The following is a 144,179-nucleotide window of genomic DNA, read 5'->3' as shown; positions in this document are numbered from 1 at the left end:
AACTATTTTTGAGGTCTTTATTACTGTTTTTGAAGGCTATTTTAAGAGGGAACATCACCTAAAATGTCTAGTTTAACTGGTCGGGAGCCAACAAAGAAGCTCACTGTAACTTGCTGTGTTAGTTAATAGCCAGTATTTTTTGGGGTGTACTTAATAATAATAATACATATATTGTTATCAATAGAATTATTATGTTAGTCTTGTCAGTTGTTGATGGTCATCTTGTCTGTCTCTTTTATCTAGATTTCTTTTTGAACTTGCTCTAAGAAGACTTTTACTCACTGGACAAAATAGCGTGCTCTATGTAATTGTTTTATAGCTCCACACGGCCATTTTTTTCCATGTCTTGCCTCAGCTAATCAGTTAGAAGTAGAAGAAAGCCAGAAAAGCAACACTGTTGGTGTAGTACTTCAGCAGTTTTAGCATACTATACCATACTTATTATGTGTAACTCATTGGCAAAAGGTAATGTGATATTAAAGCATACATTTTTAATCAAAGAAACCTCCAGTATCTCCAGCAGCATTCCTTTAACCATGTCCATGTACCTGTATTAATAATCATTTTTTGGAGCACATTACCATACCCAACAAGTGTCATTTATCAACTAAATCACAGATAATGAAAGCATCAAAAGTGAGCTTTACCAAATAGTTCAACTAAAGCTACTTTGTGAGGGTTATTGGAAAATACTAAACAGTAGTGTTTAGCTAAAATGCTAAGTAACAATAGCACAAGTTGAGGAGTGCTAACTCCCTCAGTAATGTATACAGGTATATCTTCCTTAAATTTGCTGAAATTAGCTAACATTAGCCACCATTAGCCACTCGTCATATCAGATCAAAAAAGGCGGCAGCGACAAAAACCCCAAATGAAACAGTGAAGCGACAAGCAGTTTATTGCTCGTTATATCAACTTTTACTTTAAGAGTAAGAATGGGTCATTTCTTCTCTCAAAAGTTAATAATTTTCTGGAATTGGATTAAAATAGTAGATTGCTAACAAGTAGCTTGTTGTGTATTCAGACTTCTAATGAAAGTTAGTATGGATTAAATGTCAACACAACACTGCTAAATGTAGGGACCTTCGGTCATGGCAATATTGGAATTTTACTTAAACTCAGCATTAAATTCTCCTTGTCAGCTAGACTAGCTACATTTATTCACCACTCATCCACCTAACTGAGAGCAGGCTCATCACAATACTCAACTTGTCAGTAGTGACTGAGAGCTCTTATCTGACTTCTCCAGGCCAAACAAGATGCCAGTTGTTAGCCAATCAACATTTTTTTCCACTACTGCTAGCAAGAGGGATGCCAGGACTGCGACGCACCACATCTGCTTTGTGTGACAGCAGTTTGTCCTGGTTTCACTTCAGCTTTCTCACTACTGTAAATGCCGGAGACACGCTTGTTATCCACTTAAGGGAATCTGATTAGATTTTAGAGGTAATGGTGCTTCAGTCGCTGAGGCCAAGTTCAACAATGGCAGGCCTGTGTATGTGTGAAGAGGACATGTTGAAAATTATCAATGCCCACTATACACATGGGACAGAAATGAGATAAGAATCTTATCAATGGAGGATAAAGTTTGGGATTGTAGTGACTAAGATCTGATGTTTGAGATACTTGAGTTTTTTTCTCTCTCAATATGGCTACTGGCACCTGCTACAACAATTGAAGCAGTGTTTGAGCTCACTGGTAGAGAAGAGGTCACAGGTTCACTTTCCTTTTACACACATTTGCACAGTTATTCCTGACATGCAAACCTTTTGCAGAGTAAACAGACGTTGACTGATATCAAAGCAAAGCTATCAGTCAATGCATTTAAGTTTTTGCATTTCTAGCTAGTGATCATTTTACACGTTCATGCTTGAAGTCTGTCATATGTCGTGTCATACAACAAGAGTCCATCTCAATGCGTTCTCACTTGGAATACTCTGTTTGGTTTAGGTGAGGGGTGGCTCCTAGTAGAGCGTGCAGGAGGGGGGGACATGATCTCGGTCACAGAGCTAGCTTGTAATGTGGTGATAAACAACTGAGTTTCTTGCCGCTCCTTGAAATCGTTTGAAGATTTTGCCTTTTCCGTCAGAAGTTCCTGAGTCTTTTCGCCTCTCCAATTTGACATTTTTGTTGCCGTCGTCATGTTAATGACTGTTCTTCTTCACCTTTGGTTGTGTGTTTACTTCCGGTTTTGTGCAAGCAGCATTATAGAAACGGCATCTACACGCCCACTCACTCTCTGTGAACTCTCTGAACAATGACTTGCTCTATTCACACACAGACTTTGTATTAGGGAGCTGGCAGGGTAACGCCGGTTTGATGTCTGATCCAACTAATTCAGACATTTAAATTCTTACATACAGCTCTGCCGGGTAAGCTTTAAATAATTTCAGGTTTGCAGTGTATGTGTGAAACAGGCTTAAGTTTCATAACGCTTTAATTAGGGGAAAAAATAATTCCAGTTTGTGTTTGTACTTCCTGTGTCTATTCAAAAGACTTTACTGTGATTAGGAGATCAGCTGCAACTCCCTAACTTCATTATCTTTATTAGAGATATTTAAACCACCAAAAGAAAGATGTCAGACAATGCCCTCATTCAACATGCACAGCCTATTTATCCCTTTCTTTCTCAATACAACTTCTCCTGACTCTTTCACTAACCTGCTGCATTCACACAGGTTGGACAAATCCAACAAATACTCTACCATGCTCTGCAGTCACATCATGCATGTTTTTTAGCAGTTAAATAGAATAAGTATCTGATCAAAGTGCCCATAACTTAAATGATCAAGCATGTCACAGCAATGCTCTACAAACAACTCTATTGTCCTCAAAAGAAAATGACAATTAAAGCTGCATTACAGATGACATTTCCCCAGTTGTGTATATAATTGAAATTCTCCACTAAAAGATAAAAACACACACACTCAAAGCTAAGCCAATCGAATATATTCTTTCAAATCATGATTTTCTCTGCCTCTATTTGTGAGAAAAATTTAATAGTGGTGAGATTTACCTCTGAGTTAAAAGGTGCATTTCTTTCGTCCCACTGGAAATGTTGCACTCACACTGCCATTGCAACAGACAAACTCACAGGTGCTCCTTCTAAATGTAAAGCTCTTGCCTAACTCACAGTTTCAGTCTTGCCCAAGTTCTTCTTTCACTTCAGAAAAATCCAACAGCTTATGAAACACTGGGTGATGGTGACATTAACTAGCTGTACAAATTATGGACAAAACCTAGTAGGAACTTTGGATTTATTTCTGCAAAAAATAGTATTTTGCAACATATTGAAAGTAGCAAAGCTCAATTATCTTTTTCCCATCTTGAACGCGGAGATAAGATGAAAGTGGAACAAAACGCCTTTTCAAACATGCTTACTGTATTTTGCTGAGCCTGCTTAACCAACAAATAGCTTTAACTGCACAGCCTAGATTGGGAAATGTGAGAAAAAATAAAACTGTGATCGCAAACCGATCGCAAAATTTGCATTACACGGTGGCTTATATTCACTCTGGTTGCCTCTTGTAAAGCAAAGAAAATGTATCTCACATGCAAACACAAACAATTGCACACATAGTTTCACACACACAGACTTTTCTGTATCTGATCTGATCCCGATTTGCCTGGCCTGTATGCTGATTTGCTCCCCCTACCTGTAGAAGTTGGATCTCTGTCAAGGTGATCACTTTGACCACACAACAGCGACTCATGGCTCCCAGAGTGGCAGCGTCTCCCACCACAGGAGCTGCAAATTCTTACAGAAGAACATGAAATGTCACGGCTACCGCTGTGTCTCACTGCGACAGGGGAGAAGAAGAGGAAGAAGGAGAGAGGTGCAACAGCCTCTGTCCTTTGCAGAAATATCGGAAAGGAAGGCATGACACATCAGCTTATTTGGGAGCCGCACGGGCCGTTTCCTGTGAGTGTGTGTTTTTTTTTTGGTTAGGGAAAAGGCCTGACAGAGGCAGAAATACAGATGGCAGTTAGGGGGGTTGGATTGTGCGTGTGTAGGGGTGTAATAAGTTGACAGAATGTGAGTTCCTGCTTGTGGATCACCGCACTTTCCTGCCTGCAGAACATCCAGCCCAGCTCAGCACATTCTCCCAGGTTATCTTCATGACACCCACTTCCCTTGGAAGGGTTTTCAACTATCAAACTACAGCCATGGAATCAACTAGGAAAAGTGTGTGTGAAAATACACTAAAACACACCGATGTACAATCACATAAAGGCATTATCACGTCCCACTAACTGTCAGACCGCAACAAAGGCCAAAACAGGCTTTCCCAGAATGGCTTTCAGAGAATTCCTGGACACAGCATAACTGAACTGGGGTCATTGGAAATCCTCCCTGTAGTCCAAACCTTTAGATAATAAAAACAATCCTCTAAATCAGAAGCCAAGGACTGAGTAAATACAGGAAAGTGGAGTCCAAAGTTCCCATATTGTGCTCATTGTATGGTTCATAGTTCATAGTATTTTGGGTTATATGCATTTATGTTAAAAAAAAACCTTCTTTTTCTCATAGTCTCTATTTACCCTGTGTCTGAAACGTTACGTTTTAGCGCCTGTCTCTTTAAGCCTCCCTCCCTAAAAAATGCAAGTTTTCTCTGATTGTTCAGCATTTCCTGGTCTTCCGTTACTGCGCTTTCATCTTCTCTGCACCTTCATTGCAGCCTGGGGAATGTAACGGCACTGTAGCAACACTTTCTACCTTTCAAGTAATCTCTGCAATAAGGAGCTCTCATTACAATCAAAACCAAACAGTTTAAAGCTGAAGTTGGTAACTGTCTATGAAAAATATGCTTTTTTCATATTTGCTGACACTGTCACTTTATCCTGATAGCACTATGAGACAGAAAATCTGTGAACAAGTCTTTTGTTCGCAGATTAAGTATCTCTACCTTAAGCTTCTGTTCCAGTCTGCTCCCAGAGCCGCCTCTGTGTGCTCCTAATGGCACCTGCTAGTTTTCACCATGCCTGAAGTGAGAAACTTCACTTCTCTGAACTTCAATCAAACTTTGAAACTAGGCAGGGCTGATGAAATATGAATCAATATTCAGTTACTGTATTGCCTATTTTTCACATAAAATGTTCTCAGAACTATATTTTAGTGTACAATTTAGCTGTAAAAAGAGAATGTTCGTGACCAAGACAAGCCAAATTTTTCTGCTAAATGGTGAGGTTGAATATGTTTTTGAAAAAAACTTTATGCACGAAATATGCAGTACAGTAACAGAATCTTGATTCATATGCCATCAGTGCTGCCTAGTTTCACAGTTTGATCAGAGTTCATGAGCAGTCATTGACACTGCGTCAGAGACTCCTTGGCTCTGATTGGTTGTCGGTTCAGGTGCAGTGGATCTAGTAGATGCCATTAGGAGCACAAAGAAAGAGGTGGAGTGAGTGACATTTCATACTTCATACTATTTCACAGATTGTCTCATTTTGCTGTCAGAATATAGTAACACGTTTTTTTTCACAGAAAAAAATGTCAGCTTTAATAGCCTGTAAAGTCTCACTTAGCTGGATGGGTGATAATTGTTTACAATGCTGTGTCCAAATCATTTTGCTTCTGTCTGAAGGTCAACATGACACATGCTCAGCTGTTCTTTACATCTGCTGTGTCTTTGTGAGAGAGAGTGTATCTGTACACATTGCCACGTTTTGTATTCGTACAACTTCACCATCACCCACGTGTATATTTGTCTGCTGCTTGTTTATTTGATGGCTGCTGTGGGTACGCAATCTTATCAGATCCAGCCAAATTCCTGGCTGGCCATTTTTGGCTCATCTTTCGGGCAAGCCACAGGTGCTCACCTTTGTTAGTCCCCCTGTATGGCATGTTTTAAACATCAGGGACTTCCTGTAAGAGTTGGCTTGCTTCTGAGACAACACTTCAAAGTGCAGCTCCCACATCTGAGGACTGTTTTATCCTCCTAGAAAAGGAATGCATAATGGACACGGCACCACTGCACTTTTAATGATTCTCATATGAATTAAATATTATAGCCATTTTAACTGGATTACACATGAAACTGTGTGTATGTGTGTGTGTGTGTGTGTGTGTGTGTGTGTGTGTGTGTGTGTGTGTGTGTGTGTGTGTGTGTGTGTGTGTGTGTGTGTGTGTGTGTGTGTGTGTGTGTGTTTCCTTGTTAAAATATAGATTTTTTTTAATTAGTACCTCTACAGGGGTGTACCAAATATTCAAAATTCATACTTAAGAGTAAAGAAGGAAAATGACTTAGGGTCCCTATGGAGTTTTAATTGTTAAGAAAAAACAATACTGATTTAACATTTAACCCAGACACATTGGGTATATTCTTAAGGCCCAACAAAGATTTTAAATGTATTTCTTACATTTCTTCTCTTCTTGCTGTTTTGATATGTATTACTGTTTTCAAGTTCTTATATGATAACAAACAATACTTTAAAAAATTTTAAGCTGTAAATCTTTAAAGAGAAAAATCCCCAAATAGCTCCTCAACAGGTTTGTAGACTACTTTGTAAGCAAACAAAAGTTTGTTTGTTTTGTTTTTTTCAAGGCTACAGATTTGATGTTGAAAAGAGACATTCCAAATACTGTGTTGTTGATTAGAAAACAAGTTCAGTTTGTAGCAAGTAGTAGTCCGAGTGATTATCAAAAGTGATGCATCAAAAAGATACATATGTAATGCACATGCATACTTGTGTACAGAGTACACATACCTTAAATAACATACTAAAGTACTCTAATTTAAAGCAGTTAGTGCGGAGGAGATGTAATTAGCTGAAATGGAATAATATAATTTTTGCTGCTAAATTAGTCAGAGCACACTATTCTCTGTGAGCAGTAAAAAAAAAGAGGCCTGTTCACAGGAGCACCTGAGATCGTAGACCCTCTACACACATGTGTGCACACAGTCCCTCACAGAGACTCATACGCAAACACTAATGAAGATTACGTATATTATTGGATGTCCTTTTGACAGATTAGCTTGTGATACTGCATTTACAGTACGCTATCTAAACTTCACTCACATGCAATACTGCTGCAAACAGCCCGAAAGGGTTTGCTGAATTTCAAGAAAATATGGACATGCTTCATCAGTTATAGCTCGAATCGCTCATAGGTGATTACCAATCGCAATAGTTATTTCTGATATGTTCTCGCTATGCAGTGGTTACCAGCATACAAGCCATCATAAGACGCTTCAGCGTAGACTGGGCTTAAGAGAAATTTCAAATGAGGATGCAGGTAACAGTTTAGTGTTTTGTTTAGGAATAATTCAACAAGACCTGCATCAAGACATACAGCTGATTTATGATGAAACATTCGGTAGATAGCTACAGCTATCTTTTGTACAGTCTGTACATTGGCTGTTTTGGGCAAAGAAACAGTCAAAAGAATGATCAAGCAGTCAAATTTAAACAGTCTGAACACACCTTTATTAGACATTTAGTCCAACACTTTGTAGGGATGTATGTTAAGTAGGGATGTAATCCTTTTACTAAAGTTAAAATATTTGTCAAACTGGATTTAAAGTGATAAAAGGATAGATTCAATTAAACAAACAAAGGGAAATGAGACCTAATCTTTATTGTTCAAAGGAAGGTCCAAGCCACAGCTGCAAAGCTGCTGATTAATAGAGAGCAGAGGATTGTGGGTAAACTGCTGTGTAGTGGTTGTGGTCCTGAAAGGGGCACCTCATCCTTGACCCTTACTGTCCACTGAGCTAGAACAGGAGAGACCGGTGCTTCGAGTTGCCTCTCTGAATGATGTCAGAAAGCTGTACTGTAGACAACTTTAATCTCTCACTTTGGCAGACAGTGAAAGAAGCTCCTGGTGGGCTCCAACTATAACTATGAAGATGAAGACTTATTAAAATTATGCACATGATTGATTGCGAGACAGGTCCCAGCTGGCCAAAGTAAATTCCTTTCAAGCATAGGCAACAGCCTAAAAGACAAAATGCTCACTACACTGAGAAAGAAAATCCATGTTGCACACTCAAAAGAAGCTTCTAAACCTCTAGATTTGCAGTTTAAATTTGAAGATGTTATTATAATATGTATTCTAATCGAAGAGTGAAATTTATTTTGCTTTGAATGTTTCCTTCAAGATAATTTTCTGTCTAGATAACATATATATGTATGTCCATGATAACTTAAAAAACAGGAGATATTACAGCTTCTAAGAACGAAAATAGGTAACAAGTCAGGTTGTGTAGCCTGAAACACCAGGAAATACAACTACAGAGTCATTAAGGGATTAGAAAATTGAAAATAATTTATAAAAAGGTAGAATTCCTAATCTTATTAGTCACCATCAAACTCAGCAAGCTAAAAACAAACAGAAAAAAGAGTGGTGAGGACAGAGCAACGCCAAGAAGACTGTAGACGTAACATTAGGATGAATGGACATGCCCTCTTCCTGGTGTGCTGTGATCCAACATCAGATGCAGTGTTTTGAATCTTTGGAAATTTAAAAAACATTTAGAAAAAATTATTGAAGTAGGTATAATGTCAGTGCAGCATTTTGTGTGATGTATGTTTCTAGACTCAAACAATCAGAGCAATTAAGGCCTTTCCAGTCAAACCTTGGGTCTGATTGTAGTCCTCTCTCATTCTTCCATAACATATCAAATATATAGATTATAGTGAAAAAAAAAGGATGTCAAAGGGCGATATCATTCATGGGCTTTGACATGACTTGAAATACAGTAAAATCACTGTCTCATTCCAGTGTATTTAGTCCATATTTGTATCCTGTATTAGAAGTTATATATATATATATATATATATATATATATATATATATATATATATATATATTTATACGATCTGTAGGTTTTGACGTGACTGTAGCAGAGAACATGGCAAGAATAAATGGTTAAGTCGGACTCAATAAAAGAGATGACAGTGAGATATATTAATTAATTACCCCCCCCCCCTAACTTAATTGTTGGAAATTAAATAATGCAAGAGCTGTTTAATGAGAACTAAGAACAAAATTAAATCAACTTTGACCTTATCAGAACTAGTATATTATATATATTCTTTGTTTTATGGACAAAGAGCTATTAGTTTGCTCTCTTGTTAAATGGCTGGAGCTTTCAAGTTTTCTCATCACAATTGTTTAAGTGGCATATTATTCCTACTCCAAATTAATACTGTTGTAACATTATATTATGTGTGCCCATGTTAAACTGGGATTTAAGGTAAACACTGTGAAACTGAAGCATTGCTTGATTTAATGGTCAGACTTGAAAAAGTTGCCGAGCATATCCAATAATGTAGCTGTCAGGTAGAAGAGAGATTCTTGACCAAAACCTAACCAACATGTATCTACACTATGTTTATTTCTCTTCTGATGTGTAGTCAGTCACCATTTGCAATTGCGTTTTTACAGGGTTGTTCCTGTGTAGAAAAAACCATGGTTGCCATGAAGTGCAAATCATAGCAGCGAATAGAAAAACGCAACAGCAAATCATGAAATACAACGGCAAAGAAGAAAACAAAAAACGTAAATTGGAAAAGATTTCAACAAATCATAAAACACATCAGCAGATAAGAAAACAAAACAACAAATAGGAAAACAAAACGTCAAATATGAAAACATTTCAACAAATCACAAAACACAACGGCAAATAAAATTACAAAACGGCAAATAAGGGACCATAACAACAAATAGGAAAACACTTCAACAAATCATAAAACCCAACGATATTAACTTCTACCGTAAAAGTTCAGTGGATGGACACTCCTGATTGGACAGACGGGCTGCCTGTCTCTTAACAGGAAGGAGAGGTGGAAAACCCGGAAAATAACTCATTTTCGAAACATGAGTATTTCCAAAGATACTTTCACTATTATTACGAATTATTTTTGATGCAGTGCATCCGTACGACGTGATAGTTGATATGTTGTTAACCAATCAAAACATCAGCATGAGTATATCGGACTATGTGGTAAGTACTTCAGCAAAAACACTAGTTACAAGTTAAACACAACCTTTGCTAAAGTACTTGCCACATCAGATAGCTGAATAGTTGCCCTGGTCCAAGCATCTCTGCAGAACGGCACGTCTCACCTCATCCAGTTGTGAATAGTTTTTCCTTCTGTACGACCTTGCTTATCTCAAACATGACTCCAAAGTGCGTGTACGTATGCCCTGCATCAAAATATTTCATGTGATGTTCAGTGATATCTGGCATTACATTGTATGCCACACTACGTTTATGGTGCTGTGAGGAACCGCAGGTGAGCGAACACAGACACAGAGAGAGGCTGACTGAGAGAGAAGTCATTTATTATTTTTTTGCTTAGGTTATCACATTTTTGAGACCAAGTTAATCCAACATAAACACTGATGCTGAGTGTTCAGCAGCTTTTAAAACCCAGAACTCATTGTTTTTGTACCATACCTGATGTTTCATATGTACGGTTGACTTTACCTCTTTGGACTTGCAAATACTACAACTAAATAGATAAATAGTAAAATAAAAAAAGGTATCCTATGAATAAAATAGTAAATTGAAGACTATATTAAAAGTGATTCGGTTATTTTCTGTACTATTTTCCAATTATTACGTCATCACTACCTATATCCACCTTTTAATGTTAATATCATTATTAACTGTAGATATTGTCCCCCTATAATCAGGCACTATTATTACACAGCTTAGATGCAGGTCGTCTGCCCGGCCTGTGGTCAGCACATTACAGTGTCCATCATCAGGAGACAGTTTCCAGAAGGGGGAGGAGTTTAGATTATGAAATGTCTCATTTGGGTGACAATCTACAAAATTCATCACAAAGTGTCTAACTGTATAAAACAGTTTATACAGTTAAGATCAGATACTGCATTAATGGTTAGGCCTGCATACAAAAGTTACAAAACTATGAACCAATATCCCTAAATATACCAATTATTAATGTATTTGTACATTCAGGAACCGCAGTTAAGACAACAAGAAACATTCTGCAATACAAATTTAAACTAACAGTGAACTGCACCACCAACACTCAAAACACAAGATTCGATGAATGTGGATGTACCAAATGGTCAAAAGAAAAAAAAAAGTTGTACCCATTTAAAACTAGAAAACACTCAATAAATCTTGCAATGTTCAGAAAACATTTATTCATTGCTTTTGATTTATATGAAAAAGAATTGTAGACTTTAATCTGACTTTGACTAATAATAATCTTAACCAGTAAACCTTCACACACATCCTGGCCTGTGTTAAACTGTAAATGTTGTGTGAGAGACACGTTCACTGATTATGTGATGTGATGTGATGATGATGTGCTGTACCCCTCTCTCAGCGACTGTGAGGGCCCAAGGGAATGCTGAGGAAGCAACAAATGCTTTTAAATCACATTCAGTGATTCAGCTTCTTATTGATAGGGTGGTCAGACGTCAACATCATTGGTCCATCAACCTCGCAGCTGCCATCGTGGTTGAAATGCAAGACTGCCAGGAGAAGCCTGGCGAAAAAGCAGATTATGCAGTTCAGGAAGAAACCCAGGCGTAAAGGTAATAAAAAATAAAAATAGAATCTAGTATGTAGAAAACTTGCTAAAAAACAACTTTTCTTGTATTTTGTAGAGTAGGGGGATCACTGCCACTCTCATAAAACTGTTGCATTAACCACCAACAAAAAATACAAAATAATGTCTGACACAAGAGCCTTGCAATGTATTCTATATGCATTAAGTTTATAATGTGTTCGTTCAAACTTTTTTTAGAGATGATTCAACTTTTTTGTTATTTATTTAGTCTGCAGTTGAATTTCATTGTGTACTACTGAGGTGTTGACAAGTCCAGTTTTAGCTGAGATGAGTTCATCACATTATATGTCATTAAGATTATTATATTATATTGTCACTGAGGTCAGAGTGACTAGTAGAGTTCTATCTGACTGCATTATACTCAGTGGTGTTATTTTACTCTAACGTTACATCATGTAAGTGGAGTGGATATAACTCTTTACTATAGAACATGTACAGCTAACAGTTCATGCTAGGTAACGGAGTAAATGTAACTGTCTTTGCTCTAAATCTGCAACAGGGTAGTGGTCTCTGTAATGTTCGGTGCATCTGTCCCTACATTAATGACGCCGGCAGTCTTTCCAAAAACCTTAAAAACTGACGTTAACACACCAACATTGATGTTCACGTTACTTGCCTGATATCTCCGTTTTAACTGACTCTGTGGGCTGTCTGGACCCAGGCAATCATAGTCCGTTACAACCATAAATTATAAATACTTTAGCTGTGCAAACATAATCACATGCTAACGCTCTGTAACAACACTTCAGGGTTTTAACATTAGCAAACTGACGATACAGATTTTTCCGGATTAACTTGTAACGTTAGGTTTGACAAATTCCAATGCTAACTACTAATGCAGGCTAACAATAACGTTAGCTTATTAGCTGATGTGTTTCCGCTGCTTTACAGCGAGAGTACTAACCACACCTCGGTTCTTATTACCGAAACACTTATGCTGGTTCATTTGGAAGCTGACAAACATTAGAAAATTAAACTTACGGTGCACAGTTCATGTTCATGACCATCCCTCCCACCGGGGGCTGACGAAGCTGCAGTACCGACAGGGGTGTACTAGCTGTCCGCCTCACATGTATGTCGATGTCGGCTCAATTACCTCACTCTGAAATCCGTCATATCACTGGAAAAGAGAGCGCCCTGATGTTACACGGCCGTGTTTTACATTAGAGATGCAGCAGTGACGCGTTTGACGTGTGACGTAGAAAAAAATAGGTTTTTAGAGGCGCAGCTCAAAACGGCCATTTTCATCTCCAATTTATGCCCATATGTTTTGTTAAACAAAAGACAATCCTGCATTAACTTTTCAAATGTTCATTTTTGAGAAAGGTTAAATGAAAATGTAGAAATAATTAACCTGCAAGTTTCACTTAATAGCAAAAGTATTCATGTTTTGAAAATAAGTTCTTTTCGGGGGTTTTCCACCTCTCCTCTCCTTCCATTTAAGAGACAGACAGTCCGTCTGTCCAATCAGGCCCATCCTCTGATTAGATAGGCCTACCTTTTCCGGTAGAAGTTAATGTTGTTGTGTTTTATGATTTACTGAAATTATTTCCTATTTGTCATTTTGTTTTCCTATTTGCTGTTTTGTTTTTTTATTTGCTGTTGTGTTTTCTGATTTGTTGAAATGTTTTCCTATTTGCCATTTTCTTTTCTTTTTTGCCATTGTGTTTTATGATTTGCTGTTGCGTTTTTCTATTTGCTGTTGTGATCTGCATCTCGGGACCACCGTAAAAAAAAACCTCTTCCTGGCACTTTTACATTCACTTTCATGAAAGAAACATAGTCAGGTTAAGTGGCTGTCTTAAGTGTTTCGTCTTAGTTTTTTTGACATTATAACTGGCTTTTAGTACTACTTTTCACTGTTCATAATAGAGAATTATGTGGATATTAGCATACTGTAAAATAGTGCATCGTATGACAAAATTCGAACACTCAGGTCACTCATCATTGGTCGCTAGTTAGCTCTCAGTTAGTAACACTTAATCATACACTTTTAAAAATACATTGTGTGCTAAGTTTCTTTATGTAGGCCTCACTAGACATTTGGACAAAGCTATAAATGGTTTAAAAGCCGCAAGTAGTAGATTCATTGTCAATGGCCATTTATCATTCATCATTAGCTAACTATTTGAACAATTTATCAATTACTTTTAGCTAACTCTTTCAACTGTTTATCACCAACTATTTTAATACTTTTAGATAAATATTTCGACCATTTATCATTAGGGGCCTACTTTTAGCTATCTATTTCAGCGGTTTAGCCATTACTTATAGATCATTTTCGTTTATCATTGCTTTCAGCTAACTATTTCAACCATTACTTTCAGCTATCTCTTTAACCATGTATACTTTACTTTCAGTAAAGTATTACTTTTTACTATGTATTGTTTCTCTGTTACTTTAACTTATCTTTTTCAACCATGTATCTACCACTTTCAACTAAGGGTTGAACTTGTCTGCTTGGTTGCTTGCAAACCAGTTGTCATGTACTCTCAAACGCAACATATTGTGTTCAGGTGTTTCACCTGACTCTATGTGGAAGAATTTTATTATCAGATTATCATTTCAGTCTTCTCAAATTAATTGAGATAGTCCAAAATCACTGGGAATCATGGATTACACTACTACAGTACACAGTGAATAGGCCTAGTGACTGGACACTTTTCATTTCATTAAAACCTACTTATCCTTGTGAAAATCTTAAGAAAACTACAAAGAAAAAAGTATTTAAGGAAATTTATTAAGATACAACTTATTAAACAGATCTTAAATTAAAGATATTTCAATTCAGCTCCAGTGACCTTTAAAGCTTAGCCGTATGGTATGGAGAAGAGTAAGCTACATTCCCTAACCGACATAAAGTGCATTTGTGGGCTAAATTTGCAAACCACTGTTCAAAAGCTTTTGGTGAAGATGTATTGATTACCCCTCCTCCGTTAACTTGATTGTGGGAAATTAAATAATGCAATAGCTGTTTAATGAGAACTAAGCAGTAAATTAAATCAACTTTGACCTTACCAGAACTAGTCATATATGGTTAGTGCTATGCACAAAGGGCTGTTTGTTTGCTCTGTTTGGCTATCTTTGTGCCTCTGTCGTTTGAATGAGTATGCTGCTGTGACCAAGGCGGAGTGCCAGTGATCCTCATCCCAGCGATGCATGAGAGGATGACCAAAGTGAGGGGATTGAGTGGTAAAGGCCAAAAGAGCTTAGGCTTTTATCATGTTTAAGTCTGATTAGTTTTTCTATACTGACCTGCATTCTGGGCATGTTGTTACATCATAGTTCTTATGTATGAGCTTGATTCCCTCTCAGGCAATATCATGATCCTGTCTTATCCCAAACTCCTAATGAATTAATGCAACCGTCCTCAAAGTGAAGCTGGCTTATACTGAGAACATGTTAAAAAATCTCCACCTAAACTCCATGTAAATGCATCTCCATCCTGCCCATAGCAGTGTAGTATAGAGAGCACATAAATCTCCTTTTTTTCTTGATATAGCCAATATTAATTTTTTTAGCATTTCTTTATTTATTTCCGGTTAATTTATTGGATCATGCTACTCTGCCGTCCTCCTTCATCACCCCAGTTGCCAGTCTCGGGTAAATTGGGTAATTAGCTTTGCCTGAGTTCAATTTATTTTCTCAATAATTTAGTCGCTGCCAGTTCGAAGTGTGTTCCAGAGTGTCTGTGACTGCCAATTCTTCCAGTGTAGACTACCACGCGCCTCCTTAGATGCACATGCCAGCCTTCTTTTCACCAAATAAGGTTTAACAAAACTAAACAGAGCTCCCCATTCACAAAGCTTTACACATAGGGCATAAATGACCTGAACCCAGAACTGGACCTGCATTGTTGGGTTTAAAACTCCCACCAAAATAAAGCAACTAGCCATCACCTGCAGAGAAATTGTCTACATCGGACAAGTCTATCTATTCTATTTAAACACAGTAATTCAACTAGCAGCCTTTAAACTTCTTACCCTAAATTTAGAGTCTTTAAATTGCCTAAACCTATCAGCACGTGGGATGCCTGCCAAGGATATCAAGGATAAAATGTCCACACCCTAAGATTTACATCCAATGTCCATTTTATTTCCTGGCAGTAGTATTATACCCTATTGTGTATAAAAAAAAAATCCCCTATGAATAGGTGAGCATGCCTCTGTTTTTTTTTTACTTTTTGTTTAGTTTTTTTTAGTGTGTCACATTCAACATCATTAACTAGCCAGTGAAACTGTTACAGTGGTTACTTCTTCTTTATATCTGTGACTTATTCAGTCTGTCTTTTTTAAACTCTGTGCCAATTAATTTGCAATGATGTTGGAGCACTGCATGAATGGAGACGGGGCAGAGTAAGTGGTGAAATTTAGCGTTATGCTCCATGTTTCCATAAATACTACAACCACTACCTTTCACTACTGCAAGTAATTCATCTTGGGAAATGAATGCCGATTCTAACTTTTGCCACCAAAGACAAAAGCCAGGATTGGATTGAATAGGATTGTGAGAAATGTATGAGGATGATTATACTTTTATAATGCATTGTACTTTTATTAAAGCAGCATGAAATGCTAATTATGCTCTGCTTTTAAAGATCCACTCCAGGCATGTCTTAAAACATATAGAAATACTCTACTTTCAATATTAATTTGTGTATTTGCTTTTTCAAAAGAAAGTTCCATTCCCTTGTTAAGCATACTTATAATGTCTTTTCCTTCGTTGAAAAATCCAGAATCTATGAATTTGCAATAATCTGCTTAAAAAGCTCTAATGTCGGTCATGTAATGCCTCATACTACAGGTTAACTCTTGACTTCACCTCTCTGCACACTACTCAGCCTCTGCTCCCACCAGTGTCAGTGTTCAAGCATGCACTGCATTTATTCCACTTATGCATTGATAATGCGTGCATGAAGTAAAACCAATGTGGCTTTCCCTGATTTTTTCCTGCGGTCTGTGAAGTTTTCACAATGACAGATCTCATCAGTAAAGCGAAAATTACCATGAAACTCTGTTGTGATTCTGTAATTAATAATCATGTCTGATCACTTTCATCTCAGTTTATGTGAGCGATAGGATCCAATCTGTGCACTTAAAAGTTTGCACAGTTTGCACTGGTCCTAATGCATTAGGGATTAAGGGAACTTGCTGGTTGTTGTGCATCTTTTGGCCAATTACATACAACCTGTATATGCTTTACATTAGAGCTGACCATTTTCTGAAGCATACAGTACCATACCGTCTTAGATTGATTTCCTACCTTTAAAATAGATATTGGTCTCAGTTCATTTCATAATGTTATAGAAATCATCTTAAACAAACTTTGGTTAACATAATCCATCACATAGATCGTCTTTCTGCATTATCTGTCTATTCTGTCTATTTAAGCCAACGTTAAATTATCTTTAAGAGTAAAGAGTGTGGTTGTAAAACAATCAGCATGACATGAATTTTGGAAAGAAAACAGATTTTATCATAACATACTGTAGCTTTTTGAATGTAATGCACTGAAACACAGACCTGAGAATCTAATTGAACACACCTCCAAGCAAGAATTTCCTTCTATCTGCTGTAATGTATAACACAGTGGCCTTAACACCCTTCATTGTATGTTTGGGTCTTTAGCACTCTGAACCACCCAGAGGTCGTGTGTGTGTGTGTGTGTGTGTGTGTGTGTGTGTGTGTGTGTGTGTCTATCTATCTCTCTTTGTCTTTCTCCTTATCACCATCAGTCTCTAGCCATCTCTGGATATGTTAATGATCTGATGTGCAGGCAGCGAAGGCACCTGTGCGAGGCTAACGTGAGACGACACCGATCGTTTCATCACAATGGGGAGCCCTGGAGACCAAAAAGACTTAAAAGACGTTTTTCAAGGTATTAATTGCTTGACATGGCTCACCCAGGTATGGGAACTCTTTCACATGACAAATAAAGAAATAACCACTGGAGAGAAAGAAGAAAAGAGAGATGCCAATCCAAGATGGCTGAAATATTTCAGTGTGTAACAAGCGGAGAAGATATTTCTGACCAAATCATATTGTGTGAGTAGAAGATGTTATGGTAAAGAGTTAACCAGTCCTCCTGGCCCTCACTCTTTCATGGTGTGTCTGGTTCTCTGCGTGAGTTATTTCACATGGCCTGAGGTTTTCGTCCCAAAATGGCACTTTTTTATGCAATTGAGAGTAATAAGTAAATAATAGTTGTATATTTAAGTATTGTATTTGAGTACACATTTTAAATACTTTACTGCTGCTCCACCACGTCTCAGGGAAATACTGTATTTTTCACTTCACTACAATTCTCTGGCAGCTTTAGTTACTAATTACTACTAGTCTTAGATTGTATGTACAGTATATGTATGATTCATTTATAAAACATAATATCAATGCATCATGTAATGTACGTAAAATAAACTACCCAAATATATATAAAATAGATCAAATCAGCGCCAACAGTAATATCCAAATTACTTGTGAATGCATCAGTAACAATAATCCAATATGTAATGGTAAAACACATTGGCATTTTCTTCATTCTTTGGAATACTTAGTTAGTAGTTTTAGTTAATTTTGCTAATACCTATGCACATGTACTTAAGTAGATCAGCCAGTAGAACCGCTCTGTTCCTCTGAAATGACCTGTGATTGGCCCACTACAGGCTAGATTTTCTAAAGCCTAAAAAAACAGAGCTAAGAGCAGGTCCAGAAGTCTAGTTTTCACTCATACTACTCGAATCACAATATGCTGATAGATTACCAATGGATATTTTTGCCCAAGAATGCCAAAAAATAAAAGACCCACCCCAGCTTTGAGTAAAGGATCAGAATACTACTTTCAACACTGCTTAATAAGAAGACAAAATAATGAAAACCCCAGATGGATAAAGACAGATTCAGAGAATGGAAAGAGACTGTGATGGTGAGAGAAGTGATTGAAGGTGGATGAGCATAAAACATTAGGACACCTGGTCCCCCTACCTTTTATCTTATCTGGTAGCGGTATTTCATGGGTTGAATAGTCAGCACAAAGAAAAAAAAGAGAACGCTGGCTACAGGTGTGAAAACTCTACCAAATCCAGGAAAAAGACAGAATATGTAGCCTCTCATGTTTGTTGTAATGTTCTACTCTGTGCTTGATTAAGAGTGAATGAAAGTCGACATTTTTCAAGATCAACATTAAAAATGAAGTGAAATGTTTGTTCTCACTGTTTTGCCAAATGTGTGATTTAAAAAAGTTGACTTTGAGTCTGCTTTGTTTTTTTGTCTATACAGTAATACAGTATTTATAGTTCTGCCATAAATGTATGCACCTCTATCCCGTGGAACAATGTATTTCTCAAAATCTCACATGAGCTAAGAAAAACAGCCCTGTTTTCAGCCGTGTGATGATGCATTTTCCAGATAATCCACTTGGGTTGTGTCATGTACAAAATTAGAAATGTCTCAGCCCATAATCATCAAATTTGGAGATATGAAGTTTTTACTAAATATGACATATTTCTCTTTATTACATGATGATTAATTGTGATGCATGAAACAAAAAAGTTTAAACATTTTTGTAACTCTATCACATCATTATTATTACTTCATTTTCAAGAGTCTGTATTAATACAATTGACGAGTACTGTAATAACCAACGATCTTTTCTCTGCTCCTTACGTCATCAGTTTCAGTGTCCCTGCTACTTTTTTAATCAAGTTGTATTCCTGTCAGATACATATTACAGTGCTGCCCTTTGATTCTGATCAGTATGGCACTCCCATCCCCGCACAGATTTCAGGGAGGAATTACTTTTAAGTGAGTCTAATACCATTTTAATCCACATAATTCAGCCCTAAATTCGAAACGAGTGCCTCCTTTTTATTGTAATTTCACATGTAAGAGAGTTGTCATAGTCCTTTTACAACTATCAGAACAAAAACGTTCTCTTTATCCAAAGCATACAAACAGGCACATGACGCACACAGTTGTCAGTTTGCAATGTTTGAAAATGAATGGACTATGCTACATTTCATACTGTGCTTGATATAACCACCATTGTCTCATTGTGGTTATCTATATTTTTCACCCATATATTATTATTATTATTATTTGACTAAAGCAACTCTGAGGCCTTATCACTCAGGTACATTAGACATTAACAGTCAGTTTCCATCTGAAAGCGTCACCGTGGCAGTGGGTGTATTAGCTTCACTTACCTGTCCGTACCAGTTATATTCCAGCATTGTGACGACACTTGTAGCACTAAAAACGCGATACAAACTGTACTTGTTTGTTCTTGCACAGCTAAAAAAAAAATCCTAATAATTGCAGGCTGTTGCTCTCTTCTCAACACAACTATACAACTCTTCCCTGTGTGGGATTGATGTCGTCAGGACTTTGGGGGGCCAAATGAAAGCTTAGCCATTAGACACACACACACATTTTTGTACACATGCACTGGCAAGCACACACACACACACACACACACACACACACACACACACACACACATACCCCCCTGACTCTCCTGTTGAATTTTGGCACTCCCAGGGCTTACGACCTGTTGATAATGAACCTGAACCCATTATTTTGAGTCAATGAATTGAAAGAAATAGGGCAAAGAATGAAAGCCACAGGGCCAATTAACAGCATTCTTTGATGTATTACCCTTGCTCGCCACTCAACCAGACCACTCTGCGCCTTTTTGTCTTTATTCCCTCTGTTATTCATTAATTATTCTGAGCGGGGTCAGAGTTCGTGTGGCTAATTGTGCAGACCGTCTTTCTTTGAGGATGGCAAAAGATTCGCCCAACACTGACACTCCCCCTGACTGTGCCCAGTCACCTTGAATTATGCCAATTATTCCAATTCTTTGATTTTTGCCCCTCCCTTTCTCTGTTCTATCATTGTACTAAGCTGTGTGTCTCCCCCCCCCCCCCCCCCCCTCCTTTCTGACTTTTCATAGTTCAGTCTCCAGCACTGAGCTCTCTCTCTCTCTCTCTCTCTCTCTCACACACACACACGAACAGATACTCAAACACATACATAGTATTATGTCATTAGGTCAAGGGTCTTTGGTGTTTGGAGCAGACACAGGACAGTTCTTCAACTGTCCACTCCAAACACCAATATTGTAAAAGGTGAGATTTTCTTTTTTTTATTAGAAAGCAGGTCGAGGTGCTATATAAATAGTTTGAAAGTATCAAAACGCTCAATCCACAGAGAAATGCACACAACCCGTATTCAGAAAATATGCCTTTAAACGAGCCATCAGGACTTCCTTAAAGTTTTCGATGTCACATCTATATACAGTATATAGGTTGAAAGTGCTCTTATAGCACCTTTACAGTCATTCTCCGGCTGCAATGATGGTGCACAGATGCTGAGAACAGATATGAGAGACACTGAAACACTGGCCAATCAGAGCAGACTGGGCTTTCCTTTTAAGGAGGGGATCTTAAAGAGACAGGTCTATTCCCACAGACAGTATGAGCAAAATGATGTGTTTTTTGAATATTAAAGCATGTAAACATGTTCTAGTACAAACCCAAAATAAAAATATGAACGTAAAAATGTGCATAATATGTCCCCTTTAAGGTCATCTCAGGTTAAACTGTACATGTAAACTATTTCCAAAGCAATGCCTTTAATAAACAAAGTTTGATATTAGAAAAACAGGGATGATTACACCCTCTACTGTTTTGCTCATCACAGCAATTCATCCTGTACCCTGCACTGTGCAATATGCCTGTACTATGGGCACTTCTGCTTTTTGCACTATTTGGACTTATTTACTCATGTTTATTCACTCCATATCACGTTTTTACAAACAAACAAAACAAGAACAACTGCACTACATCATGTGAATATGTACATATGTCTATTTCTATTTCTTCCCTATTTAAATCTAACTTTATTGCTTATTTTTGCTATTTTTTTTATCTTATTTTGTCATATTCTGTTGCTGCTGTGACAAAAGAATTTCCCCGTCTGCGGGACATTAAAGGTTTTATGATTCTGATTCTGATTCAAAGGTCAAAACTATCAAATATTAAGTCTTGCTTGCAAAGTTCTCATAAGAGCTGAAAAGAGCTTGTGCCTCTGGATTTTTCACAGTCCAAGCCTGTTTTAACGGGCCATTGGAAACGCATTACTTGGTTTAAGATGAAGATGAGTCCCATCACTGTTTTTATATTCTTTAAGGAATATCTGGCCCTTATCTTTACTATGGGAATAGGTGCAGCAAATACAACGCACAGACTTTTAATTTAGGAATATATGTACATGTTATTCTTGATCCACTTTGTTCTCTCCTTTACTTTCTGTGGAAAAGAAAGTTGTGCAGTCGGCTTCAGAGGAAAACACATTTGACATTTACACAGGAGCCCATGAAGGCACAGGAAACAAAGGCAATGCCGTTCTGTAAATAATATCAGATGTAATCAGATTAGGAAACGTCTATGAAGGCAATCCGTCTTTAACATGATTAGTAGAACAGACAGCATATTATGGTTTAGTTATCTGTCAGGCAGTTTCTAATTCCTTTAATTTGAACCATGACTATGGAGAGTTAAATCACAAATGTATTGTTTCAAAGGGCCTTCTGAGGCAGACTGCACAGCATAATACACTGTAAAAAAAAGTGACAAGAAAAGAAAATAGGAGAAAACTTTTAGAATTGTTTTTTTGTTTTTGTTTTTTTTTTTAAAGCAATACATTTTAATAATTTCTGGTCCAAATTTACATTATTTGATTTAGGGTTAATTTTCTGGGTTGAAACTTATTTGAGTGATTTTTTTTTTGTCCATATCTAATAATCTAGATTAATAATCTGTTAACTCACTTATATGACTTTAAACCCCTAGATAATATCTTCCTTTTCACTTCCCGTTAGAAGTCAACTGTCTCTTCAGTCTCTTTGTTGCCTATTTGTCCTTCATGAAAGCCGGCCACGTAAGGTCATTGAAAGTCTATGCTAATCTTTTGTCTCTCAAGTCCTCTTGGATGTGTTTTCTTCAAAGGGAGTCCCATGTAGCACCCCTGGCTTTGGGCAGCCCTGAAAGGTTATGTCCTCAGGCCATGTCTGTGTCACTGACTCCACTGGCTAAACACTGTGTCCCACTCTGACCTCCTTAATTTGGTCACCACTGTTCACTGTCACACTTTTAATGAACCTACTAAAATCATGAAAATACCCTAATTTAAATATATTGACTTATTACAAGGTGTTATAAGAGCATTGTACAACTTTTTATACTCTTGCATGGGTGTAAGGGTGATTATGTTTGGAAATACGTTCATGCATGTTCTTGATGAGAGCTAGATGAGAAGGTTGATACCACTTTCATGTCTCTATGCTAAATATATACTGTATATGAAGCTATAGCCAGCAGCTGGTTAGCTTAGAAATAGTCCTGCACGTAACCGCCCATGAAACCATAAATTGTGGCTTTACACTTTGGTTTTGGTACAGTTTATGTACAGTTTGTACAAACTGAATGAACTCTTGTTTGCAAAGTTCACTGTGCTGAAAAGTGTTTGTGCCTCTGGATTTTTCACAGCGTGAGCCACTTTCAACGGGCCATTGGAAACGCATAACATAGTTTAATATGGAAGTGAGTCACATCACTGTTTTCACAGTTTTAAAGAAATATATCGCACTCATCTTTAATATGGGAATAGGTATTATAATTTGACCTTTTAATTCTGGTACATATGGTACATATGCTTCTTTTTTGTTGTACCCGCCTTCACTTTCTGTGGAAACTAACTATCTGGACATTACCCAGCCGAGCTGAGAACGCAAATGTCTCCGTCATGCGTATAGCGTGACCCCGGAAGAAAATAAACACCTGAGGGAGAAGAAGAGGCATCATTTACATGAAGATGGCAAATGTAAATGTTGAGATGTGGGAATTTTATTTTGCTATGGGCTGACACTGAAATCTTCAGACAAATTCAAAGGTTGGCAAGAGATTTGTTTGGTTATGACCAAATTACAAACCGGCTATATGACTACAGTGGAATCTGCATCACGCTCTACCCAGGTGCCATCCTTCGCCTAACCCAAACAGTGTATTTCCAGGAAGTGAGAATGCATCTGAGATGGACAATCTTCTTGATTGTGCTACATGTGAGAAGGGGCAGCTTTGGACAGTGTCTGAAAATTACTTGCGACAATAAAATCCTGGCTTTTGATCAAATATCCAAGGACACACACTGGATATCCTCATGACAGTTTATTAGACATGGATCATAAACACACAGATACAGACACACACACACACACAGACACACTAGGGGTTCCCGAATACCAATTATGTTGTTCTTTTTCCCCCCTCTGAGCTTATCTAGCCTCCGGGGAGACCTTCAGCCCATTCCCTCCCTCTTCCTTAAGTACAGATCCCTAAACCCAGCAGGAAGGCTCTACTGGTCCCAACACACAGTCCCTGCTCACTTGCTCCCTGATGCACACTGTCCACTTCCCCAGTCACTCGCTAACACTACTTCTCTCTTCACATTGTACCTTTTTTGCCCCCTTTTAAATCCTATTAGTGCGTGAACTTAGTTTAACTGAAAAAGACTGTCGACTTCACTCAATTAGGCCTAATAGGATTAGGTTGCTGGTATGGGCCTGGAGGTTTAAATAGGAATGGAATTTTGGCAGACACCTGCTCCATCCATTGCATTAATCTTATAAAGGCTGTGGAGTATGCAGGGGCCCCTGCGATGCCCAGGGTTGAACGGTTGGTTGGATGAATGGCTGTATTAGGTGCGCGGGTTTAAGCCCTGATGGCATCAGTACCTGAGGAAGTGTGGACCAGTGGTGAAAGAGGGCATCAGTGAATTAAGAGGCTGAACCAAGCGGCAACCTTTGAGGCTGAAAAAGGCACTCCTGTAGGACCCATCACTCTATAGCATCACTGCACGACCAACAGACTGGTTGTTTTTGTGCAAGCTAACAAAATGGTGACTTTCAAGAAATGTTCTCGTTGATCACACAATAATTTAGGTATCTCCCAGTCACACTTTTATGCAAACAATTTTAACACTTTTTAATCTGATCTACTTAATGCCTTCAGTATTTGGAGTTAGTAAATGGCAAAGTACTCTTGTAGGGTCATTTAATGAACATTTCATACAAGCATAAAACTGCTAATCTCATTTTAAGGTTGCAGCTATAGGTTGTGAACATGAAACTCAAAACTGAAATTAAAGACATGCTGTCATATTCAAAATCTTGCCACCAAAGTATGTTAACAGCGATGAAAGCTTTCATGAATTCCTGTCCTGCCACAGGACACAAACTCATTCAGGTGATGTTTGGGGAAAGGAAGGTGTAAATGTAAAGAGATGGGTATAGAAGAGTGGGAGTATAGAGTAGAGGGCTTGATGAAGCCCATGCTGTTAAGATAATTACTAACAGCCATTGTTTCTGAACACACTGAGAACAATGGCCTTTTACCATGTCACTGATCGCTTTACTGCTGGATCTTATCCACACATAACCTTATCACTTCCCATCCACCTATGTGAGATACAAAGACACATTTTGAGTTTTATCCTCATATGAAGCAGTAATGCAAATGTGATTGTGCGTACGGTACATACTGTAGATGCTAACTGACGTGGAAGAAAAGTATGCTGAAGTAATTAGCTTTAATAAGTAATTAGCATTACCGAACATTAACCACCAAAGTTAAAGAAGACATGCAGAACAATATACCACTGGCAAAGAAAGACAGAACATACAAGCAGGCCAAGAACTAAAAATAGCATGTCCTGTCCATGTCCTATGTCCTGTCAACAATCATTTCATTGACTGTATTTCTACCATCATCATAAAGGGAAAGATGATTAAGAAGCAGACTTTGGCCATGTTCAGACAGACGCTGTGTGAAGAAACACAAGAAACACCTCTTCCATTTCAATAAGGCAGGCCGAATGAAGCCAACTATCTACTGCCACCTGTGATGGCACCTACCTGTCAATCAAAGTGGCTAAGCCCTTAATTATCCATAACTTTAAGCTATAATATAATTTAAACAGGTGAGTTGTGTAAAGATTCCCCCCATGTGCATTACTGATACATTCATCATCAATATGTTTGTGACTTGCTAGATACATTAAGAACAGTACATAGAACATTTTATCCGATCAGCATTGTTTCCTTCAAATGTATTTGTATGTATATGTAAATGAGTTGTATATAAATAGAATTTCTAGGAGACAGTGTTGCATAGTCCTATAAACCACTGTGCAGTGTAGGAAACATCATTTTTTGACATGTTAACGTACCTTTCTTTCACATAATGTTTATATACAGGAGAGAAATGTATGCTTATTTGTCACCGTCCTGTCATCATCCACCTCTGCACAGGTGTTATTCGGAGACATTCACATGGCTATTCTGGACCCACCTCCTGACAGGAAGTCGGATCAACCAGATGGGAGAATTGTCTCAGCCCTGCGTAAATCAGCAGAGATGTTAATGTGCACAACAAGAGCAAGCATCCTTACTTGATCCCTACCGTTCATAGCATGGATTGAGCTCTACTTGAAATACTGGGTGACATGACGCCACTATATCTGTACATAGCAAACATTTGTCCGTTGCTTTATTAACGTTATGAATGTCGAGTGCAGCCCCTTTAATAAAGCATTAGCCAGTGCCATATGTTTCCACAAATGCACTAGAGTGTAGTCAATCCTCTTCGTTACTAATCACCATTCTTCCCAGGGGTGTCATACCAGGTCTCATACCAACACCTCACAATTTCTTTCCCGGAGGTCCCTCTATGTCTGTGGAGGCTGTGAATAGCTATCTTGGTGGCCTTTATACCCCCCCTGCTTCCCCACCTTCAGGGATTATAATATGTTTTATCCAGAAGTGGCCTGTGTTTTTGTTCTGTGTCAATTATCAGGACAGTCTGACGGCCTGATCTCTGCAGTTATAAGAACAATTGGCATACAGGGAGGTCAAGGGTGAGCTGGAGGGGTGGTGATGTGTGTATGTCTGTTGTTAGGATGGAGTTATGTCCATGAGACACCAAAGAACTGAATGTGAAACATTTAAAGGCCCATTCTGTCTAATCCGATTATTGTCTTAAGCCGTTTCCACATATGAACCCTGGACAATGTCGGGAAAATCAGGTGCTGACATTGTCTTGAGTTGCTCTTCACTCATACAGCACACATCAGGAGAATATATGTGTCAAATGCCCTTACTGGAAATACTCCGTTTGATTTAGGCGAGGGGATGGCACCTGGGTAAAGTATGCAGGAGGGAGGACATGGCGCGTAATACACCGCGCCGGTTTGTAATTTGGTCAAAAACAACCGAGTCAATTCGCCAATTTGTCTTTCCAATAAGACAATTTGTTGCTGTCCTTGTCTAAACTACTCCTCAACCGTCTGCTTTGTTTTCTTCCATTCTTGGCCGCAGCATGATAGAAAAGTCATCAACACGGCCATTTACTTTCTGTAAGAGTGTGTGAAAAGGGCTTGGTCTAAAATAAGACCTGTAAGTGTTAGGCCAGACTCCATACTTATAGTGGATGCACGTTATTTTGTGAAACAAATGTTAATGTTGAATATTTTTAGTACAAAAACAGTACTCTGGTGGGTCTGAGCTATCAATGCGTATAAGATGTTTCATGTTAACGGTTGCATGCATTAGCTTTCTAACTACAGTACACTTCTGCTTTTATAGGAGTGAACCGAAAGAAAACAAGTAAGACATGTCTCTTTCTCAGGTCAGATAGAAGACACGATGGCTTCATTTGATTAGCTAATTTCATTTATAGTACACTGTGTAAATCAGACTGCAGAGAGGTTTTTAAAACACAGATTTGTAGAAATCGACCCTTTAAAACAATTGTCCAAAAACTCTGAGCAGCTATTCAGTAATTAGCATATTTTAGACTTTAGCAAATATACATCTAATTTCTCGCTCTCGGCCCACTGTGTGACTCTCTTATGATAGCTACTGTGGTGACGAGTGAAAGGTTCTTTTACGCATCATAAACGGTCATGGATTTTAAGCAGATACAGTAGAGATACGTAACAATACATATACTGCTGCAAAGAATACTCATTTTGAATAATTGGCCTTTAAAGATGAGTATTGTACAATTCCATGCATTTTGCAAGACACTACAGGTGAAAAGGGTACAAATAAAATGTAACTAGTAGATATCACCATGAAGCTTTCCCAGTTGATAACCTACATAAAGACAATTTTTTATTACACATTTTCTGAAATTGTATGTTGAAATATGCAGGCATTGAGGCATTACCTAATGCTAACTTTTGGTGAATTTAAGAGAAATCTACAGTCACTAATAGACAAAGTGTCATAGAATAAATACCTAAATGTAGATTTTGGATGTTGTCTTTCTATTAGTCTGAAAGACTAAAACAGGTTATGGAATCCAAATCTTGCCCAAAATTTTAAAATGGACCAGTGCATGAAAAAAACAACAATTTTGCATGTTGTGCCTCGCCTTAGTTTACAAGCTAAGATGTTATATAAGATAGATGATAGAACTCTCTGCTATGACCATCCTGGGTCAGGGTCACTGAGTTGAAAAATGGTTAATATGCATAATGAAAATGAACTGAACCTGAACCTTACTGAACTGATATACCTTAAATGGAATGATCCGTAATTGCATGTGGTTGCTAGTGATAGCATGTGTGTTTTCCATTGACATATTTAATGTTTCCAGCACATTGTTCCATCTATCTGAATCATAACACAGGACTTGTGTCTGACTCATCGCTTCATTCATTCATCCGTGCATCCAGTCCAGAGGGCAACAGTAGTCCAGGCCAGGCCAGGCCAGGCCAGTCCAGATGGGTGGTCCAAACCAATCACTTCTGCTCTCCCATACTTTGGCCTGCTCGTGTCCCTGCTGTCCTCGCAACCCTCCTCTTTCTCTCTCTTTCTCATTCTCTCGCTTGCGCTCTCTCTCTCTCTCTCTCTCTCTCTCTCTCTCTCTCTCTCTCTCTCTGTCTGTCTCATGGAAGCCTCTTATTTCTGTTCTGTTCCGATGTTATGTTGTGAGATTGAACAAAATCACAGTGTAGAACAAAACCACTGCATTTGTCTTTGATTGCCCCAGAGTGTACAGGCAGGCCGGCTGAATTTGTGGACATTTCTTTTTTTTACACGGCTTCATTCACCACCCAACAAACACACTCAAGTTATGTGTCTGCTTCCACTGTGACTCGCAGGCTCTAACATGGACATTAGAGAAACAGAGCGGCAGTGTTACCCGTAATGTTGTATGTGGCAGCAGAGGGAAAAAAAAACTTGTTTCAGTCCTGTGTGATTGAAAAATAATACTTATTAAATCCTGTATTGAATCAGGATGGCGATAGGCCTTTTTCACAGAAGACATTGTGTCAGAGTAGGAAAAGCACAGGTTTAAATAATGAAATGAATGATGCCTGAATTCCATTTATTTGATTTAATATCAGGGTCCTGGTATTGTGCGTGTTCGTTCACTGTCACTCTAACTGGAACACTTGAATAGAGCAGAAGCATTGCTATGCTGCGTTCCAGACAACTCTGAACTGAATCATGTCCAACCTCTTTCTAGAAAGTACAATGGAACACCCCTCAAAGTCAGAGTTCCTTCTTGTATAGTTGGGAGAAAATGCCTATATCCTAACTTTACAAAGAAGAAGTTTTCTGTATTTCCCTGTATTTAATTACAATAATATTTATGGTATGTTTCCAAGTATAAAAGTGCTCTATACAAGTGTCTGGTATACTGCATTTTGAGGAGACAGCAGGATTGTTATGCATGCTAAAACTATTAATATAATATCCAGAGTCAAGGGTCTTCTGGGCTGATTTATGTTTTGGGACACTCACAGAACATACTGGAGGTAGAATGACATAGGTAAAAATGCAAATATTCAACTATTTAGATCAGATTTTTCTTAATAGCATCATGTAGGCAATTCTTTTCTTTTCATTTGGTTTAGGAATCTTCCCCCTCTTCACCTTCACCTTCATCTACCTGACCCCTCTTCCTCAGGTACTGAAGAGGGCAGCATGTGCCTTGAGGCCGGCATCGACTCACAAACACCCACACACGTTTGCTCATGCACACAAACACACAACACACATCACACACCAGAGCAACTTTAGCACATGAAAGGCCTCCTACAGACAAGAGAAAACATACTGCAACAATGCTTTGAAGTCTATCACTCATCCATCTAATGTAGGGATGTTTTCTGTTCCTCCTCCTCTGATAGTCTGATTCATATCTCCCTTCCAGGAATTCCCTCCCCAAAGCCTATGAGACAACTACAGCCGATCTGGGAGTCATTTGGCTCCTTCCACAATAGCCCCAACGTATCCCAAACATCCAAAATTCAGTCTCACTTTTGCATCAAAGCAAAGCAGGAAAATAGATCCGATTTTCTAATTCCCAAATGAGGTCTGCAATCTTTGTGCAATCTAAAAGAAATGCACACACATGCCAGGGCACATGAATACAAACAGCATGCATGCATAGAATGGCCTACAGTTATTGCAGTAGCCAGTTATGGCTCAGCGATCTGTTATCACATTGTGGGGTGGGGTGTGTGTGTGTGTGTGTGTGTGTGGGGGGGGGTGTTGTGGTGCTAGTTCAATCCCCAGAGACTGAATTCCAAAGAAATACCCCCTAAAACGTAGAGTTCATTCAAATGGTTTCCTACGTGCATGAACAACCGCAATGTAGTCAGAATCAGGCCTTTATGTATTAGTGGTAGATGGTTACACACTACTGTAAGCACACAAATGTATTACCACTAAAAGCAGCATTTGATGAGACTAATATCAGCCCTGCTTCATTAACTTTTTTATTCAAAGCCCTTCAAACAGCTGTGATGAGTAGGCAACAATGGTATCACTGATGTTGTTTACAAGCAGCAGGCAGAAGGAGGTCCACCAGAGGAGGCCCGCTGTGTTTACGACCTGGTTGGGTTTCATATTTATGACAGGTGATGCATTTGGTTGAGCTCCGCAATTATACATGCGACAACATTTTTTTAACCTGGTGGTTCAGTAATTGTATACCTGTGGTGATATATGGCCCATTAGGGGAGGTGTGTGGTTAAGAAAAACTCACATTGATGGTGGATCATTTAAATTAAAATAGTTGCTTGAATTGAATCGCAGTTCTTTGTTTGGGCACCATAAAAATACAATGTGACATTGTAAAAAGATTGGGAGGAACAAGGGCGGAGTAATTCTCTTTTAGATTACTTTTTGGCGGTTTTCCAAGCCTTCATTATATAGAACAGACAGGAAATGGGATGAGAGAGAGAAGGGGAGACATGCAGCAAAGGGCCGCAGGTCAGAGTCGACATGGGGCGACTGCTCTAACCACTCTGCCACCGGCCGCCCCAACTGGTATTTTCTTAACTTTTCATTTAGCGCTATTATCACAATTTTAATTTTGTTTACTTTGGTTTGGTTGTGTTATGACCTACCTGCAAAACTGAGGACTTCCTCATAAGTACATCCACAGCTGTGTAAAACTAAGACGTTGAACACAGTAAGCATTACTATGATATTGTGAGCATGTTGGCATTTTGACACTAGCATTTGGCTCAAAGCACTTCTATGCACAAATACAGCCGCACCAAGCTGCTAGCATGGCTCTGGACACTTAAGCCGCATCCGATATTGTAAATTATACACGACATGCTCAATATGTATATTATTGTTCTACATACGCTTGTGTGAATTTCTAGTAACAGTGTGTGTCTTTTCAGGTGTGCTGAGCTTTAATTACCACGTCACTTCCCGAGAGCCTTGTTGCTGGTTGGAGACGTGTAACCATGGTAACCTGCACCAGCCTCAGCTCTACCAGCATCAGCAGTAGTGCTCTAATTACTAAAGTAGACAAGTAACAAGTCCAGCTGTTGCAAGTAACTAAATCACAGATTTTTATTAAGTAATTATTGACATTACAGAGCTGCCTTGTCTGTTATGAACACTGCCGTTACCACCGTATTGTGTTATGGGAAATCTCACATACGGTTTCAGCCTACTAAATAACATGTTAGTATGGCATTGTGGACACAATGTTAGTCTTATAACTGAGTCCCAAATGCTTTGATCCTTATTCATAAAATGTTGCCTTAATGTTCTGTCGGGGGCCACCTACCTTCCATGTGTTTTGGGTTTGGCACCAAACAGGGACTTGTGCTCTGCTGTAGGCTCCACCAAAGGGACGCTGTGACGGGGAATGATGAACCGTGCCGCTTGGCCGAGGGGGGTGGAACTGAGGCCAGCTATGTGGATGTGGTCCAGGATCATAAAAGCCCTGTCCGTCCTCTCTCTGACTAATCAACCACTGGTTGTCTGGGCCGGAGCACGACTGGAACATTTCTGATAAAGGAAAAAGGACAAAGGCAATAGCAATTATAATATATAGATTAACCAATTATGAAATTAAATTGTTATATCATCTATATTAAAGACTTATTCTTGCATTTTTTTCCCCAGTGAATATCATGTGAAGGAGAGGGAAACAAGAGGGCAGGAGAGGGATTCACTGGTGGATGTGGTTGTGCGCATTTGCTGGTTTGCACGTGTTTATATTCATTAATAAAAAAACAGTTCCACCAGTTACTTTACACAGCTGTACATTAGAGCTGATTACAGTGGTTGCCATAGTTTTACTGGTTGCTAATCTTTAAAGCTGGACAGTTTTTTTTATCAAAACATTAAAGGAACACCGATTTTCAACCACATTAGCACGTTAGTCACAGGGTCAGATGTCTGTCATGTCCACACTATATGTTCTCTGTAGCCGCCTATGGCAAAACCCTTTCCCTGCCATTTGACTGATGTATTAAACATCAGCGGATATCCAAAGAAGTTGTGTAATTGACTTTGCATTACCATCTTTTTTAATGTTTTTCTGTCAGATTTGAGAATTTTATTTCTGATTTCAAAATTTTCAGAGTTCTGGAAATGATCCACTTTCCAGATGATTCTCTTCAAACTTAAAATAGTATTGTGCTGGGTGTATTTGTGATATGAATAAATGGCCCCTCATTGGATTTAATTCTATAAAAATTTTAGTGATTCCATCACAAAGTGAATAGATAGATAAACTTGATTGTTCGTGTGGCTGAAGTAATAACAAGCAGCATGACCCAAATCAAAGCATCTTGGTGGCCGTGACTTAACTGGAATCATTTGATGTATAATCAAAAGACAGTTTGAAATTGGATTGAAAAAAACATTGCTGCCAACCATCCCTTCATATGAATTGGTAATAATATCACCCATTCTGCAAAAAAGGTTTTCTCTTTATTACGAAAAAAATATATTTATCAAATTAGCAGTAGTGCAAGTTTCTTTTATCTTAATTCTTTTCACAGAATAGAGCCATAAGTTAAGGAGAAATAAAACTGGCAGTACAGATGTAACATTTATATCGCACGTATCGCATGCAGTGCTTTGCTTGGTGCTTTTTAATTAACTCAAGAACTGTCTTTTTCTAGCCCACATAAGATGCATGAAAAGGTCTAGCATTGCATCACGGGTGCCCTGATTCAAATTAAAATATACCACTTCATTTCTTTGTTGTAGGCTGAAATAAAGGTGATGGGCCACAGCCGGAACACACTTGAAAAACTTGCTCAGATGTGGTTAAGAGGGGGAGAAGTCGTCAATAGCCGATGGTCCCAGGGGGAGGCAAGGGGCACAAGTATGAAACTACTTCATATCTAAATTACAATATTTGAGTGCAAATTAGCTGTCACTGCCACCAGAATACAAATGGAGAATACATGCAAAATACTCGACACATTTGCTACAATGCAGAACTGATTAAACAAAAAGAATGTCTGTGATTATAATCTCCAAGTCTAGATTCTCTTCTTTCTCTCTGTCCTTATGTGGGAGGTTAATTGGCGCGGCATACAGCTGCCTGGCTGTCCAAGCATGGTGCAAACAGTGTTTAATTGCCTTTATTCTGTCGCCAACATTGCAGAATACCTTTGCTGCAGAATTTGCCAGGCAGTTCTAGGCACTGTCTAAAAGAAAGGATAGATGACATGGGCATGAGAAAACAGTTTTTTGTAAATGTAGAGAAAGGGTTTTGTCCACCTAGCTGCATTCCTCTAAGAATGGTCACTCAGCGCAAGTGGCTTGTTAGTGTGGGTTTAGTCTGAGTCTTTGTCTGTGGTTTGTGAGCTTCTCTGTTAGCCCATGAGCAAGGCATCTTTCTTCAAATAATTCACTTCCTTAACACACAAACAGTATATTTATGGTTATGGAAATGCAATTCACCTAGACTTTTGTTCGTCACTCCTGCTCTGATGCTAATCCATACTGTGTGTATTTAGATGAAATGGCTCAGGGGCAGAGATGGAATTTGTACCAGCATGAATACGATTATTTTATTAAATGAATCAATTCAAGAATAGCAGGGGCTGAAAGCAGAACGTGACTATTGCTGAAAAGATTTTTCAGCTGTCATTTTAATGCCAGTTTCCCAAATTCAAATCAAGTTTTTCCATTTACCTGACATAGACACCGGTACCATCTGAAACTATGCTTTACATACTTGTTGCTGCTGTATTGCATTTCGGGGTATTTGGTGGGTGTTAAGTGTAGTGTCCAGTGTTTGCTTCACCAGAAATAGTACTATTCATGTACGATTGGTTTCATACCAAGGTTACAAATATTATAAAAAAAACAACAACAACTAAATACTGTGTTAATATGGAACTTCTGGCGGAATTATAGACCTAGAGCATCTTGGCATACAGGACTTTGATCCGAATAAGAAAGCTTCATTGATATATTGTTTATTACTTAAAAAACCTTGTGAAAATGTTTTTCAACCTTAAGATCTGTGTATTCATCATCTCCAGTGTAAAACTTTGCAGTTTCCCTTGAGTAAACGGTGTCAGCCATACCAACAGTCTGGTATAAACTGTTAAATGCCCATCTCACATTGAACTTGTGTTATAAGTGAAACATATTAAGCCACTGGTTGCACTGGCAGCATTGCAAGAGGCGGCTGCCTTCCAGTTGTCATTCAGCTATTACAAATCCTTTGTGGCTCGATTTGTGTCTCAGCAAGCTCAATGTCAAGTAAATAATAATAATAATAATAACATGTAATCTGTTGGTGGAATTTGAAATGTGTAGGTAATGTCGTGTAACTTGGAGTTAGCAGTGATTGAGACGCTGCAGTGACTGAGCAGCAGCACTGCTAACACACAGAATGGCAATGCGGGCAGCTAGATAGTTCTGGCTACGACTATGTTGAGCAAAACCAGTAATACTAAAGTCTGTTGGCTAGAAATAGGTGTAAGCTACTTTATGTTACCAATATTTGTTGTTGAGGATGGGAACCCTGTTTGTTGCTACAAGATAAATTGTTAGAATTTGTTACATTGCAGTGCATGCCACATCTGTCCAACATTAAATCCAAACCTAATTTGCATCCTCATATTCTAATGCTATATAAATATTTAGAACTTGTCTTTCTATTCGTTGATAAGCAACAAACATTCGCAAGTTTATTTAATTTAATGCTCAAGACCTAAAACCATTTGATTGGATTATAGGCCACTGCATTAGTTTTTTAAAAACGCTGTTACGAAACAAGAGACCAACTTTATGTTGAGGTTTTTTATTTTTTTATAACTCCCAATTACTTTTTAACATGTCCAATAATATTCAAAGGAAATTCCCTGAAATGTCTTATTATATACAAAGGAACTTCCCTACTGTCTAACTGTCAGTATGTCAATGTTGTACACTTACACAAATCCTCACCCACCCACATGGAGACAGGAAGTTAGTAGTATCATTGCTGAGGATTTTCTGAGTGTCTGTGTCACAGATGAGAAAACACACACACACACACACACACACACACACACACACCATTGTCTGCCTCATTAAAACCTTTCCCATAGATGTACTACTTTGTACAGCTCTCCACTCATCATCACCTCCAATCCGCTCAACACTTGCCTCCCTTTGAGCTCCACTATTTATTTTCATCAAGGCCTCTCTCTCTCTCTCCCTTTTCTCCTTTCGATCTCCCTCGCCCTCCCGCTCACCCACAGTTGGCTTTGTTGCTGGGCTGCCATGTATTGAAGCACCTATTTATTTGCTTTTTTCACCGCTAATTCTCTCTCATTGTCCCTCCTGGCGTCCCATTGCGTCTTGAACAAGGCCGCCGCGAGAGTTCTGTTCCCTGTGCTCTAGACATGAGTCAGCGAGCCAAGATAATGATGAAGAGCTCAGACACACAGGAGATCCAGCCTCTATCGCTGATCACACCGGCAAAGTCTTCTTAACATACAACCCTCAGACAAGGTCATTATTACAGAGTGTGTTCATTTTGTGTGAAGAGCTGAGGTCACCATTTAAGGCTGTGTTTTAAACTTGTGTGGTTTAACAGTTTCCCGACTATTTGTTCTGATTCCAGTCACTGAAATACAGCTTTGATATGGCCTTACTTGTTAAAGCCGAGAGAATGCGTAGGGGAAAAAATATCTCAAGATGTCACTTCAAATAATGCGTTATGTTAGTTCCGTAAGAGCACAATAAGCTGCACTTGAGAGGTGCAGGGATATTGAACTTCTTCCATCATCAACGTATATAAGATTACACATAATACATTAACTATAGTGCATGTTCAGACACTCTAAACTCAAACCTTCTTCTGTAGAACTATAACTGCATTAGACTTGCTATTTTGAGAATTAACCAAATTAAAACTCATAACCTTACATTCCCTCTCTTTCCAACTAAGTGTGCCTCTCTGATAATGATATAATAGCAGGTAATCTCATATATTAGATGATCTTTGAGGCCGAAACTGAACTTTTTGTGAGTTAATGGAAATAAAACAGACAGCGATCTCTTATACAAGCCCTACAAACGAGAGGAGAATGTGTGTATAGGCATTATGCTTATAAAAGAGACTAATGTTTTATTATAATGTGATCATCCATTTTCTTATTAAATATTAAACTGATGGAGCTTTTCATTGTATTTAACATAAACAAATAATATAAATACACGTTTTTGACATTTGACATTTTTTTTATCCCTTGGAGTTTTGTAAAAAAGAGAGATTTACATAAAGCAGGTAACCGTGCCATATAAATACTGTGAAAGTAAAATTAAAGCATGCAAACATGTTCAAGTAGAAACACAAAATGTAGTGTATGAACAAGTTCAAGTATGGACCTGATATGTCCTCTTTAACATTAACATATGACATAAAAACATATCTAACATTTGTATATTCCTTAAACTTTGTTATTAATGTGTAGATGCTCACAAGACACATATTAATTTATAGCATTTTTTTATGCTGTTCCTTGCAAGATCTATTGACTATCCATTTTATTTTCCTATGCGAGCAAATATGAAATAACTTCACTTATTATATAAGTTATTATTGCTGACAGATATTATCTGATACTTACAATAAAAAAAAAAATTTTTTCTCGAAACAACTTGCTGCTGTACATATAATTTGATATTTGACTGTCTCGACGTGAACTGTAAGATACAAGTCTGCATGATCATCCGTAAACCTCTCTCACCTGTACCATAAATGTGCTGACTGCTAAAACTGCTAGCACAACCAAAGATGATGCATTATTATCTTTCATTCCTATTGCATTGTGGGAAACCATTCTGTATAAACTTACGAAGTCAGATCAAATGTTTAATATGATTATATACAATATAATTATACGTAGAAGAAACATGTGTATGTGCGTCGTCAAATATAGTTCTATTCTATTCTATGTCTTCACTTCACAAGTCAATCAGATCCATTTTGTGTCTTCAAAGAGTGGTTTCAGGAAGAGGCTGTAGACCGTGGATGAACATTCACTTTCGCTTTTCATCGGTCAAGGGTGTGTGCCACCGCTGAGAGGAGGTTACCACAGTCTCACTTTGAAGTCCACCTCACCTTCCACACATCTCTCCTTCACACTGTTCATATGCTCACTAAACCTCACATTAAAAAATACTGATACAACTAATTATAGCTATTATTGTTTTTAATCAAGTGCCCAGATAATTTGTTTTAGGGGAAAGCTAATACAATCAAGGACAGGGCATACATAAATAAATGCACTAATTAACTTCTTTGGAAATGTCAATTAAATCCAAGTTGTCATTCCCAGTTGAACCACAAGATGGTGTTGTACGCATTAATTCAACATCTAGAAAAGAGACATTATTCAAGCTTGTATTTCCCTCTTGAAACTGAAACTTACACCCCTTCAATCTATAATTAAAAAACAAACCCTCACCTTTTAAAAGCATTGTGCGTCATAAACTGTCCATCTATATGACATTGCTGACAAGCTGTGACTCAGACAAGAGTCACCCTCTGATTGCAAAAGTCTTGGAGTACCCTGTACATGAATCTGAATGTCAAAGGAACGCTGCACACTTCCATTATGCTGCACACTACTCCAAGTTTGCACCCCATTCTCTGAACATACACCAGCTGTGTGGCACTGCACACATCCAACTCTGCTACTGCACACTGCACACCACTGACACAAATTCTTTCACCTGGGCTCATCTTTGATGAAAAAGAGACTTACAAAGCACCGAAATCTGTGCTTGAAGTTTTAATGAACCTTTCAAGTCCTGTATCCCAAAATTAATCACATCCAATCCCTTCATACGTTTTGCTTTCTACAATTATTTTTGACAGACATTTTATTCAAGACTCTTTTAGAAAAATTAATACTTAGTCATCTTGGTTGTGACTCATCCTCCCATGAGGCTTTCTTACACACGTCCACCCTCTTTGCGATATAGCACATGGTCCCACCCCCCAGCGAGTGCGGCACACACTTAGCTCTGACAACAACATTCCCGTGATGCAAGATTGGAGAAGTGCACAGGGTTTTTTCTTTGTATATTGTAAATAATATCAGGTGACTAAAAATGAGGAAGTATCCCATGAGGAACTTTAAAGATTTTTCATGCTGTGTCATTCTGATGCCTCAAAGCTGCACTCCCACATGCCCACATTAGGACCAGATGTTAAAAAGACACCAGGAAACAATGCAATGAGACTTTTACAATGGCAATTTCATGAAGTAGTGCTAGTATAGTGAGGAGCAAATGTATATTCAGTGTTTCTGAGGATAGTATCTAACCTACATTTAAGCAAGGAAGGTTTTCGATGTCACTGCGTGCAAGATTGCTGGATAAATATATGGCCTACTGTATATAGATATTGCAAATTGAAGTTGCTCATGTATGAATTGTTGGATCTCATCAGAAATGTAAATCATAAATAAGTCATAGAGTATGGTCTTGACCTTATCTAGAGTCTTGGGATAACTTGTTCTGATTTAGCTCGATAAATAACATTTAATTACATTTACTCAAATGCTGCACTTCAGTAAAGTACAACTCAATATTGTTCTTGAGTATTTTGAGGGAAATATTATACTTCATGTATTTGATAACTATTTGACAACAAATTCAGATTAATAATATATAAAATAAATAAATAAATAAAATATAATAACCAAATCAATTATGGAGTATTATAATGGATAAAGATCAAACTTTATTGATCCCAGGGGAGAAATTTAAAAAATGGCCCAGCTGTGACACTACAGTGATGTACACATGAATGTACATATGCATTATACACAAATTACTTTAAATGTATTTTAAAGCTTATACCTTTGTACTAGAATGTTGATTGCAGGACTTTTACTTGGGTTCTTGTACACTGTGGCATTTCTACTTTCTGTGTAATTACATGGCGTTGATTTCTAAAACCATATGAAAAAGTCATGAGGGAAAAGAATAATAATGCCATACTGAAAATATGATGCCATTAATTTAAATTATAAATTTCAGAAGTCTGATACTACGTACAATGATAATGATAAATGATAAATCTTAATTTAATTTTTAAACAAATCTCAAAGAAAGGTTTGCGTTGCATAATATGGTTTTACATAGAACTTTACTTATCAAAGATTTAAGGATGAGCTCTCTTTAGGCCAATCTCACCTATTCTTTTTAAAACATTCTGTAATCAATCATTTGCTAGTCCTTATCTACACAAATGATATACATTCTTAAATGTTGTACAATATCCACACATCAGTGATATGGAATTAGGTATTTAGGAGCAAAACATATTTTCCTTATATCCAATAACATTTCACCCTGCCACTAATGAACTTCCTGTTAAACAGGATGTTGCTTGTGGAGAAATGAAGATGGTGGGTTTCTTTCCCCCTCACGATAAATAAATATCAGCAAGGGCAGCTTTTATAAACTACACATTAAGTCACATTACAGCACACCTCAAATTGCAGGACAATATTATTTCCATTTAGCAAAGAATGAAATCTCAAAAGAAATTACCTTTTGAATTTGAAGGCTATGGAAGACAGGTCCTCTAGGTATGCTCTGTCTGATATCTATGTCAAATTGTCTAAATTAACTTGCTTGTTTGCCTACCTCCTACTTGTGTTAAATCATTCCTGGAAGCATGGACTAGTGAAAGGGCCCCAGATTTAAACCAAATTGTGTTTCCTCTTTTCTGGCGCTCATGGAGCAGGGTGCAAAGGGAAGCTTGTACGTAATCTGCCCAGATGCAAGACAGAAATAGTCACAGATTCTGGCAAGTCATCGTGTTACATAATCACAGTTGTCCATAAATCAACCGACAAGAGTTTAAAAACCTTTTTTAAAAAGTTACCAAAAAAGCTTTAAGTTAACAAATCTGTGTAATGTACCTTTGTCCTCAGTTTTTTCTGGGAATTTTCAACCAACTCATGGTACTTACCTGGTAAATTACAGCAGATACTTCAGCTGATATTGCAGCATGCACAAGCTGATATTGTTGTCAAGGTCGATACTAAAAATAAATGCTTGACTTTGAAGTGTAGAATGAATGTTGTTAATTTCATATTCTTGAGACAGTTTGTCCATAACTGTTCAGCGCTTCTCGACTTGTAAGAACAAAACACACAAGTGTTTTTGGTCAGCATTATGGAATGGTGACATTTCATCCAGAGGAAAAGGGCTCTGATATTGCCTTCACGGTCACATTGTAATCTGCATAATGACAATGATGAACAACCCATCAGGGACAATTTGAGAGAGAAAGCCTCCTAAATTCCCCTTCAGATGCATGTTGATTGTGTTTATTCATGGCAGTTAGGTTGATGAGGGACCAATATGGAGGAGGTTGGATGGACACTTGTTACGTGTTACCGTTAAAATAGCAGACATCCCTTGACGAAGAACAAACAGCAAAGGCAGACTGAAATCAAGGCGTCTGTGAAGGCTCTTATTCATGCAAATTCAAAAGCACTTCATTACTTGCTTTTTCCTGCAATCTTGTGTCTGAGAGACTGAACTAAGTGGTTAATCAAGCCAAAAACCAAACCGTGTCTGAGAGGCCAGAGAGGAGACACCTCTGCTCACAGACAAGGCTACAGCTCTGTGTTCCCCAAGTATGGAAGTACATGTCAAAATGCACAGTAGTGTGTTGATCCATACCAGAAATTGAATCTAGATAGCTAAATAAATTCCCCACATTAATTATTACAAAATAATCACTATCACTTGGTATTCCTTACTGAAATTATTTTTGGACCGATTTATCAAGCAAATACACCTCTAGCTTAATGTCCTTAGCTAGCTCTGTCTTTCTTTCTCTGAACTTGTGAGCTTGTGGTTATGACATGGGAAGTTATGTACATGATATGCTTGGCATTCAAGTGATTAAATCATGACAACACCATTGACTTGATATTCTGTTACTGTATTGCCTATTTCCAGCATAAAATGTTTTCAGAAAATTTGTTTTCGACTGACCAATCTCCGTCATTTCATTTTTGTGATCAGTTGCAGGTCACGTTTCATGACTCTGATGGGTTGTAGGTCTATCCAAACAGAGGACACAGACTAATACACATTAGCGATTAATCTGGTGGTGCCAGGCTATACTGCTGCTATAGGTGAAAGCAGCATAGAAGCCACCAAGGCTAACAATTTAGCAAGATAGCAAGTGGGTAACAAAGGCGTCCTGTTAGGTATATCAACATTTACCTACTTACCATCCAGCAAAAAATTACCTTCCACGGCCTCCGCCCTTTCTGAAACTTCGACAAACACTTTCAGAAAATTTCCAGTTACAAGCTTGTGTATATCACAAGTGGGGGCATTCGTATAAACTGGATCTTAGTTTAGAATGTGGCTTACATTTGCCAGGGGATCATCAAAGTCATGAGGATTCATTGTTTGAGAAACATGGATGTCCGTACAAAATTTCATGCCAATCCATCCAGCAGTCCGGACCAAAGAGGTGGACTGACTACCCGCCTCTAGTATGGCTAAAAATGTATAGGTGCCTTTACATAAAGGAGCCAGTTGAGGTGGTTCAGGCATCTGGCAAGGATGCTCCCTGGACGCCTCGGGGTGGGATATATCTCCACACTGGCCTGGGAACGCCTCGGGATCCCCCAGTTAAAGCCTGTTAATGTGGCCCGGGAAAGGGAAGTTTGGGGTCCCCTGCTAGAGCTTCTGCCCCCGCGACCCGATCCCGGATAAGCGGATGAAGATGAGTGATGAGTGAGTGACTTTACATAATATTAGCGGCAACTGCCAGGTCGCGCCCACATGGTAACCTTAGATATCCCATATCTTGTGAAGACTCCTAAAAAATTCCTGCGAAAAAACGTCCTATCATAACCTTAAAAAAACAGACAGTCTCATTTTAGTTGTCGCAGTGCTCCTGAATGCTAACATTTTAACAAACAGGAAATAGGGATCATTTGAAAAAGTAAGGTCGATCCAGTGACTTTGTACATGTTTGGAGGAAGTTTACAAAGCTTTGAAAATGTTGGTGCTATGTTATAAGGGATACAACTTCTGGCAGATGTGTCATGTCTAGATGATAACCCAAGATTTGCGAAACTCTTGTGAGATGGTTGAGGTTAAGCATTGACCTTGAATGGTTGAGGTTAGGCCTTGACCTCAAGTGGTTCATTTCCACATCGTCCTCAACAGAATAAGATTAACCCAATATCTTGTGTTCCCCCTGGTTATGTAAGGACACTCATTCTGTTGGTCACGAGACAACAGACAAACCAAAACCAGAAACATTTACCAGATAAGAGAAGACTATAAAGAATGCTCAATGCATCTGTCGTCTCCCTCCAAGGAGTAGCTTGAACTATTTCTGTGACATGTAGTGCAAATAGAACAATGTAATCAAACACTCTACTGTAAAATAGAATTATGAACCCAATTGTAAAAAGTATTCAGCATCCAGTAAATTCTCAAACAAAAACTCCAAACATGCTGAATGATTATGTTACTATAGAGGCTCTTTCACACATGCGTTCCGTACCGCTAAGTGAATAAATGAACTATTCTGGTAGAAGCAACGGCTTCTCTTCACATAATCAAGGACATAACACAATTGTATTGCTATGTGACTGTTCACACATCAACACCAGTGCGTTTGTGTCAGAGATTGCTGGTGTTGTGCACGCTTGTACTGGTAACGGATTTTCTCACAAAATATGCCAGTACGGAACATTAACAAATTTTCACACATAACCCTGTGCAAATTAAAAGTACGAGGCAATTTTGTGAAAGCCTTTCTCATGAGTTGTTTACTAACATTGTTAGTGCAATTTTGAACACATTCAGATTCGTATATGGTCACAAGATATAAGAATATATGTGTGTGCGAATGTGACACTTTTTCAACAGTGTCACAGCCGCAACAGTAAAACAACAACATAAAAAAAGAAAATTAAGTAAAAAGGACATGTTTGTATTTATTCATTATGGTACACATTGTGGTTGTGCTACTTTTTGGTAATATCTTTTAAGCTATGAATAGAATCAATTAAGGGCTTCAACCACCGATTATTTTAACTATTGATTAATGAGTTAATTATTTGGTTTACTGGAGTGTCTTCAAATTACTCATTTGTTCGGCCAACATACCCCAAAAAATCCATTAACCAATATAGAACACAGAGAAAAACAGCTAATATTCAATAGTTTTGTTGTATTTGCTCAAAAATTATATATATAGACAGTTGATTAATTATAAAAGTTGTCGCCGATTAATCTATTTTTTTTTTTAGCTCTATATCAATTTTGACTGTCTACCTAATCCAGATATGGGATTATTGTTTTAAGAACTATCTTCCATGACGCCTGCCTCAGTAATCTCCCGTGTATCAAAGCATATGTAATGCACTTGACAAATGACCATGATTTACTTATGACGTAGGGGTTTCTCTCCCTGATCTTGTTATTGTTCGATAGACGGAATGTGCGGAATGCAGTGTGTGAGTGAACTCGGCAGGAGCTGACACTCAACATTAGATTTATGGGTGGAGATTATCACCCAGGGCACTCTGGCAGAAACAGAGAAAAAGACAGCAAAGCCAAGGCCAATGGGGGAGACAAGAGGTGGAGAGAATGGAGCAAAGGCCATGAAATGAAATAAGGTGTTTGATCTCCCTGGGACAGGTCAGGTCTTACTGCTGGAGTGTCTGATCTGATGAAGAGCCTATGAAAGAATGGACACCACCAGCTGCACTGAGCATGAAGTATGGCTGCTCATAATGGAAAAGGAGCGTAATGTGATCTGGATATATTTACTTGTCACACCACCATGAATATTTCCATCTTTTCTCTTTAAATTCTTTATCTCTTATATCTCCCCTAAGTCTACACTCTTTGTCCAAAAGTTTCCTTGAGAGGCACTTGGTTTTTACTCCAGGTCTCTGTTGTATCTTCAAATGCCCGATGGTTTCTCTTTTCCTTTATTCTAATCGATGCACTCAGTACAATGGAAAGGCACCTGTGTCTGGACGCAAAATAAGCGCCTCTGAAATGAAAACTTTCCCCCCTCTTTTAGATGGCAGTTGTATGTGGCTGTGTCTTCCTCTGGTTTACCTGTGGTTCTTTGATCATGACAGCATGCAACGGTGTTTGATTCCTGGGGTACTTTGACAGTTTTCCGGCTGGCAAAAGGCCTTCCAGTGTGTGAAGTTAGATCAGAAGAGACAGGGCCTGAAAAGCAGGCGTCCAGCTGGGAGAAGATCAGAAGAGACGCAAACTTTAGCGAGAGCCATTGTGAGGTACACAGTGGCTGCTGGCTCCCATAACTTTTCCATTTGTATGGTTTTTATATCGCTCTCTTCTCCCTCTCTTATCTTCTGCTCAGTGTGTTGAATGGCTGAGTTAAAGGTCTGTGAGGTTTTATCTGATTCTGACAAAAAAAAGACACCTTGTATTTGTTCCTTCTTTCAGCTGTCTCTTGGGGCTGGTCTGTATGTGTGTGCACATTCACAATGGTGCACATCTCCTTCAGAGTGGTAAGCATTGTGCCATGAGGAAGTTGTAGTCAAAATAATAAAGACTAATCAAAAGAATATTATCTCCGACATTACACGCTAGACAATGAACATACCCAAGGCTTGTTCCAAGAGCATTTATTTCTCTGGATTCAGTTTAATCAAATATTGGATGTGTGCATGAGGTTTTTGAAACCATTATGAACTGTACTGATCAATCATTTCAGCCACTGTAATTACTGCCCATATTAGCTAATGTATGAAATGATGTGATTATTTTACTTGGGGGCCTCAGGAGGGTGATTTGAGATGATCTCACATGTTTGTTTGGTAAGCGTGGTTAGGGTGCCCTCTAGTGGTTAAATGATAGAACCAACAAAGATTTTTAGTTTAGGAGTCCCCAATCAAATAAATGACATTTACGAGACATATAAAACACTTACAAAATGAGTCAAACCATTCATCCTATAGGTATGTAATGTATTAACCACAACAACAGCCATCGTTATTTATTTTGACATGGGATTTTCTACATGGAGACATATCAATATTGGAAAAATACCTTTACGCCCTTTATTTTCTGTGTCATGGGCCTAACTGTGCCGTAGTTGAGTAAATGTGTTAAGTTACTTTTCACTGGCTGATGGGGGGACAGCCTGCCAATTGGCCCTGCTGCCTTTTTTTTCAGTGGCTGCAATGGACTCAATTTTCCCTTGGTACCAAGCATTGCATGCTAGCTTGTTAGGAAGTGGGCTAAATAATGCTCCAAATGTAGGTTCAATTTTGGCGAGGGAAAAACTGGCACAGCTATTTTCAAAGGGGTCCCTTGACCTCTGACTTCAAGATACCTGAATGAAAATGGGTTCTGTGGGTACAGAGTACAGAGAGTTGACCCTTTACAGACTTGTACTCTAGGTTAATCCCTGTTTGGGCAAAAACCATGCATTTTTTCTAATGCAGTTCATATGTATTATTTTTGCTTGTTCTATAATGGTGTGTTTGAATATTTCTGCATACAGGAGTCCCTAAACAGTCTTAAATTGCATGAATTGGGCATGATTGGAAAGCCTAGACTCTTGTGGATTCAAAAATCCTAGTTGTATTCATGTTAGCCCCCATTTTACCCATTTCATTGTAGTGAGGCCATTTTTTGACATTTCAGCTCACTGTAAAAAACGAGCCGCTGTGACCTCTAGGATAATCACAGCCTTGTGAAACGTTACAAACACAAACTAGAGACCTAGGGAAAATGTCAAAGGTTTTTTATACCAAATCTCTGCATGTTCTTTTCAGTGGTATCCCTTAAGGTTGTCATGTCTTATTGTGGTATTTTGAGGGACTTCTGACCATTTTTTATCAATTCTCCAGTAGTAAAAATGGTTAAATGAAGCACCAAATCCGTGTAACAAATTGTATATCATATATTCACAGCATAATGTTCCATGCCCTTACACTCTTTCACAGTTATCTCAATTAATTATTCATTCCTATTTCTGAGACTAGAGGAACTTGACAGTGCTGAGCTGCATCTCAAAGAATCTTCAGGTTCCCAGCTCTCAGGTGATGTATAGGCTCACTACTGCTATGTGGCATCTACTGTTGTCCTGCTATCTATCTCTTAACATTCCCTGACTGTACCCCATCAGTACCCCAGCCGTACGGGGCTGACTGCTTATGGCTTAATTCACAATAATAACTCATTATTTTTTATTTGTTCATCACAAATCTTTATCAATTCAATTCAATTTTATTTACAGTGCCAAATCATAACAAAAGTTATCTCAGGACACGTTACAGAGTAGGTAGAGACAACACACTATGACTTGTTTTTTTTTAAATTTATTTATGATTTACATAGACAATCAACAATTCCCCCTTGGGCATGGTTGCAATGAAAACCTTCCCTTTAACAGGCAGGAACGAACAGACCCAGCTCTGTGGAGGACGGACATCTGTCTTGACCTGTTGGGGAGGAAGAAAAGGAGAGAGAAGAGACAGACAGATGTACAGAGAGAGACCAAGACGGACACAAAGACAGAAAGGATAACAGTAACTATCATAATAACTATAGTAACGTGAATATGACTTATATGGTATGGCACTGAATATATCAGAATGGTAAAAACAAGTACAGCTAAGGTGATAGAATATGACAATGATAATAAGTATGGTGGTAAATATGATCAATGATGGTGCTAATAACAGCTGTGATACAATGAGATATATTACTGATGATGTTTTTATGGCTGCAAATTGTATAATGTATAAAACTCTTTATATGAGTAATAGTAATAAAGCAAGCTCAACAATCAGCAGAGACCTGCGAGATGACAAAGCACAAACAAGAAGTTGAATTAGTAACATGCATTGATGAGACATGGGTGATACAGACAGAGAGGAGAGAAGCTCAGAGTATCAGGAACAGGATTATCCCCCAGTGGCCTAGGTAAGCACTAACTATGAGCTTTGTCAAAGAGGAAAGTTTTAGGTTTACTTTTAAATATGTGGACAGTGTCTTCCTCCGAACAACAAGATTGGACAAGTTAACAGCTGCCAGAAAAATGTAGAACAAAGCAAAATGTTTGTCTCCTAAGTTTAAGTCATTCAAATGAGTTACTCTTTGATTGGGTCTGTTTAGCCTGTCCATCTATAGTCGAAATGGCTTAAAAGGCATCATTAATCGATCGACGATCGCTCTGCTAGCGTTACGAGCAGCATTTGCTTCTCTTCTTTTTCACCGAGCTGCACGCTGCTCCTGCTTTCCTTTGGTGAAATGGCAACAACAGTGAAACTATACACCGGTGCACAGATGCCCATTCTGGGACTAGGGACTTGGAAGGTGCGTTGGTTTTTATCTAGTATATTATCCTAGCGTTAGTTAATGGCTACCTTTGAGCTAGCTTGACGTGCCAACTAAAAAAACAATTGAAGACGTTACGCAACATTTCAATGAGTCGTCGCAACTGACTTTCCGTGAATTATTGAATAGGAGTAATTGCATTTTATTGTACGAGTAACGTCGACTGTGGGTCGATATTTCAAATTCAAATTAATTTCAGCAGTTTTCTAGAAACGTCCGTCGTGTGTAATTCTGCTGTGTTAAGTTACGCTCTCCAAACCGAGCTAACGTTAGTCTTTTCAAGCAGCCTTCATTCAGTGTAACCAACCTAAGTCCCATACTCAAGTGTTCTTACACACACCAATAATAATGTACACATGTATTCATTTATTATACCTTTTGGATCTCGAATGTCACGTGTATTTTATCAAATTAACTGTAATATCAGAATTGATAAGAAACGTAATTTTGTATTATGACACGAGGCAAATAATATTAAGTCTATTGTAAACTTAATGATTTCGTATGGTACAGTTTGTTTGTTCAGATGTAAAGAATCAAAAACTATCCCCAACTTCATCGCTTTTTGAAACTGAATTCCAGAATTATCTAAAAAAAAAAGTATTAAAACTGTAGAACAGTTTTTCAGTGTATTGTTAAAGTCTATTTTATGTTGAGTGCATGTCTGAATTTATCTGAAATTGTTAGTTTGTTAAAAAAAACAACTCTAATTATAATGTAATGTGCTTTCTCTGCTTTTTATCCCTTGCTTATGCAGCTGCAGCTAGTTTCATTGAATTCATTGAGAGTAAGGACACAGAACTGTAGGGTTTTGTGTCATTTGATATTACTAACATTAGGCTTTTGTGTAACTATATGAGACTGCTGTTTCCTGCTTTATAGCATATGTGATTTTCTTCCATGAAATATCTAATAAGAGGGGTGATTAAATCCGGACGTTGTTGGTCCCAGGATATTGCACTGTGACTTGCTCCTAAATATAGTAGGCATAGATGAAGTTACCCCAAGGACAGTATTAAAGTGTAACTTATCCAATAGTGTGGCCCTTTTCCAAACAAATAGTCTGAACTTGGGGACGGAATCATGAACTGCAACTCCCTTTTCAGACAAGAGACAATGACACTTTTGCCCAATTTGTATGTGAGTTTCAAATTAAAATAATGTGAAACATGAATGTTTAATATAGCTTAACTGACACCATATAAACTGTGTCTCCCTAGTTGTTATTACTTAACAGTATGACTACATGATAGAGTGTTACTGTTAATAGTTAACACTTCATATACCACCATAACTAACCATCCCCGTCTATTTCAGTCTCCCCCTGGCAAGGTCACTGAGGCGGTGAAAGCAGCCATCTCGGCTGGTTACAGGCACATTGATGGAGCGTACGTCTACCAGAACGAGCCAGAGGTTGGAGAGGGTGTTCGGGCCATGATCAAAGATGGCGTGGTCAAGCGAGAGGATCTTTTCATTGTTAGCAAGGTGAATTGTGGGTGAATAATATACATGGGTTGTTATTATTTCTTCCACATATACGCATTTGCATTGATGATGCCGTTTTATTTACTATGTGTTAATACTTGATTTCTGAACATGCGTGCCAGCTCATTGACTTCCCTGCCCTTTCATTTCATAGCTGTGGTGCACTTTCCATGAGAAGTCACTGGTGAGGCAAGCCTGTGAGAAGACTCTCAGTGATCTTAAACTGGACTACCTGGATCTCTATCTAGTGCACTGGCCCATGGGTTTTAAGGTAGGCACACTTATCGTCTTGTCAGCAATGTGTGAAAATCTATGTTCTCTGTGTGCCCATGATTCAGGTGGACTCTAATGTGCACCCTCCATATTGTCAATGTCATAGTAATGTGGTGTAAACCAGAGGGCTATTAATCCCTTTGTCACGTTACAGGCTGGCAGTGATCTTTTCCCCTGTGACAGCACAGGAGAGACGATCAGTGATAATACTCACTTCCTGGAGACATGGGAGGTGAGTTACACAGACAAACCATTCTCTTGTATCAGACAGAGTTGGCAGTTAGCATAACAGAGCTGTGTGTTTGTTTGTTTTTTTATGCTTGGTGCCAATATGATTTAGTATGAGCATTTACATTCTCTAAACCGAAACTCATCCAAAAGTATTTTTGGAATTTTCTCAGGGGATGGAAGAGCTGGTGGATGCTGGTTTGGTCAAAACAATCGGTGTCTCCAACTTCAACAAGGAGCAGATTGAAGCCATTCTCAACAAACCAGGCCTCAAATACAAACCTGCTAACAACCAGGTACACCAAGAGCCTTTTCACACCTAAAGGTCCCAACCTAGGTTCATGTTTGTTTGTTTTTTTAAATTGTATACAGTATATTTGATCCAGATAGACATTACATTATTTTGCACATGCATGCATGCCTTAAAATGGTGTGTTGTCATCACCTACGTGAGCTGCATCTCTGATACTCCCATCCTCTTGTACCTTCTCTTTACTTTCGCCGTTTTCGTGAGTGTTTTCCAACTGACTGACAGCCTGCTTTGTTGCATTATTGTTGCATTGTTGAAATCGAGACACAGGAGCTTTAGTTGGGTCTTGAAGAGCTGCAGCATTTATTCAGAGACAAACTGAAACCTACACTGTATATTTACTACCACTTAACAACTTTACAAAATTCACATATTTTCTGATGAGTTTCAGCATGAAAATCTCTTGAGCTTGTGCAGACGTGCAGAAATACAAAATAACATGTTTGAGCTGAGGCTACTGAGCAGCAAGAAAACAGAGAGAGATAAGATGTGTATCAAGATTGCTGTTCTTAAAGGGCAAGAGGCCATAATGGCATTATCTGTCTCCTCTTATCAGGTCTGAGAATAAATATCTTGTTAGTTCATAATGGGCCACAGCAGCTTCCCCTCAGGCTGGACCAATTAGCTGTGGTGACCTTATATTTTTGCTGTTTTTCACTATCAATGTCTTGTTTTGTTGAGCATTCGATTACAACCCCATTCTCCTTTTGCCATTTGTCACCAAACACGGAACAAAGGATATAGATAGATAGATAGATAGATAGATAGATAGTGATGCCAAATAAGTACAGAAGGCTCAGAACATGATGTATTAGAAAAAACTGAATAATGTAGAACCAGTTGCTTTTCAAACCATGTGTGTATGAAACCCGTAGGGTCGACAGATACAACATTGGTTCATGCATCACTCTTTTGTCTTTTCTGCAATGTATCCCAAGAGTTGCGTGTTTGTCCCACTAGGTGGAGTGCCACCCATACCTGACCCAGGAGAAGCTGATCAACTACTGCCAATCTCAGGGCATCTCAGTGACAGCCTACAGCCCCCTTGGCTCCCCTGACAGACCCTGGTTAGTTGTGTCAAAATAACGTGATACAGGACTTGTATTCTGAACCAGTCTGTATCACCACAATGCTACAAAGTGGGTCATATTTGCTCGATTGCTGAATCAGTATTATGTCAGTATCATAGTATCATATCCCTTTTGGTTAGTGTCAACTCATGACTGTTGTTCCTCTTTATGTAGTTTGTGGCATATTTTGTCCTGATTTAAACATGAAGCAATTTTTTTTTATGGCCGTTTTCTGCCTTTGATCGATTGTCAGCAAAATGTGTGCGAGTCCTGTATAATACCGGATGATGTATTTAAATTGCAGGGCTAAACCTGAAGACCCCTCACTGCTGGAAGATCCAAACATTAAAGCCATTGCTGAGAAGCACAAGAAGACATCTGCTCAGGTACAAAACTGACTCAAATACGTTATTAATGACACTGACCTAAACAAATCTTAAGATTGTTATATTGTGCAGACAAAAAAGGGGAACGTTTTGTGATCATTTTCAGGTTCAGCATTGTATTTTGTGTTTCTATTAGAACCTGTTTACATGCTTTAATGTTAAAAAAAACAAATTTTTCTCATACTGTCTGTCTGAATATATCTGTACTCGCCCTCTGTCTGAAACACTCTGTTTTAGCATTTTGGTACTTTCACAGTATTTCTATAGCACCTTGGCGATTGAGTCCAAAAAACCCACATGGAAATCTAGCTGTGTAGATGAAGTCATTCTATGCTTGTGCCTATATTCCCTTAAAGAAGAACGTGCAAATGCCATGCACGTGGCTCTCCCTGTTATTCCACTTATAGTTATGACCTCTGATCACGTTCACACTTTAATACCCTTTCCTCTCCCCTGCCAGGTCCTGATCCGCTTCCAGATCCAGAGGAATGTGATCGTGATCCCCAAGTCGATCACACCTCAGCGCATTCAGGAGAATTTCCAGGTAATTATCTGAGAAATTGTTCAGATGGTTTCTAGGATTAGCCCTCAATGTGCCTCACTTACTTTTGGCTCATGCATGAAGACTGCTGTTTAAATCTTTTCAGGTGTTTGACTTTGAACTAACTGAGGAGGAAATGAAGTCTATAGTAGGATTCGACAGGAACTGGAGAGTTTGTGCCATGCAAGGGTGAGATTGTGTATCGTTATTCTTTACTTTTGTGCTAACAGGCTTTGGAAGATGTAGTGTGTCAGGAAACCTTCTTTTTAATGTCACTTTTTGTTGTTCTTTTCTCTGTAGGAGTAAAAAGCACAAGGACCATCCATTCAACGCTGAATTCTGACATTTTAAAAAATGCTGATTTTCCTCAGATGTGCTGGAGTTTGCGTGTCTATTCTCTAGGCTGCAACTGTAGCCGCTTGAAAACCAATTTCCCTGTAAGGGACAATACGGAACCTTTTAACTTTGCAAATGAGCAGAAAAGCTCAACGTGGCCTTTCATCAGAATTTAATGTTCATGTTTCATTTATCAGGAGAAACTTTGACTTATTTAGTTATCCCTTTATGGCTTCATGAAAATCGGTAACCAGTTTTACGCACACTCCTAAGACTTTTGATTAAAAATGTGATCATACTCCTTATGTAACCAAACCTGTTTTTTCCTTCATGTTAGTTTGTGACCAAGTTTATGCCACTTGAACAGAGGCATTAGTGCCTTTTGCATATAACTTTGATTGAAAAATAAAAAGCACTGTTGTCTGTGTGAAATACAGAACATAACACCCCGACTTGTCATGTGTATTAACCCTGTTGCCAAATGGACTGTTTCACTTCCCTTGAGTTGTTTTGTTAAGCATCAAAATAAAGTCCTGTGAGAGAAAATCAAACAGTTGTTTGCACTTTGATTTTACGTTGTTCTCCACTGACTCAGTGAGTTAGGTTAGAAACACCAATGACTGTTTCTTATTCTAAAATAGTAATTTAGATGAGAGTATCCACGGCAATGAGGTTTTATCAGCCTCCCGGCAGGCGGGAAACTGCCAACAAAGATGGGCTAATTCCTCTCTGGTTCGACTCTGAGGTCCGAGCTAGAGTGTTCAATTATGGCGGGGCAGGAGAACGGTGGTGTACTGTTTTGGTTGACCAACAAAAAAAACAATATTTGGACCAATATATAAAATAAATTGTGCATACTTCTATTTTCAGGTCATAGGTGCTTGTCCCCTGATGTATAATCAAACAAAGAATTTAATGTGACACCACGGACAAGCGGTTGAAGATGAGATGAGATGAGACATGACTAGAGCAACTCAAAGTTTTCAACAACAGACCAACAAACATAACTATTTTAATTAATAATATAAATGAAAATAATTGTATGCATTTATTTCTGAGAGGATGGTCTTTTTTTCCTGCTGAGAGTGGAGGCACTCAGTCTCCAGCAGGTGTGCCCTTTCCAGAGCGGACGACATACATGTTTGACTTTCATACAGTTGCTCCTGTACTTTGATGTTAGATTAGATAAGCTATTAGCACTAGCTCAACTAACACAAAATGATGATGTTCCTCAGAGGCAGGTGTGTAGAAGAGAGGAGACTAGGGAAACAGACAGAGGTCGGAGTGTGAACTACAAGGGAAGACATGAGCTCCCCTGAAAACGTGATTTGTGAAACTTTGTAAGGTCTCTAATATATGGTCAATATACTATTTTTGCCATGCATTTGTATTTTTCTTTATCATCTTGAGTCATGCGTTAAAGGATGCTATTATTGATTTATGATTAATGTATGACAGTGATTCATCACTCAGTTTTATTAAAGATACAGTCATGCATGCTGTTCATCATCATCAAAGCACCAGTCACTCACTCTGCAGAATATTCTGTGCCCTGCTTTAGCTGGCTGTTTTCTTTTTTTTTTTTTACATTTTATTTAACCCATATTGAATGAAATGCTATGCGGTCGCAGTAGCTCAGTCCATAGGTGGCTGGGAACGGTAGGATCACCGGTTCGAGTCCCTGTGTGAACCATAAATGGAGCGTGGGCTGCTGGCTGGAGAGTTGCCAGTTCATCCCCTGGGCACTGCCGGGGTGCTGTTGAGCAAGGCACCGAACCCCCAACTGCTCGGGGCGCAGATTGGTTGGCAGCCCCCTCGCTCTGACATCTCTCCATTAACTGCATGTGTGTGTGTAACATGAATAATATAATAACAGAGTGAAAAAATGTAATTTCCCCATGCGTGACGAATAAAGGCATTCTTTGTTTTCTTTCTTTTTTTCTTTCTTGTTTAACCAGGTAAAACCCATTGAGATCAGTATCAGTTTTACAAGGGTGACCTGGCCAAGATGGCAGCATAAAAAGTACAGACAACAATCAACACAAGAAAACAGAAGAAAGAACATTAACTTGTAAGATCAAAGATAGTAAGTCATTCAATTACTTTCAAGTCTTTTTGAAGGCAATTCCACGTGAGGGGAGAAGAGCATAGAAACGCTTCCTTTCCCAGTTCAGTCTGTGCACCAAAAGACCCTATCTTGTGATTTTAGGCTGAAACTACAGTCTGATTTCTGTGCAGTCAAAGTACAAATATCTAATAGGCGTGTACCCAGAGTAGCTTTTCCTTTTCTGTGGAACTGCAGGGCAGTCCAGAACAAGCTGTCCTGTGGGGACAGGAATGTATCTCATTTGTCCCATGCAAAGGTCAGATCGTAAATCCTTTACTTCATTTCTTTTTCTGGCAACCTTTTTTAATTTCCTTTCCTTTCTTTATATTTTCCAGCCTTAACAGTGACGCTAGTATTGTTTTCACCTTCTGATAATGCGTTTGTCATTATGGCAAAATGTGGTCCTGGAGACACGGACTGTAGCGCACACAACAGAGTCTGTTTTGAGTATTTTGCATGGTGCACATCTGTCTTGATAGATTTTGTTGCAGTGGTAGCTTCACAACTGTGAAATATACAGTCACAAAACTTTACAGGAGTTAAGTTGAGCTCAAGATGAAGGCCAAGCTTGAAAATGGTCAATTTAGCACACGGATGGTGGGATTATATCGCAAGTTGATCTGCTAGTGACTGGATTGTTTCAATAGTGCTTTTTGTTGCAGTTTGCATGATGATGTGATTGACACATCTTCTACATTATTTATGCCTTCTTTACTGTGAAAACAGTGGTGTCTAGAAAGTTTTTCAGTTTCAGGGGTGCTGATTGCTTTCTGAAAGTCTTTTGCCCCATGATTTCCTGATATTTAACAGATATTCAAATTATCTCTGTGGTATGCAGAACATAACACCTTGACTTAGTATGATAAAGTAGGCCTCAAATGTGAGAGTCAACAACTGCTTTGTTAAGCATTATGTGTCAAGCACTGACACTTATTCTAACCTGTACTAACACACTAACATCCTGACACTTATTCTTCTTTTGCACTTTATTCTTGTTGATAGGTTAAAATGTTTCTGTATAGTTGCACTGTCATTATTTGCTGCTCTGTGTGCCCTAAATTGCCCCCCCAGGGACAAATAACGTTTTTTGAATTGAACTGAATTGAATTGATTAGGCAAGCGAATAAAGTCCTATGGTAGGAAATAAAACAGTGCAGTGCAGTGAAGAGACCCCAAGGCAAATGGAGGTTTGTGCCTCTTAGTGACCACTAGGGGTCAGAAGACATAACAGTGAGACTGAGGGGATGCTGCTGCCTTCACACACAATTAAATGCATTGTTGGGGGGAAAAAGATTTAGCTCTTATTATTCTACTTGTTAGTGTTTAAAAGCAAGGTTTACTTTAACTCAATGTACAATCACTACATCATAATACCTTGTATATACCTACATATACATTGTATAAAATGGTTCAGTAGAAGCTAAGTAACATGATTCAGGTTCTGTCACATTAGTTGGGTGGAGCTGTTTGTTAACACAGTATGTGGATTTTGAGGAGAGAGCTCAGTAGTTGATGCGAGGCAGAAATAGCACAGCATCTTGTCCGATTATCTAGAATTCTGCATTCAGGGGAAAGTCTTTGTGTGTTGAGGCCCTGTGGAGACAAGAGAACAGGAATATACATTACTTAAGATAATACAATAACCTAATTTAATAGCCTACATGTTTTCAGTTAGAAAAGCATATACTTACCATTGCATTGGAAATGCTCTCTTCTGGGTGAAGCTGTGCAGCATGGTCTTCATGTCGTCTTCACTCAACTCAAAGTCAAACACCTGAAAGATGAAGAGCATAGAAGTAAAATGACTATTGTTGCAATGGAACAAAAGAGCAAATGCCAAAAGCTAGATACCTGTAACAAAATAGACGTAAGCCTTGAAATGAAATGGGTATATCACTTGACAGTGTGTTGACTCAACCTCAATTCATTTGCTCCTGAATCTACATCTGAAAATGATCCTGTATCAGTACACTAGATTTGTAGGACAGACTAAAACAAAAACAAAAAACAGTCAGCTGTTGAAGAATACCTGGAAGTTTTCCTTGATCCTATGGGGAGATACTGACTTGGCAATGACAGCCACCTTCCTCTGGATGTGGAACCTGATGAGAACCTGGTGGAAAAACATTATTTAGGCGTCTTCCTGAACAACTTTGTCCTCAATTTTGGTGGATCAGTTTCATAACCGACCATTTCATCCACCATGTGACAGCTTCCTCGGGGCTGACTAGGGTTTTTTTTTTACTTTTGAAATCAAGCATTACAAAAGCAGTTATGTCTGTTTTGTGGGTTACCAGTTTGGAGAACTCCAGGAGTCGTGGCACAGAAGCTAAGCAAGGCACTGCTTTGGAAAGGGGAAAAGACCTCATACAACCCCCCTTCAAAATACCCGAATTATACCTTTAACATTATACTAAATGTTTTATGGCCCTATTCCTCCTAGGAGAAAGACAGGACCTTATAGAGTTAAATCTTTGTTGATGTATTTTGATAAATCTCTTTTTGATGTAAGTGTGGTTTAGGCAGACATGGGGGTGGAGACCTTGACTCATTAGCCATTATGTCTCCTGTGTGGAGAGGTTTGGGAGCTTTTGGAGCTGGATCAGACATGCTAACAAGGGAGACACTGGAGGCAACGGGAAGCTGGACTGTTGTTGTGAGTTTTGTAGAGGTGGTGAGTCAACCACACACAAAGACCCCAAGGTAGGAAAGGTTGCATAAACTCGGGTCAGTCCGGAGCCGTTTCATCAGATAAACTCCGGACAATGTTAGACGAATCGGTGCTGACTCCATTTAGATTTTTGTTAACGTCTTTTATGCAAATCACCCTGCTTCCCCCTTGGATATTTATTGTCTTACAGTTTTCTTAACCACATGATAGAAACATCAACATGCTCACTCACTCTCTGTAAATTATTTACACAATGAGCTGCAGTATTCACACATGGGCTCAATAGGACATTACACAGACTGTACTAGGGAGCTGGCAGGGTGAAGAGCTTTTGATGTCCTATCCAACAGATTCGGCCATTTGTGTTCTCACACACAGCTCCTCTGGGTAATGTCTAGATAATTTCAGGACTGAAAGAGGCTCATGTCATTCACGTCTTAATGCCACATGTAAGAAGAGGCACTGGGTTACAGGTTTGCCAGCCATTTAGGAGCCATTACATGCCTAGTTAGCGTAGGTGTTTTTTTTTTTTTTTATTTCTTACCTGCGCTGGCGTCTTGTTGTGTTTGTCAGCAATAGCCTTGATCTTAGGTTCATCCAGCAGAGAGGGATCGTCAGATGAAGCCCTTTTTGTAAACAGGGACAGAAAAGAGTGACAGTTGATATTGTTGATGACCCGTAAAGCTGCAAACACTTTCTGTGAGCGCTGCATCTCACCAGGGTCTATCAGGGGAGCCGAGCGGGCCGTAAGCTGTCACTGAGATGCCCTTCGAGTGGCAGTAGTTGATCAGCTTCTCCTGGGTCAGGTACGGGTGGCACTCAATCTGGAGGAACAGCCGAATGCATTATCTTTTATGTTCTTCTTTCTCCATAACATCGCAGTAGGGCTGTCTAGTTTCGTACCTGGTGGTTGGCAGGCTTGTACTTGAGGCCTGGCTTGTTGAGTATGGCTTCAATCTGATCTTTGTTGAAGTTGGAGATGCCGATTGCCTTGACCAACCCAGCATCGACCAGCTTTTCCATTGCCTTTGAGACACATTGCATACTGGTGTTACTTATGCATCTTGTTATGAGACCTATGTATATGTCTGTATGTAGTTTGATTAAAGCTGCCAGCAAGTCATTTGTGATATGAAATTTACTTTTATCATTTGACAATCCACACAAGTTAACTGGCAGTTGAAATGTCTCTTTCGCAGATCCCCTCTTCATTCATTTCAGTGGGTAGCATAGGGTCAGTCATGGGACACTGCTCTTTGCGCTGTGTCAGTGCCCAGGAAACATGCCGTACTTTGCTTGTGCAGGGAACTTGATCATACGGTTCCCAAGCAAAGTCAGTCTTTGCTTTACATGTGTAAATCACTCAAATTACCTCCCAGGTGTCCAAGAAGTTGCTGCCATCAGAAATGACTTGGTTATGCTCGTCACATGGAAAAAGCTCATCCCCTGGCTGCAGTGGCAAACAACAACAACAAAAATGTTTAAGTCAATACCTGAGGCTGAATGAAATGTTTTTCATTATTATTTCTGATAGGACTTATTATCGGCCTGCAAGGTCATCTCTCAACCAACAATAGCATACATTTGCACTTTGTTTCTCACTTGTGGTTTATTTACAATAAAATGTGCAAAAAGTGAAGTGGTCTGAATATTTTCTGAGGCCACTGTAACTTTAACTGTTTGCAAAGTAGGCAAAAGGTTGAGCTTAACCAGAACCCTTGATGCTGGTGGTTTTACCAACAGACAGGCTGTTCTTTGTTTGGCTAGGATATGACAGCAATATCCCAACCCTTCTTGTTCTGAGCATCTCTGTGAAATGCACCAGGCTTTCAATTCGCAGCAAGTGCCCCAGGGCTTTGCATTAAGTAGTCTATGAAATGTGAGCACATTACACCGATTCTTAAATCATTACACTGGCTTCCTGTACGTCAGAGAATTGATTTCAAAATCCTCCTGCTCACATATAAATCACTACATGGTCTAGGGCCGAAGTATATCACTGATATGCTCCCACTATGTAAGCCTTCTAGATCCCTAAGATCCTCTGAGGCCAATCTGTTAGTGGTTCGCAGAGTAAACTCAAATCAAGGGAAAGCATCTTTAAGTCATTATGCAACAAACAGCTGGAATAAACTTCCTGAAGATGTGAGACTTTCACCCACTCTGACCACTTTTAAAACGAAACTGAAAACGTTTATGTTCACCTTAGCTTTCTGCTAAACCTTTGCACTTTTTACGTCCGCACTGTCTTTTTTATTATTGTCTATGTTTTTATTCTCTTTGTCTTTCTGTAATGCATTTTAATGCATGACATGTTGTGCTGTGAAGCACTTTGAGTCTGCCTTGTGTATGAAAAGTACTATACAAATAAAGTTGCCTTGCCTTGCCTTGCCTATGAAGGGAGGAAGTCAGGGTGGTGGATGGGAAAAGCAAACACAGGACCGTCATCCAGGAGAGCAGTTCAGGTTCCATTAAGGTCCTGTGTGCCCCGTGCGTCACTATAGTTATGTTACGAATACATTGTTTTGCTTCAATTCACAATTTTAACCTTGTGTTCCCCGTGTTTAAAACGGCAACCATAGCGAAACTCGCATTGGCTGCATTGGCATATGTGACAGCGGGGTGTAGGGGGGGTATTCCAAACCTTAACTCCCATAGGGAAATGCATGAGATAAAGATCCAGACGGTCCATTTTCAGGTCACTGAGCGTCTTCTCACAGGCTCCCCTCACCAGAGACGGAATGTGGAAGGTACACCACAGCTATGAAAAACAAAACATGTTAAAAAAAAAAGTGAGAAGCTTTACCTGTCAGTTTATACGGTTCATGTGGACCCTGGCTAAGAACCTTTCTATAAATGTTTTTGACGTCTTTGCACAAATTAGACTTGTCAAAGAACTGTAGAACTGTCTTCATGTCCTGTCTTGACACATTTGCAAAAGCCTCTAAGCGTTTATTAACTTTGGTTGTCTTACCGTACCTTACTGACGATGAATAGATCCTCCCTCTTTACCACTTCTTGGTCAATCATGGCACCGATTCCAGCCCCAACTTCTTCTTCATTCTGGTACACATAAGCACCATCGATGTGCCTGTAACCAGCGCTTATTGCCAACTTAACACTCTCAGCGACCTTTCCTGGGTCTGCCTACGGAGGTAGTACAAAAACAAGGACATTGCAAATACAGATAAGCATTAGTGTGTCGGTTGCAGCTGTGGTAGTGATTGTCTTTTGTGTCTGGCTTTGTATGACTGTGAATGACTAGAAAATATGAAAGCATATGTCAAAGTTATGTTATTATTGCTGGTTTCACTTGTAGGTTTGTATGCAGCACAGTGTTTAAATTTAGATGCACCCTTTGCTTAACCCTCTGTTAATCATTTCACTGACTGAGGTTTATCGTAGTGCAGTTGCACTACTTAAATATTAGACATCTGTGTACTTTCCAACCTAGTTTGCAGTAGATTCAAGGTAGTGAATTCATAACATGAAAAAACATAGACAATACAGATAATGCAGACCATAGAACCCTTGAAACTGAGTAGGTACTTAGAGAGAAGCAGAATCTATAAGGATCAAGCCCATACACCCATCTGTTTTTCTAAATCGTACATTTAGTATCAGGAGTATACTAGCAGTGCTGAAGTCAAGACCAACTTAACCGAGTCCAAGTCAAGTCCAAAAAATAGACACACGCTGTGATATGTGACATATTCAGCCTTACCCTCCATGTTCCTAGACCAACAATAGGCATCTTTGCTCCATTGTTAAGCGTGACTGAAGCTATCATGTTGAATCTTCTGTTTTATTTCCACAGCTCTAGGATCTATCAACAAGCAGCCGTCCGTGCAAGCATGACTCAGCGAGCTGCACTCAGAGGCAGCCTTTTGTGTACCAGTCAGCGAGAGAGAGGTGGAGTTAATGAGCAGGAAAAAAAGCGCATGTGTATTCGATTAGTTCCATCTCTCCATGGAGTAGTGCATAGAAGAAATGGGAAGGAATCATAACATAGTGTGATTTAACGCAAGATTGGAACAATATAGCATGAAGTCTTTAGGATTGGAAAACAAGGGCTTTCATTCATGCTGAGCTGAAGACTCTGAAACCAGATTTAATGAGTCATTAGGGTCTGCTTTGTTTCCTTTTTGTCATTCGTTGTGCATTATGTCACCGAAACAGGCAGAAAACCTCGTCATACTACATCTGTCAGCCTGTCAACTCCAACTTCTGAATCAGGCTTGTAATAAGGGCAGAAGAGTAATGGGGAAATGTGTGTATGGATTACAGGGTAACATATAGGGGACAGAAGTTGAGAGGTCATTGTGTCAAAGTTTACAATAGAGCAAAAAAGTCAACACACATACCGACAGTGAACGTGACAGGATGGAGGGCTCTCAAAGAACAGACTCATCTGCAGTTACATCCTACTGCCAAAGAGTACTACAATACTTCTGGTGATGCAACTGTATATAAAAATGTAACAACCTGTGATGGAGTATTAATGGGCTTCTGTCATTGCTTGGCATGTAAAGCCACACGTTGGTAAGGATTTATATGACAATTTTCTTAGAATGCTGTGTTTTATACGTGGAATCATATGCTTTTACCAGAACTAATAAATCGGGCCAATGTGTGAAAACCCTCCTACCTTTATCACTGAATGACCAAAGTAAATCTAAATATTTCAGAAGTATTCTTGTCCTTTTTAAGTGAGTAAAAGCACCAATACCACACTGTGAAAATCAAAAGTCCTGCCTTCAAAACCATACTTATGTAGCACATATGGTAGCATTTATTAATGCCAAAGATTAGACTGTTCTTGGTATTCAAGGTGAAGGAGAGGTGTGGAACTCAACTTTTTGTTATAAGAAACAATGAGTTTTATATTAAACATAATGCATGACCTCAGGACACCATCCGTCGAGATATGAATATTGATAGCCATAACTGGTTAAACTAGGCAGCATGGTGATGTGGTGGTTAGCCATGTCGCCTCACAGCAAGAGTTCAAATCCCTGTTCGGGCCCTTCTGTGTGAGGTTTGCATGATCTCCACGTGTCTGCGTGGGTTTTCTCCGGCCTCCTCCCGCAGTCCAAAGACGTGCGCGTGTTAGGTTAATTGATGACTTTAAATTGCCCGTAGGTGTGAATGTGAGTGTGAATGGTTGTCTGTCTCTATGCGTCTCTATGTGCCCTGTGATGGACTGGCGTGTCCTCTCCAGGGTGTACCCCGCCTCACTCCCAATGCCAGCTGGGATCAGTCCCCCCCTCCCCCCCCGCGACCCCGATAGGGACAAGCGGTGGACTGGACAAAGACTCTCAAGTAGCATGTACCTTAACTGCTATATGTACAGTACCTACCATATATTACCATATGATCCACAGACTTTTTTTTTTTTTATTAAGGCTAGTCATCATACCTCAGCACACAACATAATGAAGTTGACATGGTTTATTAGCCTAAAAAATTTAGAGGATTTGCACGCTACAATCTCTAAATTTCATCTCTTTGGGCTCGGATCTCGTGGACAATAGACATTCACTCCGTCATGTGCTGTTTGACCTTTAAATAGCTTTAACGCTGCTTGTGACCGGCGGGAATCCCAAAAATAAAGGCTAAACATAGTTGAAATAGTCAAATTTATATAATTGTTGTATTTGCCCTTTAACATTGATATGGACGGCACAGACGCAGCTAATAAAGAAGGCCACAACTATTTTGTGGTAGGAATGACATTTTAAGCAAATACTGATCCAAATGACATTCCAATTCAAACGATTTTAGCTACTATATGTATATTTTCATCACTTTTGCATTCAAATTTGGAGTAGCCAAGTTATTACTTTTATCCACCGAGTGCAAAATGCCATCCTCCAATTCTGAACGTGTGAAATGTGTAATCAGCTGACATTATTCTCTCTGATCTGAAACACAAAAGTGGCTTAATAACTTATGTATTCATTTAGGTCCCTACATGTAGATAGAACAAAAGTCTGTAGAAAGCACAAAGTCTATTTTATTTTTGAGTTTCTCCATCAGCTGCCATTCCCTTTCACAGGCTGTTGTAGATTGGTATCCTCAGCCCTGCTTTCCTATGTTGTAACAGTACGCTCTCTACTGGAGTTGATCTTGAACAACAGTTGGTGCTACTCTATATAGTAGCGCGTGTAATTCACCCCTTTAGACTCTAGCCCCTGGACATGGCAGACTATATTTCAACATTTCAGTATTCATTACAGTCACTTTTCCAAAGAGCACTGAACAGTCAGTCATGGCAGTATTGTATAATATTCAATAGAATAGGGTCTGAGAAGCTTGGTCAAATGTAATGCACAGGAATCATGGTAACTAAACATCTCATGCTAAACGTGCACAATGTTTTGGCTCAAATGCAAATATAACAATATTCTTATCAACAGGCAACAACTAACTCAATTTGATGACATGAGGCGCAGTATTTGTCCATTCAGAATGGTATTGTGACACATATTTTGCCTTTAAGTATTGTGGTGCCCCGGCCTACAAATCGTATCCTAAAGACTTAAAAATAAATATTAATATTGTATCTCGACTGCTCATTTTGCACATGTGTCTTGTAGCATATTAAAAAAAATACTAAAACATAGTTCAGCCCTAATGGAGACAAATCATATTTAAAGCTTAAGACCAATTGATTTCTCCACACATTTCCTGATAAAAAACACAGACATTTGCTCTTAAAACTTTTTATTTATACTCCAAACATAATGCAATCAATCAACATCCAGGCCACTCTCAGTACACACACGAACACACACACACACACACACACACAAAGTGCTGACATAAGACAATGCCATTTATACAACACTGTCTATGATATATAGGCAACATGACGAGCAAAGGTGCTAAATATTGCACATATAATCAGTTCAGGAAACTTTTTTCAGACCATTCAGGTTCACTGGTAGATGAATCCAAACAACAAAACAGCTGAGTACACAAAGTTTGCCCATAGCTAAGTTTACCAGCATTTGTCATGGGACTGATGTTTCCTTCCCTGACTGAATGTAGATATAAGTCTGTAGGAAGATATTAAAACGAGGTAACAGTTGGTAATGGCCAACTTGCACACGTCAGGATGTCAAGCTCCATTTTCACAGAAATATTTGATGCAACTGCTATAAATCAAAGTACACTATGCTTAGATGAGCCAGGTTTTCCATTAGTGAAAGGTTTATGTTGTAGGCAGCACAATCAAAGTATGGCCTGAACAGCTGCAGAATGAATAAATCGTATTGCCTCATTGCGCTCTAAAGAAATTTTTTTTTCTTTTTCAATCAAATGATCTTTTAGCATAGGCCATACCTGAGTATAACAGAATGTACCATCAAACGTTTACATAATGAACCTGGAAATCTAAACGATGGACTGTGCTATGAGCAATAATGAGTGAGGTATTGCTGAGAAGGAGCCCTTTATCAGATCAGTTTGATATTTGTTCCTAGAGGAAATTAGATACAGAAAATAACAAAAGCCACACAAAACCACTCAATTCCACCAAGTAATAAATTAGCATTTGATTCCAAAATCATAACTAAAGACCCAGCAGTGTCCCACGTGGCTGCTCTCTTTTAGAGCGCCTTTTTCTGCTAGTCTCAGGAGCAGTCAGTGAAGGTAGTCACCATGTTGCCCCGACGCTCGGTCACTGTCCTGCAGTGCTGCTTCCCTGTGCCCTGGAATCTGCTATCAGTCCTGGAACTGTGTGTGTTAAAAGAGAACATCTTCTCCAAGTCCTCAAACATGTCATCAAAGAGTCCACCACCGAAGCCCCCCTGCTGAAACTGTCTCTTCTGTCTGTTCATAGCCTCCCGATGGGCCTGGAAGTGGCTGTCAAAGTGTCTATTTTGGTGGCCTTGATTTTGGGAGTGGGAGTGAAAGTGGTGGTGTTGGTGTCTCTGACCAAAGGTGTCTGGAAAGTCTTTGAAAATGTCATCAAAGTTGAAGGACTGGAAGTGCTGGTGGAAGTTGTAGTCGCCGCCTCCTCCTCCTCCTCCTCCTCCTCCTCGGCTCTCCCCTGGTGATGGCCCGTGGCCAAACTCGTCGTACTCTTGCCTCCTCTTATCATCTGATAACGTCTCGTATGCTGGTAGAGACAAAGACGCATCACATCACTCAGTGTGTCGATTGCTGTGACACTAAGACATTTCTAACATTGTAAGTTCAGTAGAGTACATTACTGTAAAACAAGAAAGGAAAACGACCTATTGGTGATCACACACACACGCAAGCACGCACGCTCTATCCAGTGCCTTTTTCATTCATAAGGCCCATGAGAGTGTGAGTCCATATATACCTTTAAAAACTCTGCTGTCATCATGATAGTCACCTCACAACAGAAACAAGCTATTATTACAATTAGGACTGGGGAGTGTCTTTCAGTGAAGCAATGTATGGCTCTTGAATACCCACTGTATCATAAAAAACACAAATATAGAAGTGTCGATATGCTAATTTCTAAGACTTATGGCACACTTACCCTCTGCTATCTCCCTAAACTTGGCCTCGGCATCTGGGCTCTTGTTTCGGTCAGGGTGGTACTTCAGGGCCAGCTTGTGGAAGGCCTTTTTAATGTGGCGTTCAGTGGCATCTTTGGGCACCCCCAGTATGTCGTAGTAGTCCCTCTTGGCCAGGATGAACTCCGAGATGAGCAGAATGTGCACTGCTAGCAGCAACGCCGACTGCGCCGTGGCCATACTGCTGGTTTTGTGGCTGTGAAGAAGAAAGCAGTTTGACAGCTATGTTAACGACGTTTCTCACACACACACACACACCCTTGACACACACGCAGAAAGTCTTTCAAACTTCAATAGTCAGACACTAACTATTCACAGAACAGCAAGAATATAGGTTATATGACGTGGTTATATAACGTTTCTTTGCTAGCTAGTTTAAACAGAGAGGGGTTGGGCTCAAGAAAATGACATCTCGCTGTTTTGCTGTAATAAGGTACAAACATAAGCCAGCTTTGCCTTCAAAAGGCGTGTTAATGACACTGATTTGTTCTCAGTTGCAGATAAATTACCCATGACAAATAATGTTAAGGCGTACTGGAAAAAGAAAGATTACCTGGAGACGAGGTCACAGACAGCCTGAGGGTACTTCTATCAGCCGCCAACAAGCTCCAGCTGATGGGAAACGAAAGCTAGCTTTTGTTGACGAGCTGCGTTCCTGAGCAGTAACACCACGACTCGCAACGCTATTGGTCCATTTCTTAACGTAGTGACTCAGAGCACTGTGATTGGTCGACACAGCACGCACATGGAGGACGTGGATAGTGCGAAGAGAATACAAACGAGTGCCAAGAGCGAAAAGTCCATGAACTTCCGTCTTCGCATTACTGTTCGCTTGGTAATAGCGATTGAGGTATAATACCAAAACATGATTTCAGCCCAGTAAATTACATTATACAGTTTATATATTCACTTGTCTGAATGTTTTTTGTGTTACATAAGTGATAAATGATTTAATTAGACATGTACTTGTTTTTATTTTAGTGTATTACCTCCACGTAGTTGTGCAACCGTTTGTCATCATAGATGGTGCGTTAAACATCTTGATAACTAAACGGAGTGAACGTCATCTCCGCTACGAGAACTAACCCGGAAGTGACAGTTAACGAGCAGTTCTGTGTTTTGCATAAGAAAAATAGCAGCAAACGTGTGTATGTAAAGCGTTTTCATGTAGCTTCACTGCAGATATGCCAAGGTACTGCGCTGTGAAAGTGTGCAGTAACCGCGGTGGAACGTCATCTAGACAAGACAGCAAAAGAATAAGCTTCTACCCGTATGTTGTCTGTTTTCTTTCTGGTGTGCCTCTGAGTTCTAATGCTTGTTAAGTTTAGCTGAAAGTATTTTATGTTATCCTAACCCATTTTAGTCAAAGATATTATTAGCTGTGCAGGCATCGATAATTCAACAGTGCATGGTCAGTTGTAAATAATATAATATATGTCATAATTACCCGTTTGTAATAGTACAAGAGGAGACTGACTCTGACTCCCACTGGGCTCTAGGCAAAAATGCACAGGGGGCCCCTCAAACCAGCGTTCATCACCATTATGTTATAAATAATCTGACACCAACAAACTTGGGTGGAGTCAGGTGGGGCCCTGACAGCGAGGTCAGGTCTCCTGCTGTCATTGCAAACTTTGCGCATTGACACTGCTGTATTTTAAAGTTTGTCAGGCCTGCGACAGTCAAGCGACACCACTTGAAACTGAGATTGTTGCAGTGAATTTGGAGTGATGATAAAGTTAGAAATAAAGCAACATTCAAGGGACAACGGATATTCCATTACTAAAACTAGAATAGTATCACTTTCAAACAAGCCCTTTATTTGAGGTTTCCCTCTCTCTCCCTCAAAGGTTTCCCCTGCAAGACAAGTCCAGGCTTCAGAAATGGGTTGACAACATGAAGCGGGAGGAGTGGACCCCGAGTCGACATCAATACCTATGCAGCGAACATTTTAAAGAGGACTGCTTCGATATTCGATGGGGTATCCGCTACTTGAAGAGTACTGCCATCCCAACAATATTTCCCTCCATTGAGGATGTATGTATCCGTCTTGTTTTCCTATCTCAACATTCATCACAGTTTGAACATGAATTAAGGGCTTGCCGCACACCACAAACATTGTCTCACAAAATCAGTGTTTATTTAAAGGTCCCATATTATTCTTATTTTCAGGTTCATAGTTGTATTTGGGGTTTCTACTAGAACATGTTTACACGCTTTAATGATCAAAAACCAATTTTTCTCATACTGTCTGTCTGAATATACTTGTATTCACCCTTGGTCCGAAACACTTTGTTTGAGTGCCTGTGTGCATTTCTCTGTGGATTGATCTTTTGATACTTTCATAGTATTTATAACACCTCCACCTGCTTTATAATTAAAAAAAAAGACATCCAAATCTCACTTTTTTCAATATGGGACCTTTTAAACTGAAAGAGCAAGCAGGTAGAATTCTGGAAGAGTGCATTTTCTTTTGCTGGAAATAGTAAAGTTTAAGGTTTCAAATGGTCATCTAGTTTTTGTTATGCCAAACGCCTGATCTTCATTTTTTAAATTTTATATTTTGCATTGCCTGTGATTGACCAGACTTGCTGTCTTGTATTTCAGGATGGAGAGAAAAAAGTTACCACTGTTAAAATAAGCCCCAAGGCAAAACCCAGGACTTTAGACATTGAGTCCACAGGATTTGACTCTCATCTTAGAAAAAGGCCACTCATTTTAAGCAGAACATGCAAAAAGGTCCAGTCAATTACAACGAACAGCATCGCAGCAGCTGGAAACACAGAGATGATATTTGAACCACCTCTGGTGTCGGACACTGGCGTCTCCGGTCACTCAAATCTCTCAGAGGTACGGACTGCTGCTTGTGAGATACCAGGTGACAGCGGAATGCCAACAGTGTCCTGCCTCACACTGTCCCCCTGCGATGAGCCCCATTCTGAGGATCAGGTTGACTCAGTTGTGACTGTGTTGTGCTGTAACTCACTGGACCCTTTCTCAGATGGAGAGGAAAGTGAAGAAGCAGCTGCCCTCCAAGCGGTTCTGGGCCAAGCTTTTAGCTTTGTCCCTGTGGAAATGGTAAAGGACAAACCCACAGCCTGCTTTTTGGAGGAGATGGGACCCAGCGAGGGGGAGCACACTTCGGTTTATGAGCACTCGTACTGCAGACCGGACACGGACAAAGATCAGCTTTGGTGCAAGATCCTAAGTTTGCATGCAAAAATCTTGGAACTGGATCGACGGGAGGAGAACACCGTGGCCAAAATCCGTGCTCTTGAGGCTGAGGTGGCCCTCCTAAAGCGAGATGGTGTCGTTTTTAAAGAGAAGCAGAAAATTTTAGAAGAGTTTATATCATCCATGGGGCTCTGATTTTGCAAACCATTGATTCTGAAATGTGATTGTCGTTGCAGTGCATGGATTTTAATTGTTATCGTTGAGTCACTTTTGCTGATATGTTGCACATTCTCCCATACATCAAACAGCAGCACAAACTGTGTCTTGTAAAACTCTATTGATAGTGTGCTGCAACATTGATCTAATATCCATGTTACAATATGCCTTTTTCACTGGCATGGCTCATTGAGGCAGTTGAATTAATTGTATTTAATGTTTTATCTGTTTTTGTCCACATGGTGGCACTGTTCGACTGTCTTCAATAGAAACATTTCAACGCTCTGATTGTTGCTATGCGTTATTGATCCATATCTGAGATGTCCTGTAACGCGTTTACCATTTGTACATGAGTGGATGTCAGTTGTGATCAATATATTAATCACATCTGAAACATTTTTTCAATACACAACAGGAGAACATAATTGCCTCCTGAGCTCTGGTATTTACTTGACTGAAACTGCTACTGCTTGCTGTGTTAATCATACAAATAACTTTTTTTCGACTGTGTTGCAACAACACCTTTCACACATGTAGTGACTTTGGTGTTCTTGGTTTGTTAGCAATCATGTCCTTGATAGTAGAGGCTCATTTGATTTCTGTTCTGGGCTTTATTGCTGCGTCATTCTGTGCCATCTCCTGCAAGTCCAAAATTATTCAGCTTTACAGAAAAATCATTGATGGAGTTACTTTGGAGTAGAATAAAGTGTATTGTAGATGTGTTTCTTAAAGCATGTGCTTCTTGGAGGGCTGTTTTTGTGTCCACTGTCCCTGGTGATTGTTTTATACCCCCCAGTGACATGAACATAAACTAGCTGCAGGATTTAGCTCCCACTTTTTCACCCTTGGGCTGTGACATAGTCATCATAGTAGTTTGGCCAAGTGAGGTACCTAATGCTATTTGGAATCCTATACATGTAAATATGTAAATGTAACAGGTAGCATGCTGTTCTCACAGCAGATTATTTACAGTGGTGCTTTTCTGACTGTGACATGTCTGACATTTGCAATTAAATATTTGTTCATTTACTTTCAAGAATCTTGTGTCGACACCAAGAAGTGTACATAAAGCAATTCACTGCATGGCCCATATGAAAACGAAAACAAAACAATACATGGAAATGTCAACCTTTTAATTCCACAAGGAAAATGTGACATCCTTAAAGCTAAATTCTAAATTGAATTATGAAATCTAAGTCTATCCAAATTATAAATAATAAAAGTATTTAAACATCTGATATACTACCCGATTTTTTAAGTAAATGTGATTATTTAGCCTACCTTTCAATTCTATTTTTTGTATGTATATATTTACGCTATATGTATTTTTTTATTTTCTCGCTTAAGTTTAGAAGAAGAAGAATTCCTTTATTTGTCCCACAATGGGGAAATTCAATTTTCACTCACTTTACTGATATTATGTCATCATATAAGTATAATATCTATATAAATTGCCATATATAGATTTTTTTTTAAGTATGATGCCGAAATCTTCATTGTTTGCTGCTACATGAATTGTCAAATAAAGTTGTAAGAACAAAAAAAAAACAACAAAAAAAACCCTGCAGGGCCAAAAAAGCTGTGGCACTGCGTCACATCCTCTCTACTTCCTGTTTATCTCTCTCACTAAACTGAACCAGCGCGACATTGAGTGAACTATTTTTGCAACGGCCTCGGTGTCGTATGGTAAGAAGACGTTTGTTTATTTTGTGACATTTGGTGAAATTCGAAAAACTGACAATGTACTCTATAAGCTAATGGACCAACGACGGCTATTGTAACTCTGACCAATGTTTATCAGTGCACACATTTGCCTGAGCTAACGAGCTAACGTTAGCAGTCGGCACATCTAGCGTTTACTGTCTTGTTTCGTTTGTCGTTTAAAGCTAGCTATTTCATTTAATTTTAAATGACTTCGAGTGGCTAACGCATCAGAGTATCAGGAAATCCAGAGCCATCCTGTATGTAATGCTTTAACACTTCTCAAGCCACTGTTGGTAGCGTTTATGAAGGGTCCGGGCACGGTTAAAGGTCCATCCCTCTAAGGAGCAAAGTCTTGCTCTCAATCACGTCCTCCAGCCACTTCTCTCTGAACCTGGTCCTCCCGGGTGTTTGCACCAGCCTGTTTGACTCCACTACGAAGTGAACTTCCACGGGCAAAGTTTGGGGTTTCACTTTAGATACATCCACCACGAAGTAGACGCTAGCGGTTCCCTGAATCGGCTTCCTCGCGGTTGGGGTACTAAAGCGGGCTCTGTAGTGATGGAAGGTGTGAGTCTCCTCCTCGGTAGAGTAGAGGAAGTCCAGACTGTGAAGCCAGTAGGGCTGCATCTCCCAGGTTTGGATATACTCCTCAATCTGCTTTCCACCGATTTCGACTGTGAAGTCTTTGCGAGCAACCCAGTTAATGGTCTTCACGTAACCGTCAGGAGAGTCCTCTCGCTGCTCCTGTGTGACAGTATGGTGGCGTCTCTCCAGCAACGTCCTCACAAGATGAGCAGACTCTATCCCGACATTCATATTTAGCGATTGTCTCTCCTCTTCCATCTTGTCTTTGTAAAAATGAACAGCGTATATGGCGATTGGGAAGTGGAGCGGTTGGTTTGTGAAAGTCGTCTGTATTTGTTTGCTGTAACCGTTCCCATGGCTACCAGAATGGATGGGGTGTCAAATGGAGCCCTCTGTTGGGCCCCAATGGTTGGCCCACTTTACATTTGCAGTATAATATGCTTGCGCTTATCAAAAAATAAATAAAAAACAAATGTATATATAAAAGATGAAAATATCTTTTTTTTATCTTTTTTTCAGGAAACTTAACAAGCAGCCAAAGTGCAAATTTCCCTCTAAAATGGAACTTCTACCAAAACCTGCTGATGTCAGGTAGTCTGCAAGAATGCTGCATCATTTTGCACGGACATTAAGCATCATCCAGTTGCCTGAATAACTTCCAGTTCCCCTCCGCTGCTTTCTAAGTGAGCCAGCAAACGCATGTCGCGAATCAGGACCACACTCGACAGTGTCACCAAGGCAGTAGGCAGCACAGACCTCATCGCCAAGTTCTCCCGCCTCAAGCCCAGCAGTGCCACAGTTAACAGGACCCATGTGGAAAAGGTAATCTCTAACAACACAGCTACGGCCTCGCCACCTGACACCATCATGAAAGAAGAAGATGGTGAGAAAAAGGAAACAGAGGAAGAGCCAGACAAGCAACGGCAGCAAGTTACAGAAAATCCTTTTGTTGCCACAAAGCAGTCCAAATCCAGTTTAGCTTCAGCAGCGACTGTGTCTGCATCAAGCTCTTCCTCAACTATGGCAAAACAAACTATGCAGCTGTTTCACCCAGCAGCTCTGGACATGGATGAGACCTACAAAACTCTTGCACAGCATATCAATAGTTACTTTGGCGCCAGCACACAAGAGGACGAAGCAGACAACAGAACGCAGCAGCAGCAGCAGCAGCAGCAGCAGCAGCACAGAGAAGGGGATGATCCAGTTTCTGAGCCTACTCTTAGTGCCGTTGCTTGGACAACCAAGGACCACATTCCTATTTTGTCTTCCACTGCAGAGGCTAAAAGTATTAAAGCACCCACTGCCTCCCCTCCATCTCCATCAGAAAAGCTCAGTCCTATAGAAGGGACGACCTGCTCTGAAATCCCTGCTACTGAGAGTTCCGCTCGGTCAATCCCCGCGCCTGCTATTTCACCTAAAAAAGGCTTCACCCACTATCTTTCCGACCCTCGGCCCAGCGTTCAGGCATTTGTTGGCAGCTACATCGCACCACTGGTCCCCAAATTCAGAAGTGATTCCAAAAGTATTGCATCTGAAAAAGACAAGTCTTCCGCAGTGGCTATGGAAGAGCCCACTGTAGACAAGGCTGTAGAGAGGACAGATGGTGAAGAGGAGAAAGCTGATAAATTAAAGCAACAGCTGTTGACTCAAAGAGAGAAGGTAAAGTGCTCAGTGTGGCTTGAATGAATGTTGACGCTAATGTCAGTCCAAATTCAAAATGTCAAACAATCTTTTCTGTGATTTCACCTCGTATGATTTTTATTGCTACGTTTATCCAGAATAAATGAAGGCCTTCAAAAAGTCTAGATATTTTTAAAGCAAAGTAGATTGCAGGCCTCATATTTATCGGATAGTCCTAATGTTTTGTACATGGTGGGTATTTTTCATGCAGATAATAGCCAGGGTGAGTGTAGACAACAGAACCAGAGCCATGGTGAAAGGCCTGCAGAAAGTCACTGACGTCAAGCTCCTCACCAGTCGAGTGGAGGAGCTGTGCCATCACCTCCTGGAGTTCCCGGAGACGCGAGGTGTAGCTGTCAAGGTTAGTGTGTATCACTGTCAGAATTTCTTTTTACATACCCTGCAGCTCAGTTTAATGTTGGATGTACTGCAGAGACTTCGGTGGGGAATTTTAGCAGTCAGTGTGTTTGTGAATATTATGACTTTTAGGAGAGCGTGCTGTCCTGCCTGCTGCGATTGCGCCAGGCCAGAGACCTCCCTCTTCAGGCAGCTGTGAGAGAAGCACTGGCCCTGGTTGGCTACTCTGAACCAGTCAAAGGCAGAGGAATTCGGGTCCTGGCCATCGACGGAGGTGGAACAAGGTAAAGCTATACCAGGGGAAAGAACAGAAGTAAAAAGTATCTGGCTTTTTCAACAGAAAATTCAGACAAAAGATTCACAGTACTGACGCGTGATAAGCTAATGTGGTTTTTAGTACATTACAGAGAAACGCAAAGTTAGCTGTCATGCCATCCACCTGTACAAGACCACCTCTATAGGTGTATCACACTGGAATGATTATTATAGCTGCATTTTTGTCTAGTTTGTAAACCCTGTGCCTTTGTTACAGGGGGCTGCTGGCCCTGCAGACTCTCTATAAATTGCAGAACCTGACTGGCAAACGAGTCCACCAGCTGTTCGACTACATCTGTGGAGTCAGCACAGGTATGTTGTCATTATTGTTTAGTGTTTTGAACTTTCATGCCACTGTGCCTGCGACATCCGAGACTGGAGGCATTATGAGTTTGGGTTGTCAGTCCATCCGCCAGTGTCGCTAAATATACTTAATACCTTTTTAATTATATTCCTTTGGAGTCCATATATTATGTAAGTCTGGACAGTTTTGATTTGAACTGCTATGTAAACTCCTGATACTCCCTTGCTCACTGGCACATCACACTCTTTTCTACTTTAGGGGCTATTTTGGCCTTTATGCTGGGAATCTTTCAGATCCCCTTAGAGGAGTGCGAGGAGATGTACAGGAAGCTGGGCTCAGATGTCTTCAAACAGAATGTCATCGTCGGAACCGTAAAGATGAGCTGGAGCCATGCTTTCTATGACAGCGAAATATGGGAAAACATCCTGAAGTTAGTCTGCAGGACTCTTTCATTCCTCCTTTTTCCCCCCAGTCTTTTATTACGTTACAATTCTCTTTCAGCCTTGATTTCAAAGACACTCGGTGGTCTATATATAGTTGCCTGTATCTTTTACTAGTTTTTTGTATTTACCTTAGGGAACGGATGGGTGAGGGGCGCATGATTGAGAGTGCCAGGGACCCACACTGCCCTAAAGTAAGGGACATATGTTTATATGCATTATAACTATACAGAGACACACAAATGCTCTTTCTCAGATTAAAAATTAGAAACACATTTCTTTTCTTCATCCCTTGTACAACAAAGCACTGTAACAATAAAGCAGAATTTGTTTCCAAAAACAAACTTGGCATGTTCCTCTCTAAATTGTCCCTTTGTATGTCCACCAGGTGTCAGCAGTGAGCACCATTGTGAACAGAGGTTTACCTCTGAAGGCCTATGCGTTTAGAAACTACAGACTCATGCCAGGAGTGAGATCCCACTACCTTGGAGACTGCAACCACAAAATGTGGCAGGCTATCAGGGCCTCGTCTGCAGCCCCTGGCTACTTTCAGGAGTTTGTCCTGGGAAAAGACCTCCATCAGGTATGACTCGAACAGAGCAAAATAAGTTCAGTTGAGTATCTGAAATATTGACGTTTGAAAAAGGAGATTGATAAGAATACAGGATGCAGAATAGATGATGGTATTAGATGTTGCCTCATGTCATTTTGTCCAAAAAAGCAGCAACATGATCAATAATGTACTGACCTTGTTCTTGGAGAGGAATTTCCTTCAAGTCCAATTCTCTGAGAGCCTTAGTTTAGTGTAAGAGGGCAATTTCCTTGAAATTTTACTGATCAATACATTACCGCAATGGCACTGCGTTACCTAGTGCCAAGGACAGAAACACTGAGCATTACACCGCACTCTGTGCTTATGTCTCTGCGTGTATACACATCAAGGGTACGTGTCGAGATTTTTTTACCCATAACCTTGAAGGCAGTCCTTGACTTATACTGCCCATGTTCCTGCAGAGCAACAAAAAGCTTCTGGTTTTATTTTATTGATAGAATATATCCAACAGGGCTTTTTTTAATCTATTATTATTATTATTATTTTGTTTAATCTTTATTTTATTGTTATTATTATTATTATTGTATTATAATTATTATTATTATTATTATCATTATTAATATTATCATATCAAACATTTAAAACATATTTGAATTTATTAATTTATTATTATTATTATTACTATTATTAATGTTTGGATCAATATCAGCAATTGCTATTAGATGATCAATGATGTTAAATCTAATAAAATGCCATTTCATTGTGGGTTTTTTTTGTATAATGAGCTTCACATCCCTCCTTTGCATTCTCAGACTGACTAATGACATGGTAGATTAAGTTTAAGTAGGTTGTTGTTGAATGAAATCAGGCTGTTGAGGCATCTGATAATTGACTACCACTATGATCTATTATAACACTTGGGTCCATATCACAGACAGCTTTTATTTTATGACTTTTAATTATTAGGCCAGATATCTTTAGATCCTAGTCTTTATGGACAGCAATTATGCTCAAGGCTTAGCTTCATTTTTGATAACCTACTTAGGCAAAATTAGCCTTGTCCCTGCTTCAAACATGTTTTTCTCTCCCCTGCTATTTCCTAATGCAAGAGCACTTCACAATATTTTAGTCAATAATAGATCCTAATCTACAATGCCACTGTTTACAGACCTAAGTCTCGATTCTCCTAGGCATGTACAATGAGCTTTTGCAGCTACCGATTAAGCAAAGTAACTAACTGCAACCTCTAACCCTGAACACTTGTGTGATGTTTGCTGAGAGTTTAATTACAAGAGAGAAATCTGATCCTATTCTATATTGGCACACTCAATAACTGATCTTTTCCGGAGCGAGATGGTATGAGATGGAGTCGCTTGGTTTGAAATTAGTTGTTTGCCAGAATTCCATAAGCTAAGGATTTCTACTCTGTGTTTTATTTCCATTTTCCTGTATAAGATGATTTTGTGTGTTTTGTGTGGATATTTCGGTTCCTATGTTCCCAGAAAGTATCTGTTTTGAGTTGTTTCCCATGGACTGTGATGGAAAGATAGACTGTCTGTGTATGTGTGCTCCACATTCCTCTTGGAGCTGAATAGTGTTTTATCGACAGTTTGAGCTACTGTTGCCACCCACCGGTCTCACTCCTACTCTAGTTTTCAGCACTAGCAGCGGTATTTCTCAGGAGCATTCTGCCATCGAAATGCATTAGAAATACATATTCTGTATATACACACACATAAAGAGTGCACACACACACATTTTCACTCACTGCAGAGGTCAAATTTAAATATTTCTTCCTGAGCTCTAATTCTTTATCAAAGGAAACCATTATTATTTATTTAGCCATAGCAGTCATTTGCCTGTGTAAGGATGCTGCATTTTTAGCATTTGTGTTGTGATTGTATGCAGGCTGTATGTTATTTGGTTAGGCGAGACCCCAGGGTGAGAGGTTGAGGGTCAGAGCTGAGGAGCAGCTGTGTAATTAACATGCTGTCTGAAGACTGTGAACTGTGTTCTGCCATTTCAAAAGCTTACACAGCTTCATAATTAGGCTAAGAACTATATGTTTAAGGCAGCATTTTTTTGCCCCCCATAATAATACCAGAGCAGCAGAGTGGACAGACATTTGAATTTGAGAGAAGTTTACAAAATATTAAGCCTGTTCACTGTGTTCAGTTATTCCTTAACTGGTGTAGAAGGTGTAAGGTAGCAGTGGCAGATTCCTTGTGTTTCTTAGGGTATTCCTCTCTTAATCTTTGTTTATCAGGTCTGTCTCTGTGTGTTTGTGGTTGTTTTATTCATCCCAAGAAGCAGAGGATTTAAGCTTTTTGGATACTTTGCTACTGCCGACCCCTTGTAGAGGTGTGGAAATGACCTTTACCCCTTCGGACCTTTGTGCGCCACACTCTCTATCTCTATTATTCCCAGCCAAGAGCCCTTCAGTGCTTGGATATGGTCCAAAACTGTACTCTGAGAAAGACTGAGGAATAAGTGTTCAGCTTTAAATCGGTCCAGGCATCCATTCAGCTTGATTGTCCTCTTCCTGTCATTGTTGGCACCATCAGATCAGCAACTCTTTCATGACTCTAGTAACATTTTTCAGAGAAAAAGCTTGTAATTTGTGAATAGCTATTAAATGAAGTTGGTCGGGATTAGAATACTCAAATACAATATGCCTAGATCAATTCTGAGTAATTAAGCAATTAGACACTTTATTTAGCTGAATTCTAGACCAAATTATTAAAACGAATGACTCTGCTGATAGCTGCTGAAAAGGGAGCCTTTTCTTCTTGTTTACTTCTGAATAAACACGGCTGTTCGCCAGCGCAGCACATCTCTCGCCAGGGAGCTTCTTTTCCTCCGGCCCGAAGCTGTGTATCTCTGGGACAGCTTCTTAAGTTCACCTTATTTGTCCCCTACACACTGTCACAACAAATAAATCAAAACTAGATGCACATTCTGTACATCCAAAGTGAATTAACCCTGCTGAGTAAGCATGTATAAGTGATGAAATGATGAAGGTGACTTTAGAGTTTTTTAAATAATCAACCACAGTAGATCATTTTCTGCTGTGTCTCAGTTGCATCGGAAAAAAATACATTAACATGTTATAGTTGGGTTACTCTGGGGTAATTGTCATTCTTCTTTAATTTCAATGGTTGTTCTTTCCCCTCCCATCTGTCTTCCTCTTTAGGACGGAGGACTCCTAATCAACAACCCCACAGCGTTGGCGATCCACGAGTGTAAGTGTCTGTGGCCTAACACACCACTGCAGTGTGTGTTGTCTCTGGGCACCGGACGGTATGAGACGGCGGGGAAGAACAGCACGACCTACACAAGCCTGAAGACCAAGCTCTCTCACGTCATCAGCAGTGCCACAGATACTGAGGGTAAGACCACACAAAATGTTGTCTGCGTTTGTTTTGACGTCCCACACACATTTATTTATAAATGCATGGTCACATTGTGGCAGTGTGATGCACTGCGATTTCACCGGTTCAGTGCAGTCTCTTGAAATATAAACCAAAAGAGGAAATGCCAGCTCGTGTCCAAATTTGATAGCTAAAGGCTCTCCCCCACCCCCACACCCCTTCCATCCTTATTTCAGAGGTGCACACCATGCTGGACGCACTCCTGCCCCCTGACACTTACTTCCGTTTCAACCCCTACATGAGTGAGGACATCCCATTAAACGAGAGCCGTTTGGAGAAGCTGAATTTCCTCAAGGGCGAGGGGGAGCGCTACCTGGAGCGCAACGAGGCCAAGCTTAGGAAGGCGGCTAGCGTGCTCGGCCAGGAGAAGAGCACCATTCAGAGACTGGCCGAGTGGGCCAAGCTCAAGGCTGACATGTACGAGGGCCTCCCCCTCATCTCCAAGCTGTAGTTATTGGCTTGGCAACAGTGTGGCCACAAGTGAGTTTTTAAAGGTAAGAGATCATGGAGTGTAAAAACTCCCAAGACCGGATGGATGTGGGGGCAAACTGGACACACTTTTTTAAGCATCTCAGTAGGCAGTTTGGAAAAAAAATACTAAATAACTTCTTCATATGTTGATCATCATCTATCGAATACTAAAATGACTGTTTGAAAAATGTATAACTATGATTATTAATTTAAATGAATCAATACTATACTGTAAATAGTGTGAAATTCCAAATGTGATGTGATTTATTCTATGAGACAGAATGTGTGTATGTTGAATACTTCGATTTCATCATAGCGTCAAAACCTGACAAATTCTTTTCACTCACTTGAATGATAATGAGAAAGGAAACGTATGTGTGAGCTTTAGTGAACGCACAAAGACAGTAATGTGGCACAAGACCATAGTATGAAGAATTAAGGGTAATATGAAAACTAAAATAAAAATGTTTCTTTGCATTTTTAGTAACTTGAATACATTAAGATGTAATTAATACATGGTTGCACAGTGAAAACAAACATGACTGCCTATTTCTGACACTGTACAGAAGAAAGACCTTATTCACTTTTTGTAAAATAAAATGATTGACCAAGAAGAATGTAAATAATATTTGATGTTATTTTAGTGCTATTGCATTGACAAAATAAATACTGAAGATTCTTAATCTGACTGTGCTGTATTGGCACATACAACCCCTGAAAGCTGTCCCGATACTAATGATAAAGAATGCCATTACTGTTTTCCTCATAGTACCAAGCATGTTCTTAATTGTGGCCCTATTATTCAGTATAAGCTTTTGCCTTTAATCTTGCTCAAGTCATGGTTGCACACTTTATAAATTTGACTTTTTACATTGTGGAAATCCTAATTGCCCTGATCCCTCCCTTATTTATTGCTTGGTGGAATGCGTAAAGAAAAAAAAATGTCATGAAAAATAAAACTTTGGTTTTCAAAACCTTGATTTAAATTCTGTTCTCTTTTGACCTCTTTATGATATTTGTTTTTTAATTCAGCTTGTACAATGAGTGGATTTGGAATATAACACAGGAATTTGTCATTATATATCTGCGTTTACAATCTGCTGACTCATGCTTAACACGCACGCATCACAAAGAGTTGTCAGAAAGGAATGCTAAGTGTCTTCCTTTGACGAATTGCCTTTTTTCCCCAATCACACATTGATTTTCTGCTTTATTGTTTTGATCCCATTGAAGTGAAATTCCAAAGCGTCATTCTTTCCAGTCACACTGTTGTTACCCCAGTCAACATGAACAATATGCCATGAGGAGGCCTACCTACGAGCCTCCACAACAATGACAGATGTCAGATCGATATAGAATATTATGTCAAGCATTTCACTTGACTGATGCCTCACTCCTGGTGTCGGGCTCAAAGTTGCCACTGGCTTGAGTGATAGATTGATGGCCCCCTTTTTTTCAATGCCAGCTTGCGTTTCGCCCCCGCGTCAAGAGCTTATATATAGTTCTTTTGCCTAAACTTGGCCCATATCGTGATGGTCAGATTCCATATCATGCTCATTTTAAGGTCCGTAATTTTGGATTCTACTAATCAATGAACGACACCTCTACTGATCTGAAAACTTTTAATACAAAGGTCTAATTTTAGCTGTGAAATTCCACTGTCAAATACACCACAGACTATTATTTAAGTCTCCTGTCCAGCTGCGTAGAACCAGAGTGTCTTTGACAAGCACAGTCAAGACAGACAAATGAGGTGAACAGGAGATTAACACTCTCTGGCGATCCTCATCCTCTTGGCAATTTACTTGAAAGGCCAAAGTGCCGAGGTAAAGTGCCAGACTGTGTTTACATGAAGGAGTGGGAAATGCACACACAAATATATCATTCATACCACAGCGCTATTAATTGCTTGTTGTGGCATGAGCTGTCCGTCTCTCCTCCTCCAGATCTGAATTGTCTGGTCTTATGGTGTTCCCTAGCAACCGTCATAGTTCCCTTCTCATTTACAATCTTCTCAATGTATGTGTGCCCACGTTTGCCTAAAATTGTCCCTAATCTGGTAGAAATGTGTTACACAATCAACCTCTTTTATTTTGTAAGTGGGTTTTTGACAGTCGACATTAGTATTTCTCCTTGTTTTTTTTTAGCTCGTTTCGTAAGCAAATACTGTCTATTAGCTTAACGTCTGCCAGGATGTGCCAACTGATTATACAAACAACAGTGCAGCGTGCATGGAGAAGTTTGAACAAGTTTTCTCACCTTGTTTTGTCATGACTCTGCTTATTTTTTAATGCAGTGCAGTATCAGAGCCTCACCCAGTAGGCCGTAGATGCAAATATATAAAAATACAAAAAATTGCGTATACACTATGATACAGTACTGTTGCTGCAGAGAACAAAATCGACCAAAGGGATTGAGATGAATGAATATACAGTCACTTCTCTGCTCCTTTATCTTCCTTCTGATCCCTGTCTTAAACCTGGGTCATGTCAGGATATCTAGACCCTGTCCGACCAAGTTAGGAATGCTGTTTAACAATAACATTATTGAAGCTTGTATCTGGTAGCCATCATAGAGACACTGTCCTAGTTTAATATATCATGGCCTGTACAAACTGGTTTAAAAGTACACAGTGCCCCATAGAAGGCTTGGCATAGATTCTAAAAATGTTAAATGATAGGGAAACATGTTAAGTGTTTTGTCTTAAACAATTTGCTTCAGCTCATGCATTATGATGAACCTATGGACCACAGATACAGTAGACAGCACTCCACAGCAGTATGTCTGTAATGTCACGCTTTACCAAACATCTGTCCGTCGTCATGTCTCCCCATTGACAAGAAACGGTTTACACAGTGGTGTGGCTCTCCGCAGATCTCTGCCAGTCAGTTAATGTGGGGACACACCTGCGCACACATCCTATTTGTACAACAGCTCTGCATGAATGTCAAACACTGAGCCCACTGCTGCAACTGCACAGTGTAAACTCAAATATTCTAAGTCAACAACATTAAGATATTTGAAAAGATTAGATAAGATATCATTGTGTTTTCTGCTCAGTTGCTAAAACTCCTCTTTGTCCCAGTCTTCCCCCAGCACTTGTCACAATTACTGTGAGTAACAGTACCTGGCTAAAGTACAGTCTAATGCCCCATGGCCTGGATGAATGTTACATGCATTTATCATGCGAAGAAGCTGTACACGTGTAACCATTTTTCCCCAACACAGTGCTGATGACCTGGACATGCTTAATGGCAAGCTACATTTTTGATTCTTTACACTTTTCATTAAAGATGATGGTGAAATTATGCCCTTTAAACAGATGTCCTGGATGTTCTTTTCACCACTCATTTGACTGGTGGACAAGGAGAGTGAGAGATTGATATTGATGGGTGTTGATGACAGGGTCTTAATGTGTGTGAGACATGCTCGGACTGTCCCAGAACGGAATTAAGTAGTGTGGGAGGGGGTGAAGGATGTCCACACACAGCTGCTATGTGAGTTGCGCAGTCCAAAATGTGATGTGGATTGGTGGGCCAGTAATGATATAACGCAATGTGCAGTGAGGTATTTGACAGTATGTCTGTGTCTGCATGGGCAACCTGGGCTGTGTTGATGGCAGAGAAACATCTGTGCCATATTTGACATGGGAAATACCAAGAACTAGGACCCTTATATCTATTTGAATCCACATTTTCATGCCCGCTTTTAGACTGTCCTGTTCAAATGTCTAAAACTCCAATGTATCCCCTTTTCTTTGAGTTGACAGTAAGAGCCAGTCAGAGCCTGCACCACGAACCCTGAGACCACCAAGGTGTCCCAGACAAGTGGGTATTTAAAGGGGGCTTATTGTGTTGTGTTCTTATTTTCAGGTTTAGTTTTGTATTAGGGGTTTCTACTAGAACATATGTAAAGTAATGTTAATATTTCTACAGCTGTCCCTGTACAGCCAGGGAATGACTTTTAGCATAATTGTAGTGGCACTTTCAACCTGTATATACGTACACACAGTAGTATAGTTGTGACATCACAACCCTACAGAAGTCCTGACCGCACAGTTTGTGAATACAGGCTGTGCATTTTTCCGTTGATTGAGCATTGTGATACTGTCACAGTATTTGTGTAGCAACTCGACCTGCCTTTATAATTAAAAAAAGACATGAAAATCACATCTTTTTACAATATGATCGCCTTTAAAGTATCACTGCATTTGTTTGACTAAATTGCTCACCCATTTGCATTAAGTATTTCCCAAATATGCCTTGAATCCATCAAAATGAGAAGAGCCATTGATTACATGAATAAAGTAATGAAAAAACAATTTAAAATCTGCCAATCCAATCAGAAATACTAGAAGGAACGTATAAAATGATCCTGGATGGAAAAATGATGCTGTAAATTAGAAAAGAAAGTTCAATAGGAAAAACTGTTAATACACTAAGAGATTCAATAATAAACACAACTTGCGGATGGTTGCCACAGATGTGCAAGGCTACATGTGACTAGAGGAATATAGAGAGCTTTTATTAGAAGAATAACTTTTATTTATCCCACAACGGGGAAATTGAATTTTTTCACTCTTATTATTAATCATGTTACACACACAAGCCCGAAATACACACACATGCACAGACAGGACCTATATACATGCAATTAAGGAGATATGTTCGAGCAAGGGGGCTGCCAGTGACCGGTGCCCCGAACAGTTGGGGGTTCAGTGCCTTGCTCAACAGGACTTGGCAGTGCCCAGGAGATGAACTGGCACCTCTCCAGCCACCAGTCCACGCTCCATACATGCTCCACACAGGGACTTGAACCAGCGACCCTAAGGTTCCCAGCCAAGTCACCTCTGGACTGAGCTACTGCCGCCCCAATTTAGTAACAATAAGGAACAATAATATTCCTCTGCAGGGTCATTGTTTATTTCACATGGTCTGCAGGTCCCACTGCTGCCGCTCATCAAATCGGGGTCGCTGTAGTTCCGTTGTTTTTCTCTTTCTTTCTGCACCGGATTGGCACCGACTGACAGAATGTAGAGGGCCAAAAGAGATCTCACTCTGACATATTCTCCACCTCTTACCAGGAGTAACATGTAGAGATTGAATTCTCAGCCATGCATATTAGATTAATATGCCTATTAATTTAGATCTACAGCATGATTGCTTTGGGTGTAGGAAAGTGGCTTTGCATTCATTGATTCATTCAGTTGAAGTATACAGAAATGGGTGCTTGACAAACTGAATGCAGTTCATCCTTGAGTAATTTTCGAGCTAAGTTAAAACGTAATAACACGTGTATGTAGGCTTTAAAATGCATTCACGGACCCGTATAGGGTGAGCAGTGAGGCCGGGAATAAAGGCTCGACGCCCACTTCGGTCTGGGAAGTGGGGCAGTGTTTTTTTTTTTTGTTGTTGTCTTTTTGCTCACGAGTGTGTCGTCTTCTCGAAAGAAGAGGCGATCTTTGTCGCTGCTGGTTTTTGACAGCGGCGGGGGAGCTGGTGAGGAGAGCCGAGGATCTGTAGAGGACCACAGCTTGGTGCTGCAGCGGCTGAAGGGGGACGGACACACACACACACACACACACCTTATTTTCTACAGCATTAAATACACACTCACTGCCGGGGGAAGAAACAGGAGCCGGGTTGCAGCAGACGGTGAGTTTGAATATGACTCTTTTTTTCCAAAGATGGAAAACGAATGCATGTTTTTATTTTATTTTATTATCACCGTTGTGTTAGAATTAACATATGTCGCTAGAGAATAATGGTGTAGTGGATGTGTCAAGTCGGTGCATTTCCATTTACACCAGCCTAGGATGACCAGGTGAAAATTATATAGCAATGGACGCCGATTGTCGTGTTTTTTAAATGATTTCTTTCTTTCTTTGGATTCTCCTGAGCGTCAAAGGCACCATTGTAGCCTAACCGCACTGCACACACTGCATCTTGAAGTGTACCCGTGAAAGCAAGCAGAGGGAGGGAAAGCAATGTGTTGATCGGCTGTTGTACTGAATGGATGGAGCTGTTCAGCGGTGGCTGCAGCAGCAGCAGCAGCAGCAGCAGCATCAGCAGCAATAGCAGGGTTGGTGCTTATTGTTGCTGCCGCCGGCCGGTGCAGGCAGACCCACAGGCTGAGCGGATTATTTGATGTCTGCCAGTGATGCTGCCAGATGCAACTCCGCTCCTAGCTGTCAATCCAAGTGTTGTGACTTCAAGACAGGCATCATGAAGGCCTTTGTTTGCCCATAGATGTAGAGATATGAATAGTCAGCAGGTGTCTATTGATCAGCATAGGGGGGTTGGGGCCACAGCCTCCTATTCTCTTATTATGGATCAACATTTTTCATTTATTCCTTCATAAAAATAAATGAGATGGTTCCTTTTTTTTTGTACTGCTTCCCCCTCAAAATATTGTCAAATAGAGGGAATTCTATCTTTTTTACATGTGATAATGTTCAACTACTCTGCAGTTATGGAAATTGACATTGGATCGGTCACAGTCAAGAAGATGATTTATCTTTTTGATTCGAGAGCCCATTTTTTTAAGGAATTAGGAATCTAAGCTTAATGATAAGCATTTGCAGTCACCGTTATTATCAGTTAATCAATTAATCATTCAAGTAAAATTACAAGGTTATAGCTTCTTAGATGGGTCCATTTGCTGTTTCTCCTGGTCATATGTGATAGTAATGTGCACAGTTTGATTGTTTTCACACATTTTAGAGAAAATGATGAATTGATTAGGGTCAGTTGCAGCCCATGTCAAGATAGAAGCTGTATGCATGCTGATTTGAATGTGCATAACGTGCCATCACATTCTGTACTAAGGGCTTTTCGTTTCCACATTGTGATATGAAGTGAAAGAGTTCTGATGCTCAGTGGTAGAGATTTGACAAACAGGCTGATTTAATTCACATCGGAACCACATGTCATGATGTTGCAAGGACACGTGTTTTTGGTGATAGATGCTTAGTAATACTTGCAGTGTACCATATGTGACCAGTGTGTATCATATTTGATTACAAAACTATTTATCAGTAGGAAGAATTGTGATTGTAATGAGAATCCAATGATCTAATTATGTGGAGTTGAAAGTGGAAGGTGTTCCATGCAGTGTTTTTTAAATCTTTTAAGTCAGCACCTGCTGTAGTTGTCACACTGTGTGATACGATATGACATGGTACACTCTTGGTTACACTTTGTGTTCACTTTGACCCTTGACCATACTTGCAAATAGGTTCATATGTGTATTATTAAAGGTGACATAACATGCTAATTTTCCGATTCATACTTGTATTTTGGGTTTTTTACTAGAAAAGTTTTATATGCTTTAATGTTTAAAAACACATTATTTGTCTCACACTGTCTGTCTGAATATACCTGTATTCACCCTCTGTCTGAAACACTACATTTTAGCACCTGTCTCTTTAAAAAACCCTCCCGAAAAGCCCAGTCTGCTCGAATTGGTCAGTGTTTTTAGGTCTTCTGCATCTGCACTCTCAGCGTCTTTGCACTGTCATGGCTGCAACGGCACTGTAAAAGCACTGATTATTATATTTTACCTCTTGAGGAGGCCAATTATGTTTTGTCTGTGAATTGTAAAGTGACGTTAACAGAAAATGAAGCGCGTTTTGACACACAGAAGGGGAAAGCACAGGTGTTAACAATCAGATTAAATGATGGGTGAATTCCATGAAGACACTTGAGCAGAGCTGAGCCCCCGTTAAGGTTATTAGTAACACCTGTGCTTTTCCTTCTAGTCAAAATGTCTACTGTGAAAAAGGACTTTATGTGCCAACGTTCCAGCATACAGGAATACATCTGATTTAGAAAAATGAAACACATGCAATGCTGCGGCATGGCATTGCAGGTATCGTGTGTTGGCACACTGATCACTGTTGGTGACAGCCCCCCCCCCCGTCACAAGACTCAACCTCAGTGTCCTGTGACAACTCCCCAGACTTGTCAGTCCAGGACTGAGCCATTACTCACGGCAGATGCAGTGTCATCGTCACTCTCCCGCTCTCCCATTTACCCACGGCTCATTAGACACAAGTCAGGTGACAGAGTTTATGGTGGGTTTAGGGTCTCATTCGTATTCTGCCCAACGTTGCCATCAGTGATGACACAATTTTCAGACACAGCAGATGCACAATATTGCTTTCGAGCTGTTTCAAGGGATAAGGGTTTTTTAATTTTTTTTAATTTCACTAAGGCGAGATTCATTTTTAAAACCAGAAACATTAGACACCAAAGAAAATGTACAAAAACACTGTACATCCGATTACAGGGAAATACCGTTAATTCATTGTATAAGATGAGATTTTCTCTTTCTGAAAATATTAGCTATCTAAACACGGAAAAATACTATTATCAATTATTCTTCCCATTATTTAATTGATTAATTGATTAATGGTTTGACTTGTAAAATTATATTTAAAGTTTGTCATGTTTCCCTAATGCCGATGGTGACACTGTCAAATTGCTTGTGTTGTCCAACCAACAGCTGAAAATCCCCCAAAAATTCAGTTTACAATTACATAAAGCTTGCAAGAGTGTTTCTGCTATAAAACATTGTTTAATTTCTACTATATATGATTATTTACTTTATGAATCGTATACTCTATGAAATATGTAAGTAGTGGAAAATGGCTGTCACAAGTTCTGAAATCCCAAACTGACCGTAAAGGTTCCATATTGTAAAAAGTAAAAACAGCATAATATCTGCCCTTTAAATATCATGTTTGCCGGGACCATAAGTCCAAAACTTAAAAGATACTGAATTTTCTGCGATATTTAATTGACAAAAAAAAAAAATGCCCTTCAGAAACTGGAACCGGCAAATATTAGCTTTTTTTTCTTGACTAGTCGACTAATTGCTTACATCAACATAACACCTGCCTGGGAAAAAAACCCTCAAAACTGCATATGAGCATCACTGTCAGCTCAAATGGGTGGCATTTTATTTTTGGCCCATCGCCCACACTATCCCTGATATACTGAGGAAACGCTGTGAAAAAATCTGTTTGCACATCTGAATTTCCCGCTGCATAATGTTGCTTCTATTTTCTGTATTTGTAACACTGCAAACTGGGCTGCAATTGTGGGTTTGATTCACAGTCCCTGCACTACCTCAAGCACTGCTGCAACTATGAAACAATGCTTCTGTTTTTTTGTTGTTCATCCTTTGAGGCTGTAAAGTTCTTCCCAACATAGGCAACCCCCAGTGAAGTATGCAGGTGCACGTGTTAAAGTCATCCGGGCTAAACTCCTGGCTCGCATCTATGAGACCGCTGTGGAAGCTGCAGCCAAATTACAAGCGTCATAGATTCTTTTGTATGCTCCCGAGTTAATAGCATCAGCACCCTGCAGCGATGATGGTGGGTTAGGGGGTGGGAGGTACATTTACCCCCCACACCCTTGGCCCACAGCTGGACATGTTTGGGTTGCTGTTTTCATTCAGGGTACCGGGACACAGTAAATTAGCATGACTTGCTTTAGATTGAGGAAATGGAAATTGAGGGAAAGTTAAAGATGTGTCTGGAGTGAGACCCTCTGCTGCTGCTGGTGGTGGTAGATTTGTGCGAAAGCAGAGGCTGTTGTTTTCTCTGCCATCCATTAAAGACAGATGGTTTTTTGTTTGTGTGGACTCTTCGGAGAGACACAGTTTTTGCACAATGAAGGATTATGGGGAGTTTCATGTCATTGGAACGGAGTGTCTTTGGGTTTTGGACTCGAACAAAACAAGATATTTGAATGCCACCCTGGGCTGTAGGAAAGTGTGATGTACACGGCTATTTACTGCAGCTTCCCTCACAAAGTGTGTACTGTTGCAAGCAGTATGCATACAATTGGGACATACTGCTTCTTTATAATGTTGTGAAATGACCAGATGTAGTAGGACTTCCTGGTATTTTGACATTAGTATGGGAAATACTAAATCTTTTGCTGGTGGAATTAATACTAGGATTTAGGGATTTAGATTTAAGTAGGGAATGAGTCCTTACCTCAAGTGAAGGAGTTCAAGTACCTCGGGATCTTGTTCATGAGTGAGGGGACGATGGACCGTTGTGATAAAAAGAGACCTGAGCTGGAAGGCAAAGCTCTGGACCTACCGGTCAATCTTCGTTCCTACCCTCACCCATGGTCATGAAAGCTGGGTCATGACCAAAATAACGAGGTCGCGGGTACAAGCGGCCGAAATGGGTTTTCTCAGGAGGGTGGCTAGAGTCTCCCTTAGAGAGAGGGTGAGAAGTTCAGCCATCCGTGAGGAACTCGGAATAGAGCCGCTGCTCCTTTGCGTTGAAAGGAGCCAGTTGAGGTGGTTCGGGCATCTAGTAAGGATGCCCCCTGGACGCCTCCCTAGGGCGGTGTTCCAGGCACGTCCAGCTGGGAGGAGGCCTCGGGGAAGACCCAGGACCAGGTGGAGAGATTATGTCTCCACACTGGCCTGGGAACCCCTCAGGATCCCCCAGTTAGAGCTGGTTTATGTGGCACGGGAAAGGGAAGTTTGGGGTCCCCTGCTAGAGCTGCTGCCCCTGCGACTGACCCCGGATAAGCGGTTGAAGATGGGTGAGTGATAAATACCATGGGCAATATCATGAGCAATTTTCTGATATTTTTTTCCTTCAGAGGAAAGGAAAGGAGAGGAGAAGATGAAAAAGAAATGAGAGAAAGAGAATGGAGAGAAGAAAACAGGAAAGGAAAGAGGGAATGAAAGGAAAGGGGGGAGCAGATGAGACAAAGTGAGAGGAAGCTATGAGTGGATAGAAGAGGAAAGGAAAATATAAGTACAGGAGAGGGAAGAAAAAGAAGAGAGAGGAGAAAAAGAGCAGAGGAAAGTGAATAGGGGGGGAAATAAAAGGGAAAGAAAGGAGAGAAAATTAAAGTGGGAAAATGAGAGAGAGGAGTGAAATGGAGTGGAGAGAAAGAGGAGAGAAAAAAGCAAAATAGAAAGAGATTAAGAAAACGTGTTATGGAAAAGAGGGAGAAAAACACGTGTGGGATGACTAAGGAAGAGGAAAGTAGAGCTGCAGTGAGGAGCAGTAGAGTCAAGAAGAATGAAGAGGAGAGGCGCGACGGGCTGCTGCGATGTGCCAGGCCACATCGGAGGTAGAGCAAGAGACATGAGACTAATAAAAGGAGACATAACATGCCGCCCCTATACTATAAACACATACACACACGTACTACCATACATGCATGTACACTCACATGATAAATAAGCATATAAAAGGTCCTTCCTTTATACATACACATTTTGGTGTCCTATCAGGCTCCTTTGAATAGAATATATCAGTTTGAGTCTGCTCATCGGTCCACAGATCAGTTGTTTCTGTGGATCAGGTGGGCAACAGATGGGAGAGTGGGTGAGAGCAGTGCAGTTGCCAGACTGGTAGTAGCTGTCACTTGCTGAGTGTAAAACATACCAGCAATATCTGCCTGAACGGGTGATTTAATTTTATATATACTGAGCCATATGCACGTGAAGATTATGTGTTTTTAACATGGCAGACATAGATTCATATGTTAAATCCACTCATAGCTTTAAAAAAGATCTGACGGGAAGTGGGTCTGTGGGAGAGAACATATAACAGGATGTGTAGATGTATATCAAAGACGCACATGCATATATATATCCTTCTTTTTAACCAGCGTCAAGGGAAACAAAGGAGGGATATTCAAATCTCAGTGGTGGGAGCTTATTCATTGTACATTAAGCTTAAAAATAATATAACCCCATCCAGCAGAATCTTTGTCACAGCTCTAAAATGATTAGTGCGGATTTGGGTCAAAGAAGCCATGAAAGAGCTCATCTTATCACACCAAAGACCCAATTGGTTCAAGGCACCAGCATCACATGACCAATGATTATCAAATATGTTTTTTTACAGGGCATAATTGAATCTGTCAGCTAGCTAAAAGGAGGATATTTTGTTTGTTTTTTTGTGAATGACTACATGGCAAAACCTTAATTCTTGTAGCTTCCTTTTTCATCGGTAAAAATCTTTTTTTTTAATCCCTAGCCATGAGGAGAGATTATTTTGATGGGAAATGTATCTTTGCGCCTTTACACATGATTTGTGGAGTGTGAAATTATGTATTGCTTTTTAAGGCATTTCACTGGCCCAGAGCAGACAATATAAATGCTACACCTACACAGGACACCAATGCTCCCTGTGGCAAAACTGGCGCAATTTGCTACACCTTAGGGTGCATATATATATCTGCATTTCAACATTTTAACATATGTATTCACTGTATTAATAGATGTCTTTCCATTTTTGCTCTCAGCGGTCTTCTGTTGGCATTTAAGGGAAGAAAAACACTTTGTGAGTCTGGCCTCAGTTGTTCAGGTGACACTTAATTTTGAGCATGTGCTAATTGTCAGTTTGGGGTTTGGGAAAAAGAGGCTCCAGGTTAACGGAATCTGAATGCACGCTCGATTCTTCTCGTCAGAGAAGGGCTTTCTGAGGCCGGCCTTCAATACTGTAAGCGCCCTCTGGTTGTACTGAATGAATGCCTTTGTTGAAAAAAAAGAAACTGTCCAGCTAAAGCAGACGAGGAGGACAGAGAACAAAAGCAGTGTGGAAAAGTCATCCATCAGTTTAAGATGGGTCTGTTAACTGATAAACCAATTAGAGGCGGACAGATCCCCGTTCCCCATCTTTATGGGTCTTGAAGAGAGAAAGAAAGAGTCCTGTAGCATCTGCTTTGTTCAACATGCTTTGTTTTTATTCCAACTTTTAATTAAATTTGAAGTGTATAATCTTCATCTTTGCATGGCAGCACTGTATACTGCGTGTACAAGTGAGGAAGTGTGTGTCACATGGGGATTTCCATTGACCCTGCACCACACAGTGCTGCCATGCAAAGATGAAGATTATACACTGCTCCACGGAACTATGATGAAAATTTCCAATGGGTTATGTGAAGAGATGAAATGTACTGAGCATGCAGTGTGTGTACTGACACTTGAAAGTCTTCTTTCGGGAGATAGATACACAGCTTTACTCACATGTTTGTTGAGCCAAAAAAAACTAAAAAAAACGACACCAACCAGACGTTTTTGTTACAATGATTTTGCAGCACATAACCCCATTTTAAAGGTTACATATAGAAAAAAAATGATTTCCATATTTTTTTTATTAGGTTTAGTAGGTGGCAAATAAATTGTGAAATGATCAAAATACTCAATCCACGGAGAAATGCGCACAGCTTGTATTCAGAAACTTTGCATTTAAATGAACCGCCAGGACTTACATGGTTGTGATGTTACAACAATAATTCTTTACACCGGAACATATTGCAACAGTGTTGTTATAGTCATTCCCCGGCTACTATGGGGGTGTAGAGACGCTGAGTGAGCGGATGTGGAAAACACTGGGAGCGCTGAACAATCAGAGCAGACTGGGCTTTTTAAGGAGGGTGTCTTAAAGAGACTGAGGATGAAACTGAGCATTTCAGACAGAGGATGAATACAGGTGCATTTTCTTTTTACATTAAAGCATGTAAACATGTTTTGTAAGTACCCAATATAAAGTAAAGTATAAACCTGATGATAGCCTCATAACATGTCCCCTTTAATGTAGCACATGTCAACAGACCACGCAGTAAGTCATTTCCTGTTTGTTCTTGCTCAGCATCATTTGATGCCTCTGGATGTCGGCCCATAAAAGTCAATGGCGTTTCACATCAGTGATATTACCCCACCCTGCCAGTCTGTCCTCTCTGTCTCTCTCTCTCTCTCTCTCTTACTCTCTCTCACTCTCTCTCGTTCACCCCTAAAACTGCTGAGATGGTTATTTTTGGGGCTGTCAGATAGTCTGCATTGTTCCATCAGAGCCAGGCTGCTTCACTCACCTTGCCTTTTTGCACCCTGATGTAATGCACCCACTGCTGCTGTTGTAGCACTTTAGCTTATTACAGTTGAACGTAAGGTACGAGACAACTTCACTTAATTTGAAGATGTAGTTATCAGCGTAGCATAAAAAACAAACTTTCAGCGATTTTTTTTTTCCTCTGAAACTCTGTGCCTGATGTTAATGATCGAAAAGGAGGAACTGATTGTGATCAGACCATTTTCTATGAAATGAAATACTACCTGTCTGTTCTGTGGAGAGGAGATGACCCTGATGTCCCTGCTCACACTGCCAAGATACAAAGTGATGATACTCACACAGCTTGATGGAAATCAGACATTCACTGGAGATCAAAATTAGAGAACAAATTATTTATACTTGATTTATTATACTTTCACATTGCACATTCACAAGACTGTTGTACCACTAAATATCACATTGTCAAATATGGCATTTGAACGTGTCCAGATTTGTCAAATTGTAATCACTTTCACACCTGGGAGGGACGCACACGGCTCTGCACTACGTCTGTTTGCCCAGCGTTTTTTTCCCCCCGCGCTTTCTTTCCTCCTCACTGTCCTCCCAGCATTTTCACACCATATACACACTGCTGTCATTGACCCTCAGCCCACTCCGTGTCTCCTGCACTCTCCGCTTTGATCCATGACTCACAAAGCCCATTTAACCTTTACCCGGCACTCGGTTGCTATACCATACTGGCTGCAAGTAGCAAATTTCACTTTTTTTGTAGTTTCTGCTAGCGTTTATGGAAGTGTTGGGGAATATATCCTTCGGCTGTCTGTGCGCTTTGGACGTTCTGTTATTTTTCAAGTAGAAGTAGTCCATGTTTGTCTCACCCTAACATAAATTTACCAACAAATATAGATGAGGAGAAGAAAGGGAAAAGAAAACTGTCTTAAAGACCAACGGTATTGATGACTGCAGTTCATATCGGTATCCTTTCTAAAACACAGAAAGAAACCCTCTTTACATTCATTCAAGCCTGTCATCCATTACAGCTATGTGATATATTAGCTGCAAGATATTCACTCTACAAAAGGCCCATTAATAAGTGGAGGAGCAGCTACTTTTCTAAAATGGGGACTTTTCCCACGCTGGTTTCCTCTGTGTGCACACTCGCATAACCAGGTAGCACAAGCTATCAGGTGTCCAGGGAGTGTCTCATAACTGCCACAGTGCTGTTATTTGTTAGGACAGTAATGATACAGTTGTGTGTGTGCTTAAATAATTATTTTCTTAAGTCTCATAATCTGTTTATCAATGTATCTACATGAATACACACATCAGTACTTGGTTGATACAGCCAGGGTTTTTTATAACTAAATGTTAGCACAGCTTTGATGCAATTCTAATGCATTTTGGGACTTGCCCAACTCTCTTTTATCTCCCTATGAATAATATATTCATACATCGATCTTTATCCTCCTATGATTTCAGGGAAGATCTGATTGATGTGTGTCTTCCTCACATATGACTATACAACAAAGAGTAGCCTATAATATAGGATCCTTCTTTTTGTGTCAAGGAGGCTGATAATAGTAGATGATAATGTGGACCACCATCCACTTCATAAATGTTGTAGCAGTGACCAGTCTACTCTCAAAAATATATTTCATGGAGAAACAGCTAGGAGCACGCTAGTGTCTGACATTGAATTCACAAAAATGTTGCAAACTTTTACTCCAAATATGAATATTTGCTGGTTTATATATGTCATTAATATGTTGGGGTTCTGGGCTAGCCAGTTTGGGCTCTTTTTTTTTTAAATTTTCTGCCAAATGATTAGTTGAGAAAATAAACAGATGGTTTAATGTCTTTAGTTTCTGCCTTATTAATAAGCCGTTGTTTATCTCTTTGACCAGTATTGACCATTATTTCTCTTTAATAATGCCGTTTTCCTTTTGTTGGCATACTGCATCATATTTGAGTATTTTCGTCTCGCCACATGACCACATGAATTTAACAGTATTTTCAAAAATGATGTAGAGGAATTCAGTTAGCAACTGTAACTACAAAGTCACCGACTGTACATAATGGACTATGTTGTAATGCGTCAGACATTGAATTAACACCAATGTACACCTGAAAATAAGAACTTTGAGATTCCCTAAACTGCTATTTAAACCGTTGTACAATACTGAATTATATTATAAGCTATCGTCTGTCCACCGTCTTGTAAGTGTGCTGCAAACTACCCAGGAAGACTGACTGTAGGGTTGACTGTAGGTGAATAATTGATATCCTCTTATATATGCAAAACCTCTCTCTTATCTTCTTGCTCAGAAGCAATGTCAATGCTTTGGTGTATCAAAGCCAGGCAAAATAATGAGTAATTTATTATTGAGTGCTTTGCCTCTATTGTCACTTTCTCGCACTAATGTAGTAGGGCTGCATTTGGGATGATTGGGGATGTGCTATCCTTGTTCTGTCAGGGAATCGAGAGAGAGGGATACGGTCTTAAAATAAGGTTAAGAGTTCCTTCAGTTGTTCCATCTTCTGTTGTTAATTTCCCTTTTTAGTTGAACCTTTTGGGGATTTTAACTTTTCACACACCAGAGACCAACCAGAGCATTCACATTAACACACATTGATTAATAGTGTGTATCAGGTATCACAGATCCATAAGTGTCAGCACACAGGGTTGTATTGACAACGAGATTATTGATTCCAGGATTAGGCACAGGGACCTGGAGGATATCAGCTGATAGCAGAAGCCACGGGCTCGAGTGGGTTAACTCTGTTTATCTTCGTTAGCCAAAGTCCCAGCAGTCAAATGGGCGTTTTGTAAGACGGAGCCCTGCTCTAGTCAAAAGAAGGGGAATTTAGTTCTCACCACAGCCAAAAGATTTTTAAACATCCTTCCTTTTTGCTGAATCCTCCTTCTTCTCTTCATCTTTAAGCAAGAGATACTTGCTTGATAAACTGTAAACAATATGTACCAAGTGAGAGAAATATTTACTTAAATAAACTATGCAATAACAGTTCTATCTTGGTCTATAATGTAAATACTCATCAATAAGGCCAGTAAACATTATAGAGGGTGCGTCTGCACAGATGGGTTTATGCTGTCTGACTTGCCACTGGGCCCACAAGGCTGTACAGCCCTGTGGGCAGCAGTGAATAGCGTATGCCTGTGTGAATGTGTGCAACAGGGGATTGGAAAGCTGTTAGGGTCTGCTACTTTGGTAGGTCCATCAGAAGACCTAGCTTTACATGCAGTCATTAAGGTCAGTACTGAGGCCTAAAGAATGATTTTCCTTTAAAGAAGTGGTAACTTGGACATTTTATAGTCTTCAGGAAGGACAGATCTCTATCTTCACTGATTACATTTAGTGGTTACATTTAGGTCAGTTCAGGGCCTGCCTAAACAGGGGACTTTTTTTTTTTATATTTCCCTACTCGGTGCTCCTCAGATCATACATAGCAGTTTTCTAATATGAACTCTGGATAATATCCAACGAATCAGGTCCAGACATCGGGCCAAGTTGCCCTCTCACATTTAGCACATAACATGAGAGTATCCATCTCAGATGCCTTCTTACCCACTGGAAATAGTGGCACCTTGGTAGAGTGTGCAGGAGGCAAGATATGAACCAGATTAAATCGCGCTCACATAGCCGGTTCGTAATCTGGTTATAAACAACTAAGTTTCTTCGATGTCTTCGTATAAATTACCCTTCGTCACTTCCGAATGTGTGTTTTATTCTGCATAGAAACGCCGTCAATACGCCTAGTCGCTCACTGTGAATTCTCAGACATGGGCTCGATCGAACATAACATGGAGCTGGCAGGATACAGTCTATTTAATGTCAAATCCAACTGATTTGGACATTGGCCTTCTTGCTTCTAGCTGCTAACCCATTTTAAATCAAACATGTTTTGGATTATGTAGTTTTTAGCCTGATTATAACTTTAGATGTTGTGATTTAACTCATCTAAGACACCTGATGTTCTTGAGTCTACTCTGCAGAGATGAGGAATGAAAAGGTGTTAATTATAGTCACTTGAGCAATGGTCGTATATTGACAGGTGTGAAATAAATCATCTCATGAAATATTTATTTCTTCTGTTCCAAACCCAATGTCAAGGTGTCAAAGGATAGATATAAGCAGTCCTCCTCAGTTTAAGATTGGTGTCAAATAATAATAATGGTTTTTGGGACACACGCAAACAGTCTTTTGTCAAAGGATTGTCATTGTCAGACATTTTATCCTAAGAGTATTAATAGCAAGATTGTGATATGAGCATACTGTAAACCTGCAACTCTTTGAGCCTCTCAGACTGGCACTGCTGACTTTGTTTGTTTTACTGGATTTGACTGCAGGTCGGTGTTGTGCAATTGTGAATTTGTTTAAAGAAAATCAGGGCAAACGTGGGAAGCAAATAAAGTAGGTCTGTGAATGGGTTCATGTCTATGAATTAAGATATAGATGCGTGTGTCCAGTTCATGCTACCGTGATCCTGCACACCACAGAAAGGAAGCAACAACATCATTGCGTCATTGAACCATGACAGAATCCAAATAAGTCTGGCCAAGCTTATTGTGTTATGTTTTTCTGCTCAGTTGAGGTCATGAATCATGGCTGTCATGTAGTTCAACATTTGCATGTGGCTTCTGTTGCTTTTTATGGCTTCTTTTGTTGTCAAACAAAATGTAGTTCCATAACTCAAAATTAACAAAGCTGAGAGCTACGGAGGCAGAAGCCATGCAACGGGCTGTTGAGTGTTTATTTGACCCCAAGGGCCATAAACAAACAAGCACTTATGAATGCGTAAAAGCAAAGCACGCAAGCAACGTTCATTCAGCCAACATGAGAGCCCTGGCTAGTGCACATTGCTGCTATTTAGCTAGTGCTCTGTTTTGTCCTGCTGGTAGCTCCAAGAACTGAACTGCTAATGTCAAGTCTAGCTGGTTGGGTGAAGTGTGTGTTTTAGAGCTTTCACATTCAATCTCTTGGAACTGCTGAGTGGAGTGTAATTAGTCACTCTGTGTTAGCCCTACACATGCACAGACACACTCACTCCAGTCATGCACAGCCTACATATTAGCATTCCACTGTTCTCACTGGTGCCCAAACTGCTCATACTGTCCACTTGAAATGTTGATCATGTGGTTTTTTTTTTAACAATAATGGTCATCATAACTCATCCAAACCTATCTCCTACTAAATAGACACTTCAAACAGCTGTCCAGTAGACCAGGTCAGTAATCCATCCATGTAGGTCACACTGTGTGTCAAAAAATCATGCCACTAATCCTAAATGGCTGGGGGTTCACCTTGGCTTAATTTGTGTGAAGGTGCAATGGTCCATCAAATTCTGAAGTTGCGGTTGATATGAAATGTTAAGTTTGATGTACTGTCAGATGGACATTGACCTTGCCCAGCCGCTGAATTCTCGCGATAACATGAGATCACACGAGAATCGCATTTACATGTCACACGGAAATCAATCTTGTGAAGATGACACGAGAGGCGACCGCTCAATAAAAACAACAATAGCGGCTCCTTAAGAGGTTATCTTAGATGCTGCAGTGGCATCAGTTGTATCAATAGTGGAGAGTTTCTCTTCAATGAGAGAAGTGAATGGTACTGAAGGCTTTTCTAGTTGGAAAATATGTCTTTGCTCTTGTCCAAACAGACTTTGGCGGTAGTTTGATAGACAGATGGTTCATCCAATCACCTGCCAGGTATGTTTTGAAAGAGCCTGCCCTTTCCTAATCCCATTTGCACTGATGCCTTCTCAGATGGTTCTGTGAAACCATAGTTTGGCAACTGGTGTGTGATAGATATTTTTAGATAGTTTCGACAATATGTATAGTCATTTTGCCCAGCCCTAATCAATACCCACAGACACCCTGAGGGAGGTATACTTATACATTTAAGACCAGATAAAACACCAGTCCACATATTTCCTTGATATTTCCTAAAAATAGCAAACTCAGTAATATCATCGCCTGCCAACGCTCATCTCCGATTTTTATCTTCCTTCAAAAGAGTCCAATGTCACACAATTGCGGCAGTATATTCCAATTACACAGCTGTGAGGTGCTTTGTTTGTGTGGTGTGAGACTAGCAGAAGAGGGAAAAGCATGCATAGTCTTTTCTCAGTATGGTAAATCTGCAATCTGCCATCACTCTCCATGTAGTGACTGTGTTGAGCCATTAAAAAAAAAAGTGATATCCCATTTACAGTAATCTCACTTGGTTACAGCTTCACTGCCAACCAGAATGTGGCAAGTATATTATCTACACTTCACTGTCCCAGTAAGCCGTTGTGGTTCGTCTGAACAGTCTTTTTATTGGCTTGTCGCCCTCCTTATCACAACTTAAAGCCTGAGAACAAGGTTTTCTTGTGAGGAGTCCTAAATTAATGAGATCACAGAGAAATCCCTCTCCACTGGTGTTACTAATATTAGGAGGCCTCAATCCTTAGTTCTTCTTCTGCCTCTTTGTAAGGTGGAAGATATGCAGTCAATATTAGATGTCTCCCAGGCATCCTATAGGTCTATATCCTCCACTGTTTGCCCTCCCTTGTCAACAGCCCCTTTGTTCCTCACGCTCTCATTTCCACGTTTCCATTTCTCATTGCCCTCCACATATTTTCACTCTCCATCTGTCTCCATCTTTGTCTTTCCCTTGCCTCCCTTTTGTGTTGTTCCTTTAGATGGTCTCTAGGGTGCTGGCTGCATGGGCATTTTTCCAACGTGTTTCTGACATGTCTGCTTGGTTAAGCACTCTGGGTGTTATTCTGCTTAACTCTCTCCATGGTGATGCTAGATACAGCCTCTCAGATCTTGATGGATCCGTTTTCTTTAGCAAGTGCCATAATGTAATCGGCTACATATTGAAGAAAATCATGTGAACTAATTGATAAATAAGTACAATTACAACTAAGTCTAATCTAATTTGTCTTTATATCAATTTCTCACATTTGTATCCCTATCTCTGCCCGTTGCCACTTTCCATATCTCCCCTCTAACACAGAGATTGTGTCTTGATGACAATGTTGTCCATGTCGCACAAGGGCCTTGAAGCCAAATACTGCCACTGTGTTTCATTGTGATAGCTGGATTGGTATCAGGTGCACTGCTAACATTAGCTCTTTAAACCCTGGGCTGTTTTTGTCAAGCTTCATTGCCATTATGAAAGTAAGTGGCCACTTGAAAGGCTGCATTGGTAGGCTCTATCTGCCATGCTTTTAAAAAGTGTCTACCTGCACCTCACAGAAACAAATTTTGTGCTAAAATGACTAACTTTGGGGTATACTCACTTGTTTTTGATCCAAGACTTGTTTTTCTTGAACTTTAATCTTGGCAAAACCCTAAAATCTACATCACAAAATACACGCTATCTATCTATCTATCTATCTATCTATCTATCTATCTATCTATCTATCTATCTATCTATCTATCTATCTATCTATCTATCTATCTATCTATCCATCTATCCATCCATCCATCCATCCATCCATCCATCCATCCATCCATCCATCCATCCATCCATCCATCCATCCATCCATCCATCCATCCATCCATCCATCCATCCATCCATCCATCCATCCATCCATCCATCCATCCATCCATCCATCCATCCATCCATCCATCCATCCATCCATCCATCCATCCATCCATCCATCCATCCATCCATCCATCCATCCATCCATCCATCCATCCATCCATCCATCCATCCATCCATCCATCCATCCATCCATCCATCCATCCATCCATCCATCCATCCATCCATCCATCCATCCATCCATCCATCCATCCATCCATCCATCCATCCATCCATCCATCCATCCATCCATCCATCCATCCATCCATCCATCCATCCATCCATCCATCCATCCATCCATCCATCCATCCATCCATCCATCCATCCATCCATCCATCCATCCATCCATCCATCCATCCATCCATCCATCCATCCATCCATCCATCCATCCATCCATCCATCCATCCATCCATCTATCTATCTATCTATCTATCTATCTATCTATCTATCTATCTATCTATCTATCTATCTATCTATCTATCTATCTATCTATCTATCTATCTATCTATCTATCTATCTATCTATCTATCTATCTATCTATTATAACAACGTGTAAGATCAGCCCCCCTGCACACTCTGCAGAAACTCTGCATTAACATAGAAATCAAACTCTATGCCAAGCCCCTCTCTCTCTCACTGTGACTGACTTAATGGAAACCAAGAGTCACATGGCGAGGTGTTTCATCTGCTTTGATGACAAATCTTTTTCAACCTGCTGTTTCTTCGTATTGTTGCTCCAGACCTCCCACTCTTTCTGTTCATCCCTGTCTGTCTTATGTTTCCTCTCCATCTCGCTTTCATACACTCTATTGGGGCTGTAAAATGACTCTGCTGAGTGGATCCAGTCCCCACAGAGCTCTCATACCTGGACACTTTTACAACATGCTCCCACTTCAGTTAGAGAAAGCTCAGCCGAGGAGTGCTACTTCCTACTGTTCCTTAATCTTGATTTATCTTTCTCGCTCTTTCCATCTCTCCGTGTATGTGTGACATTCTTGATGACTCCATTGCATGCATTGTGTGTTGTCGAGTAGGAACAGCGGGGATGGGGGAATTGTCCCTTTAACCTCTGTAGGGGAGGAAAAAAAAACTTCCAGGCGGCAGTAAATCTCTCTGATTAAACCCAGCTCCCTCTGACTGCTCTTTTTGTGTGGGACTGGACTGTGTGTGTTGTCTGTCATCTGGAGGATGCTCTGACTGTTAAAATTAAAAAACCTTCAAATAGCCATGGTAACCCCCCCCCCCCCCCCACACACACACACACACATACACACACACACATACACACGTCTGTGTCCAACACAAACACACACAAACACACACACACACACACACATACACACGTCTGTGTCCAACACAAACACACACACACACACACACACACACACACACACACACACACACACACACACACACACACACACACACACACACACACATAGACAAACACTGCAAGGAATGTGTGGGTTTGAACTCTTCAGTGGATACTTCAGAAGCAGCTGTAAAGGCCACCCTGACACAGGCTTGTGGCATTTTTTAATCTAGCCTTACCTCAAGAAAGATCAAGCTATTTTTGACCTGTAATGTAATCCTCTCTTTCAAGGGGTCCCCCAAGGATCTATTCTGGGTTGCCTTTTATTTACTATAAATTGTACATGCTACCTCTAGGGCAAATCATGCATATAATATTGATTTCCATTGCAACTGTAACAAATCCTGGTAGAACCAAAGTGAAGTGACCACATCACACCATTCCAATTTTAATATCCACGTGCCAGGGGATTTTGTAAATGGCAGTGCGGAACGTTGTCTCTATACTACACGGTGCAATAAACCCAACCTGGCGACCATCTCAAATAGGTCATTTGTCATTTTTTTGTCACTATAGAATTTAGAAAGATGTACATTGCCACATAACACACAGGCAGGGAGAGTAATAAGTAACCCCAAGGCCTACACCAAAATCTCATCACAAACAGATGGTATGTCGGCTTTTTGATGAACACACAACCTCCAGGCCCCAAACAGTCAGTCATCACTACCCAAGTGCTAGCGCATCCAGGGCTGAGTACTAAGTCGCCTTGGCTACATGTTTCATAATTGCATTGCTTGGCAACGTGAAAGATTTGGAAGAAACGGTTTGTGAGGTGTTTTAACCTAGGGGATGTTTGAAATTACCTGTGTGTGTGTGTGTGTGTGTGTGTGTGTGTGTGTGTGTGTGTGTGTGTGTGTGTGTGTGTGTGTGTGTGTGTGTGTGTGTGTGTGTGTGTGTGTGTGTGTGTGTGTGTGTGTGTGTGTGTGTGTGTGTGTGTGTGTGTGTGTGTGTGTGTGTGTGTGTGTGTGTGTGTGCGTGCGTGCGTGCGTGCGTGCGTGCGTGCGTGCGTGCGTGCGTGCGTGCGTGCGTGCGTGCGTGCGTGCGTGCGTGCGTGCGTGCGTGCGTGCGTGCGTTTGAATATCATTTAGGATCAGATGAAGGTAAAAGTGGGCGTGGAGGCCAGGCAGTCAGGCCTTGTGTTAAGGGTTTTTTGGTGGCCAGCTGCTGCTGTCGCTGATTGCTGAGGCCCCTCAGTCTTTACGGGGGATTAAGGCACGCACGTGCACCCACATTTCTATTCATGCCTGGGGTCAGTTATTTTATCACCGTCTGCAACCCCCATGTACACATGTAGCCTACTGGTTCCCATAAGCTTGGGCAGCTAATTGAAACAGGAGATGGATAGTAAATCAGAGCGGTATTACACTGGGCTTTTGGACATACAGCTTTAGTCATCAGACAGAGAGATCTCACTTTAGTTGGTACACTATTTGGACATTCTAAGAAACACTGGCCTTTATCTCCAGAGAATGTTTAAGTAAGTTAGACATTTTGGCAAATGCGCTTATTAGCTTGCTTGCTGAGAGTTATGAGAAGATTGATCCTACTCTCATTTCTGTTGACCTGCCACCAGCAGCCAGTTAGCATAGATTAACATGACGTCTGGAAACAGGACAACGCTGCTAGCCTCTATCTTACGGAAACAAAATTCCCTTAACGGCACATTTAAAGCTCACCTATTAAGACTTTACAAATGAGAGTTTTAAGACCGCTTTATTTTTTGTAAAGACAACAATTTGTAATTTTACATTTGACTTCCTGGAGTCTTGTTGTTACCATTAGTTTGCTAGGCAACCAGCAGAGACTCTTTGAAGTCACTGCTCCTGACCAAAAAATAGTCCAGTTTATAACCCCTCATAAACAGCAAATTCTCATCTTCACTGTGGTTTTTGTACAGATTTCCAACAAGATATGGGTCTAATCTGTAATTTAGTGAGCTGGTAGGTGGATTTTGTTAGCTTTGGACAGAGCTCGGCTAACTGTTTGCCCCCTGTTTCCAGTCTTTATTCAAAGCTAAACTAACGATCTGCTTGGAGAATGGTATCAATCCTATTATCTAACCGTCTGCAAGAAAGTTGATGAAGATATTTCCCAAAGAGTCGAGCTATTCCTTTTTAAAAGGTTGTCTTTGCTGTCATGTGGTCTGCCTCTATTTTCGTCTCCATGGCAATGTGCCGGAGCTTGGGCCTGCTAGCTCTCCTCTCTCTCTCTCTCTCTCTCTCTCTCTCTCTCTCTCTCTCTCTCTCTCTCTCTCTCTCTCTCTCTCTCTCTCTCTCTCTCTCTCTCTCTCTCTTTCGCTCTCTCTCTCTCTCTCTCTCTCTCTCTCTCTATCTCTCTTTTTCTACTCTGTCTCTGTATTTCTCTCAACCCCCCTTTCTCGCGCTCTGATGAAGCGCTTTTAGATTTGCCAGTTAATAATGCATGTTTCTGATTCCCTCTCACCCTTCATTTTTTCATGTGTTTTCTCTCTCTCTGCCTCTCTCTGCCTCTCTCTCTCTCCCTCTCCCATCATCTTCGCTCTGCCTCTCCTGCCGGGGTTTTCTCATGTCTTGGTGTGTCCCTGTCTCCGTTCATTAACATCTCCCTCACTGTTTTTTCCCCCGCATCTGTCTCTGCCCTGCCTGCTCTCAGTTCGGCTTAGTTCTTCATTCACACTTTCAGGTTTAGGTTCAGTTTCATTCCACTGTGCTGATGTTAGACATTAACACACAATCCTCCTTTCCCTCTTTGCCTGTCTTTCTACATCCTTATGTTTCCATAGTAACGGGTCATGGGTTTGGATTAGGTTGGGTCGCTGGCGTTCCTCCAATCTCTCTCTATCAGTGACAGCAGCTACTCACCTATGTCATCGCGAGGAGTTCAAAGACCCCACCTCATCTTTTACATTACCCGATGAGTTCAAACAGCTCGACCTCTGTGTATTATTGGTTACTCACATAATCCACTGGTCTTTCTCCTCTGAATTAACTACAGTTTTAATGGTTTCACATCTAAATGGGGCCGCTGTTCTTTGTCTGTCACATTTGTTTTGCTAATGTGAGATGAATGGAGAGTCTCTCTGGCGATTATGGTAATGCATTCACGGTCACGAAGGGAAGCCTGTTTGTGGGCGGTGGGGGGCACTGTGTCAATTGTGCGTGTCTCCTGCTGGAGGTAAAAGTAATAAAAATGACTGGAGACATTTTGGTTATTGATTGAAGGGCCTTGTGTTCAGCAAGACACAGTCATTTACTGGGTATTCCCCCAGAGAGCTAGGAGGATGTGGCCATGAATTCATGTTGCATTGTGTGTGTGTGACACTGGTCTGTATTGATGAATGGATTCAAGTCTGGTCAGAGAACCAAATATGCCCCACTCTCTCCATTGTATTTGGCTGCAGTCATTAGAAGAGCTCATTTCTAAAATAGAAGATACAAATTGTATTACTTTTGTTAACTATGGACTTCAGTTCTTTATTATATATGTACCAACATTCATTTACTTTTTTTCTCAAGCAGTGAATGTGTCATTTAAGTGCTCGGCCCAGGTTTGTCAGATGAGTTGTATTGAAACATCAGTGCAACATAATATCACCCAAGATAAAGTAGTAGTCATAGCACAGTTTATATGATTGTGTATTTCATTCAGTGTAAGATTATACTGATTAGTCCATGGCTAATTTTGGCAGAAAAACCAAACCCCCGTTAATGGCTGGTCCTCTTTGTCATTGTTGCAGGTTTGAAACATCTCCTGAACACAGGCATTGGCTCAGGTTGAATCCTCACAGGTAAGTCAGATATTGCAAATTTATAAACGTTATCTTAAGGGCTGGGTACCATCGACGGAAATAACCCAGTATCAAGTAGTAACCAAACTTCTCCAGTCAAGAGATACCTGCATTTGACTCTTTAAATCCAGACCTAGAAAAAAATAACTATTTGTATGGTTTTGCTAGCAGCCAATCAACACAGGTATTCTTCAAATTAATGCAACTTGCAATTGGTCCACTACTGTTCTCTATTAGTATTGATATCACTTAAGGGTACTTGTAATCTTTTTTAACAATAGCCAGCTTTAGTTTATCTGCTTTACTTGTATCCATTGATTGGTTCTTGGTAACCCTTGGTGTCTTGTGACGTTGTTATTCTATGCTCCGTGCTGTGTACACACTGATGTGTGATTAAGCGTCTCCCTTGAACACCCAAACCTCCTCCTGTTCTAGCTTTTGACCACAATGTTTGCTGATTGGATGTGTCTGGCCTTGTGCACGTGTTCCAGGAATATGGACTGTTGTGTGCCGTGTTCAGTTTCACCCTGAGGGGATTACTGCAGTAATGCTTGGATTCAATATGCAATAATTGGATGTATATTATATAGTGGAGATATCACTGACAGCAATACATACGCATTTGTGTTTTTGCACTGCAGAGGCATTTTATCAGTTGTCAAACCTTGGCTGTGTTTCAAATAGGAAAGATCAGTTTGCACGGATTAAAGGTGCTGAGTGTTGTGGCGTGTCTTACAGCTGGCAGTGGTTGATTTATACCCTTTGCAGCTTTGGCTGTGCCCTCTTCGAATCTGCAGGTACAGTAGATTGACTCCTGTTGCAACCTCCTTGTGGTTGTAATTTTGTAGTTTTGTTGTGTTGCTATGTTGATGATAAAAAATAAATATATGATAGTGGAGGAATATTAGTGAGTATATTTGGTGACTATTTGGGCTCATGGTTTTTAAAGACTGTTCTAATGGATTGGATTTATATAGCGCCTTTTTCAGTACTCAAGGCGCTTTACAGAGTCCAGGTTCCATTCATTCACACAGACATACAGCACATGATGGTGGTAAACTACGATAGTAGTCACAGCTGCCCTAGGGCTGTTCTGTTAGTGGAAGAGTTTAAAGGTTCCATATTATGATAATTCATAATAGTTCATACGTATTTTGGGTTTCTAGTAGAACATGTTGACATGCTTTAATGTTCAAAAAACATTTGTATCATACTGTCTGTCTGAATATACCTGTATTTAACCTATGTCAGAAATGTTCCATTTTAGAGCCTGTCCCTTTAGGTTCCCAGGATATGGACACTGTGATTGCATTATACTGTATATATATGACATCACAACCCCACAGAAGTCGACTGCTCATTTAAGGGCACATTCTCTGAATAAGAGCTGTGTGCATTTCTCTCTGGACTGAGCGTTTTGATACTTTCACAGTATTTATATAGCACCTCGACATGCTTTACAATAAAAAATATTTGACCTTTAAAGATCAATCCCTCATTCAGCCACATGCAGTCAAAAGCCAGGCACCTGTTTTTGTAATACAATGAAATGTAAACATGCAGAAAAAGCCTTGAGCCTATATAAAAAAAACCCCCACTGAAAGCAATAACATGTCCACACCCAGAGAGCTAAGACAACAATATGAATACCCAGCATGTATTTGGACTAGGACTTTGTTTGAATGCGACTAGCAAAATAGAAGCCACATGTCCTGGTGTCACCTTCTGCTAACCTGCTGACACATGACAGACTCGTGTGCATGTACTACACACACCACACACACACAAACAGAGTGAGTGCATATATGCTATTTAAGATTCTCAGGTATAAAACTTTCCGGATTGTCCATCTATTTCGATAAAAAAGTATGTTTATCTCCCACCAGTGCAAACAAATGATTGGCTTTACAAGTGTGTATAGGGAAAGCAATACACCTGACACATTAGTTTGGCCGCAAGGATACACGCAATGCATTTTGATGAGTAACACTGAATGTAAACTTTTTTCATCAAGAAAACTCCAGTAGTACACAGAATGAAGCATCTGCTTTGTGGAAAACCCATAAAACATATTTGTGAGTAATGTCTTGGTAAGTAGAGCAGGCAGGCGCTGCAGCATAGTATTACATAACACACCACTCCAGAGTTTTTACCTCCCATTACTATCACTGCTACCTGAATAGCCCCATGAGAGTACTCTACTATATTGGTCTGATCCATAATTTTTACAGTGAGTCATTATCACAGCAGTTTATTTTACTGAAAAAGATGTCACAGAAAAGTGGTTTGAATTCAGTTATCGTAGATCGTGATGATGGATCTCCCCACCCAGTCTTTGCCCTCCAACAGCTTCCTCCACCCCTCCCTCCCTCCCCCCATATGAGTAATCCTGATGAACAGATGGGCGGAGGAGAAAAAAAGGGGCATGCCAGCTTGTTGCGCAGCCATAATGTGTCAATCAGTCCCCTCCCCCCTCTCACCTCCTGCCCAGTTCCCGTCCCATCATGCACTTTTAGCGTCTTTCGACTTTTCAGCCTGAACTACCTTAGCCCCCCCCCCAACCCACTTCGCCAGCCCTAATGGTGTTGTCACCATCTGTCTTACCTTTCACCACTATCAACAACTACTGGCCAGATTGGCATACCATTTAATGTGTACTTTAATGTACCCTAGACAAGAAAACATTACCAGTTTTGACACTCTATGAAAACAAACTTTCATTATTTAGCCCTACAGCAAGCCCTAAGGATAGTAACATCAGTATGCTGAGCGTCCTGGGCCGCTTTTGTAGGGCGTGATGAAGCTACTACAAATAAGGTCTTCAGAGCTTGATCCGGCCTAGTAAATTGAAAAGGTGCGTAGGAACCACAGCCATAAAAAAATATAACAGTCTCGTCCTGAAGGGCAAACAAACACTCATACAAATGCACAGAGAAACGCATAGTAACTCATGTCATAGTAAAGCCCAGAGTCACGTACCAAGGCCATATGCATCCATGTGCTCATCAATACCTTTTACCTAGCAATAGCACCCAGGAATACCAATGAGACTCTGACTGGTTTACAAGCCCAGCTGGATTTATGCGGCCATGTTCACATTGTCACACTGTATTAGAATGACTATTGATTTTAGGTGCTTTAAATCTTTTTTTATTTTTATTTTGCATGGTTTAGACCACGAGCTACATGTTTTGGGTGTATTATACTGTACATCCCTGCTGAACATTATCTAAAACATGCTGTACTGTATTGTAAGATACCACGTTAGATTCCTGTGTCAATACAGCCATTGGTTTCTGTACCGTTTAGTAGGGCATACAAACCTTGCACATGCTTTACACTTTATAACTGAGTGGTTTGGAGATTAGTTTATGCCTTAAGTAGTAAAGTTTTACAGAGACATTGAAAGATGACAGTGTTATTTATATTTATTTGAAAGGGATCTTATGATTGGTAGACGGTTAAGGAGAGAAATACTCTCATATAGTTTATCAGTGCAACCAAAAAGATGGAAATACATGACCGTTGGTCAGGGTGTTTTAATGCGCTGCATTTTAGTGTGTTATACAGTAGGTTGATACAGTTTAATTGATTAAAAAATGAATTGATACAACAAATAAACCATTAAACCCATATCTCAGTTTTTACTAAAATATAATGTATGACTATATAGGCTAGAAAATAACAGACACCAGATTCAGTTTATAATTTTAATGTCAACAAAAATACACAAATGCATGCTCACACAAAAACAACCGCACACAACCACACACACAACACAGCGCTCTGCTCTGGCTGAGCCCACGGCTTTTTGATGAGATGACCTTAGACAGGCGAGATCTGCGCTCACAAACACACATACAAGCATGCATGCACATTCATTCTCACATGGGCCCACACCCAACACCCGGCCAAGCCCCATGCAGCCAGCAAACCGGTCCATACGCATGGCAAAATGTGTGCAATTGTCCAAATATCACAGGACTATAATTGGATGCCAGATGAAGCGAATTTTAACGGCAGCTATCAGTAACGACTTTTGATGAGTTACGCATGGTTAAGCCCGGTGCTTAGTTTATGAGCGATTCTCATTTTTCAAAACCATATCAGTTTAATTTTGTTTAACACAATCACAATTGAATTGAATGTTCATTCATTTTCTGTTTTCAATACATACATAATCCTTTGTTTGTATTCTTAGTTTAGAAATCTTCTTCTTAGTATTTAAGGGAGCTTTTTCAAATAATTTTGCAGGTGTTTTTTTTTTTCTTTTTTTTTTCTCCCAGCAGTTTGTATTAATAGTCTCTCATAGATGGCGGGCGTGACACCCTGTGAAGTGCCCCCCCCCCCCCCCCCCCTTCTCATTTTTTCACCTTTTCAGAGAGGATCATTCTGTTTCTTGAAAGTGCCTGGAGCAAAGCTGAAAGAAAGCAAAGATTGAGTTCGTGGAAAGGCAGTCAGTGCTGTTCACATTTCCCTGAATAGGAAAAAGCAAAAGTGGAACAGGAAATGACAATTCGATACTTCTTAGTCTATTCATATCAGGGGTTTAAGAGTGCCGGGGGTGCATGGGAACTTAGGGTTACGTTGGTTATTGGAGGAGGGCTCAGCAGATCTAGAGACTCTAGTCTGCAGTGTAGTTCTGTGTTCCACTGTTAAACCATAGAATTACATGGAATGACATGACATAGATAAATTAAAGTTTCACTTTCACTACTCCCTGTTGAGCACTCATTGGCCCTCATTTATCAATCTTGCGTGAAAACAGGCGCAGATCTGAGCGCAGAATTGGTCGTAGGACAGGACACACGTGTGATTTATGAAACATTCGTATCTGACCAATCTCAGCGTACGAATGAGCGGGTCTTGATAAATGCGGCGGCTGAATTCGATCGTCATTAACATGTTACGCCCTTAAATATACCTGGTTCGGAGGCCTCGCCCACTGAGGTCAAACATGGAGAGGAAGAACGCTGGTACAAAAAGAAACTTTTCAGACACACAGATTGTTATCCTGACATCCGAGATTGAGCAAAATAAAGATGTGCTTTTTGGCAGTCTTAAGAGTGGAATAAAAGGGGCCCATAAAAACGCTGTATGGAAAAGAATAACAGAGGCAGTCAACCCAAAGCAGCGCTCCACTGTGACCCGTGTGTGTGTGTGCGCACTGTTGAACCTGCGCTCCTGCTCTGTAGAGGATCACGTTTGTCACCTAGAAGAACCATACCAAAATGTTAATCCTCTGATACCTTGTTTGATTTAATGCAATTTATTGAGGGTAGCCACTTACCATTCATTCATTCATTCATCTTCAATCAACCACTTGTCCCTGTCGGGGTCGCGGGGAGCTGGAGCCGAGCTGTTTTAAAATATAAAAGAATCGTGTGTCCCCCCCTGGCCACCTGGCCACCACGTTTAAAAGTGATAGCATGGCATCACAAATCACCTGCACATTTATCGAGTGTTAGCTTTTGCGATGGATGAATGCGTAATCATTCATGGATGGTGCCTTCAGACGCACATGAGTACAATAAATCGCTCCAACCATTTTTTTATTTGTTTTTATTTGTTTTAAGAATCCTTTTTGATCTGTTCTTAATATGTGACTGCTTATGCTTAATGACAGCTGAGGTTGTTTCATTATTTTCAGCCAGATTTTGCTGTGCTGCACCGCAAATACACAGGCTCAAATGTGCGTACACGATCTCAGACCAGACGTGAGATTTGATCGTAGCTCCCGCTCACGTCCAAATTGATAAATGCCGAAGTTTGCCTGGAAATGGTCGTACGCACGTTTTTCTGCCATACGTTCGTTTGATAAATGAGGGCCACTCTCTTTAAAGCAGTTGTTTATATGAACAACAGGCAATGTCCCAGGTATCAGGTGCAGAGATCATAATTTGAGTCTCTTGACGTTCCTTCAATTCAAGTCGTTTCTGCATTTAAACATTTTTGTTGCCATCTTTGTGTAAATCCCCTTCTTCTTTACCTTTGAATGTTTGCTTTCTTACAGTTTCGAAAGAGCTGCATGATAAATACGTCATCGACACGGCAACGCCCTAAAGCAAGACGCACACACTTTACCATCTCTTTTACTGTACACCATCTTGGATAAGATCTAGTCCAAATGTAAAAGTGTAGATGTAAAAGTTTGAAGAAGCCACTTCAGTTAACTGTTTTGAGACTGTTCATCTAACGCCATAAAACACCCCATGTTTTAAAATTATGTTGAAATTAAGAATTGCTTTTCACTTATACAGATGACACTGTTCTAGTCTGTAACAAATCTAGTTTTATGAACACAACAAAATTGGTTAGAAAATATGATAAAAACCAAAACTCCTTTCTCTGATTTCTGTACAATCTCTGATGCCGTACCGAATATACCAACTTAAATTTTAAAAAGCTTTTTTACTCCCCGAGGCATCACCTTGTGCCCTAGAACACCCCTGCCATTTCAGCGTTATCCCAGTGGTAAACAACATGAAGGACAATAGCCCCCATGGGGTGTTGTAGAGGTGCGGATGGGAAAGGAGGGGGCATGCTGACCATCAGCACTTCACAAAGCCTCAGAGAAAGGCAGGCGCTGTGGGATTCTGTGGATGGTGCTAGAAAAACTGATCCGAAAAAGGGAAAGCCCTCTGTGTGTGTGTGTGTGTGTGTGTGTGTGTGTGTGTGTGTGTGTGTGTGTGTGTGTGTGTGTGTGTGTGTGTGTGTGTGTGTGTGTGTGTGTGTGTGTGTGTGTGTGTGTGTGTGTGTGTGCGTGTGTGTGTGTGCGTGCGTGTGTGTGTGTGTGTGTGTGTGTGTGTGTGTGTGTGTGTGTGTGTGTGTGTGTGTGTGCGCGTGCGCATGTGCATAAAAAGAGGCTGAGATCATTTGTTCTGATTAGGTGGCTGTGTGTGATCCGGTTTGGGGGCTATAGGAGACAAAGAGGCGGCCAGTTCTGTGCTTTCACTGCATAGAAGTGGTGTTAGTGTAGTGAAAACAAAAACTTCCAATGCCTCCGATGAAGTCAGCAAATCATCATTAAATCATGAGACTATCTTCCATTCCTGACAAAGGTGACGTCACTGAAGTGCTCAAGACACAGTTAAAGTGCTCGCTGGCCTACAAGAATATACCAGTCATCTTTCTGGCATGAGGATCTGTCATCTTTTTTTTTGCACAAAATTATACAAGTTAAGCACACAGTATCTCTCCCCTAGGTAAAAAGGAATCAAATGCTCAAAACTCCTACGCGGACATATTTGCTGCAGTGTGTGAATATTTTTCTGGAAATGAAACCACTCAAGCAATGCAAGTATTACCTCATCCTCACTAGAACATATTTTCTTTTTTTAACCTTTTTTTTTTAATTAACTCCACACCTCACCTCTGCATTTTCCAGTGTCAAGTGTTTATTTAACAGAAAATACACCTTGTATAACACCCTGCAAAGCTTCACTTTAGCTTGAGAGTGAGGGCTTTATTCCCATCCCTCATATCGTCTCTCCTTACCTTCCAAGGTAAGGAAAGTGTCACATTATCCGCCTTTTGTCCGTGGCAATAATGTGCTTTAGTAAATAATACTTAACTTCTGTAAAAAGATATGAAACATATCCATTAAGACTGGGAGTCAGTGCTGTCCTTTGTTTTCCTTTTTGATCTAAAAGTCAAGTCGAGGCTTTAGCTCAAAGAAGTAGGGCCATTTTCTCACCTTACAATGGGCTTTGTTTGTGGCAGACCAGGCGTTTGATGGGGGTTTGTCAAGGAGGGAGAGAGAAAGAGAGAGATGGTGAATGAGAGATAGAACATTCGGTCAATAGAGTTATCATGTTGTCGAATACATCTGTCTCGTATACCCTTGCATTGCTATACATTTTGCATTCCCCCTCTACAGACATTGGAAGTGTGCTCAACCCCCAACTTTGGCTTGTGTCTTGCTAACGGTGCTGAGCTCACCGAAGTACTTTTAGACCGCACTATTCTGCTAAGCTTTAGAGAGGTTCATTCTTTACTGCTTCACTCTCACTGCTCTCATGTGTTACTCAGGGTTCGTACGGGTGCTGGGAATTCTTGAAAACACTTGAATTTTAGTGTGGTGTTTTCAAGATTTGAAAATTGCTTGGATTTTGAATAAAGTGCTTGAAATTTTATGTTATATGGGATGGCATATATGATATAACACAGTGTTATGAACAAGTAATAAGCAAACTGAATACTGAGTATTGTACTGTATACAAATATGTAGTTTATTACAGCTATAAGGTGCTGGAAAAGCATGAAAATGCACCTTGAAATGCTTGAAAAGTGCTTGAATTTCACTTTGGAAATGTGTAGGAGCCCTGGTTACTGTGTCATCTTTGGCAACAGCAGGAAGAGAAACAGCTCTAATGCTGTATTCACGCCATATGCAACCAAAGGTTATGCAAAGGGACAGCGAGGGGCAATAATGCAATTGTGCGTCATTCGCTTTGTCACGAAAACTATTCACATTGAGTTTCTCCTGACGTTGTTGAAACAGACACGGAGAAAAAAACGGATTGTAGCCATCAGTGGAGACCCAGAGCCCTATGATATTATCTACTGTACAGTGGGCGGCTGCGGCTCAGGAGGTAGAGCAGGTCATCCCCTAATGGAAAGATCAGTGATTTGATCCCTGGCTCCTCCAGTCCGCAATAGTGACGAAAAGAGGGAAACACCACAATGCCAGCTTTTTTTTTTTTTTTTTTTTTTACACTAAACTAAGATCAAAACATGTGCAACATAACAGCATCAAAGTCTATTGGGTGTGTGTGCGTTTGCGTGTGTGTGTGTGCGTGTGTGTGTGTGTGTGTGTGTGTGCGTGTGTGTGTGTGCGTGCAGTCCTGCCATGCGCCGGCTGACACAGATGTCGATTTGGCTCTCTCGCTCCTTTCCTTTCATTGGTCACTTTTTAAATACTGACCATGACCTTTGATAGGCTGATTAGTTTGATGACTGACACAGTTGAAGTTGCCTGAGAGAATAGGATGGCTGATAGAATCCTGTGCTCCTGTTTTTTTTTTTAATGGGTTTTGAGGCTAATTAAATACAACAATATTATCTGCTGGACATACACAAGTATCTACTTTTTACACACATAACTGCAGGATTGGTGTGCAAAATACTGGTTAGGTTAGATAGGTTCTTAGTTTCTCACCTCAGACATTGGCAGTACAAAGACGCTTCTTCTGTGTCACCAGCAGTGCTCTATACCGTTTGTATAAAGTTGCAATTAAAGATCGTACTATTTGTTTGGTTTCAGGGAGTTTGGCTTTTTGATTATTCTAGTAATGTTTCAATTTAGTCTTTGTTACAGGTCCACGTGCACATTCCCCCCAACAAAAGTGTAAAAGTCTGCTCTCTATGCCAGTTATGGTGTCTTCACATTTAGGCTGCAGTTTCATTCCGTGTGTTTGTGGGAACTCTCATGGCTCCTATTCTAGTGACCTGGTTACTGGAGACACTCAGACTGTATTAAGGGAACTGCAGTTCAGTGTAGTCTGGTAAGTGTGCTTTTATGCATGTGCTGGATCCCAAAGGAGTGCATAACTGATGTTTAACTTAATTTAATATAACAGGGACTGTCTTATATAAAGTTAGTCATTATGGCATCAGTGTGTTTATGTACAAATGGTGATCTGAATGTGTACTGAGCTACAGATGAGCGAGCATTCTTCCTGGCTGGAAGCGGTCTATCTCATCTTCTTAGAAATATCTCTGTCGCTGTGATCTGATGTGACTGCAGATGACTGTGCCCCCCTTCTAATTTTCTCCCTCCCCCTCATCTGTCTAGTCAGGCTGCCATCCCTCAGTGTCTCTCAGTGTAACTGAAGGCTGCGGAGTGACCAACTTAGCACTCTGCTTAGGGGTTTGCAAACTGTGAGGCAGGAAGGCTGTTTGGTTTGTGTCAGCAGGCTTTGCATCGTTCTTTGTATTTGAGAAGTGTTGACTCTGGTTATATATTCAGTATGCCAATCACATATTCAAAGTATTTTCCCATCACTACTGAAGAAGTTACGGCCTCTTTTTAAATGTGATTTCATCGAGAAACCACGCTAGTTCCATGTGTTGCTCAAAAACACCAAACTCAACACAAATGGCTTAATGGACATGTCGGATTGAATTTGTTATTAGATGAACTTTCCAAAAAATCAGCTTGTTACCAAAATATTTCAAGAATAGAGTCACAGTATAAAAAACACAACAAAGGCTGTTTTTAAAAACAAAACAAAATCTGTAATTTTGGGAAATACGCTTAGATGAGAAGATCGATAGCGTACCACTTATATGTGTATGGTGGATATGAAGCTACTGCCAGCAGCATGAACTGATACATTTATTAATGATATGGGTACATGGCATTCCTGTACCAAAGTCCATCGTGTCTGTCATTTATAGTAAACCAGTGCCAAATCATTTAAACATCTTACAATTTAAATCTAGGGCCATTCAGTTTTAATTGCCCCTTAAGTGTTGAGTGTTCAGCTTAGTTCACATGCACAAAGCAAAAGAGGGAATAGATCCAGGTTACTGAAAGTCCATGTACGGTGGGGAATGGGAACAGAAGGTGGATTAATTTAAAAGCGTAGCTGCTGTGCGACCTCAGCACTGAATTACATTTTCATAAGCACTCATGTTATGGTTGTGTGGTGCAATTTTATGGCTCTCTGTCTGGGAGTGAGTAATATAGACTCATCCATTAATGAAGACTCTTTGTATGCCATTGCAAACTCACAATTAAGCTTGAGAGGTGTGACTGAAGGTGTGCAAGAGGGTAAGGGTTTAAATCTTTGAGGGCATCTGCCACTATCTTCCATTAAAATGTCCATTTAAAAACATCCACTGAACACCTCCCTGTTCACTCGTGCAAATGTTACACTGAGACCTAAAATTAACCTAGTTTGACGCGAACCAGACAACCCTCATGTGCTCATGGGAATTGTTTAAGGAGGAGAGGCAAAATGACAGAATGACATAGAGAATGAAAGGCAGGAAGTGAAAGAACGAGACAAGGATAGAGTGATCAAGATGGAAAGGCAGAGCTGGAGGGTGACTCTTTGACCTCTGGGCTTTGACCACTGAGTCAGAGATCAGAGGGGAAGAGGAAGATGAGAGATGACCTGCCCACCAGCCAAAGTCACCCCACTCATCCTCCTTTGAGTTCTCTTTTTCATCATCTTTGGGAAACATGCGAGGAGAAATCATAACTAACTAACTCTCTGTGAGAGCCTTTATTTGGGTATTATTGCCTCCAGATGAATGTCTTCCACCACACAGCACAGAACAGCCTTGTGGTAATGTTTTTGAATATGAAAAATTCACTCAGGCTTCAAAAATATGTTGTGGCACACATCAAATACAGTTAAACAGGTATGAAAGTGTGTATGTCCTGTTCAGTTAAAAATACCAAAAGTTCAGTTGAGAGGAGTTTTCAGGGTGAATGTTTCAGCAATTTATGCAAGTTAGCAGTTACTGTAGGGACATTGTAGCTGTTGAAATATGTATATGTTGACATCTGCACATGGCAGCTAATTTTTCTCATTTGTCTGTCTGTTTGTGCTCGTGCTTGGGGAGTCATCTGTGTTGTCTACTGATTTGTATTTGTACCCCGGGCAGTGTGACCCAGGTCAGACATAAAAAAACAGACAGACACACAGGAGTAGAACAGATGACAAAATAAAGAGTTATATTATATCTATGTTTTGGGGGATTTTTTTTTTACAGAAGTAATTACCTTAAGTCGCCAGTTAGCTTAGCTTAGCTTAACTAACTGAAGACTAGAAAAAGGTAATTATGCTAGCTTTCTGAGTGTTTGTTCAGAAGCCACTTACTGTACTTTAATGCAAAAGCTAGAAACAAGGAAATAGCTAGCCTCGCTCTGTCCAATGGTATGAAAATCTGCCCACTAGCAACTCTAAAGCTCACTAAAAGCTCAACAGCGTGACCGCCCACTTTTTGAACAGCTCGGGTTCCATTGACGTTATAGAAAATCCTTACATAAAGACTTAAGCCTGGAACCAAGCCGAGCAACTACCAGAAGAATCTTTACCATATAACTTATTTGAAAAACAGAAGAAAAGGCAAAAAGGCACATGACTGTGAAGCTACATACATTTCCATGGTAACAGCAATCTCCACCAATCAGACGTCACTGTTACGCTTGAGATTGTGGGTAGAGTTATACTTCTCCATGACATTGCGAATGATTTATGGGTTATGTAAGGTTGATATCATATAGACTTGTGGATTCTGTAGGAACATCAATCATTGTTTCACATTCTCGTAGCTTGGGGTAAGTCTACCTTTGGTTTGGACTTAAGGGCTGATAATGAAAATCCTGATTCAGAATATGAATGGGATTTTCTCTTCTGGAACCTCACTGTTGAGCTCTATTGACGTGTTATGTCTTGTTTGTTTCCGTACAAACAAATCAAATAGTAATGGTCTCATCTGCCATCAAGCGAATAGTTGTGTACCCCAACATGTTGAACATTTGCTTTAGAGGTTATTTTACAAACCAGTGATGAAAAACGGCTTCCTTTTGATATGAACCATTTGCCCACCCCACTTCTAAACTAGGGAGTTGCCACTTTACCTACATTTGCAGTGTACAATGATCGTCCCATCTATGTTATACAACCCAAAATGCTTCCTCACAATACCTCTCAAATGGTATTTGTGTCATCATTTTCATGATGACTAATTTATCCTTAGCCTAGAGAACACTAGTGTAGCTTACTGACAGGGCAGCAGAGCATATGGAATCAATTTCAGTTGTCTTTTAGATCTTTATTTATTGTATTTAAAAATACATTTTATTTAAAGTCCCAATGATGTCCTTTTTTCAAACTGATAAAGTTTATTCGTTAAAAAAAAGTGGATGTTGGCCTCAGAAATGGTCAAACCCTACTTTTAAAAACAGAGGAGCAGTTTAGGCTATAGCAGTTCTCTTTCCCTTTCCTCCCCACCTTAATGTCTTCTTTATTCTGGCCAATTCGTACATTTGGTTCATCAAGTTCCGTCATCCATCTGTCCTTTTCCTTTTTGTGACTCATTACCATTTAGACTTATATGCAGCTCTACCAGGTGAAACAGGCGTCACTGCCTCTGTCTCTCTCTCTCTCTGGGAATAAATGGCCAGACGTCAGGCACAGCTTAATACATGTTGCTGTGGGGGGAAGCCATTTCTGCTGCTGCTGCATAGAGCATTATTGTGATTAATCTGAAGATGGGCTATTAAATTTGCATGATATCACATTGCCTGTTTTCACAACGAGATTAGAAGGTTTAGAATGCATGGCCTGCATTTAAAACATTCAGTGCATAACATTGTGTTGGTCTCTTTCTCTCTCTCTCTCTCTTTCTCTGTTGTCTTCCTTCTGGATTAACTAGTGAGAGTAATATCCAATAGGACGTGTCTGTGTAATTAGCTGTGTCCTGGGGTTGTATTAGCTCACACTCTGCCTAGCTCAGCTAGTTGAAATCTGACACACTACTTTCTGTGTGTGTGTGTGTTCATTACCATACTCTCCTTCACAGTCTTCACAGTGAGCTTGATAATTTCACCTTCAGATTCCTTTAAGACATCAACCCCCTGTGTATTTGTGTGTGTGCTCTGCCATGTTTGTGTGTGTTTACAATATATGTGCAAAGACGCACATCATGAATAATGAAGATGTCAGAGTGGACTGAGCCATTTACCTGACAGCAGCACACTGCTCCACCTCAAAATCCATCTCAACCTGCTGACAGGAGTTACTGTCACCCACGCTACTGTGATTCACCCGGCTCATACAGTGAAAAAGAGGTCTATTTCAACAAATCGTTTAGTCTAGTGCTGATAATTGTCTGAAATCATGAAAAATGTGCAATTTTGTAGAAGACAGAGACGTTTGTCAAAAACATATGCAAAGGAGTGTCCTGATGCCGTTGATGCAATACAATTTATTTTTTTTAAAGATTATTTTTTGGCAGTTTTTCGAGCCTTTATTATAGATAGGACAGACAGGACATGGAGTGAGAGAGAGAGGCGGAGACATGCAGCAAAAGGCCGCAGGTTGGAGTAGAACCCATGGCCGCAGCCTCAAGGATCTTCTTTACATGGGGCGACGGCTCTTACCACTCAGCCACCGGCCACCCCGATGCAATACAAATTTGCTGGTAAATGAATGTTGGCTAATGCACTCGTGACAGAGGCTCACACACTGCAAGATAAAGCACATAACCGGGAAATGCTCACAGCATTTCCTGCTTCCCATGGTGATGTTTTCAAGACCCCATTAATGCCAACACGGGTCTCTGTGTGTTTGTGACGGCTGTACATATCAATCTGCGTCTCTTATGGACCACACAGCAAAAGCAAACGCTCGTGGGCCTGCACCCATGTGTAACTTGATCCATGAGTGTTGCGTTGGCGCATGCATGTGCCAATTTGTGTCCAGCAGCTAACTCTTCATCAGAGTTGTGATTGTCTCGGCTGAGCGCACTCACATGCCATATGTTTACAGGCAAACACGTGGCAGACAGAGAATCTCAGTGATGCACACAGGGTGTTCTAGCAAGCCGTGGCTCTCGTTTAGAGAGCAATGCAATGCAAACGTAGCTAGTTGTGTTTGTGTTATTTGTAGAATAAGAGACAGAGAAGTGCAGGATGCTTGAATTGTTTAAGTTACGAGGACTGGAATTAAGTTTGTTTTGACTTTTCCTCCTGCCAAAGTCTTTAAATTGGCGGGATGACAGGCTATCCAACGGACGGGCCACTTGTGATCCGCGGCTTACACACCCTACTTTGAATGTTTGGCTTTGAGAGTGACAGTAAATTTTCAGTAAAGTAAACTTTCCATTGTGGTTCAGACTAAATATTCTGTGTACCCACATCTTTCATTTTTATGGATTGATCTTATACACATTACTCCTTTTGAGACTTGTCTGTGTATACAATTCTCATTTTAATTGTGAAATGAGTTGAGACCCATTTTGTTCATCATGTAGTCTAGATATAATTAAAGGCCCTATATTATACTCACTTTCAGGTTCATACTTTTAATTTCCGGTTCTACTGAAACATGTTTACATGCATTACATAACATTAAGAACATTTTTTCTCTCAAACTGTCTGTATGAATATACCTGTATTCTGCTTCCGTCTGAAATACTCCGATTTAGTGTCTGTCGCTTTAAGCCCCCCCAGAAAAAGCCCAGTCTGTTCTCATCTGTGCTCTCAGCGTCTCTTGCATCCAGGCTATAAATGTAGCAGAACTATAGTGGCACTTTCTACCTCTATATAGTAAAGTTGTGACATCACAACTGTACAGCAGTGCTGACGGCTCGTTTAAAGACACAATTTCTGAATACAGGCTGTGAGCATTTCTCTGTGGATTGAACGTTTTGATACTTTTACAGTATTTATGTAGCACCGTGACCAGCTTTATAATCAAAAAGATGGAAATCTCACTTAAAATACTGGACCTTTAAATGAAAGCATGAAATTTAAGTGACCCATTCACTAATCTGTTCTTTTTTGTACCTCTCTGTAGTGTGGATCCAGACTTCATCATTTGGTTGACCGCACTGATCTGGACAAAAAGTTTTCATCTTGACACACCCGACCATGGACAGGAACAGGAAGTGGTTGCCAGGCTTTGGAGCTGTGCTTTTGACACTCTGTCACATGGCCTCAGCACTGGAAGTGCCTCTTGATCGTAAGTCTTGTCTCTATAAATATCACATTTACTATGATAACCAAGTCTGTAAACTTTTTTTTTTACCAGCTACTCCGCTTGCATCAACACTGTAAGCTCAATGGAAAACTGTAATGAAAATTCCATTCAATGCTTTCATATTGTGTGATAATATCATTAAGGGACCATTACAGCCTCTATGGGCCAATAAAGGGGCTTTGAATTAGCTGCAGATTGAGCAGCAGTTTATTGGTTTTCTTTGGTTTCAGCTTTGCATGTTTCAGCACGGAATTGAGTTTGAGGCTCTCAGTTATGAAATGAAAATATGAAGAACTTTGTCTCCCTGATAAGCCAGTATTCACAAAAAAGGGGGGAGATCATATCTCTACCAAACTTGCAGGCAGGCTCAATAAAATGCTTATGATTACCTGAACATGCAACAATTTCACCTGAACCTCTGCTTTACTTCTTGCAAAAACTAACACCTTTCCTCAATATTCTATCACTGTGGTACGGCGTGTCACGCTGGACAAAAAGCTAAAGTACTGGAAGGATGTAAGTTGCCCCAAAACACTGTAACTTCTAGTGTTGAGCTTTTGTACTTAAAATGTATTTTTTTAACTTGCTTTTGTATGTTCTAGCAATATTAGATGTGCATGCAGTTATATAAACACTGTTACTGTGTGAAGTGCTTGTTTTGGAGTGGTGTTGGTTTAAGTCAGATCAAGGACTGGTAAGTTGTTATCACATCAGATTGCTGTTTGCAGATCCAGCCAGTGTTACACTTGACTGTGTGAATGCTTATTGCATGTTGCTTGATTCCATAAGCCCCTAGTGTGCCATGTTTACATTTCACTGTATGTGTCTGAACTATGCTTCCAATCATGTTTTTCCAGTGCCCCAACCCCCTACTATAACGCTTCAGTCCCCGAAGGATTACATCTTTGATCCGCGGGAGAACATCGTCATCCACTGCGAGGCCAAGGGGAAGCCTCATCCCAGGTGAGACGCTCACTCCTCCCATCCCGTTGACTCCTGTTTATCCATCCCAGTCGCACACTATGCTAGAATGTTTCCTATTGGTTACTTTTCCTCAGTTAACAATGTACTTGAGGGGGCGAAAAGTTTGTACAATGCTGAAGATTCAGCCTGTGAGTTTCAGAAATCAAGAGGAAACCAATTTCCATAACGTTTCATGCTCCTCTGTGCAATTAACAATTTGTTTATGACTTAACCTGGAGCAGTGTGGAAATATGAATCGCCATAGCAACTGTTGTCATGGAGACCATTTGAGAAACACACCTGGCTGAGTGACTTGGACACAGTTTAGATTTGCCATCAGACTCTAAATCAAGTTAGAATCCCCCTCTCTCCTCCTCCTATCAAGTCTGTGATTAAAATCAGACTGTATGAACAGGCCACAAACGCATCTTAATGATTTGAAAGAATAAAAAATTCAGGCCAATACTGTGTCATTTCCTCTCTTTTGTGTTTCCTTGTGGCTTCTAGCCTAGAAAACATGGTGATAATTGTGGTTCTTGCTGATCCTAGCTTTTCATGGACAAGAAATGGGACCCACTTTGATGTAGAGAAAGACTCCAAAGTCCTGATGAAGCCCGGTTCGGGAACTCTGGTCATTGACATCAGCGGGGAAAAGGCTGAGGCCTATGAGGGAACGTACCAGTGTACGGCACACAACGAGCACGGCACAGCTGTATCCAACAGCATTGTCATCAGACAGTCCAGTAAGATTTCTGATTATATTCAATGATATTATTTCCTTGACTTTTTTTTTGAAAGCAGAATAGATTCTAAAGGCTTTAGCTCCAACTACAGTTTGATAGGTTATTTTTTTGGAGTAGTTGAGTACAATTTGCTTGCTTACTAGTATCCAGTAAAGGCTCAATCTCATCACTTTTGCAAATACTATAAATTCATGTGTTCCATAGTATTTGTGAAGCCCACAGTGCCTTTTGTTTGATGTTTACGTGACTCACAGGGTCCCCCTTGTGGTCGAAGGAGAGAAATGAGGCCATTGTGGTGCAGATGGGGGTCTCCCTGGTGCTGCAGTGCCGACCCCCCGCTGGGCTGCCCCCTCCTGTCATCTTCTGGATGGATAACAGTGAGTCATTTGCATGTATAAATACATATCTGCACACATGTCACAAGGACATAAGAACCTCAAATGATTTCACACTGTAAATGTTTATTCAGTATTCAGTCACATTGGATCATGGTAACCCCCTATCTATACATGCTATCTTAAAATGTCACTTATTATGCTAATTTGTAGGTTCATTCTTGTATGTTGGGGTTAACTAGAACATATTTACATGCTTTAATGTAAAAAAATACAACACATTTTTTTCATACTGTCTGAATATACAGGAGCGTTAAATCATGAATCATAGAGGAAATTGATGGAAAGTAAGCCTGATGAAAACCATAGCCTGATGAAAACCATGACTGACCCTGTGGGGGGAAAAAAAGATATTTTCTTTTAAAACTAAATCAAACAAACTTCATAAGTTGGCATTTTTTCCCCAACTTTGTCCAACTCTCGTTCTCTCTCCCATCCTTCAGACTTCCAGAGGCTATCGCTGGATAAACGAGTGTCCCAGGCTCTGAATGGAGACTTGTACTTTTCCAACGTTCTCCCAGAGGACACCAGGAATGATTACATCTGCTATGCTCGCTTCCCTCACACACAAACCATCCAGCAGAAACAGCCCATCTCCGTCACCGTGCTGGAAAGTAAGTCATTACACTGATCACAACTCCATTCAACAATTTTCCAGGACAAGTTACTTGCTAAAAACTTTTCTCTTTCCATTGACATTTTATTATTAATATATAGTTTTTCAAATAGTTGTTACCCATTGTACAGTTGCCGAGAAGTAGTGTAAGCTTTCTTTGTGTTGTGGCTTTTGAATTTGTGTTTTCCGTTAATGCACTTTTGTTTTCCGATTTTTGCAATACGTTTTGGATCTTTGGATTTAGTTTCACACTTCTCGGCCACCGTATTTTTGTCACAATATAGTAGATAGTTACAAAAAATAAACTCTTCACTTGCCGATTTGAGTTTTGGATTTCTGATCATGGAGCACAGTTTCAGTCTTATCTTCTGATTATTATTGCAATGCTTTCAAGATTTAACAGTCTTTTAACAGTCACCTTTATAGATTATTCTGATCACATTTTGATCACATTTTGTGATCAATGGGAACTTTATAACATTCTTCTGTCACAATTCTATAGCAGTAGTGTTTTACCCGTAATGTAACACAATATTATTCTGTACCAATGCATTTTTCAAAAGCTAATTCAGTGGTAAGTTCACTAGTGATTGTGAAGTAACCCATTTCCTGTTTTCTTTCCTAGTTTTGCATGCTTATGGTTTTCTGTTATATTACAGTGGAAACAATGAATGAGACTGTGGCTGCTTTATACAATGTCACTGGTTTCTATAGTGGTGAGTGCTGCTGGTTTATTCCCATTTAGCCCCCTCAGTGTGAACCCAGCCCTGTTTTACTCCCCGCCCTAACCTTACCCAACAAACATACACACACACACACACACACACACACACACACACACAAACACACTCACCTGTAACTTGGCCTCAGTCCTCTCCTCTGTGACTACATTAACAAACTCGTCCTCAGGATTCTCTCATTTCTATTGTGGAGTGTTTCATTTGGCAAATTAAAAGGTTTAAGGACAGAGCTTTTGTTGAATTAAAAAAAAGAATACTTGATTGTAATGCATGATACAGTATTTATTAAATAACAAAAAAGCAGTGTCCATGATTGCCTCTGTATGCAGATAACATATTAAAGCATGCATAACATCAAACGTAAGCTAACTGCATCCCCCGCCGGAAACATAAATGCGATTTGAACTGATCTCAAGATCTGCTACAATAAGCACACCCTCAATGTTTATCCAATATGGCTGCATATGAAGCATGATATTAGTATTCTGAAGGGGAAGAGGATCATTTGTTGTCTGTTTTCTGACCTTTTTGACAAAGGGATGTTAAAGAAATCTAAATCCTACCATGAAGAACTTCTGAGGCATGTGTGTGTGGCTGGTGGGGAGGGGGTTGCTTTCCACCAAGATGAGACCCTTACATTGCCATAGCAACAAACCGTTGGTTACTCCTCTCAGGGAAATTCCTCTCGCTCTTTGACTCTGAGATGCTGCTCAGTAAAAAAGAAATCTTGTTTGGTCATCACTCATTTACTATCCCCTCTATCCAGTTTGACAAACCACTTCATGACTCTTCACTCTACAACTGTACCTATTTCCTTCATGAGAATATGAACGGTCCTCTGAGCTCATGGTTTCATCCGACTCCTCACACCGTGACAAGAGGAGTCTTCAACTCCTAACTTGCAGACTGGTTCTGATTTGTGTCCTCGTGTGTGCAGACAGCCCAGAGGGGGAGCGTCGCCCTGGTTTCATGATGCCTCTGGGCGCCACCAGCACCAAGATGGTTCTGAGAGGGGAGACCCTGGAGTTGGAATGCATTGCTGATGGCTTGTAAGTAGGCATCTGCTGTATCGATAATCGACGTGGAAGAAATGCATCTTTTTTTGTGTCATACCACAGTGTGCTTTATAAGGATCAGGGTATTCATAAAATTTATTTGACAGCGCAAAGAATAAAATGCACAAAATAGCACAAAAACTAATATCCTGTCGTGTTTGCTTCTGCGACAGGCCCACTCCAGAGATCTCCTGGCAGAAGGATGGAGGAGAGCTGCCGAGCAGCAGGTTGTCCTTTTCCAACTTCAAGAAAACGCTCAAGGTTTCTGACGTGAATGAAGCTGACGGTGGTGACTACCATTGTTCAGCCACAAACAATCTGGGCACTGTACACCATGTCATCAAGGTCATTGTCAAAGGTATGGTTAACACTCATTTTCTTGTTTCAATCAGTGCATTGAGTTCTTTTTTTAATCACTACATTACAATTAGATTTTCGGTTTCTTCTGTAGTTTGACAACCAGGATTTGTGTGAAGACTTGCTTTGGTCTGTTGTGCTGGGATTCTACAAAGCTGGCAAAACAAAAATGATGCTAAGAAAGCTGCAAAGTGTTGATTCGGGAGCACTACTAATCATCATTAGGTTCTACTGTATGCTAATATGCTTTAACTCACACATTTTAACATTGCTGTTACATAGATGCAAATATTTCTGCATCCTTAAAGTGCTTACATCATGAAGAAAAGGGGTCAGCATTTTTTTTTTGTTATTCGCTCATAAATCTCGTTCGGTGTCTACCTTATTTGTCATCCACAGCGGCTCCTTTCTGGGTCAGCGCTCCCAGGAACCTGATCCTCGCTCCTAATGAGACCGGCATCCTGACTTGTCGAGTTGGTGGAGAACCCAAACCCAAGATCAGCTGGTTTGTCAATGGAGTCCCCATAGAGAGTGAGTAAAATGAATCTATACTTTCAAAAAATAGAATATATTACATTTCAGCACAGTTATAGCCAAAGCACCTGCCAGCAACAGAAAGTATAAATCAACATGCAGAACTGTAGTGGGAATTGAACCCAGTTGGGAACCCCATTTTTTTCCCATTGCATGGTATTTTATTTAGTTTCATGTCATGCAGCAGAACTGTTATGTGCTGGTTTCTACATACATGAAAGTAATGGTGCAGTGCTGGAAAAAATATTGTTTTCTGTGATTTGGTTCATATATCCTATGCTCTTGTAACAGATGCACCAGAGGACCACAGTCGGAAGGTGGATGATGACACTGTGATTCTAAGCAACGTGCAAACAGGGTCCAGTGCTGTCTACCAGTGCAACGCATCCAATGAATTTGGTTACCTGATGGCAAATGCTTTTGTCAACGTTCTCGGTGAGTTCACTGTTTCATTGGAAATCCATATTAAAGGTTATTGTAAATGTTGGATATAGAGGCCACTCAGGCTAGTGTGTGTGATGGGTGAGATGCTGATTTAAATAATGTTGCATTTCCTTACATAGCTGAGGCACCAAGGGTGCTTACTCCACCCAATCGAGTGTACCAGGTCATCACCAACAACCCTGCGTTACTTCACTGTGCCTCCTTTGGCTCACCAATACCAACCATCACATGGTAAGATTCAGATCAGGTTTTCTGTGACTTTCAAATTTTATTTTGAGAAATAAAAAGTTTCAAAACCATGTTGAAAAGAGGGGATTTGTCAGTTGTAATACTGCTGTTATTTAAGATGAGGGATAATTAGATTGAGACTTAATTTTAGTAAATTCAGTTTTTAATACTGAAAAGTGAAAATTCAATGCACATTTTTCTTCAAGGCTGATGTCTATACTGTAAGTATCAAAATGCTCAACCCAGAGTGAAATGTACACAGCCCATGTTTAGAAACTGTGCCTTTAAACAAGCAAACAGGACTTCCATACAGCCGTTACAGTCATGCCCCAGCTACAGTGATGGTGCAAAGTTTTTTTTTAACATTAAAGCATGAAAACATGTTCAAGTAGAAAGCCATAATACAAGCAGGAATCTGAAAGTGAGCCTAATATGGCACCTCAAAACACTAAAACCCAATGTTGTTTGCTGTTTCCGCGCAGGTTCAAAGACAGTCAGACCAGCGTTAAGAATGGCGACCCTTATGTGATCCATGAGAATGGCACATTGGAGATCAATGTGGCCCAGCCACTTAACAGTGGGAAGTACACCTGCATTGCCACCAACAACCTGGGGATTAAAGAGAACCATGTCTACCTGGAGGTTAAAGGTCAGATATAGAGATTGGTGGTTCAACTCTTAGCCTCAATAATAGATTTTATTTTAGGCCTCCATAACCATTAGATCATGTGGTCATCAAGCTGTATTATTTATTTGTATAAACTCTTATTTTCTTCTTGTTCCAGAGCCCACCCGTATCCTAAAGCAGCCAGAGTACAAGGTGGTGCAGAGAGGAATGAGCACTGTGTTTGAGTGTAAAGTCAAACACGACCCATCCCTCATTCCAACCATGACCTGGCTCAAAGATAACGGAGAGCTGCCTGATGATGAGAGGTGCAAAGAACTTGAGACTCAAAAGAGTTTCATTTATTTCCATTTAAACACTTATTAAGTTGCACAATGAAAAAAAAAAGGTGATACAACTAGATACTCTGTCATCAGGTTTGAGGTAGACACGGACAGTCTGACCATCAAAGATGTGACTGATGGAGATGAGGGCACCTACACCTGCATCATGAACACCACCCTGGACAAGGATTCAGCCAGTGCCATGCTGACTGTCGTAGGTGCGTTCACAGTGCGTTCAAGGGTCGTGTGCACTCAACAGGTTAGCAGAGGTCAGGGATTGTAGCTGTGTTTCCATTCACGTATTTGATGTGCATTATGAAGTATCGCATTAGAAAGTATATATGGAAACAAGGGCTGCAGCTATCGATTATTTTAGTAATCGAGTATTCTATCGATTTATTCCAGCCTTTAATCGCGTAATCGGGTAAGAAATGGTTATTAAAGCGCAATACTATACACAATAGAGAAATTAGACGGGTTTCCTAGAATGAACAAGTTAGTGGTTTACTTCCTTGAAAAAATGGGGCAGCCATTGGCACAGTGGTTAGAGCAGTTGCCCTGTGTAAAGAGGTTGAAGGTCCTCGAGGCAGCAGCCGTGGGTTTAACTCCAACCTGTGGTGCTTTGCTGAATGTCTCCTCTCTCTCACCCCATCTTTCTGCCAATAGATCCCTCAAATCCTACTCACTGGACCTTTAAAAGTTTCTTGACACTTGAATGGAAACGCAGCTAGTGAGTTTAAAAATCACAAGATGACAAATTTTGATTTTGTAATTGTAGGGAAACCTGGCAATCAAACTCAAATATTGAAATTAAAATATTGTAAATTGTTTAGAGTCAACACAAGGGCAAAGAAACAAATTAGTCATTTTCTCTTCTGTCCTGCTTATGGTTTATTATTGATTTATAAAAACCTGGTGTTTATTTGAGTGCACCGAACGTTGTTTTTTTTTCACAACAGCGGGTATCAGTTCTAATCCTAGTGTTTCTTTACTGAAGCATTTCCCCTGCCTTTCTGCTGTGTCTATGTCACTTACATCTAACCTCTTCTTGTACTTTACTCTTGCTTCTCGCTGTCTCAGAGGCTACTCCTACTCCAGCTATTGTCTACGGTAAACAGATTAGGAATTTGTAGCATTCATTGTCTTCAGCAAACCATCATGTTCAGTTTGTAAAACCTCCCATTTCACCCCAGTGTTCATTTAATGTAGGTTGTTCTAATTGAGATTTTTGTTTTATATTGAAACCGTTTAATTACCCCTTTAGCTTTGTTTTAAAATAAGTTTACAACACAGCCTCTGCACACATGATTGCAGGCAGGTGAAGGTGTTTTCCCTTCACCTGCCTGATTACACCCCTCAGGTGTTTGTGCAGAGGAGGATTAATTGCAGAGGTCTAATCAGCCCCAAGTGAAAGCACCTGGGTGGATGTCCATGGTCTTAAAATGTTTAATTGCAAAAAATACTGCACTTTAAAAAACCCAATTAGAAGCAAGGTTCTGCTAAAAAAAAATCAAAAAAAATTTCATCTACTGTGTATTATTGAATGGATATATAATATTAACTGAAACACAGTGATACAGTATGTTTCCATTTATTTTGCTTCCATGGGCATTTTTATCTGAGAAAAAAACTCAGTATAGTTATAAATTCAGACTAAAAAAGCTCAATTTAAGCCACAGTGTGCATTAAGGTTAATTATCCTGCACCTCATTTCCTGTATAACTATATTTTTGGTGTCACATTTTCACAAGGACTTGCTGCAATCAATTATCAGAGAGAGAGAGATCCCATTTTTCTGTGGTCTTCCTCGATGTGTTTACAGAGAAACCTGACCCTCCGACTGACCTGGAACTGACTGACCAGACCGAGAGGAGCGTTCAGCTCACCTGGATCCCTGGAGATGAACACAACAGTCCCACACAGAGTATGGGATGTTCATCAAACTATACTACACTGTGCCACTGCCAAACTTGAAATTAGACAAAAAAAAAATCTGCATTTTAAATTTGTTCTGTTCAATTTGGGCTTCTAGAAGCCGCAACTGTGGTTTTGTAGAAATAAACAGGATGGGAACTTGATATTTGGCATAATGTGCAATCAACCACCTTCCTTGACTTAAAGGAATAATAACCATCACAAAGAATGTTTTGTTGTGTCACGTGTCTTTCAGGTAGTGTCTACCTCTACCAGATTTTTTAACTCTAAAACTTTTTTCCCCAGAGTTTCTGATCCAATACGAGGATCTGCTCCATCAGCCAGGAGTTTGGATCAACCTGACGGATGTTGCTGGTACAAGCACTACGTCGAAGTTAAACCTCTCTCCGTACGTCTACTACTCCTTTAGAGTCCTGGCTCTAAATAGTGTTGGCTACAGCCAGCCGAGCCAATCCTCAAGCCAATACAGAACCAACCCTGCAGGTGATTAACATGATCACCCTCCAGAAAAAAAAAGTATTGCAATATTTAAAACATGTGAAAACATTCAAAGATTGAACCATTTTTTGTTTGTTTGTTTGTTTTCCTAGCTCCTGATGAAAATCCATCAGATGTTAAGGGAATAGGAACAGCGCCTGGAAACATAGTTATCTCCTGGACAGTAAGCTATCCTATTAGAATGTTATTGTGGGCTCTACATGTACATAAATATTTAAGTGTGTTTTTTCTCAGCAACTGACAAAAAGAAATCTATACAGCCGCTGACAGGATTTCAAGCTAACGGGCCCGGCCTTGAGTACAAAGTACAATGGAGACAGAAGGACGTGGATGAGGATTGGTCCTCAAAGACTGTGGCCAACGTTTCCCAGTTTGTTGTGTCTGGAACTCCAACCTACGTACCTTACGAGATCAAAGTTCAAGCTTTGAATGATTATGGCAGCAGCCCAGAGCCTGAAGTAATGATTGGATACTCTGGAGAAGACTGTGAGTGAACTATAAACTTTTTGGTCTTGTTCAAAAAAATGTATTTACTCACCTGTTGTCAAAACTAGTTGAAATACACTCATTTGAATGTTTGAAAGAGTGTGATTCACAGTGTGATGGGTAGTACTAGCAACAATTTACAGTCACAAGGAGCTATTAGATTCGAGGTTAAAATATATATATTGGAAATGAGGCAAAGTCTGACAAGATGGCGACTCCCATAGGCTAGTACAATTGGATTAAGCTGAGAGAACGGACCTCGACGTAGAGTCTACGTCCATTTTTTTTATACAGTCTGTGGTTGCTATTTTGTTTGTCAGAGGTGTGATAGAAAGTAACAATTAATTTCCTACTTTTGACCATTGATTCCCCTCAAACAGTTTCATACACTTGCCCAGTAAGTTAGGTAGAAATCAATTTATATAACTTCACAATAACAGCCTTGTGACTTGAAACTTTTTGCACCTGAATGACAGCAAAACCGAATGTATTTTGTTTGGCACGCCATCTATGTCAAATGTTCTAATTACAAACTCTGGGACTCTGGCGCCCTTTCTTAAACCACATGTAAAGAATCTTGGGGTAACATTTGACAGCAGGCTCAGATTTGATGAACAGATTAGGTCTGTTGTTAGCACAAGCTTTTTTCAACTGCGTCTGCGTCTCCCTAGGTCAAGATTTAAACAGTGGAGCGATCGTTCTTTTCTTTAACAATCTGCAGCACTAGTGGCACCTTTCTTGTGTTTTCCTGCAGAAATGTAGCACTTCTTGTGTTTTATGTATTGTTTTTATGTATTATTTTATTGCTTTGATGTAAAGCACTTTGGGTACCATCTGTCTATTGTAAAGGGCTATACAAATTTGATTTGACTTTGATTTTGAAACTAGAATTAATCTAACTGCTTCTCTCAATCTCTCCGCAGTGCCTTTGTCTGCTCCTGAAAGTGTGCAGGTCATGGTTCACAACAGCACTCTTGCAGAAGTACACTGGGAGCCTATTGCTTTCCCCTCAGTTAGAGGAAAACTACAGGGATACAAGGTATTGTTTGATAAACGGTTATTTCTACGGCATGCCTTTGGTTGTTACTGGTCGGAGTACTGCCACAACTTTGTCTGTCAAATGCGTAGAGCTATTTTATGAAACCCTTGCATGTTGGGACTTCTGCACACACACACACACACACACACACACACACACACACACACACACACACACACAGCCTCTTTCAAGCCTGGCTTTTTTTTTTTTTTACGATAAGCCAATGTACATGTGTGTATGGTGCATGTTCATGATGAAAAACAGAAATGCACATTAGGCTAATACAGTATAATAATAAACTTCTGGTGTGTTTCCTTTAGGTATACTACCGACGTGAGCGTGGCTTGCATGAGACAGAAGAGGACACAGAGCAGCAGGAGCAGGTTTTGACGTTCAGTGGGAATAGAAGCGAGGGACGTCTGCCAGGCCTCCAGCCTTACAGCCTCTACAACCTCACCATCAGGGTCCTAAATAGCAAAGGAGAAGGCCCTCCTAGTACCAGCAAGAGATTTGAGACACCTGAAGGAGGTGTGTATGGTGGCATTGGCTGGCATATAAAAAATCATCCATTTTTTTCTACTTTTCTGACTAATCTTCTAAGCAGTCCAAACTCAACTATTTTTTTTAAACAAAAAAAAGAGTTGGTCATACTTGACATTGGGAACTACCTCCAGATATAGATGGAGTCATCCAGGCATTTAGAGCCTATATTGAGTTGTATCTGCCTTTTGAATATTACAGTTGCACTGTAAGTACTATTTCTGTCACAAGAACATAGCAGAACTTTCTCACAGCCACCCAGAATCACCTTTGTAACCCCCTAACCTGCCCTATAGTGACCACAAAGTGTGTCTTTAGAAAACATCCCAAACAACCTAGCTAGTCTGTAGCTACACCATAGTAACCTCCTTGTAATGTCCTAGAAACAGCTTGGAACCACCTAGCAACTATCAAGTTACACCCTTGAAACCCCATGGAACAACCGTAACTGTAACTACATGGAAAAGGGTTGTCTAGATAGTTACCCGAGACTTGAGAAAACTCTGGTGAGACTCGCTGCTTGACGATTTGTACCAACCTAACCTTAACGATTCAAGGGCGATGCCTAACCTTAACGATCTAACTTTTACTATTGGAGGTCAATACCTAACCTCAACCATCTTACCATCTAAAAAAACCTGAACAATCACACAGGTCCATGTTTGGCAACATAACCCCCATCTAATGTTCATATGCTATATATAAATGCCCATGAATGGTTCAGTGTAACCTTCAGATCCTTAATGTGGTTCTGGTTTTGTTTTCAGTCCCAGGGCCTCCCTCTTTTTTGAATGTCAAAAACCCTGGTTTGGACTCTCTCACTCTGGAATGGGGCCCACCAATGAACAACAATGGACGTCTAGCTGGATACACACTGACATACCAACCAGGTAGGCTTACAAGCTGCTTAACACAATGCCTGTTGTGTTCTACACAGTGTTGTGCAGTATCTGTGCAAAGGAAAAAAACATGTTGTACATTCCTAACAACTTTTTTCCTTTCCTCAAATCACTATCTGTAACTGTGTCTCTGCAGTCAACAACACCAATGAGCTTGGGCCAGTCAAGGCCATGAACTTCCCACCCAATGAGACCACCATTACCCTGGGCAACCTGAACTCCAGCATGCTCTACAAGTTTTACTTAAGTGCAAAGACAATCAAGGGCTCCGGCCCCATCATCACAGAGGAGGCCTTCACAGTCATGGACACGAGTGAGTTATCTTAGCCATTTGGATTCGTCTGTTCCAAATTACAATAGGTAAAAAATGTTTTATGCCAATAGCATTTAAGCAAACAAATTGAGTGCAGTGGGTCAGAATCACAGTGCTCTGACTGATATTAGGGATTCCTGTAAGCTTAAAGGCACAGCTATGAGATCCTCTTGCATTCCACACCTTATACCCCCTCTATCTCTTTCTCTTTTTTTCTTCTCTCTGAAGCTCGTACTCAGCCCACTGTAGAGACGGGCAAAGGTAACCCAAGTTTGCCACTGGAAGCGCCTGCATGTTATTCATAACATCAGATATTAGTAACAGAGAAAGAGTTCAGTGTAGATATGGTCTGTAGTTAAATTATCCATGCATGCTAATAAGTTAGCATGTCTGAAAATGTAAATGAAAAGGATTTACTTTAAGTGTGACAGATTTCCATGGCATCTGCACCCATGCCATGCAACCATGCTTATGTCCTTTTTCGGGGAGAATAGGCTGTAATTATTGCAACATAGGTTAAAAATACCAGGTTTTTAAAATGAGCTGTGCTTGCTTGATTATTTACTTCTTGTATTTGCCCTCTTCAAATGAACATGTTTTCATTTGAAGCCTCACGCATGATGAATGTTACAGTACAGTACTAACACGTACTGATGGATTTTTGTGTATATAAACTTCTAGAATTAGATTTAGATAATATGCATGCTGCAGTGTTGGGATTCAGAGTTCCGTTTGTTTGGATGCTGAACCAGGTGCTTTCTTATTCTCTGAATCTCAGGATTGAGAGTGGATGCAATATTTTTAGCTCAGCATGTCAGTAGCAACTTTCTCTTTGAAACAGTGGCTCTGCAGTTCACCGTACAGTATGCTGTCTACTGTGTTGTGTATGGGTGTTGTCTCACTCTTTTCCATGTTCTTTCAGGCCCTACAGAGCCCCCTCACCCAACCTCCCCCATCACTCAGTCTCCGCAACCCCCCGTTCACAAGGGTACAAGCACTCCCTGTATCCCCTTCTACCTCCCCCAATATCTTCACATATTTTCTGCAATGCTAAAAATGGTCCATCTCAGCAAAATTTTAAATATACATTTTATATATTAATAGGAAAAGAACATCTTGTAAATTTTCAAGTTGAATTTTTTGTTTGACTTGTTTAAGGAGGACTAATTTAAGTCCTCACTGAGATGGCCATTTTTCAGAGCTGTATATATAATTGACCCGTTTCTATGCTGTGGCAGGATCTGAAAGCTCTTTTTGTCATATATAACAAAAATGATGTTACTGTGTGGGACATTCTTCTTAAACTGATATGTAAGGTGTGACAGAGCCAAAATTGCTTGAAAATTGAGACTCTGGTCAGTTGGACTGTTTTTTTTTGTTGTTTTTTTCCAATCCTCAAACTGGTAAAAAACAAATTAAGTTCCTTTGAATTCTTAACTTGCATGTGGCTGTAAGACTTCCGGATACAGTAGCTAATTTGGTTTAGTAGATTTGTTGGCCAAACCTTTATGCTAAACATATGCTAAATACATACATAAACGGCATATTGTATGTTTATTTATTTTAAATGTTGTTTCTATTAGCTCCTGTACTTTAGCTCCATATTAGTATTTGAGAGCTTTTATTTCATAGAAATTACTTTGTAAAACTGGTATCCTTTTCTTTTTTTTTAATTAAATTATTTTTTTTCTCCTGTGTACTTAGTGCCTCCTGTAGGCCCTGTGTTTGGCAAAGTTAACACATCTGTGTCGGAGGACGGTGCAGTAATCAGTTGGGATTACTTTGGACACCATAAGAATGTATATGTGGAATATATTGTAGAAAACAGTAAGGCATCGCTTTGTATTTGCAGTCATCTTTAAAACATTAGTGCATGCATTGATTGGGTGTTTATAATTAAATCAATCTGATCTGTAATAATTTAAAGGTCCCATATTGTACAACTATAGTATAAATAGGTAGAAAGTTTGGCTACAGTGCCCTAACAGTCATTCCTGATTACAAAGACAGTCTACATAGACAGAGTGAAGATGTGGAAGACCTGGAAATGCTGACCAGCCATAGCAACTGGGAGGGGTTTTAAAGAGACAGGCGCTAGAATGGAGCGTTTCAAACAGAGGGTGTATACAAGTATATTCTGACAGACAATATTAGAAAAAAATATTTTTTGAATATTAAAGAATGTTAACATGTTCTAGTAGAAACCCAAAATACAAGCATGAATCTGAAAATTAGCATAATATGGGACTTTTAACCATCAACACTACTGTTCAAATACTATCATTCAAATAATTATTCTTCAGAAAGACTCCCTGAATCTAATTCCTCTTCATCCACTTCACCAATTCCAGGCAAAGAGGACTGGAAAAAGGAGTTGGTAAACGGTTCACACTGGCATATGATAAAAGGCTTAAAGCCGGGGACGTCCTATAAGGTGCGTGTGGTAGCTAGAGACCCGGCTGACCCGGCGGTCCACAGCACAGACGAAGTGTTGGTTGCAGTGCCAGGTGAGGCGGCATGCCTCAGGGTAGATGGTCTTTTTATTTAAGTTTTGTCTTGTTTTCCCATCCCCTTTCTGTTCCAGCATTTTCTCATAATCAGACATGCAATGCTACATTCACACATGAATGTACGGTAGTTGTTCTGCTGGTTTGTGTACAAGCATGTCGGAAGTTGCCATCAAGTCGGTCTGATGCATGTCACTTACAATCATCACTAAGAGGTCCATTATTTTACTGTTTTTTGTCATTTTTACAGTGCATAAACAATCAACCTAAACAATTAACCCATTTTAAAATTTAATTTCTGTGTTTACAGCGTCTTCTAATCTCAGTGTTGCTCAGCATGAAGGAAACTGATTCCACCATTTTTAGCAGCCTAGATTGAGATTTAGATTAGTAATGCTGACCGTTTGTCTCCATCTTTCTCCGTGTGGGTGTCTAGCTGTACCGAGCCGACAGGTAGACATTGCCACCCAGGGCTGGTTTATTGGACTGATGTGTGCCATCGCTCTCCTCATCTTGGTCCTTCTCATAGTATGCTTCATCAAGAGGAACAAGGGTGGGAAATATCCAGGTAGGGCACACATTATCAGTATATCCCGTAATTACAAGCTTCACATGGACGGATGGACATTTTTAAAGAGAAAAACTGTGTAATCTACAGTGAAGGAGAAAGAAGACGCTCACCAAGACCCAGAGATCCAGCCTATGAAGGAGGATGATGGGACATTTGGAGAGTACAGGTGAGAGATGGAAAAGACATGGACCACAGCATTTATTTTTCTTTTTTCGTTCAATGTGTCCAGACTTGACTGTTTGTATGTAGAACATTTTATCAGGCTGCAGAGACACTCTCCCCACCAGACTCAATAACCAAAAACTCCATATAGAGGCAAGGCAAAAATCAACATTGCTCTGTTGATTCTTACAACCAACTCACGCAGCAGTCCAACATTAATCAGGCTCTGTACAATGAAAATATATCCATTGTATGCCAATTGTTCTCAAAACAATTTTAATACACATTTCAATACACATTTCATAATAGTGACATTGTTTAATTTTTTCTCATTTTTTAATTTTTATAGGAAAATTAAGGATTTTATGACTTAAAGGTACTATGTGGAATTTTCAGAAAATCCTTTTTTTATAATGACACCAGCGGCCATGAAGTGAATTTCAGTCCGTAAAAATATGCATCAGCGAACTGCCTAGGAATCCAAGTGGTAGCAGGGGGGGAAAAAAAAAATCAGAATTCAGAATAAAATTCCTATCTGTTATGTTCCTGTATTTTATGCAGACGATTAATTGGCTCCATGGTACTAACTAGCGTGCCATTTGCAAATCACTTTATATCTTATGAAGCAACCAACACTAAATCTGTGCAGTGTAACTAAGTTACAGCTAGCTGGCAGACCTTAGCTAGTTGGCCGCCCCTGCCCTGCATCGGTCTTGGCTAGTAGAGAGTAATCATTAGTTTTAAACCTTTTGCTTTGTATCATTACATCATTTGTTGGATAAAATCAACACTGTTTGTCATAATACATAAATTACTCATTATGGCTGATGTTAGCTGGTAAGTAATTTCGCATCAACAACAACAACATCCACCTTTTTTTTAAATTCTGATAACATTACAGAGCAAGCAAACTAAGATTAGCCAGCTAACTGTAACTTAGCTATGTTGCATGGATGCAGATGATTACTCCCAATGTTGATCAGATTCCTGTTGTGGTGGCTTGCAGTCATTTGATGACGTTAGCAGACTCAATTTCTGCGTCGCACACTGTTGACGCTGTAGGGGAGCTGAGGAGAGGAGCTCTGGAGCACACAAAAACCTCATATCCTTTGGATTTTCCCAGCAAAACCGTCAAGTCATGTTACAATTCATTTCCAGCTATCGCAAAGCGATTAATAGATGTAAATGGCTGCACATAGTACCTTTAAGGCTCCTCAGGGTTTTAGAGGCCTAAAAGTTGAAACAGAGTAGTTGCTATGAGTGAAATGTTTTTTTGTTTTTTTTAACTTAACATGGATGTCATTGTGCTTTTAAATGTTTCCATACGCATGATTCTGTCTTGTTTGAGCATTAAACAATAGTCGCTCATTGTGGCTTGTGAATTGCTTTTCATGTGTCCTTCCATTCTTATCTTTTGCTTTTTGGCGGATTTAGGTCTATGGAGAGGTAAGACGAGATGCGCTAAAACCAGCATGCAATTCTATGAAACATCTCAAGCTATGTCTCTGACTTGAGTGAAACTAAAAGCAAGGAGAAAGCACATCAGCTGATCTGGTTACTATGTCATAATAATCCTCATGATCACTGACATAATCAACACTATAACCCCAGTTACAACATTAACACTAAAATGTAACATTAAAAATGAGTGCTTCTACTTCTCTAGCTTCCTTCATTTATTTATTTTTCATACTTGTGCATTGAGCTTGAAAATAAAGTTGAAATGTATTAGATTCAGGCTGTAGAGCTTGCCTAGTATTGATTGGAATAGGACATGTTTAGATGTATTGAAGACACGTGTATATATGGAGAAAAAGACTGAAAAATAAGAGTGCATTTTTGATTATTGCATGTAAACTGAACGCATATTGGTTGATTTCATTACAGAAATTGTATATAGGCCTAAAGGTAAAGTACTGCAAGAATCTGAACAGCACGCATTTGCAAAATCTTTAGCAGAGGTCACGAACCCTAAATCTTAACAGCACCTAGACTTAAAGAGCACTAACAATATAGACAATACTATAAGATACTACAAATGTAGCTGGGCTACTCCACTGTACAAGGCCATGAAGTGTAATGTTTCAGGCATCCCATTGTTACTGTGCATTACAATAACCCTCTATACAATGAGTATACGTCAAAGTTATGTTGACAAAAACAACGGCAGCATACTCTGTCATTACATATGTTGTATATGTGCAGTGGAAAAGCCAGATTAGCATAATGTAAAATGCTAGTGCTTGGATAATAGCCTGTCCTCAGGGTTTCTGACCACTGCAGAAAAATAATTTCAACAAACTGCATGAATAATTTTTTCTATAGTCTTCCATTTAAACTTTTTCCTACCCTTTTATAGTGACACAGAGGACCACAAGCCGCTGAAGGGCAGCCGGACGCCGTCCAACGGGACCGTGCGCCGCGATGAGAGTGACGACAGCCTGGTGGACTATGGGGAGGGCGGGGATGGACAGTTCAATGAGGACGGCTCCTTCATTGGCCAGTACAGCGGCAAGAAGGAGAAAGACACGCACGAAGGCAACGAGAGTTCAGAGGCCCCATCGCCTGTCAATGCCATGAACTCGTTTGTCTAACGAAGGGCCCGCGGCCTGGCTGCGACGTTTACTCCCGCCACTCCTTGTCACCCTGGCAAATGTGATCATATCCGTGGTAACAGTTGCTAAGGTGACATTTGTTGTGGACACTTACTTCTATCATGGTGGCTGTCGCTCCGGTGGCCCCTCGTCATGGCTACCTGTCACCAAGACTGCTGACACGCCCTCATCGCCACATCTGCCAGCCCCTGTCACACTGTGACCTCCTCTGATATACACACACAACATGTCAAAGACAACACATCCCCCGTAACCATAGAAAGAAGGTGTGAAACAAGGGAGGCGAGGACTTCGAGAAGAGGGAAGGAAAGAGGAAGCAATATAGAAAAGCAGAAGGAATGTACCAGAGTTTTACCACTCAGACTGAGCAGAAGTTGTGTGTGTGTGTGCCATTTGATCTCCTTCGTAAACATACTAAACATGATGTATCCAAATATATATTTTACGAAAAGTACAGTACATGACCCGCAGGCAGGCAAATATGCATTGAATCACATTCATAAACATCTGCATGGAGTAAATCATGATTCTATTAAGCATTTTATCCCCCTCGTGTTGCAGAGGTAAGCTGCGCGTTGATTGTATATCGTGCACGCCCTCTAGCGACTGGGTATCCCTTTTTGGTTTTGTTTTTCAGTCCAAGTGTTAAATGGCGTTTGATATATAGAGGGAAAATGGTGATAGGGTCTTGGCAGATACTGCCGCAAAATGTTACTCCAGTAGAGGCTAGTCTTTTTTGAGACAGATCAACCATTTGTACATACGTAATAGAATAAGAAAGCTATATTTCAAGGTTGGGGTTATCCATTTGCAGTCATTTGGCTAGAAACACTTTGAGCACAGCATTCAGTCACCAACTCGCCAACCAGAACTCACTGACTTACTCAACTAAGCCTGTTTTTAACCTCATGTTTTCTAAAGCTTTTGCTTTTCTTTCCCAATCTATTCCTTATGCTTTTTTCCTGCTGAGCACTCACTGAACCCAAGTGGAGCTGTGATTGATCCACTGTCATTGTCAAGTGCTTCCACCCCCTTAATCGTGACCACTGTGTAGACCTTGTAGGCGATTATGGTATTGTCAGAACTAAAACGCTACCCCAACATTTTCTCTTATAGCATTTCCACTTACGTAATGGAAGAGAGAAAGGATGCAGTCACATACAGTAAATGTACATAAACAGGGTGGAGTGGTACCTACTTTAGCTTCTGGATGTTTCGATTTTGATGATCAAGAACCTCTCAGCACGATTTCTAGTGCCTTCGTAGAGAAAAGTAACTTAGATCCACAGTTACATCCCTCTTCATGCACAGGACAGACCTGGGTCAGTGCAGTGCTGTAAGAGCATGAATATTTTGCATATAGACAACCCGCTCTCATCCCAAGCCGTTAAATATGGATGGTATATCAGGGTCCCTTGGCATTATTTGCTCTGCGTAGCCCTACTATGGTTGCTATTTTAAACACGGGGGGAACAACAAGGTAAATGTTGTGAATTTGAACAAAACTACTTGGTTAGGTAAAGATCCTGGTTGGGGTTAAAATAAATCTGTTTGTAGCATAACTCAAGTGTCATATGGCACACAAGCTGCGGTCTCTTGGGTGAAAGGCCCTTTGTTTGTTTGTTTGACCCATCCACCACATCGACCTCCGACCTCCGCAGACTTTGCCGCTCTGAGTCTTTAATATTACCACGGATGGGAAAGTCTGATGCTCCTCATAGAGACACTCAAGGGTGCCTTGAATGTCTGTATCAGACACTGAGGGTGTGTGACAAAGCGTCAGTATTTGATGCCCTGGGAATAAGAATGTGCTGATACAGACTACCCTATATTACTCAAAAGATAACTTGGGGAAAAAAATAAAGCTCTATTTGAGAATGTTTTCCTAAGGTTGTGTTCAAACTAAGACTCTTTATTTGAGCGATAGGGGTCACCAAGTCTGTGAAGCATCAATGTGTGCGTATCAACTTAATAAAAGACTTCTTGAGTCTCTTTTTGGGGTCCAGGGTTCCTACACAGGGCTGAAAAGTATTTAGAAATTACCTTTTTCACAGTTGTACATTGGAATTAGTTGTGAAGAATAATTTTCAGCTTTAGATTGTTATGGCCTTGTTGACAATCATACACTCAGTTATACTTAGCCCATGTGGTATACCAATAGACCGCCAAATCATACCATCCAGCTAAGAATGAAAGGAAATGTGTGAAATATTCAAATGTGTAGGAAACCTAAGCATGGACACCATGAGATCTTGAGTCTTCATGCATTCATTTCAAACATCCTCCTCTTAAACCATTTATCTTGAGGAGGAGCTAAACTACTGCCAACCTACCTACCGGGTAACTACCAATGGGAACCAGACTCACCATCTGGTACAGACGACTATGAGAACGGGACTTATTGTCATTGGTAGCACTTAGAAATGAAGGGGTCATAAAATTGCATAATGATACTGAATGTGGAAACAAGTGTATCTATTTATGTGAGTGAAAATATTGCTTGTTTCACTGCAAATGGTAAAACACACTGGTGACTTTGGTTTATGCATTTAACCTTATATCTGTGTATGTTGTCACGTTCTGAGCCCAGCACTCAGTGAGTTTTTTCTATTCCTGTAAATGAATGAAGCTTGTGTGTGAATGTGGGGGTGCATGAGTGCGTGTGTGCAACACATGCATGCTACTGTGTTACAGCGTGCGTGATGTATAATATCGCTTTTCCATGGATAACAGATACGATTCTGATTTGTGTCAACTCTCAACAGGACATACAGGAGCTGTTTTTTTTTTTTGAGAGAGAGAGAGAGAGAACATTTCCATGTCATAGGTTTATCATAACTTGCATCAAGTTAAGTTGCAATGTGTCCGCTTTCCACATGTAGATATTTTTGTTGGATTTTGTATATAACGGCTTGATTTGTTGTGTTGAGGTCAGAGGTGAGAGCTCAATCTCAATCGGCCCAGCTGCATTATGGGTAGGAAATCGCTGTGTGAGATGAGACTATTTACAGTTTTCACTCTTTCATTTGCTGTGAAATTTATTTTAGTTCTTTAATTATTTTTTTTTTTACTTGTCAGGTGAATTTGCTAGCTCAAATGTTTAGCCTATCAGGTATCAAAGGAGGTTATTTAACGTGTGACTGAGCTCTTGTGACACCTGTAGTGTTTCTGTCTCTGGCAGTTCATGCACCTTTTCTGTATTTTTTACAAAACGGCGCACACTTAAACAGGATGTGTCATTTGAAACACATCTGTTCATCTAGTTTAAGTCATCATCTGATATCTGAACGCAGCATGTTGTCCCAAACTAGACATCAGATGAAACTGACACACCCTTTTAAGAGTGTGCACTTTAAAAAAACAAAACAAAAAAAACCCTGTAATTTGGAGCATACAGGAAGATCGCTGGCATGGAAAGATAAGCTGACTGGCACATTGGAGTGTGAGTACCCTGAAAACAATGTTCTAGTGACTGGTGAAACTACAGTAGGATATACAGTATATGATATGATATTATATGACATTCTGGTTAATGTTGTTGAAGCTAAATGAGAAGCATGAAAGGCTGTCGAAGTGGTTCACTCTACAATATAATATTGCAAAATATTTTGTATTTTAAATGAAGTTTAAAAAAAATGAAATAAATGTTGGTTTCAGGATTTCAAATCAGTTCTTGTTTTCTTTGAGGACATGCATGCAGTGCAACATCCAAAAATGTGTGTGTATGTAGTGCCACCTAGTGTATCAAAATTGCTTCTTTTTTTATCCGTCAAATAACCCTGAAGAAAGAAACCACCAAGAATGGATCCCCCAAGGATTAACATACATCTATGTGCGCATGAACTGTGGCATCATTTTAATTCTCTTACAGGAAGAGGTTTATCAAGGCGAAGGTGGACTAATCCTCCTGTAACCTCTGTAATCTCCAACCCTCTTTATCCAAAACAGTCACATTGTAGAAGATCAAACACATAAAACTAGAGTGTCTAGAGTGTGAAATATGTCATAAATAATAGATTGATCTGAGGGTCATTTAAAATGCACAGCACACTGTGCACAGTCAGATATGGGCTCTATAGACTGTAACACCTTTTCTAGTCAAGGTCTAATCTTCCCATGTCCTAAATATTAAAAAAATAAAAATAATAAAAAATTATATTCCTTAGACATAAGACATGTTGGTGTAAACAGTGACCAATTATTGCATTTGCTGATGTTTGCTAAAAATGAAAAACAAATTATTGGTATTAACTTCTTCCAATAATCCGATATGCTGTGCACAAACAATAACAACCTTTGATT

General features: G+C 40.0%; 7 protein-coding genes across 9 annotated transcripts in view; 4 read left to right on the top strand and 3 right to left on the bottom strand.

Annotated features, from left to right (window-relative positions):
- The window catches only part of tfec (transcription factor EC), a 14,066-nt gene extending 10,274 nt beyond the window's left edge, over positions 1-3,792 (bottom strand). The window contains exon 1 of the mRNA XM_083935130.1: positions 3,657-3,792. Within this exon, the coding sequence (XP_083791256.1) occupies positions 3,657-3,713 (57 nt within the window). The 5' untranslated portion in view covers positions 3,714-3,792. The remainder of the gene's footprint in view (positions 1-3,656) is intronic.
- A 43,841-nt stretch (positions 3,793-47,633) lies between these two features.
- On the top strand, positions 47,634-52,970 carry LOC310962327 (aldo-keto reductase family 1 member B1-like). The gene is made up of 10 exons (XM_083934741.1): positions 47,634-47,775; positions 49,114-49,281; positions 49,436-49,552; positions 49,709-49,786; positions 49,956-50,078; positions 51,053-51,159; positions 51,467-51,548; positions 52,009-52,092; positions 52,196-52,278; positions 52,390-52,970. Exons 1-10 carry the CDS (start codon positions 47,710-47,712, stop codon positions 52,430-52,432), a joined length of 951 nt encoding a protein of 316 aa, XP_083790867.1. The 5' UTR covers positions 47,634-47,709; the 3' UTR covers positions 52,433-52,970.
- Positions 52,971-53,892: 922 nt separating this feature from the next.
- LOC310962976 (aldo-keto reductase family 1 member B1-like) lies at positions 53,893-61,060 on the bottom strand. The gene is made up of 10 exons (XM_083935601.1): positions 60,928-61,060; positions 60,183-60,350; positions 59,848-59,964; positions 58,576-58,653; positions 58,107-58,229; positions 57,921-58,027; positions 57,748-57,829; positions 56,562-56,645; positions 56,224-56,306; positions 53,893-56,125 (listed from the first exon to the last, which is right to left on the bottom strand). The coding sequence occupies exons 1-10, from the start codon at positions 60,991-60,993 to the stop codon at positions 56,083-56,085; spliced, it is 951 nt and encodes a 316-aa protein (XP_083791727.1). The 5' UTR covers positions 60,994-61,060; the 3' UTR covers positions 53,893-56,082.
- A 2,913-nt stretch (positions 61,061-63,973) lies between these two features.
- Positions 63,974-66,366, bottom strand: LOC310962409 (dnaJ homolog subfamily B member 9-like). The gene is made up of 3 exons (XM_083934875.1): positions 66,312-66,366; positions 65,722-65,954; positions 63,974-65,328 (listed from the first exon to the last, which is right to left on the bottom strand). Exons 2-3 carry the CDS (start codon positions 65,936-65,938, stop codon positions 64,841-64,843), a joined length of 705 nt encoding a protein of 234 aa, XP_083791001.1. The 5' UTR covers positions 65,939-65,954; positions 66,312-66,366; the 3' UTR covers positions 63,974-64,840.
- Positions 66,367-66,902: 536 nt separating this feature from the next.
- Positions 66,903-69,975, top strand: LOC310962785 (THAP domain-containing protein 5-like). The gene is made up of 3 exons (XM_083935358.1): positions 66,903-67,028; positions 67,609-67,795; positions 68,366-69,975. Exons 1-3 carry the CDS (start codon positions 66,943-66,945, stop codon positions 69,125-69,127), a joined length of 1,035 nt encoding a protein of 344 aa, XP_083791484.1. The 5' UTR covers positions 66,903-66,942; the 3' UTR covers positions 69,128-69,975.
- A 791-nt stretch (positions 69,976-70,766) lies between these two features.
- On the top strand, positions 70,767-79,903 carry pnpla8 (patatin-like phospholipase domain containing 8). The gene is made up of 10 exons (XM_083935348.1): positions 70,767-70,834; positions 71,957-73,096; positions 73,329-73,478; positions 73,607-73,758; positions 74,007-74,101; positions 74,352-74,523; positions 74,670-74,727; positions 74,922-75,116; positions 78,280-78,475; positions 78,694-79,903. Exons 2-10 carry the CDS (start codon positions 72,137-72,139, stop codon positions 78,966-78,968), a joined length of 2,253 nt encoding a protein of 750 aa, XP_083791474.1. The 5' UTR covers positions 70,767-70,834; positions 71,957-72,136; the 3' UTR covers positions 78,969-79,903.
- Positions 79,904-84,529: 4,626 nt separating this feature from the next.
- Positions 84,530-143,339, top strand: nrcama (neuronal cell adhesion molecule a). Of its 3 annotated transcripts, XM_083935556.1 has the most exons (30): positions 84,530-84,642; positions 105,517-105,567; positions 121,107-121,271; positions 122,147-122,252; positions 122,802-122,995; positions 123,250-123,372; positions 123,834-124,004; positions 125,684-125,795; positions 125,975-126,159; positions 126,558-126,689; positions 126,984-127,127; positions 127,256-127,367; positions 127,847-128,013; positions 128,150-128,297; positions 128,406-128,530; positions 130,135-130,236; positions 130,533-130,730; positions 130,838-130,908; positions 131,006-131,231; positions 132,155-132,270; positions 132,591-132,798; positions 133,578-133,700; positions 133,846-134,022; positions 134,251-134,283; positions 134,945-135,010; positions 135,727-135,849; positions 136,374-136,529; positions 136,966-137,097; positions 137,188-137,266; positions 139,622-143,339. In XM_083935556.1, the coding sequence occupies exons 3-30, from the start codon at positions 121,181-121,183 to the stop codon at positions 139,854-139,856; spliced, it is 3,855 nt and encodes a 1,284-aa protein (XP_083791682.1). In that variant the 5' UTR covers positions 84,530-84,642; positions 105,517-105,567; positions 121,107-121,180; the 3' UTR covers positions 139,857-143,339. The 3 variants fall into 3 exon arrangements, with proteins under 3 accessions (XP_083791682.1, XP_083791683.1, XP_083791684.1); XM_083935557.1 differs by lacking the exons at positions 134,251-134,283; positions 134,945-135,010; positions 135,727-135,849; positions 136,374-136,529; XM_083935558.1 differs by lacking the exons at positions 84,530-84,642; positions 105,517-105,567; positions 121,107-121,271; ... (2 more) ...; positions 135,727-135,849; positions 136,374-136,529 and adding an exon at positions 121,794-121,805.
- The last annotated feature ends 840 nt before the right edge of the window (positions 143,340-144,179 follow it).

This window comes from Echiichthys vipera (assembly GCF_963691815.1).
Source record: "Echiichthys vipera genome assembly, chromosome: 20".
Classification (NCBI taxonomy): Eukaryota; Metazoa; Chordata; class Actinopteri; order Perciformes; family Trachinidae; genus Echiichthys; species Echiichthys vipera.
Note: the sequence above shows the minus strand (reverse complement) of the source record. Positions and strands in the feature narration are given on the sequence as shown.

Coding starts and splice junctions, on each gene's coding strand:
- pnpla8 (XM_083935348.1), top strand. CDS start 72,137: ATGTCGCGAATCAGGACCACACTCGACAGTGTCACCAAGGCAGTAGGC. Junction 74,102..74,351: donor CATCTGTGGAGTCAGCACAG/GTATGTTGTCAT, acceptor TTTCTACTTTAG/GGGCTATTTTGGCCTTTATG. Junction 78,476..78,693: donor CAGTGCCACAGATACTGAGG/GTAAGACCACAC, acceptor TCCTTATTTCAG/AGGTGCACACCATGCTGGAC.
- LOC310962409 (XM_083934875.1), bottom strand. CDS start 65,938: ATGGCCACGGCGCAGTCGGCGTTGCTGCTAGCAGTGCACATTCTGCTC. Junction 65,329..65,721: donor GTTTAGGGAGATAGCAGAGG/GTAAGTGTGCCA, acceptor TGTCTCTACCAG/CATACGAGACGTTATCAGAT.
- LOC310962976 (XM_083935601.1), bottom strand. CDS start 60,993: ATGATAGCTTCAGTCACGCTTAACAATGGAGCAAAGATGCCTATTGTT. Junction 60,351..60,927: donor TTGGTCTAGGAACATGGAGG/GTAAGGCTGAAT, acceptor CTACCTCCGTAG/GCAGACCCAGGAAAGGTCGC. Junction 58,654..59,847: donor ATTTCCCTATGGGAGTTAAG/GTTTGGAATACC, acceptor TTGCCACTGCAG/CCAGGGGATGAGCTTTTTCC.
- LOC310962785 (XM_083935358.1), top strand. CDS start 66,943: ATGCCAAGGTACTGCGCTGTGAAAGTGTGCAGTAACCGCGGTGGAACG. Junction 67,029..67,608: donor AAAAGAATAAGCTTCTACCC/GTATGTTGTCTG, acceptor TCTCCCTCAAAG/GTTTCCCCTGCAAGACAAGT. Junction 67,796..68,365: donor TATTTCCCTCCATTGAGGAT/GTATGTATCCGT, acceptor CTTGTATTTCAG/GATGGAGAGAAAAAAGTTAC.
- LOC310962327 (XM_083934741.1), top strand. CDS start 47,710: ATGGCAACAACAGTGAAACTATACACCGGTGCACAGATGCCCATTCTG. Junction 49,553..49,708: donor ACTGGCCCATGGGTTTTAAG/GTAGGCACACTT, acceptor GTCACGTTACAG/GCTGGCAGTGATCTTTTCCC. Junction 50,079..51,052: donor ACAAACCTGCTAACAACCAG/GTACACCAAGAG, acceptor TTGTCCCACTAG/GTGGAGTGCCACCCATACCT.
- nrcama (XM_083935556.1), top strand. CDS start 121,181: ATGGACAGGAACAGGAAGTGGTTGCCAGGCTTTGGAGCTGTGCTTTTG. Junction 132,799..133,577: donor ATTTGAGACACCTGAAGGAG/GTGTGTATGGTG, acceptor TTTTGTTTTCAG/TCCCAGGGCCTCCCTCTTTT. Junction 135,011..135,726: donor GCAACCCCCCGTTCACAAGG/GTACAAGCACTC, acceptor CTGTGTACTTAG/TGCCTCCTGTAGGCCCTGTG.